The 144,179-nt window shown below is 36.1% G+C and overlaps 1 protein-coding gene across 1 annotated transcript; it reads right to left on the bottom strand.

Moving 5' to 3' along the window:
- Positions 1-47,866: 47,866 nt before the first annotated feature.
- Fsip2 (fibrous sheath interacting protein 2) lies at positions 47,867-132,160 on the bottom strand. Its single transcript, XM_036183289.1, has 24 exons — positions 132,062-132,160; positions 131,692-131,817; positions 129,148-129,309; positions 127,872-127,961; positions 126,557-126,696; positions 125,365-125,506; positions 124,659-124,769; positions 121,362-121,485; positions 118,963-119,049; positions 105,926-106,041; positions 105,049-105,085; positions 104,352-104,455; positions 102,438-102,501; positions 99,553-99,610; positions 91,519-91,552; positions 80,737-89,677; positions 73,225-79,938; positions 70,547-73,125; positions 66,256-66,750; positions 56,365-56,456; positions 54,611-54,657; positions 51,407-51,450; positions 49,243-49,315; positions 47,867-48,003 (listed from the first exon to the last, which is right to left on the bottom strand). Exons 1-24 carry the CDS (start codon positions 132,158-132,160, stop codon positions 47,867-47,869), a joined length of 20,616 nt encoding a protein of 6,871 aa, XP_036039182.1.
- Positions 132,161-144,179: the final 12,019 nt, after the last annotated feature.

The following is a 144,179-nucleotide window of genomic DNA, read 5'->3' as shown; positions in this document are numbered from 1 at the left end:
CTCTACAGTCATGCTCGATGGCAAGTTCTGTTACCCATCAGAGTTCACTCAAAAGGTGGAGCCAAGTAGGCATCAATAACACTTTCTTAGGCTGCTGTAATTTTCCTACTCTCAACTCCAAATGCAACTTATAATCGTTTCCAATCCAAATCAGTTGCAGTAAGAAATTTATGCTAATTTGTCTAGATTAGATCATGGTGGTACCCTTGATCAAGAAGACCCAGGTCCTCGTAATAAATGTCCAGAATCTTGAACTTGTGCATGAGGATGACTGGATACACACCTCCAAAAGACCTCTGGTGTTCTTATGCCTAGAGCATAGGCATTAATATAGCATTAGTTTTGTAGGTCTTGATTCTTAAGTGTCTGTACTGTTTATAAACATTACCAATTTCATGAAACTTGATATAATAGTTTATTTTAGCTACTCTAGAGGCACATGAATCCTTTATATCATTAGTCATTGGATTTAGTAAAAAACCAAATATAGAATCCAGCTTGATGGAAACTGTCTCAATGTGGTGTTCTGAAAAATCATCAGAATCTACTGAAGATTGAACTTGTTAGTAATATATGTCATTTATTATTAACTAATAAAATTAGATAGCTTGTATATACACATATGTATAATGCATACACACTTATAAATGTGTGCAAGGTCTAGACTTCCTCAAGAAAGATAATTCCCACTCTTGTCACATTTTCAAAGCTGCCTTGAGCTCCGACATGATTAAAAGCAATGATTTACAGACACCATCTTTGCTAAGATGTGTTCACTATAGTCATACAATATAAAGTTCTGAGTCCCCTAGGTTATAGCAACACTGATCTGTAAGTAGGTAGTATGACACATTAGAGTATCAAAAGGTAGCTGAGAAACCAATCTGAAATTGTGGGGTCAGATTCATAAAAGACACTTGAGAAACAGGAATAAAAAACCTTTAGTCTGGTGCATTCTCCTCTGGGAGGTAAGCAAGACATTTACAAATCAGATTTGAATTTATTTCCCCCTGGCTCCCTTAAATGTGAGTATTATCTGAATATTAAAAAGATACAAACAGAAAGTTGTAGGATGTAGGGGAATGATTGATGTATGAACAAGTTTTTATCACTAAATAAAATGATAAGATGTAGTGTAGGAGTCTTAGAGGAGTTGGACATTATCTGCCTAATAATTTTTATGTCACTATGAGTGAAAAAAGTTTAAACAGATGATGGATTGACTTGAGCTTCAATTTATCCTTTAGTTATAGTTATGGGCAAATTTCACTCTCCAATGGTAGATGTGTAGATGCAGGCCATTGAGCTGCATGATTAGATCTTGATACATATGGCAGCCGCTTGTCTGTCTCAAGATGAATCTGAACTCATCAAGAAAATACTGTGCACTGATATTTTGCTGTCTTTCCCTTTCTATAAGACAGTAGCAAGTCTATTTGGTTACCAGGGAAATAGGCTGTCCCATCTTCATATTGCTAGCTTGTTCTCCACCTAAAAATTAGAACCATGTAGGCATTCTTTTCCTTGCTCTTCTTAATTTTAAATTTGTTTCAGAAAACACATATTTTTTTTTGTTAAAATGTAAGTTGGTTTATGTGATAGTTGCACATTTAGACTAGCAAAAACAGTTTGTTTTTAATATTTTTATTTGTTTCTTTCTGTACAATAGTTATCTGATGAGATCTAAAGCTTTAGAATACAATTACCAAATAAAACAGCAACAAAGAACAATAATATTCAGAAAGAAAACCATAGAATCCCACAATTCTGTTTTGGTAGCAAACTGTAAGTAACATGGAAAAGATTATAAATTTTGATTGTATGATTTGGCCTTCTTCTAACCATCTTAGAAATTTATGCCTTTCTTTCTTCCTTCCTTCTTTCTTTCTCCCCCTCTCTCTTTATTTAAATTTTATTTTATCTAACTCTTTTTTCATTTATTTTACATTCGGACCACAGTTTCCCCTCCTTCCTCTTCTCCCATGCCCTCCCCCCAACTCCCATCTATCCCCCTCCCTATGCACCCCTGTCCTTTCTCATACAGAAAGCCTCCCACGGGCTTGAACAAAGCATGGCACATCAAGTTGAGGTATAACCAACTCCTTCTCCTGTATCAAGGCTGGGTGAAGTAATTCAGCATGGGAAACAGGTTCCCAAAAGCCAGCTAAGCATCAGGTACAGGTCCTGATCTAACTAGGCTAGGAGCCTTAAAAACAGACTAATTTTCTTCTCTCTTTCTTTAGCAGGACTTTTAGAGCTCAGCCAAATGCTTGGCTGTGGATCTCTGTATCTGCTTCCATCAGTTAGTGCATAAATGCTCTCTGATAACAATTAGGGTAGTCACCAATCTGATTACAGAAGACTAGTTCAGGCACCCTCTCCACTATTGCTAGGAGTCTTAGCTGAGGTCATCTTGGTGGATTCCTGGGGGTTTCCCTGGCACCAGATTTCTCCCTACTCTGAAATGCCCCTCATCAAGACTTCTCTTTCTTTATTCTCTCCCTCCATCCTGCCCCCAACCCATCTCTTGTACCCGAACTGCCCAAGCTGCTCCCTCAAGTTCCCATCCCCACCTCCCCACACCCACACCTCCAATTTCCCCCAGGAGATCTCTTCTTTTTCCCCTTTCAAGGGATATCCATGCATTCTTCTTTGGGCCCTCTTTACTAACTAGGTTCTCTGAGGCTGTGAATTTTAAGTTGTTTCTCCTTTACTTTACTCCTAATATCCACTTATGAGTGAGTACATACCATGTTTGTCTTTCTGAGTCTGAGTTACTTCACTCAGGATGATATTTTCTAGTTCTATCTATTTGCCTACAAATTTCATGATGTCATTGCTTTTTACAGCTGAATATTATTCCATTGTGTAAATGTACCACATTTTCCTTATCCAGTCTATGGTTGAGGGGCATCTGGGTTGTTTCCAGGTTCTGGCTATTAAAAATAATGCTGCTATGAACATAGTTAAGCAAATGTCCTTGTGGTATGCTTGAGCATCCTTTGAGTATATACCAATATTGGTATATATCAATTGGTAGATTGAGTCTCACTTTTTTTTTTTTTCTGAGAAACTGCCATATTGATTTCCAAAGTGGCTGTGTAAGTTTGCACTCCCACCAGCAGTGGAGGAGTGTTCTCTCCACATCCTCTCTAACATAGAAAGCATCTTCAACAAATGGTGCTGGCATAACTGGATGTCAGCATGTAGGAGAATGCAAATAAATCTGTATCAATTGTCTTGAACAAAACTCTAGGTGGATGAAAGACCTCAACATAAATCTAGTTACACCAAACCTGGTATAAGAGAAAGTGAGACATAGCCTTGAATAAATTGGCACAGAAAGCTACTTCCTAAATATAACATCAGTAGCACAGACACTGAGAGCAACAATTAATCAATGGAACCTCCTGAAACTGAAAAGCTTCTGTATGGAAAATGATGAAAAAACCATTTTGACAATAAGACAGAAATGACAGCCTACAGAATGGGAAAAGATCTTCACCAACCCCACATCTGACGGAGGGCTGATCTGCAAAATACATAAAAATTCAAGGAACTAGACAGCAAAAAACAAATAATCCAATTTTAAAAATAGGGTACATATCTAAACAGAGAGTTCCCAACAGAAGAATCTCAAACGGCCAAAATACACTTAAAGAATGGTTTAGCATCCTTAGTCATCAGGGAAATGCAAATCAAAATGTCTCTGAGATACCATCTTACACCTGTCAGAATGGCTAAGATCAAAAACACCGATGAGACCTTTCTCTTCAGATTTAAGCACCTTAGCATGCCTTTGTTTAATGAAGAAATTAATATAATACCTGGTCATTGCATGTGATCTAACTCAACAATATTCAAATTTAGTATCGTCACATGAGTCAGTAGTCATTGTATTTTATATCTGAGAATTACTCCATTATATGAATATACTTAAAATTTGATTAAAATATACTGAACTGAGTTAATAGTTTATATAAATTAAGAAATATTTAAAGAAATAATTAGGTAAGTTTTGATAAATTTAAAATTTATACAGGTTAGGAATGACATTCTCCCTCTCTTTCTCTCTCTCCCTCCCTCCCTCCTTTCTCTCTTTGGCTTTATATAACAGGCTTATCTCCAGCTCAATATCCTCTCATTTCAGCTTCCCAAGTTCTGGGTCTACAGTTGTGTACCACCATGCCACACTGGAAGATCAGCTTCCCAAGTTCTGGGTCTACAGTTGTATACCACCATGCCACACTGGAAGATCAGCTTCCCAAGTTCTGGGTCTACAGTTGTGTACCATCATGCCACACTGGAAGATCAGCTTCCCAAGTTCTGGGTCTACAGTTGTACACCAACATACCATACTGAAAGTTGGTACAACAATCTCAATTAATTTAAAAGTACTTCAGTAATCACCAAAAGTTTTTCTTGATCTGTCTCTAAGTAAGTAGTTCCAACATGTTGAAGTACTGAAAGGTGGTTGAGAAACCAGCCTTAGGCCCAAGCCTCCAGTTAGCCATTGTTTGATTTTTACTACTAAAACTTAGGTTGGAGTGTAATTGCTATTGTAATGTTATTAAAAGGTGAGTTCTTTAAGAAATGGCTGGCCCATAAGGGACTGACTTTGGTGTGAAATCACCAATATTGTACAAGCTTGAAGTCAGTCTCCTTATCTTTTGCCCTTCTTCCATGTGATGATAGAGTGAGGAGATTCTCACCAGGTAATGGTGCTTTGGGGAACTAAATTACTAAGATATATATGTCATAACTTTTTACTGTTTATAGCAGCGTAAGATCATTTTTCTTCACCGGGCATGGTGGTGCATACCCTTTAATCTCAGCACTTGGGAGGCAGAGACAGGTGAATCTCTGATTTTCAAGACAGCCTTATCTACAGAGTGAGTCCTATGACAGCCTGGTATTCATGGAGAAACCTGTCTCAAACAACACAATACAATACAATGCAAGATTTCTTTTCACCAAACTGTCTATTTTCCATACTTGTGTTACCATTCAATGAACAATGTGCTCTGTTTTCAGTGTAGAATATAAATACCATGTTTCTGCTCTAAAGAGTGTTGCTACCACTGTATACCCTCTTGATATGTACTACCCAGCAGCTCATTAGCGAACCTCACCTCTCTATTTTATTCTAAGTATCTCTGCTAAGACAGATCAAGTTACTATCATGAAGGCAGGAAAAATATATTTTACCATGAATATTTTTTTAATGGCCCTGTGACTGTAAATGCTCAAATATTTATGTTGAAAATCTGTATCCATTGGAAATGGATGCTGAAACAGGTTAATTTATTGAAATAGGAAGTATACTATCTTAGACAGGAGGAAAAAAAACTTTCTTAAAAGTATGAGGACTGAACTTCTGTGCTTGCTGGTTTCTGTTTGTGTCTGAATAACCGTTCATCTTTCACACACAGTGGATTTCTGTTTCTTCACATCAATTAAGGGTTTGACAGACAAATTCTCAAAAGGTGATTATGAAATCTACTTTACATGTTTGAATCATTTAGTACTATTTAAACCCTTTAGGAATAGCCCTAAAATGACAGACAAATGCCATTCAAATTCTGTTTTTTCCCCAAACTGTGTGTGAACTTTCCATCTAGGTGAGCACTTGTAGGTACTTGACAACCGACCGACAAAGGGAAACGCTTCACTTGGCTCAGCGTTTTGGCTGCCTTACTCTCTGCCGGCATCTTCCCTTAGCTGGCAGTGCTGGCCACTGGTGTAGCCACATTTCCGGGATCTTCGCTGCTTTGCTTGCACTCTCATAGCCTCATTCATTTATTGCCCTCGCACGAGGATGTGTACAGGGGCTTCGTGCCGGCAGCTCACGGACTAACCAAGGTCTTCCTTTGCAATCTCAGATGAAACTTCCATGAATTCACAACTCTTCATTCTGCGCATACGGAGCACCAGCCTCCAGTGGGCTCTGCTGAGATCAGCCCTTTGTGGAAGCTCTATCTGGGACTGTTCATGCAATAGTTGCAGAACTCCTGAAAGCCTGCCTGGTTGCCTTAAACTTTTCCGAGATATCAAGGAAGTTTGGTGGACTTATATTAGGAAATTCACTTGAGATATCTTTGAAAGAAATTGTTGTTTCCATAACTCTTGAGATTCCTTTCCTGGTATCTCTTTCTGCCCTGGTACAAACACTTGGCTTTGTTTTTTCAGTTTTTTTGTTTGTTTTGTTTTGTTTTTCAAGACAGGGTTTCTCTGTGTAGCTTTGTGCCTTTCCTGGTAGACCAGGCTGACCTCGAACTCACTGAGATCCGTCAGGCTCTGCCTCCTGAGAGCTGGGATTAAAGGCCTGTGCTACCACCACCCAGTTTGGCTTTGGCTTTGTTTTTCTAATGAGCCGGAATTCCCACCTTATCCATATCTCTTTGTTCTAGATTAGTCTCAAAGTTTTAAAACTTTCCCCTGTGCTGCTGTGTATTCTCTGGCTAAATGCAGCCTTTGACACATGCATGCTGTGCTGGTTGCTGGGCCTTCTTGAAATTTTTTCCCCTAAGTAAACTAGTCTGCCACCTTCAAGTTCAGTTTTCCATAAAGGCTCAAGGAAGGAGAAAATATAGCCACAGCTTGACATAGGTAGCCCCTAGATCGGTGTTTGGCAGAACCCTCATCTTTGTCTTAAACTTCATCAGGATGGCATCTATGCCCATGGTCCCACAGCATCCTGGCATCCTGAGTCTCCAACTGGACTTCTTGTTAAGGCCTATTAGAGCATGCTAGGATTATGATGTTACCTCCTCCCAACAATTCCAGATTTCTCTTATAAACTCATATCAAAAGCTCTTCCACAGCCTCACCAAATATATATGTGTGTGTATGTATATAAAAATCCACTTGCATTTTACGTTTATTATATAAACACTGGGGATATTTAAAAGAGAAAAGGGTTATTTTGTCTCACAGTTCTATTGATTTAAGTTCATGATCAATTGGCCTGTGGTTTTGAGGGAGACGCTCATAGAGAGGTGTGATGACGTGAACTTGGCTCAACTGCAGAAGAGAGGTGTGAAAGGAGCCAGACTACCGTAATCTCCTTTGAGGGCATGCCTTCAGTGACACTAAGATTTCCCGCCAGAGTTCATTCCTAAAGGCTTCTTCCTCCAGTGACCACAGGCTGGATCAAGCATTTAACACACAGGCCTTTGGGGAATATGTGGTGATACTGTGTTCCCCAAAATATTGTGCACCCTAATAAACTTATCTGGAGTCAGAGAACAGAACAGCCACTAGATATAGAGGCCAGAAAATGGTGGCACTCACGCCTTTAATCCTAGCATTCCAGAGGCAGAAATCCATCTGGATCTCTGTGAGTTCAAGGTCACACTGGAAACAGCCAGGCATGGTAACAAGAGCCTTTAATCCCAGGAAGTGCTGGACAGAAGCAGAAAGGTATTTAAGGTGGGAGGACCAGGAACTAGAGCCTGGTTAAGCTCTTAGGCTTTTGAGCAGCAGTTTGGCTGAGATTCATTTGGATGAGGACTCAGAGGCTTCCAGTCTGAGGAAACAGGATCAGCTGAGGAACTGGGAAGGTGAGAAAGCTGTGGCTTGTTCTGCTTCTCTGGTCTTTCAGTATTCACCCTAATACTGGTCTGCAGGTTTGATTTTATTAATAAGACCTTTTAAGATTCGTGCTACATCTGGCGCCCAACTTGTCAGGTACGAATTTGAGATAAAGCTACTTGTCTATGGCCTTATGGGGCCCAGCTCAGACCCCAGCTACACGTTGCTGGTTGTGGCGATACATGCTGGTGGGATTTGCTGAAGGAGACAGAGGTAGGAGGATCCCGAGTTTGAGGCTGGCCTAAGAGGCTTGCTGAGGAGAAGCTGCTGCCAGGGCCAGGCCGAACCACAAACGGTGGTGGGACCATGGAGGCAAGGTCTGCTGCTCTGAGTTCAGGCTCCTTCTCTTCATCTTGGTGACTGTGGTGATGCTGCTCCCTGGGAGGAAGTGCTTACTGCTGCTTGTTCAGATAAGAATTCCCGGGACCATCATGTTATAAGAGAGCATCGCCAAAGGTCAGTTTGGAAAAGTTGGGCAAGACAAGTGGTGGGGAGAAATTGCTGTGAAGATTTTCTCTTCTAGGAAAGAACACTTATGGTTCCAAGAGACAGACATTTATCAGACTGTGATTGCTCCAAACCACAGAGGAGGCGCGCGCGCGCACACACACACACACACACACACACACACACACACACACACACAATGTCTGCAGGGAACCATGACCTCGCCTAACAGCAACTTGGAAATATTCGAAAGGATGACGGGACCCCACAAAGATGATTCCACATGGACTATGATAAAGCCATTAAGCTGATTAACACCATGGAAAGATTGACTTTGGACTACAAACTGCTCAGGACAATTTGGAGATGGCTAGCTGAGATGATTCAGATTTATAGACAACTAGAACAAGGACTTGAGACAAGCCCTGCACGTTCCATTATGCAGAGACTGGACAAATGATACAGCCACCTCTCCCAGGACTTGACAATTAACCCAAACATTTTCTTTTCAGGATCCCCTAAAGATGCTTTATCCCCCAGAAAGCAGGAAGTAATTTTAAGAAAACGATGCCCACATTCCCAAGAGGTGGGGTGGATGGTTTTTCAGTTGTTCAATCACTTATGGATAATTGTCATTGTTTACAATGATTGGTTACTAGTTGTTAATTGTTAATGGTCAGGAAAAAAGCTGAACAAGGAGATTAGATTCACAGTTTTTGTTTAAAAAAAAGAAAAAGAAAGAGAATATAGATATGAGGTAGATCATTGAATCTACTCTGAGAAAAAGGATAAAGAAATAATAGGATAAATTGGTAGATCATTGAATCTACTCTAAAAAGAAAAAGGGGAAGATATAAAAATGACAAAAGGTATATTATTGAATCTATTATGAAAAGAAAAAAGAGAATATGGAAATGATAAGATAAAAAGGTCAATTATTTAATCTACTTTAAAGAAGGAACTATTTGTTTTAAATAGAATAAATAATGAATTTTTTGTCTGAGTTTATCAAATGTTACTGGACTAAACATTGTTAATATATATAATGAAGTTTTTTTGTCTAACTCTGCCAAATATTAATGGACTAGACATAATTAATGTAATTCTTGACTGTATATATTGTATATACTTATTGGATATAGTTTTTCTTGTATTAGTTACAAACTTTTTAAATTTTTGACCAAAAAATGGGAAATGGTGATATTGTGTTCCCCAAAATATTGTGCACCCTAATAAACTTATCTGGGGTCAGAGAACAAAACAGCCACTAGATATAGAGGCCAGAAAATGGTGGCACACATGCCTTTAATCCTATCATTCCAGAGGCAGAGTTCCATCTGGATCTCTGTGAGTCAAGGCCACACTGGAAACAGCTATGTCTAGTAATAAGAGCCTTTAATCCCAGAAAGTGATGGCCAGAAGCAGAAAGGTATATAAGGCATGAGGACCAGGAACTAGAGCCTGGTTAAGCTCTTAGGCTTTTGAGCACCAGTTTGGCTGAGATTCATTTGGATGAGGACTCAGAGGCTTCTAGTCTGAGGGAACAGGATCAGCTGAGGAACTGATGAGGTGAGGAAGCTGTGGCTTTGTTCTGCTTCTCTGACCTTTCAGCATTCATCCCAATACCCAGCTCTAGGTTTGATTTTATTAATAAGACCTTTTGAGATTCCTGCTACAGGAATGGCAGTAATGTAAGCATATATCCCCTCTTTTGAAAAAACCCACAAGAATTTTCAACTTTCTAGAGACTGCTTGTTGTTTTCCCTACAAGTGTGAAGTTATATCTATTATTAGTTTAAACTATAATTTCTCTGACTTTAGGGCACTTGTCTATATTGCCTTCTCCACATACTTTGCATAAGTTTATACTAATTTCAATATAACAATAATTCTATTTTTACCTGTATAGTCTTGTGTGTGTGTGTGTGTGTGTGTGTGTGTGTGTGTGTGTGTGTGTGCAAGTGTGTGTGGGAACACATACACAGGGATTTCTGAAGCCATAGAGAACGCAGTACCTCTTAGCATATCTGTGGAATCTTTTCTTGCCTCTAGACAAGAAATATAGCCAATATTATCTCTTGACCCTTTAAATGTAATTACTCAATTATTTTCTTCACTCTCTCCTCTTCTGTAGGGATGGGATCTTGAATTATCAAAGACACAATCCCTAGTTTCTGACTTAAATCTTGTTGGACCCTATTATGTTTTGAAAACATTGCTAGCACCTGTATCTAGCAGGCAAAGGACCAAGAAAAAGTGGATCAACCCCAACAAATGCTGTCCTTAATTTTCCTTCAGTGTTTTTGAATCTTTAGCTATGGCAACTAAATAAATGACATGTATGTGATCTCCTTATTAACTCAAGCTCCTACCCATCTCAAACAATGCAGTCCCCAGAGTATTTGGGATAAAAAGATACAAATTTGTAAGCAAAATGGTAGTTTCCTGAGCATGCTTTCTTCACTAAAATAATACATCTTGTCATCCTGGAGTAGTCATCATGGTAAATTTATTTTCTGCCTATTACCTTTTTTTATAGGACTCTATTTTAGATTGAAATTGAATCTGTGGTTCCTGTGGTCCATTTTTCATCACTGTGACAAATACCTAAGAGAAACTGTTTGAAGGGAGCAAAGATTTATTGGGGCTCCTGATCTCAGAGGCTCTCACCATGGTCCATGGTGAGCTGGCTCCATTGGTTCTCAGCCATGGTGAGGGAGAATGTTTCGACATAGGGAAAGGAGAGAAACAGGAAAGGACCAGGGCACAGAACACATCTTTCCAGCAAAAATGCCTAGTGATATATTTCTTCTAGCAAAGCCTACATCTTGCTTTCTACCTTCTACCAATAAAGCCATCAAATTATCAACCCATAAATCAATTAATCATTTATGAAGTTAGTGCTTTCCTAATCCAACCACTTCCCCCAAACTCCACCTCTGATCATGCTGCCCTTCTGACTAAGCCTTCCACCTCACATCCAAACCGTAATACTAACTCATGCCTGCAGTTGTACAGTAAGTGTCTGTGGAATGCGACAATGCTTTGTGTTTTGTGGTGTTGTGTTTAGAAACTTACTAAGTCAATCAAGGAGCAATAATACTATTATTCGAGATTGAGACAGGAGGATCACAAGTTCAAGGACAGTCTGGTCTACTAAGTGAGGCAAAACCAACCAACCAACCATCAATCAATCAATAAACAAACAAACAAACAAATAAAATATCTAAAATAAGTATGTCAGAAACATAGAAAATCAGCCCAGGATTTTCCTTTAAAGGTTGTAAGAAGGTAAATATCAAGAACAATGTGTCGTTTCCTTCCTTGACTTCAAGTTTTATTTCTTCCTGCATCACTTTACATAATCACTGGGCACATTTAATTTTTTGTTTATTTTTTTGATATTTATTTAATTACATCATTTCTCCTTTCCCTTTCCTCCCACCAAGCTCTCCTTTACACCTTTCTCTTCTCCCCTTAATTCATGCCTCCTTTCTTACCAATTGTGCGGACACACATATCTTTGCACATACGTATGTATTCCTTAATGAAACCTGTTTAGTCAGTGTAGTGTTACTTGTATGTATGTTTTCAAGGCTGGCTGTTTAGCCCTGGACAACCAATTGGTGAGCTCTGGCTCTCAGAGATCTCAGTCCTTATATGTAACTTCCAGCCTGGAGGCACAGACCATAAAAGTCCATGACTCACATCCCATGCCTACCTTGGCTTCATGATACATACTTAGAACCTACTGTAGATTTAGACAATCTTTGTCAACTTGATGAATTCTTGACATTCTCTAGCTATATCCTTGCTACATTCGTGGTATAGTATGTTCCAGGGATTTTATAATTTATGTCTGAAGAGTTTTTCTGTAATTATACAACTCATGCATGTTTACAAGTTGAGCATGATCTCTCTTAAAAATAGGATTGGTCATTTTGCTTGTTAACATATGGCCAACACAGATAGTTCACCTAAGTGCTTCCAGATTGCCTTTGCTGTCTTATTTCCCATACCACCAAGACCACCGGTTTTAATCATTTATATTATTATGCCTGTATATGCTTGTCAGAGATTTCAACTAAAAAATCACTATTAGGTTAACACAGTAATTTAAGTCTGTCACTTACTAGCAGCTTTTAATTTTTACACTAATGCATCCCTGATAAAGCTTCCTAGCATCTGCAGTCTCTGGCACTTTGTCTTAAAACAGAGCTGCCTGAGAGTTCTGTGGAAAGGACCATGCCAGGTACTTAGAGGTTCCAGCTTCTCCTCTGGCATCACAGAGACAAATTTGAAACTACACCAGTTCACTGAGTCATAAATTTCAGAATTCTAGTTAAGAAGCAGATGGGCTTTTGAGGCAGCCAGATTCAAGACAGCCAAACAAGAACTGATTACTAAGCATGTGATGAGCTCATGTGGATGGATGGATGTTATTCTGAGTATGGCCGATGGTTTAATGTTCTCTTCTATTGCAGGTTCAGGAAAACTCTCATTTATCTATAATATAAGAGTTTGATAAACTATGCTTTGTAAGCAAAAAAGAAATACTTGTGTTTGTCTTATTTCTCTACCTTTACTTTAGAGGTTGAAAATTCTTTTCTGTGATTTGGATTCATGTCTTAGAAGACATGAATCAAAGACCACCCCCCATACCCTGCACTCCTGTGCTGAGTGCTACCATGCTCTGGACATGCTCCCACCATAATTATAATGAAGTAAACCTCTGAAACTAGAAGCAAACCATAATTAAATGCTTTCAAGAAGAAGAAGGAGAAGGAGGAAGAGGAGCAGGAGGAGGAGGAGGAGGAGAAGGAGAAGGAGAAGGAGAAGGAGAAGGAGAAGAAGAAGAAGAAGAAGAAGAAGAAGAAGAAGAAGAAGAAGGAGGGAAAGAAGAGCCTGTTTGGGAGTTCCAGCCTTTTTGGTTATGCCCTAAGATATAAGGAAGGCATGTTCAAGAGACCACCTAGCAGAGATTTGTGATAGGGAACAAATGAAAAGAATGAGTAAAAAATATATTCAAGGAGGAAGATGTTATCATTTGTGTACACTTCCTTTAGTTACTTTTATGGGTATTTTAACACTTCTTTAGCTCATCATGAGCTGCTGTGGGATGTTCTGTATGTCAAATGTATTGCTCTGATTGGTTAATAAATAAAACACTGATTGGCCAGTAGCCCAGTAGCCAGGCAGAAAGTACAGGTGGGACAAGCAGAGAAGAGAATTCTGGGAAGTGGAAGGCTGAGGCAGAGAGACACTGCCAGCTGTTGCCATGACAAGTGAGATATAAGTACTGGTAAGCCATGAGCCATGTGGCAACTTATATATTAATAGAAATGGGTTAATTTAAGATAGAAGAACTAGATAGCAAGAAGCCTGCCATGGCCATAAAGTTTGTAAGCATTATAAGTCTCTGTGTGTTTACTTGGTTGGGTCTGAGCAGTTGTGGGACTGGCAGGTAAGATAGATTTGTCCTGACCATGGGATCAGCCAGGAAAACTCTAACTACAAAGAGAAAACTCTAGCTACAATGAGCATATATTTCCTTATGTAAAATTTAGGACCCTTTATATAATTCCATATTTAGGCTTTTATAGATTTAAGTTGATAAATTAATTGACAGAAAATGACATCATGTTTGCAACACTGGTGGTTGTGTCACTGATTACATACAGCTGCATTAAAATAGCTATTCTATTATGCTCTTTAGGGCAGTATATCTTTATTTGTGTATACACCTTTTCCTCATTTTTACAGTAGAGTTTTAAAATGATGTGTGAACTTACATATTTTTCTTAGGTAGATACATATGATTTTGCTATTATGTTATGAGTGATTATTCTTCTATTAAAATACTACTAATTTATAAACATGTTAAATTCAAAACATTTCTTCATTCATTGAAGTTTACCTCAATTTTTTTTTCCATTTGCACAAAGGAAGGTAAACATTTTGATCTAATCTGTGTGCAGCTTTAAGTCAAGTTGTGCCTGCATAGAGAGTGCAGTTTCCTTGGGACTGCTCACTGATGTGTTGTACACATCATTTTTTTGAGAATAAGGCTTCCATTAAAAGCTTGTTGTTAATTTCTTCTATAAAAATGTTGTCATCTTCTAGCATAGAAACCCTTTTATAAATAAAGATGTAGAACTGGCCTAATGGTAAATAGTACTTGGTTCAATATCTTACCACAGTTTAGATACATTCTGTAACAGCAAAAGGAAGCAAACAAACAAAACAGGACATTTTTCTATTGTCAGGCACACCTATCTCCAGCTTGCAGGAGTTCTCTAGAGAATCATCCTACACATTGCAGCATGGGCATGAACCACTCTGAGAATCCAGAGGTATTGGGTACAACCTTCACCCATATCAAATCTACTGTGTTTTCTCTTTCTGTCTCCCACAATGTTTGTCAAGAAAATTGGTCATAAGATCCCAACAATACTAATGAGATGATCTTTGTATAATTTACTTTAAAAGGTCCCATTGGTGCTTGGCAGATACACCTCTGTGAATGTGTTTAACTATGGAAATATGATGTTATATTCCCTTAGCTGTGTGAGTGGTGGAAGAACATGGGTGGACTTAGGAAAGAAGCCCCACACATTAAAAAGAAAAGTTATGATGAAAAATGGAAAATCTGGGTTCAGATCCCATCATTTGGTATACATTATTCTCTTCAGGGTAGTTTAAGATACTTGCTCTTCTTTATCCTCAGTAGTATCCCATAACCTGTTCTGATGCTTGGAATTATGGTCTTCCAAATCTGATATATTTTAATGTACTATAAATCATTAGGAACTTGGAAATTCTGTTTCATAGTAAAGCAGGTGGCTACTTAATGACATTTTGATGTCAATAGTATGAGACATTTGAAGAGCTAAATACAACAATGCTGGATATCCAAGTTGTGTTGGATTATTCTTATGAATTTAAATATGGACTTACAAGAAACTTAAAAAAGATCAGTTAGTCTAATGACACAATTACATATAAAGGGAACAAGTTTATCTTTAAAGTATAGAGTGGACATTTAAAAAGTAGGTACAACTTTATTGAGGATCTCAGATTTTAGAGGGTCTTTGTAAGCTGTTGAAAGAACTTTGGCTTCTGGCAAAAAAGCATACAGTGGTTTTGAGTTGAAAATGGACCACATAAATGCAAGGAGAAGTTGGTTATAAATCTGCTACAATGAATTATCTGAGAAATGATACTGATAAAGGTCAGTTGCAGTGGGTGTCATAAGAAGAGTTTGGAATTTCAGACAGATGGACCAATTCAGACACATCACAACCATGTGAGGTGACTAGGCATTTGGCTAGGCTGGGGTTCTAGAGCAATGATTCTCAACTTTCCTCATGTTATGACCCTTTAATATAGTTCCTTATGTTGTGATGACCCCTAACTGTAAAATTATTTCATTACTACTTCACAACAGTAATTTTGCTACCATTATAAATTGCAATGTAAATATATGTGTTTTCTGATGGTATTAGGTGCATGTGAGGCTAATGAGTGCTAATTGTATTTATAATGAGAAATTATACGTAAATAAAAATGTGTTGATGTCACATTAAAGGATATTAAGAACTTTAAGAAGTGCTTATGCTATACCTCTTATAATAAATTTTGTTAATTTGCACCAAACTTTTAATTTTCACCTATAATCTACTGAAGAAGACATTTTCATGTTATCAGTTTAGATAATTATAGGAAGTGAGTTACAAACTGAAAAAGAATTAGAAAATGATTGTTATATTTAGTAATAATTATTTCTGAATTTATATTTGCATGAAAAATTATTTTTAGTTATTAATTTTGTTTTTAATTATGCATATGTACATATTATGTATATATGTGTGTAAATATGCCTGTTTGTATGTATGACACCTGTGTACATGTGTCCTTGAAGGTCAGAGGAGAGTATCAGGTTCTCTAGAGCTGGAATCACATGCAGTTGTGGGCTTCCTGATGTGGGTGCTGGCAACCAAACTCTGAACCACTGAGCCATCTCTCCAATCCCAAGAAAATTGTAAGTTGGTAAAATAAATAAATAAATAAATAAATAAATAAATAAATAAATAAACACTTGCTAATGTATGTCTCTATATTTGTATATAGCAAATTAGCTTTCCCTGGGGTGAGCAATTTGAAGGAAAATTATTTTTCTTCTATATTTCAATGACATTTTAGAAATAACAATACACAAAAATAGCAAACAATAGCTTATTATCAAGACTTCAGTGTGAATTCTCTCAAGATTTAAAAGTTGATTTGGACATTGGGAATGACATACAATAGGCCTAGAATTGTCAAAACCATTTAAAACCGAAAACATATACTATTTGATGTCAAGATTTATCATCAAGACAATGTCATGTTACTTTAATTCAGACATGCCGATCATGACAGAAAATGAAGAATTCAGATACTGCTGTTGTCCTTACAGAACTGATAATAGCTTTGAGAAAATTCAGGGTAAAATGACAGTATTTTTTATGAAAACATTATGGGAAAATTAAACCTATGAGGTAAACACTGAATATAAAAATCTTCATTTGTACCATTTATTATACTTCATTCATGATTGAAAATTAATGCTAAAAAAATAAAGCTATGAAGTTTGCAGAAGAAAATAATGAAAAAGCCTTGTATCTTTGGGTTAGGTAAAGATGTTCAAGATTGTACCTAAAAGGCATAAGCCATAAAACATGAAAAATGATCAATGGGACTGTCATGATTCAAATAATTGTGCCTTTCAACAGACATTATAAGGAAATATAAAGACAAGTTTCAGGATGGAATAAGAATGTAAAAACCTTTGTTATAAGAAGACTTGTATACCAATATAAAGAGCACACTGACTCCATTAGAAGACCATTAGTCAATAAAAAAGTGAAGAAATGTTTTGATCTTTTCTTTAGCCAAAGTTAAGTGAACTATAAACAAGTGAATGAAAGGATATTCAATGTCAATAGTACTTATCCAGTAAAAACATAATAACTTATAACTTGAAACTTTTGAGAGTGATTAAAATTCATGAAGACTATCTATAGTGGTGAAGATCTGGAGGAAGGGGAATTCATGTATTATTGGTAAGTCTGAATGCATTATTAGAGGGTGGTGAGACTGTGGAAAGTGGGGCTTAGTCAGAGACCAGGGTCAGTGGATGTGTGTCCTTGAGGGATATGCCTTGTCTTGGGCTTTTCTGATTAATGCCCTCTGCTTTATGTCCATCAGGAGATGAGTAGTCTTTTTCTTGCACATGTTTTTCTTACCATGATGTTCTGCCTCTCCAGAGATGGTTCCAAGAACTACAGAATAAAAACTTTCTGGAACCAGAAGCCAAAATGAATCCTCCTCACATGGTTTTGGCCATATATGTTGTTATAACAATCATAGGACTAATTTACATGGTAGAAATTTCAAAGTATTCAGACATTTTGGAAAATATTGTAAATATTTTCTATTAAAGATAAATGTAAACTTATACTATTTAATAATTTTATTCCTAGGTAATTTGAATCAGTTATGAAAATATATATTCCTCAAAGTCATTTATATGAGTTTGCACAGTATTTCTCGCAATAGTTAAATCCATTTGATGAGTAGATAGAATGGAATATTTGTGGAAGAAAAATCATAGATATAAAAGAAGTAATTTTCAAAAATACATGTTACATAAAAGAATGCACACACAAACATATGGTATATTTCATGATTTCACAAACAGAAGAAGAGGAAAGTAGAAATGTTTCTATAACTAATATGTGTTGAGGCCAGCCAATAGAAGAGTGGTCTATAAGCATGACATTTTACATCAAGATTAGATCATGGATATAGATCATATTTCATTATTAACTTACATTAAAGATACTTTAATAAATGCATTTTATTGCCTATAGATGATAACTTCAAAAACTGAGAAGGCAAAATTTTTATTTGTATTTTATCAGAATTACATTAATTTTCTTAGTTTAAATGTAATATAACTGCCATATTATTTCTGTTTGTATGGATAGTATATTGCTTTATTCCTTTGCTAGGTTGATTTATTATACAGTGTTACAATGCATGGTATCTTTTAAAAAAATTATACTTTCTATTGGTGGCATACCATAATGTTATTTCAACTAATGTTTACTAAATTAATTACATAGAGAAAAACTTAATTTCCATGAGCCTTTAACTTTGATAAACCACCTCACTCGTTACTGGTTTATTTAGTGTTATTATTGTGACTGCTTTATTTATTCATCTTGTGACAGCGCCCGCCCCCCCCCCCGTATACAAATAATAATTGCTTCAATTACATGGAGAGTAGGAATCAACATAAATAGGTATTCATTTTGACATACTTTTATTAACTGATGGCCCCATCAGATGAAATTTAGCTACAATAAAAATAAAAATACCATTCTTTATGTGACATGCCAGACTCAGTTCCACGTCCAGCATCTGTATCTTCATGAAGGCATTTTCTGGCTCCAGTGACGCTGTACACGCACTACCTCAGTGTTGCAACACACAACCCAGAGCCTCTTCCTTGGGTCAGCTCCTCTTTATGCCTGCAGCTGTTTCTGGGCTTGAGTACCATGGTTCCAGCATCTCCATATTCTGGGGTCTATATTACAACTTGGACCTCACCTCAATAGCTTTATGAAGTGATCTCTTATGGCCTCTCTGCAGAGATTTTATTAGCCATACATTGTCTTACCTTAGTGGTTCTCTGGGATGGTGGCTCTTTGTGAAGGTGCTGTTTCCATGATTTCTTTCTCAGCCCTTTTATCATTTGTATATAAGAGGGCTCCTGGTTTTTTGAGTTAATCATGTATTCAGTCACTTCAATAAATGTGTTTAATAGCTGTAGAAGTTCCCTGGTGGATTTTTTTTTTTTTGTTTTGGTTGCTTATGTATACTACCATGTCTTCTGGAAACAGTGATACTTTGACTTCCTTGATCCCCTTTTGTTGTCTTATTACTCTAGCTAGAATTTCAAGTACGATATTGAGTAGATACAGAGAGAGTACAAGTCCTAGCAGTAGTGAGTACTTAGCCTGAACTGGTCATCTTCTGTGACCAGGCAAGACTTCCAGTAGAAGGATTGGGACACCAACACACAAACTTTGTAGATGTTAGTGAACTTATCATTTTTAAAATAGTACTAATATTTTTGGTAAGTGTTGACTCTTCAACAAGGCAGTTTCTTAAAACATTGTAATAATTTTATGATTGGCTTTCTTATTTACTTTCCTGTATAGAAATTTCTATAAAATTTATAATATACTTTCATTGTGTCATGTTTTTACATTATATCTTCACAATATTTAAATTCTTACACTAAATGCTCTTTATGTATAAAAAAACTAGACTCAGTTGAAAGAAAACATTTTGTATAGTCAGAGTCTATTACAAATAAAGAGACATTTAATGAAGAACCTGTTTGTATAATGGAAGTGAAAAAGATGAGAGGAACAGTCTTTGAACTAGAGAATCATAGGTCCACAAGGCTTTTACTACCCTTTGGTGTGGAATCCAAGGAAAAAGAGCATGACCTGAACCCAGAGAAGAGCATGTCTGACCATACTGTATAGAATTCTGAAACTATGTTTCATTGTGCTCAGCATTCAGAGGAGAGAACCAGGTGACTCAGTACTTCTGATATTCCAAAACCCAAACATGTCTGGGGTTTTATATCACAGAGAAAACAACATAGTTTCTATTCTGGGTATGTGGAAAGGAACTAGATTTTGGATGAGGCTCTCCTAATCACAGAAAGGTAACAGACAGTGGAAATGGAAGTTGCGATACTCTAGAGTCTATCTTCCATAGTGACTATCATAAGTTAGTTGCCACTGACACTAAATTGGCTAAGAGCTAAAAGGTGGTCAAGTGTTCCCCACAGGAGAATATTTTAATGCTTGTTAGTTACTAAAACTTGACCACACAGAAAGTTTGTGGGGCTCTTAAAATGTCACACATAGTTATTTTAGGTTGAAGTTTAATAGACTTGGTTCAAACAGGTACTGGTACAGCAAAGTTCTTACACATTGGTTATCTCTACGAGGGTGCTGAGGACTGAGGCTGCACTAGCTACTGCACTAACTTCCCATCTATAATGTGCAGGCAGTGGGAGAAGAATGCAGTGGAGTAATTGGTGCTTCTCAGACTTCAGTGTCTATCAGCATCTGGATATGCTGAAGCAGGAACTTCTGAATATCTAATCTAATTATGGCAAGTTTAAGAATTTATGTATTTTAAAAAGTCTTAGTGGATATTAATACTACTGGAATTTGATTTGTGTAGAAGAAGACTCAAAAGTATAATTCTAGCTCAATAAAAGCCTGTAAGGGAGATTTTGGTCCATCACAGCCTGTCAGATGATATTCTGGTGGGGTATAGGTATCTGGTCATTCCATTTTCATAATCCTTAGCTTTCTCAGTTACATTAATTTGAGAAGTACATGAATTTGAGTGAAATCTGATATCTGAAGTTGAGCTAGCCTCTGAAGAATTTAAGATCTACAGACACCATTATCCATTTGTGTTCAGCAAGGCCTTTCTTGATGTTGGGTTTCCACATCTACCAAAAAGGCTGAAATAAAGTTTCTTAACTATGGAGTTTTTTAAGAACTGGGTTTTATTTTTCATTTTTAAAATTCAATTAAATTAATATACTACCCAATATTCAAATAACACTCAAAATATAGAATAACAGTTCCCTACTGGACCATAAAACAAAATGGAAAGAAAAATGTACTTATGAAGTGAATGTGATATCTCTATGTGCTCATATTGTTCTGAAATAATTGTGTAATAAATCTACAAAACAAAGCATTTTATAAAAAGCAACACAGGATGCAATTAAGGATGTTGGAACTCTTATGAGGAATAAAGATGTAAAGTCCAGGTATAATGGGTAAAATTTATGATTCAATTTCATGAAATACTCACTTTTCAATGCTAACATATACTACAACTGTAGTTGGCCTAATTATGAATTGTAATAGAAACAAAATTTAATTTCCCTAATAAATTATGCTACATTTCACTGTATTTAAATGATACTCTAATATTAATTTATGAAATACACTTGAACTTTAAAGCATTAAATTTTATGTTTACATGTTTTAGAACAGTGAAAAATACATTTTATTTAAAAGGTAGTTAGCTGGAAGTTTTATTTCTGAGAGATGATTATTTACTACATAAAATCTCTTTCTGTTTTAAAATTGAATTCTATTAACAGAAAGAGTTAGATTTTTGCTTTATTTTGAAAATCCCATTATTGTTGATTATCAACTCTGGCTGCTTGGCAATAATTTACTCCCAGCTATATTTTTCAAGTCTACAAAAGCAATCCATTTATTCAAAGGTTACTATTTAAGTGCTGACATCCTCATTAAAATATGTAAATTTAAAAATATTATGAGTGTATGAAGCATGTTCCATTCTTCATTGTACAGAGTTTGAGTAGTGCTGTTTAATTTCTTCAATATTTGGTTCCCCAAAGTATTTTAGAAAAAAAGAATAGATATAGCTTTATCATTATCTATTATCATGAAAGTTCTTAATGTGAATATTTTACATTATAGAACAGAATAAAGCAGTTTAGCTGTTACTGTTTTCCATATGGCTTTATGTATAATTATGAGAGATTTTCAATGTGCATTTTTAATCAAAATACCAAGCAATGCTTTGCTTAAATTATTTAAATGGTATGCATATAAGTTTTATAACTGTTGTGCTTTTTTATAACTTTTTTCCTTAATTTAACCAGACTAATAGAAGTAAAGAGTTTTATAAACATTAAGAAGCTGGCTACATTAGGAAGTAAGTATTTCTGGTGTTGAGAAATAGTAAAAAACACAAATTGGTCACAAAAGAGAGATGGCACAGTGACTTGCTTCCTAGAGTCTACTCTCAGGAGAGCTCTGGGGAGAACCGAAACTCATTCATATGAGAAAGACATTATGCTGTTCTATAAGGGCTCTGTCCTCATGACATAGACTCCTCTCATTAGGTGCCATATCTCAACACAATGGGTACCAAGACTCAACATGAATTTGAGTGACAACAAATCATACTTAATTTATAGGGCTATCTGCCTCTCTGTGGGATTTCTCCTCACTTGTTTCAGGTCTTGGCTCTGGGTTATTTATTGAACAGTTCTTCAAAGACCTTCTATTTATAATAAACCTCTGCACTATCACTCTGCAGGCCTTTCTTTGTCTTAATCCTCTTTGTAGCACTTCTATTGCTCTACAATGCTACCTCTATAAAACTGGGAAATGTCCACTTGGTTTAGTGTTCCACTGCAAGTATTATAACTAGAAACTGTAAAATAGTAGGTACAAATGTGCATTTCTTACATTAACAGCACATTTGTGGCAAACTTTGAAGAAACACTAGCAATTCTAAGTACTAGGCTGTATATTAAGTGCTTTAAATGTGTGATACATAATCCTGAGAGGAACTCCATATCAGGCAGGGAAACTAGCAGCACAGAAGAGCTGTGGTATGTCTTTTTGTATGCTGTGAATATGTGTTGCTTTGATTAGTTGATAAAGATGCTTTGGCTTAGGGCAGGGCAGAATGGAGCTAGATTGGAAAATCCAAGAGAGATAGTGATAGAAGAAAGGAGAGTGGGGAAGACACTGCTAGCCACCGCCAGGAAAAGCAAGATATAAAAGTACCTGTGAGCCACAAGCCATGTGGCAAAGTATAGATTTATAGAAATGGGTTAATTTAAGATGTAAGAGCTAGCTAGCAAGAAGCCTGAGCCATTAGACCATATAGTCTGAAAATAATATCAGCCTCTGTGTGTTTATTTGGGTCTGAGCAACTGCAGGACCTGGCAGGACACAGGAAAACTTCCAACTATATAGATATGATAGAGGGAAGATTGATTTTAGAGACCAAATGATTGCACATCATCTCAAACTACAGGATGAGAAATGACTTTAGTATTTAAAATAAAACAATAGTCTGGTGAGATGGCTCAGTGGGGAAAGGCATTTTACATTAAGCCTGACTACCTGAATTTGGTCCCCAGGAGCCACATATTGGAAGGAGAGAACCAACTTCTACAAGCCATCCTTTGATTTATACATGTATGCTCCAATGTTCACATACTCAGCTCCCTACCCCCAAGGCACACTATAAATACATGTGAGCAAATTTTTGAAAAATACTTTATTTTCTTTGAGGTTTCATATTCTTCATTATTTCAGATGAAGAGAGCAAGGGTAATGGACTTGCAGTTTTACTTCATTTTGTTGTTTTCTTCAGGCATTGCTTTTTATCAATACCTTAAGTTAGATATCTTCTCTGGCATGCTATTACTCTCTTACAACTTTTTGGTATTGAAAATATGATGAATTAAAACTTTATAATCTACTGTCTGAACCTCCAATCTACTTAACCTTTTATTGCAGTTATTACATCATCACATAGCCTCTGGACTATTTCAGACATTGAGATTTCTTTTTAAATTTTATACTACATTCATATTTCTTGAACATAATTTTTTGCATTAAAAACACTTCTACTTAGCAACATAATTTTAATTTTAATAACATATGATCCATTTTTAATATTTTTCAATATAATCTATGGAATAATAAAGCAATGTATATTAGTCAGTTTTTAACAGTAATTGATGGCCTAATTTGATCATAAAATTATGAGCTAATACTCACTGTTTTATTTGAGAGTGACTGAAAGTAAAATAAGATGATAGTCAGAACCTCTCTAATGCAGAATTCATTCTCCCTCCAGAAACCCCAACAACTACTGGGCACAGAGAGCTAGAACCTTGCCAATCACTAAAAAGATTTAGGGTTAATCAATCTGATTAAAATATAGTTTCATAGCCATTCTTCCAGAAGATCCTGTTTCATGTTAACACCAGTGAAGATACAGGAAGTCTTCCTATTCTATATAAAATTACCCCACTCATCATTTCCTTCAAAACTCTTTCAAAAGAACAGGTTGTGGCTTTCTCTATAGCTAAATGGAAAATAGAATAAATGCTCATTGCTTTTGTGTTCTTATTTAGGTGAAATATGTTTAATCTCACAAATCCTTTATTAATAGGAGGATATTTTGATTTAGTTGGTGTTACAATACTTAATAAGATACAGTTGGGTTATATTTAAATTTATAAAATCCATTTGTTGTTGTTATCCTCACTAATTCTAAGTAATCAATCCTTTGACAATTCTATACATTCATTTAATATATTCTGGTCACACTTGTCTCTCTACCCTCTCTTATTATCCTACACCATTCCCAAGCTCCCTTCTTCTCTCAAGTGTTCATACCACTTCTTATAATTTTATTTTGCTTTTGACTTAGTATATCTAACCAGAGCCATCCCATGGATAAGAATGTGGAGCTATCCATTAGAGATGAGTAACAGTGGCTACAAATTTTATATATTGATCTCTAACACACAGAGGAAAAATACATAAACAATAAAGGCATAAGTCAATGTATTTTCACAAACTAACATCTTGTCTCTAACAGTCACGTTACAGAAGTGGAATACTGCCACTCCCAAGCCCTGTATGTTCTTTGCTTCCCAGAGGTAACTAGTATTCTCATTTCAACCACTATTGAGGTGTTCCATGTTTCTGAAGTTAAATAAATGGATTCACTAGTCTTAAAAAAAGAAAAAAAAGAATACATTGTCTTCTTCTCTCACAGCAGACAATCAACCACTGTAAAAAAATTCCCCTGGATGGTAGACAGAGAGAAATGTCAAGAAAAGAAAACCACCCATCAATGAATCCTTGGGAAAACCATGTTTACTTGCCCAAGGGGGGTCTCAATTCAGGCTCTTCATTTTGTGTGACAACCTTTAAAATGGCTGTGCTAAAACTTTCTTATTAAGATCTTTGATGAATGTATTTTTTTCACACTGTCATGGTAGGAACCTGGGTCTTATAAAGTACAAGACCATTTTTCAAAATCTTCAGTTAAGAGACCACTATGTCCCCTTGAATTACATGTTGTTTGTCTCCTTCTTGCCCAGTACCAGCCATATTCTCTGTCTTCTGTTCTTGCTGTCTCACTAACTCTTGCTCTGGAGGACAAGCCAACAATTCAGTCAAGAAACGAGAAGAATCTAAATCAAGCAGAAGGAAGGGAATACGAAGAATAGAAATAGGTGAAATTGAATTAAAAACTAATGCAGAAAATCACTGAAGTCAGAGATGGGCACAAGCTTCCTGAATCCTGGACTTAGAGAGTGTCACTCAGCACAAAACCTGAAGATCTTATTCTCGCAGCTATTTTGTACTATCCCTTTTTCACTGTCTAGCAAACGGACAAATTGCAAGCAAGTAGATATATAGATCTCAAATAGAGTAGTAGTTTATCTCCTATCTTGCATGGTCATTAATATGTCCTGTTAAAAAATAATGGGCATGAAAGCATAAACTACAATTATTTCAGAGAAATATGAAAATGATGCTATGTTTAGAGATGAGAATATGTAAGTTACAGGCACATTTATGGATCTATGGATGAGTGACTTTATCTGTAATATCCTAATTTGAGTGCATTAACGACATTTCCAGGTTGGGGTTTGATTCATGCCTATTGGGTAAATTTACGGATTTTCTACTGTAGAAGGAATTCTGTTTAATTGTATACCTTAATGGTATTACTGATTGCTAGAAATAACAGTCTTCCAGACATGTTTGGAAGTTTAAATTTGCATAAAAGTGCAACTTGTGATAGTTGACAACCAGAAGTGTTTGTGTATGAAAGCACTGAATTACAGTCAAGTTTTGTATTGGAATGTACTCCATTTACATAACTCTTAGAGACATCAGCCTCTAGAGATGCAAGATCACCTCAACTTTCTATGCCACTCATGGATTCACTACATTTCCTCCTATCTATTATTAAAGGCCATGCTTGCATCTCTGGCTACAAAGGGGAGTAGAAGTTGTCTACTTACAGCAGAAATGGACATAGTCTGTCACTCAAATGGTATCATTGACCAAAAGGAAGTGATATTTTTTCATTTTTCACTTTTAGTAGTGAATTAAAAGGAAAAGTTTTTTTTAAAATGTTTCCACTGTAATTTAATATTCTTTTCACAGAATATCGCTGATACAGTGGCAGCCTAATTTCTTTGTAAATATTCAGTTTAGCCTTAGCAGCTGCTGGGCTCTATTGGTAGCTAGTTTTATCTTAAAATAGAGATAGTCATTTTGAGGCACAAATACATTGCTTTATTTAATACTAGTGTTGCTTGTCTCATTTGCTGAAGCACATTGCCACAGCTGAAAAAATACAGCTGCTTTCTTGTTCCTTATACTGCAAATAAGATAAATTGTAGGAAAATGAATTATAAATAAAATAGTCTATTCAGTATTTAGATTGGATTTCTGCAAGTTAGAAATGTATGATTCTCAGAAAATGAACATACAGTTTAAACTACGATATACTAATAATGATCAATTGTTCTAATCACGTTAAAACAAAATTTGAAATTTGTTTTTCAGTAAAAGACAAGTAAAATATGTTTTTATTTAAGTTTTAAGAAAAATTGAACTTGTGAACTTTAGAATCCCTTATGTAGTCATTTGTAAGAAATGATCATATGTGAGACTTGTTTAGAATTCTGTCAGATACTTAGGGTTCATATTAGCAATGGGAATCTGGAAAATGTAGAGCATAATTATTTCTGTTGTGTAATAAGCTGCTTAGGAGTACAATAAAATTCCTTGTCTAAACTATTATTTTCATCAGTAAAAACTTAAACTCATATGCTGTGCTTTGCTTTGTGTGTGTGCTTGAATATCCTCTTGGCTGTTTTCAAAGGTCAAGCACAATTATGTTTGTTGTGTTCAAGCTCATGTAGAGTTCATGAGCACATTAAGGACTGTACCTAATTTCTTCCTTCTCCATATATGTCAGAAAAATAGGCCAGGTATGTCTCACCTCCTTATGTGACAACCAGCAGACAGACAAATTTATATGAAATAATTCTTCTTAGACACTGAACAAATATAGTTTAAGTCAATGATACTTCGAGAAAAGAAAATTAAGGGAAGTCCTATGGGCAACCCAATGACCTGCTCAGCCTTCCTTCCTTTCTTCTCTCTCTCTCTGTTTTTTTTTTTGTTTTGTTTTTGTTTTTGTTTTTGTTTTTTGAGACAGGGTTTCTCTGTGTTGTTTTTGTGCTTGTCCTGGATCTTGCTCTGTAGACTAGGCTGGTCTTGAACTCACCAAGATCCACCTGGCTCTGCCTCCTGAGTGCTGGGATTAAAGGTGTGGACCATTATCCCCAGAGGGAAAAACACTTCCTAATTTCAGCACAAGAAATGGACCAAATAAGACGGTCACAACCCACAGCTAAGCTCAGAAAACAGAGGATTGAGTCTGACAAGGAAAACATCAGAACACTGGATGTAGAGAGAGAGAACAGAATGTGAAGATGTGCAGAGAGACCCTTGTACTCTAGAATCTCCAATTAGATTCTGATTTATGCAGGTCTCTGGATGCATGAGAGGAAAGCACTGAAGACCAGGAAAAGAGCTACCAGGAAACAGGAATGTAAGTCATTTATAAACTTCATACAAAAAAGCCATACATAATTAATAATAATAAATAAATAATAAATAATTAGCAGACTCCTCATAATGTCATTGCTTTGTAAAGGACTGTTTTGTCCTGTACTATAATTGCAAGAAGCTTCACTAACAAAATTTAACAAGAAGTCTAAATGGAGAAAACTGGTTATAAAAAACCACTAAACTAGGTACTATACCACTTAAAATAATAAAATACAATCTTGATAACATTGATCTACAGGTCATAATACCTGATGTCTCATAAAACATGCCAAACAAACAAAGAAACAAAAAAATATGGTATGTGGTCAAGAGAAAAAAGTAATGGATTGAACGAAACCAGAAAGTACAGTGGACAAAGACATCTGCTTCCAAGCTTGATGACCTGAATTTGATCTCCAGGACCCAAATAATGGAAAAGAGAGATCTGACTTCTGGAAGTTGTCCTCAGATATCAACACCAGTGTCATGACACACAGGCACTTACACACACACACACACACACACACACACACACACACACACACAAATGTTTTAAAAATATGATTAGTAGGTTTCAGGCACTAGAAATAATCATTAATTTTCATGGTTAGAGAAGGCCAGGAGGTATTCTAAAGGTAAAAATGCATTATTCAGAGGTCTTCTTGGACCTGACTTTCTGTGCATCTGCATTGTTTTCTGGTCATGGAGCCAACTCTTAAACTGCCATATCAGCCACTGTGCAACTTAGCTTAGCACAAGTGCCAGCAGTCAATTTCCATCATGACGATAGTGTTTGAATGTGTGCAGCAGGAGGAGCCTGAGTTGAAGGCTATTGTAGGCTCAAAGGAAGATCAGGGCCTCTACATGGATGAATTCATGTCTCTGACAACAAAAGAAAAAGTAAACCAAAGAAGGCCTGAAGTAAAGTCACATAAAGAAGGATTAAATGAAAGAAAACCTTGTTTTGAAAACAATTAAAAAAAAAAACAACAAAAAAACAAAGTTGATCCTGCCCTGGAAACTCCCACCTGGACCAGAGGTGAGTGGCTGGGGTCACACCCAGAGAGGCCCGCACCTGGGTCACAGCCCAGGGCACCAGCCACTCCGGGGAAGACCTGCCCAACTGGGCCCCAGGTTCTGGCCATAGGGGAGGACCGCCCATCCCCTCCAGGAAGGTTCCCCCTCTCCAAGACCCTCTGGTGAACCCTACAACCTCCACGCCCTGCCCCCACACTCATCTGCCCAAGAACCCAGCCACTTTGAGACATAGAAACCAGCCCCCAGCTTCCATCCTGCCCTGGAACTCCCATCTGGACCAGAGGTGAGTGCCTGGGGTTATAGACAGAGAGACAACTGCCCCTGGGTCCCATGGCTGAACACAGGCCATCCCAGGAGGACCTGACCAACTTGGTCCCAGTTTCCAGCCATTCAGTGGGCCCTGTGGGAAAGCTCCCCTTTTCTAAGACTGCAGGCAGACCCTGCAGTCTCCACACCCTGCCCCCACACTCATTTGCCGAAGACCCCAGCCACTTCCTGAGACTCAGAGACCAGGCCCAGAACTCCTATCTGGACCAGAGTGCCCCCAGCTACCATCTGACCCTGAACTCCCATCTGGACAAGAGGAGCTCCCATCTGGACAAGATAAGGAGACTCCAGGGACTTCCTGAGACCCAGAGTCCAGCCCCCCAGCTCCTATCCGGCCAGCACTCTCATCTGGAACAGAGCTCCCATCCCGCTCAGAGCTTCCATCTGGACCAGAGAGAGGCTCCCTATATCTGTCAGCTCTGTCTGGACCAAGTACACTGATAAGACCAAGAACGAAGCCACAAGGAGATGGGCAGACCTCAAGGCAGAAGCACATACAACAAAATAAAGAGCAATACAGCATCACCAGAACCTAGCCCTTCTTCAACAGCTAGACCTGAACATCACGGAATGGAAGAAGCAGAAGAAAACAACCTTATAAGTAACATCATGAAGAGGCTAGAGCCTTATATAGAAGAAATCAAAAATAAAGTAGAGGAACAGACAAACAAAAAATGGGAAGAACGCTATAAAAAACTAGAGGAAAGGACAATTAAAGCAGAAGAAAACAATAAGTCCCTGAAAGAAAATCATGAAAAAGCAACAAAACAGATGAGGGAAACAGTCCAAGACCTGAAGAGGGAAATAGAAAAAATGAAGAAGGCACTAGCAGAAGGAATGCAGGAAATAGAAAATCTGAGTAAACAAACAGGAACTTCAGATGCAACTATAACCAACAGAATGCAAGAGATGGAAGAGAGGATCTCTGGTGTTGAAGATATGTTAGAAGAAATAGATTCATCAGTCAAAGGAAACACTAAAACCAACAAAGTCATGACCCAAAATGTCCAAGAAATTTGGTACACCATGAAAAGACCAAACCTACGAATAATAGTGATAGAGGAAGGAGAAGAATACCAACTCAAAGGCACAGAAAATATATTTAACAATATCATAGAAGAAAATTTTCCTAACTTAAAGAAGGAAATGCCTATGAAGATACAAGAAGCAAACAGACTAGACACCTCAAAAAAGTCCCCTCACCATATAATAATTAAACAACTAAAGGTACAGAGTGAAGAAAGAATATTAAGGGCAGCAAAGGAAAAAGGCTAAGTGACGTATAAAGGCAAACACATCAGAATAACACCCGATTTCTCAGTGGAGACTTTGAAAGCCAGAAGGACCTGGACAGATATAATGCAGACACTAAAAGAACATGGATGCCAGCCTAGACTAATATACCCAGCAAATCTTTCAATCATCATAGATTGAATGAACAAGACCTTCCAAGACAAAACCAGATTTAAACAATACTTATCCACAAACCCAGGCCTACAGAAAGCACTAGAAGGAAAATCCCAACCTAAGGAAGGTAGATACACCCATGAAAACACAGGCAATAGATAACACCACAGCAGTAAACCCCAAAGAAGAGAAGTACACACACACTACCACCAAAAAAATAAAAATAATAACAGAATGAACAATCACTGGTTATTAATATCCCTTAATATCAATAGACTTAATTCACCTATAAAAAGACACATCTTTCTGCTGCATATAAGAAACACACCTCAAATTCAAAGACAGACACTTCCTAAGAATAAAAGGATGGGAAAAGACTATCCAATCAAATGGTCTTAAGAAGCAAGCTGGTGTAGCCATCCTAATATCCAGCAAAATAGACTTCAAACTAAAATCAATCAAAAGAGATGATGAAGGACATTACATACTCATCGCAGGAAAGATCCACCAAGATGAAGTCTCAATTCTGAACATTTATGCCCCAAACACAAGGGCACCCACATATGTAAAAGAAACATTACTAAAGTTTAAATCACATATAAAACCCCACACATTAATAGTGGGAGACTTCAACACCCCACTTTCACCTCTGGACAGATCGGCCAAATTGAAACTTAACAGAGACATAAAGGACTTAACTGATGTTATGGCTCAAATGGAATTAATCAATATCTACAGAACATTCCACCCAAACAAAAATGAATATACCTTCTTCTCAGCACCCCATGGAACCTTCTCTAAAATCGACCACACACTTGGCCACAAAACAAATCTCAACAGATACAAAACAATTGGAATAACCTCCTGTGTTCTATGAGACCACCATGGTTTAAAGTTAGATTTCAACAACAGAAAAAACTACAGAAATCCTACCATCTCATGGAAACTGAATAAGGCTCAACTGAATCACCAATGGGTTAAGGAAGAAATAAAGAAAGAAATTAAAGACTTCCTAGAGATCAATGAAAATGAATACACCACATACACAAACTTATGGGATACTATGAAAACACCGCTAAGAGGGAAATTCATAGCACTGAATGCACACATAAGGAAGCTGGAGAAATCTCATGCTAGTGACTTGACAGCACACCTGAAAGCCCTTGAACAGGAAGAAGCAAAGTCTCCCAGGAGGAACAGACGCCAGGAAGTAATCAAATTGAGAGCTGAAATAAATAAAATAGAAATAAAGAGAACAATAGAAAGGATTAAAGAATCAAAGAGTTGGCCTTTGAGAAGATCAACAACATAGACAAGCCCTTATCCAAACTAACCAAAAGACAGAGAGAGAGCATCCAAATTAACAAAATCAGAAATGAAAAGGGGGACATAACAACAGACAATGAGGAAATCCAGAGAATCATCAGGTCATATTTCAAAAACCTCTACTCCACAAAACTGGAAAATCTAAAAGAATTGGATAATTTTCTGGATAGGTACCACATACCTAAGTTAAATCAAGACCAGATAAACCATTTAAATAGTCCAATAACCCCTAAGAAAATAGAATCAGACATTAAAAGTCTCCCAACCAAAAAAAGCCCAGGATCAGATAGTTTCACTGCAGAATTCTACCAGATCTCCAAAGAAGACTTAATATCAATACTCTTTAAATTGTTCCACACAATAGAAGCAGTAGGTATATTACCAAACTCCTTCTATGAGGGTACAATTACCCTGATTCCTAAACCAAAGAAAGATGCAAAAAAGAAAGAGAACTACAGACCAATCTCCCTCATGAACATTGATGCAAAAATATTGAATAAAATGCTGGCAAACAGACTCCAAGAACATATCAAAAAAATTATCCATCATGATCAAGTAGGCTTCATCCCAGGGATGCAAGGGTGGTTCAAAATACGAAAGTCCGTCAATGTAATACACCATATAAACAAACTCAAAGAAAAAAACCCCATGATCATCTCACTAGATGCAGAAAAGGCATTTGACAAAATCCAACACCCCTTCATGGTAAAGGTCTTGGAGCCATCAGGAATACAGGGAACATATTTAAACATAAAAAGGCAATCTATAGCAAGCTAACAGCCAACATCAAATTTAATGAGGAGAAACTCAAACCAATACCACTAAAATCAGGAACAAGGCAAGGCTGTCCCCTCTCCCCATACTTATTCAATATAGTACTTGAAGTTCTAGCCAGAGCTATAAGACAACATAAGGAGATTAAGGGGATACAAATTGGACAGGAAGAAGTCAAGCTTTCCCTATTTGCAGATGACATAATATACATGACTGACCAAGGAACTGATACAGCTAATAAACACCTTTAGCAACATTGCAGGATAGAAGATCAACTCAAAAAAATCTGGAGCCCTCCTATACACAATAGACAAACAGGCTGAGAAGGAAATCAGAGATACATCACCCTTTACAATAGCCACAAATTATATAAAATACTGTGGGGTTACTCTAACTAAGCATGTGAAGGACCTATATGACAAGAACTTTAAGTCCCTGAAAAAAGAAATTGAAGATGTCAGAAAATGGAAAGAAAGACCGCATAGGAGGATACTAGATGTAAAACAAAGATGAGTAGACTGCTACACAACTCCAGGGGGGCTACCTAGAAATGGGACCCTAGGAAAGAACCAAGGATCACCCAATGACAGAGAAATGGATGAGATCTATATGAACAACCTGGATGACAGTGGGAGTAATGAAGGGCAAGATTTGAGGGAAAGAAAGCTTAGGGGAGCAGGAGATCCCAGCTGGATCAAGAACAGAAAGGGAGAATGAGGAATAACAGACCATGATAAATGAGGACCACATAAGACCAGGAATAGGCAGAGTACTCAAGAGGTCCCCAGAAATCCACAATGATATATCCTCTGTAGTCTGCTGGCAATGGTTGAGAGAAAGCCCAATCTGACCTATTCTGGTGATCAGATGGCCAAACACCCTAACAGTCATCTTGGAACTCTCATCCAATAACTGATGGAAGTGGACATAGAGATCCTCAGCCAGGCCCCAGGTGGAGCTCCAGGTGTTCAACTATTGAGAAAGAGGAGGGTCTGCAAGAGCGTGAATTGTTGAGTTCTTTATATATTCTTGGTATCAGCCCTCTGTCAGATGTGGGGTTCGTGAAGACCTTTTCCCATTCTGTAGGCTGTTGCTTTGTCTTGTTGACCATGTCTTTGCTCTACCAAAGCTTCTAAGTTTCAACAGTTCCCATTGACTGATTGTTTCTCTCAATGTCTGTGCTACTGGAGTTATATTTAAGAAGTGATCTCCAGTACCAATGCATACAAGACTACTTCCTACTTTCTCTTCTATCAGGTTCAGAGTAAATGGATTTATGTTGAGGTCTTTGATCCACTTGGACTTAAGTTTTGTGCACGGTGACAGATATGGATCTATTTGTAGCTTCTACATGTTGACATCCAGTTATGCCAGCACTATTTGTTGAAGATGCTTTCTTTTTTCCATTGTACATATTTGGCTTCTTTTTCAAAAATTATATGTTCATAGGTGTGCGGGTTAATGTCAGGGTCTTCAATTCAGTTCCATTGGTCCACATGTTGGTTTTTATGCCAGTACCAAGCTGTTTTTTATTACAGTAGCTTTATAGTAGAACTTGAGGTCGGGGATTATGACGCCTCCAGAGGTTGATTTATTGTACAGGATTCTTTTGGCTATCCTGGGTTTTTTGTTTTTCCATATGAAGTTGAGTATTATTCTTTTCAGGTCTGTAAAGATTTGTGTTGGTAATTTGATGGGGATTGCATTGAATCTGTAGATTGCTTTTGGTAAGGTCACTGTTTTTACTATTTTAATCCTGCCTATCCATGAGCATGGGAGATCTTTCCAATTTCTGACATCGTCTTCAATTTCTTTTTTCATGGACTTAAAGTTTTTGTTATATAGGTCCTTCACATGCTTAGTTAGAATAACACCAAGGTGTTTTATATAATTTGTGGCTATTGTAAAGGATGATGTATCTCTGATTTCCTTCTCAGCCTGTTTATCTATTGTGTATAGGAGGGCTACTGATATTTTGAGTTGATCTTGTATCCTGCTCTGTTGCTGAAGGTGTTTATAAGGTGTATCTGTTCCTTGGTTGAGTTTTTTGGGCAAGGTTCTAGGGAAAGAAAGCTTAGCGGAGCAGGAGATCACAGCTGGATCAAGAACAGAACGGGAGAACAAGGAATAACAGACCATGATAAATGATGACCACATGAGAACAGGAATAGGCAGAGTGCTCGAGAGGTCCCCAGACATCCACAATGATACATACTCTGTAGACTGCTGGCAATGGTTGTGAGAAAGCCTGATCTGACCTAATCTGGTGATCAGATGGCCAAACACCCTCACTGTTGTGCTGGAACTCTCATCCAATAACTGATGGAAATGGATGCAGAGATCCATGGCCAGGCCTCAGGTGGAGCTCCAGGAGTCCAATTGACGAGAAAGAGGAGGGACTGTAAGAACGTGAATTGTTGAGGCCAACACTGGAAAAGCACAGGGACAAATAGCCAAACAAATGGAAGCACATGAATTATGAACCAAAGGCTGTGGAGCCCCCAGCTTGAGCAGGCTCTCTGGATAAGTGAGACAATTGAATAACTTGAATTGTTTGGGAGGCATCCAGGCAGTGGGACCCGGACCTGTCCTTAGTGCATGAGCTAGCTGTTTGGAAGCTTGGGCTTACACAGGGACACTTTGCTCAGCCTGGAAGGAGGGAACTGGACCTGCCTGTACTGAATCCACCAGGTTTAAATGAATCCCTAGGGGAGTCTTGGCCCTGGAGGAGATGGGAATGGAGGGGAGGGGCTGGGGGGAAGTTGGCGATCGGTTGAGAGTGTGGGGGGGACGGTGGAACCCATGGCTGATGTGGAACATTAAAACACAAATGTAATAAATAAAAAGAAATAAACAAAAAACAAAAACAAGCAAACAAACTAAAAGACTGGATCTGAATAATATATTTATATTTGAATCCATTCTATAATCTGTGTTATAATTTTCTAGAGTATTATTCATGACTCATTGTTTTTAATATGTTATTTTCTCTTATAATATGTATTTGGCAGGTCTTAATGTCAGTTTATATACTGAGAATATCCAATGTAGAGTGAACAGCACTGAAACCATGCATATAACTTAGCAAGTTGTATTTATTAAGTTAATATATTTAACAGTAATAATAAAAGAAAAAGAGGCTATCAAGTTAAGTGTAGGAGGTCAAGGGAGGGACTCAAGGGAAGAAAGAGAGTAGGAAAAGTGATACAATTCTATTTTAATTAAAAATATTAGAAAATAAAACCTTGCAAAAGGAAATGGGTACAGACAGCCATAAACATAAATAGTTTAAAAATAATGAAGTCTTTAAAGAAAGAGTAAAGTAATATAAGAAGAATAAACCACATAAATATCAGAAATACACAGGGTGTCTGGATCCTGTATGGTGCTTTATTGACTTTGAATTTTTAATTGCTAGTGATCACAAAATGGCAGCTGCTGAGAGATATTGGATTGTGGAAAGTTACTGCTTAATTGTACTAGCTTATACATTTTAAAGATGTCTTAACTTCAGAATGGAAGTCAGGAAATATGTTGCATTTGGAGGAAAGGTTATGCCTTTATTTTCTCTGGAAACAAAAAGTTATGGATCTCTTCAAAAGTAATAAAGATCAGATTTGATCAGGAGAGACCTCCTAAGAATCTTTACCACAGACATTAGGGAAGAAGCCAAGAAAGACTACTGGGCAGGTGATGTATATGGTGATCCTTCAACCTGGGAACAGCTCTGAGACTGGATGAGATATGATAAATCTTGTTTGCTACAGAGCCCTCATGACATGACATGCCACCTTTTATATGGAAGGGCAGAAATTTATATTGTTGACAGATGCCTTTTACCTGTTCAAACATAGAACAAAAAATCCTTAGCTGATCTGTACTGGCCATGCATTCCATACTTGCATTAATGAAGATATGTATGTTACCTTTAAAAATTTGTGTGTTTATAGAAAAAAAAAAAAAGGTCCAGACTCCAATGAAAACAAGCAACCCAGGTGATCCAGTGTCAAAATGCCTTTGTTTCAGTTTCCTCAAAATTCTAAATCCAGAACAATTTAAGTGCTGTTAGCTGAGATGGTCCAGCTTTATGCACTCCAGACATGAGTTCAGATGAGCTCTGCAGTTTCCCATTACACAGGGACTGACAACAAATGACACAGCCAGCTCTCCCAGGACTTGACCATTGTCTCAATTTTCTCAGGGGCCCCCTAGAGGTGGATCATCCTCAAACATCAGGAAGCAGTCTAGAGAATATGATGTCAACATTACCAAGAGGTAGAGCAGGTGATTTTTGCTCATTCAAAGGATTATGGATGTTTATTATCAGTTAAGGGGTTGATTGTAAGTTGTTATTTGTCATGGTCAGGGAGAAAGCTGAGCAAAGGAGATTATATTCAGGGATCTCTTTCTGAAGGAAAAAGGGTGGATATGATATTGAAATGATAGGAAAAAGGGTAGATATTGGTGGAAATATTAAGGCAACTCCACATAGTTAAAAGGGAGGTTTATTTGGGGGTTTTACTTACAAAAAGTAAAGGGGTAGATTACAGGATCCAGGAGAAGAAAAGTGCAGTCCAGTAGTGTTCTCTGAAGAACTCTGCTCAGTCTACATCCAGCATCCTGGATCACCAGGAACCAAGAGAGCCGGCAAATCTGGATCTCAGGTCTTAAGGGCTCCTGTCTCAGCTCCACCTCAGGGGCAGGCCAGAGTTAGACATGACAGTTACTGGAAGCCTCAATGGGGTTAGTACTTCCAGGTCAAAGCAGGAACAGCTACCCACTACAGGTAGATTATTGGATCTACTTTTAAACTAAAACAACTACTAGCCTTAAATATTTTACAGTGGTATGGATTTTTGTATATTGATACAAATTTAAGGTTATTTTTGTTATACTGTATATATCCTTCTACTCTTGTTTAGGATATTTATATATTGATACATATTTAAGGTTATTTTTGTTTTAACATACTGCATATATGTTTTGACTCTTGTTTAAGGTATTGTACCTATACAACTCATCTTAAAATGTAATGTAAAATTCTTATCCTTAAAGTCTATTATTACATAAACTGTTTACTATAACTAAGAATTGTTGATTAGTAGTTATCTATAACAATCAAATTTGTGGCCATGTTAGGTATGATTTCAGGGTCAAACAGAGATATATTTTTAGATAAAGAGATGGTCTTCAAACACTTCAGAGACTGACAAATATGGCAATTAAGATGTTTTAATAACATAAGGCTTTTCATGACAATGAGACACTTCTGCTCCTGGTTGCACTACTTTATGTCAAAAAAGGATGATGGGCATCGAAGAACCTCCATATGAAGTTTGCTTCTATGTGACAAAGCTACTCATATGGGCAAGAAACTGCCTTTGCCTTGATTGCTGACTGTATAGCATCCAAATTTACAAGTAGAACACAAAAAAGGTCACTGTTAAACTTTGCCAAGACAAGGTAGGTCTATTTGTTGTAGTACTGAGGCAACTCCACAAAGTTAAAAGGGATGTTTATTTTGTGGGACAACTTACAAGAAAAAGGGATAGGTTACAGGGTCTGGGAAAGGTGTAGTGCAGTCCTGTGGTGTTCTCTGGAAAACTCTGCTCAATCTACCTCCAGCATCCATGATGCAGGAACCAAGAGCACTGGCACATCTAGACCTTGGGTCTTAAAGAGACCGCCTTATAGATGTGACAGTTACCCAAGCCTTAATGAGGGTAGTACTTCCAGGTCAAAGCTAGAACAGCTACCCACTCCATAGAACAGTTTTTCAAAATTCATGCTTCACAAAATGTCTGCCAGAAACTCTAGACTTATAGGTTGAAGATTAGTGCCTAAACATTGCAGAGGCATGAGGGTGACTGTCCAGGCAACCTGTTGTTTCTATCCTTTATATAGTTTTGGAATTTGCTTGCTCTGTACTTCCTCTTTACTCAGGTAATATTATGTCATTCTTATGTCTCTGATGGGAGTGAAGACAAGATAGTTATAGTTACAGTATTCCTTGTCACCAAATTTTAAAAAAAAAACTTAAAAAAGAGTTGTAAAGTTAATAAAGGTTAAAAAACATAAAAGCTTAAGTTGTTCATCTAAGAAGATGTTTTAAGGTCTAAAGAGATATTTTTAGTATGGTAATACAAGTTTTGATAGAAAATCGTTTAGGTATAAAACTGTGAACTCACTAAGATGGGATAGATAATATAATATTTCTCCAAACTTGCCAAATACATATGGACTATACATTTGTGAATGTATTTTTTAGCTGATAATTGTTCTTGTTGTATATAATTTTAGTGTATTAAAATTAACTCCTTCCTTTTTCTTTAGACAAAATGGGGGAAATGTTGTGGGATATTTGTACATTGTGTGAAAATATATTGCTGTTTAATAAAGGGCTGAATGGCCAATGGCTAGGCAGGAGGTATAGGTGGGATTTTTGGGGAGGGAAAAAAGGGGATGAAGAATCAGGGGGCAGGAGAAGCCAGGAGACACAGAGAAAAAACAGGAGGTATAAGATGGAAGAAAGGTAATAACACATGATAGAACATAGATTAATATAAATGGGTTACTTTAAGTCATAAGAGCTAGTTGGAAACAAGCCTAAGCTATAGACCAAAAAAAACTCTCCATGTAATTATGGAAGCTAGGTGGTGGGAGAGTGAAAGACTTCTTATATACTATTTTAGAAAATATGCTAAAATAATTTATCATTTCTTTCTCTATTCCACAACAATTCTGAAACCATGTGTTGAGAGTGACTTCCTTTAACCATATTCCTGAATGACAACTGAAAAATTAGTTAACTCCTAACATATTTTGTGCATGTGTGACAGATAATTAAACCAAATGAAGCCGTAGAAATTTTTGAATAGTTTTTTTTTTAATAGAACATGCCCTAAAAATTTTGATCAATATCTGGTTTCTTTTCTGAATGTACAATTGTATTATGTACAACTCAGTGTGATTCCACTGTTTAACATTCTGTGTTAAATCATTAACCCTTCATAATCTCCATTCTGTATTTATGTGATAAGGAGCTGACATAAATTTAGTATGATGGATACAGGCCAAAAAGGGATTATAAATTGCCCCAGCCAGCTGGGTTTCAACAGGGGCGACCCACCTGTGGGAGCAAATGAAAGGAACAGAGGACACGAGAGATGGCAGCAAGACAGGATTCTGATCAAGCTGCAAATTTTATTTTCCTCAGCAAGGCTTATATATCACAGGAGGGGAAGGGGCAGGAAGGAGGGAAGGGGAAAGGGGCGTGCAGAACATGGAAGGGTGCAAGTTGTGGGAGACGTGCAGATCATGCAACTGCAAGATGTTGGCTAAGGTCACTGGTCAGGGGCCATTTATTCTATTGCTAGGCTATCTGACTGTGGAATGCTCTTTACGTACGGTTGTCATGGCACCTGACTGTGGGATGTCTTCTTATCTTTGGGGGCCTCTGGTTAGTAAACAGGTGTTACTGCTCTGGGAAAGGGCAGTGGTCATATGACTTGTTCTCTGGCTTAGCTAGTATTTTTCCATGGTTCATGTTTGGTTCCTGACATCTTGGTCCCTGACAATAAATGACTAACTTGTAACACAGAACTAAGAATATTGATGGAGACATGGGCTTGGCTGGAAAGACAAAGTATCCTGCATTTGAAATCTATATGAAGTGGACATTTAAGTGCCCAAGAGCTCATTAATAAAGTTGTCTCTACCTTTACTGTGGGAATCTTAGGAGTCTGTATCTTTTAAGATTTCACTGATATCAAATCCATCTGGGCTGATATAGCAAAATACTGTCTCAAGCCTGCTTCCCACTGTGTCTGTTGACTTTGTAGTTGTGGTAAGAGTGCTGAATGTGTTGTACTCCATAATCTAGATAAAGGATTTTGATGTAGGCTGCTCTTTGATCTCACGTTCACAGCTATTGGCTTATGCTTCTGAGTAAAATAAAATATTTCCAATGGTATCTTCCTACTTATGCAACAACTAATGTACATAATGTAATAATACAGTTGTACATTCAGAAAAGAAACCAGATATTGATCAAAATTGTTTTAAGCACTGTATGGTAAAAAAGTGGATTATATGAGACAGACACATGTTCTTCCAGATTATAATTCAGGACAATTAAATTACCTGTCAGTTGTTGGATACCAAGAATTTGGGACACTGTTGACAGATAGGATTCAGTTAACAATTACATTGTTATGTCAAAGTTTCAGGGTGGTTTTGACGTTATTCTCAACCTACATAATGTAAAGCTGGCACTTAGGCCTTCAGTACCACACTTTCCTTCCTTTAAAGAACAGTGGAAATTATTTATTTTCTGAAGCATAATGAGGAGTCAGAAAGCCAAACTACTTCTACCTAGCTACATATACATGATTTATTCCTGACCTACCAAATGGCAACATTTGATAAGGTCAGAATTTCCAAAGATTATTTATGAAACATTTTTAAAAATGAATGCCTGTGTGAATGCATGTGTGTGTGTGTGTGTGTGTGTGTGTGTGTGTGTGTGTGTGTGTGTCTATGGGGAAGAGAGAGGTAATTTCAACAGTGGTGGAAAGAATTTATTTCCAAATGAGATTTATTCTAAATAGACATTGAACTGCATTCTCTACAGTTCTTACTGGGTGTGTGACATACATATGTTAATGCAAACTTTCCAAATGGAACCCTTGCTCTACTACGTGTAAGTTTTCCACCCAAAGGTACAGCCTGACTGCTGCATAATATTATTTTAGGATGTGTTACATTATTTATGCTGTGGAATATTTGCTTTAATGATGCAAAGATGTGTTGCATTCTTTTACTTTGCATTTGTTTAACTCTGTGAAGTTGTATTACTGTGCCTGTCTAAACAACTGATGGTCTAATAAAGAGCTGAACAGCCAATAGCAAGGCAGAAAAAAGGTTAGGTGGGGCTGGCTGGCAGAGAGAATAAGTAGGAGAAATCTTTGAGGAGAAAAAGAAAGAGCAAGGGAACAAGGGGAGGAGGATGCTAGGGGCCAGCTACTCAGTCACACAGGCAGCCTGGGAAGAAGAGTGAAAGTAAGATACAGAAGTAAGTGTAGGAAAAAGCCCAGAGCAAAAGGTAGATGGGATAATATAAAATTCAGAAAAGCTGGCAAGAAACAAGCCAAGCTAAGGTTAGGCACTCAGAAGTAACAATAAAATTTGATGTGTATTTATTTGGGAGCTGGTTGTCAGTTCTCCCTGAAAAGCAAAGAGCCAAAGAGCAAAGAACAAAACAAATAACAACACCTGACATTTTTCTGTAGTGGACGCTTACATTTTGACATTTTCCTATAGAGTATTGGGAGGAGGAAGAACTATAAAAGATTTACAAATTGACACACAAATTGTATTCACAAGTAAACATTTTAATAACTAGTATATGATAACATTGGCAGATTTTATCTTCCAATCATTTGACATTTACCGTATAGAATTTTTACTGACCAAATGGAATGAGGGTATTTTGCTAGTAACATCTCACATTGAACGAGACTTCTATTTTTCAAAGTTTTTAAAATACTTTACTTATTTACCAAAATGACGTTAGAGGAGGCTTTCAAATCATAGCTTGTACTTGTAAAACTGAAGTTGAGATGGAATAAATTATTGACAACATCCTTTTGTTTTTAATGTAAAAATGTCATTTTGTTTAAATATTAATCATCTTACTTCCAGTGTAATGTAATGAAAGTTTAATTATCTTCATATACAGAAGCTAACCATATTGACTATTGCACTATAATAAGCATCAAGACAATGCACTTATCACTTAATATATTTTATTAAAAATTAAACTTGGACTCCCACGTTATTTGAAACATAACCTAGAAGCATTGTGTTTAGAGGGATACAATCCAATCTGAAATGATTTAATGATGTCTTTATATACTATTTAGTATGTATTAGTGATAGAATTAGAAATGATTTTCTTTTTCTGATCTTTTTGTCTAGGAAATGTGTGTTTAAAATCTTTACTTTGAGTTTGCAGAGTAAGAAACATTCTCATGCCCACATGATTGTATGACACTCTTGAAAATAATGAAGTGCTTCTATGGGGCTAGAAAATTATAAGTGACATTATTTCACATTTACCTAAACAAATGTATTTGATGTACAGAAGCAAATGTAGCGAGTGGGTTTATATCAGTAAGTAGTTTTTTATCATTAAATTTATACTTTTGCCTGTGTATCTGTGGCTAATAATGATGGCAAATTCTGATGCTGTACTATAAGAAAAGTGATAATTTAATGTTGAAAACTTGCATAATAATAAATGGCAAATAAGGAAGGAACAGAGGCTGGAGAGAGAAATTTGCTGTTTTTTTCAGAGGACTCAATTTTATTTCTAGCATCCACATGGCAGCTCCTACCTTCTTTAACAGTAGTTCCAGGGGATTCAGTGCCTTCATTTGGCCTTGGTGGGCACTGCATACACATGGTGCACAGACATCCATGCAATCAAAACACCATAAACATAAAAATCAACAATCATAATAATACTATTTTAAAAAGGAATACATGAATTCTTCCAGAATTTTAGTTTTCTAAATTAAAATAAATATTGCTAATGAATATCCTAAAATGATACAATCATTTTTTTTTCATTTAAAAAAAATTATATTGTGTTTTAATTTTACATTTCAGCCATGTGTTCCCCTGTCCAACCCTCTCCTGCCCCCGCCCCCACCTTCCCACCAGCCCCTCCTTTACATTCCCATCTCCTCCAGGGCCAAGACTCGCCTGGGGATTCATTTAAACCTGGTGAATTCAGTACAGGCAGGTCCAGTCCCCTCCTTCCAGGCTGAGCATGTGTCCCTGCATAAGCCCCAGGCCCCAAACAGCCAGCTCATGCACTAAGGATAGGTCCTGGTCCCACTGCCTGGGTGCCTCCCAAACAGTTCAAGCTATTCAACTGTCTCACTTATCCAGGGGGCCTGATCCAGCTGGGGGCTCCACAGCTTTTGGTTCATAATTCATGTGTTTCCATTAGTTTGGCTATTTGTCTCTGTAATTTTTCTAATCTTGGTCTCAACAATTCACACTCTTACAGTCTCTCCTCTTTCTTGACAGTTGGACTCCTGGAACTCCACCTGGGGCCTGGCTGAGGATCTCTGCATCCACTTCTATCAGTTATTGGATGAGAGTTCCAGCACGACAGAGTGGTTGGCCATCTGATCACCAGACTAGGTCAGTTTAGGCTTTCTCTCGACCATTGCCAGTAGCCAACAGTGGATGTATCATTGTGGATTTCTGGGGACCTCTCTAGCATTCTGCCTATTCCTGTTCTCATGTGGTCATCATTTATCAAGGTCTGTTATTTCTTGTTCTCCCTTTCTGTTTGACTCTCCTCTTGTATTTAGAGTCTTATTTCTTTGGTGTCCTCTTTGCCCAAATCACTTGTCAGCTGTCATTTTCCTGAAATTTTGTAAGAATTTTGAAACAAAATTTCCCTCAAAAATCTCAAATGTCTTCTGAGTGTGGTAGCTGGTGTCTTTAACCCCAGATTTGGGGAGGCTTTAAAAAACAAGAGGGTTGTGAGTTGTGGGTCAGTGTGTGTTGCATAGTGATTTTGAAGTTAGCCTGAGTTAGGACCTGACTAAAAATAAAAATTCAATACAGTTAAGTACAGCTAGGGAGTTTTAATCTCATCAAAGTAAAGATTATACGTTATATACTAACATTAAACAATGCACCTCACAAGAGTATGCCTCACCCTTTGAAAGCTTCAGTTAACTAACATTCTTTTAGGCCCCATCAAATAGCAATGTGCAGTGAAGACAAGAGCTTTCCTTTATGATATTGGGGAAGATATAATTTGTTAATTTATGCTCAAACTTTACATGTTCAATTTAAAGTAAAATACAGTAATATTTCTACCAGTTGTTTGCTAATAAAGGCCTTGAAATTATTATAAGCATAACAATATTTCATAAAGTTAATTCACTATTAGTTTATTTCACGGAAATATTTTTAACCTGAAAACTGATGACTCATGTCTGACTCTAGTTAGCAGGGTGATGCAAATCTCATAAAGTGAGTTTGGAACTGTTTGTTTGTTTGTTTATTTATTTATTTATTTATATTTTGTTCTTCTCTCCTATAATAGATCCTGACTGCAGTTTCCCCTTCCTTCTCTCCACCTAGTCTCAACACCCCTTCCCCAAATCCATTCTTGCATTTCCCTTCAGAAAAGGGCAGACCTCTCAGGGATATCGACCAAACACGGCATATCAAGTTTTAATAATACTATGCACCTCCCCCCCCCCCATATTAAGATTGGACAAGGCAACCCAGGAGGAGGAATAGGGTCCTAAAAGCTGGCAAAGAGTCAGGACAGCCCGTGTTCTCGTTGTTAGGAGTCTCACAGGAAGACCAACCTACACAACCATAACGTCTGTGCAGAGAGCCTAAGTCAGACCCATGAAGGCTCCCTGAAGTAGATTCAGTCTCTGTGAGGCTCTGTGACCCTTGATTAGTTGATTCTGTGGATTTATTTGTGGTGTTCTTGACCCCTCTGGCTATTATGTGCTTCCTCTCCATCTTCCATAGGATTCCACAAATGCCTCCTAATGTCTGGCTGTGGGTCTCTGCATCTGTTTCCTTCAATTGCTGGATGAAGCTTCTCTGATGATGATTATGCTAGGCTTTGTGTACAGCAGAGTGTCATTAGGAATCATTTATCATTTTATTGACCTTTTTTTTCTTTTGCTTAGTCATATTACTTATTTCTGTTTGATATATATGTATTTCATTTCTTATGATAATTTTTAGATTTATTTGTTCTTACTTTTATGAATAATTGACAGGAAAATTGTTTTTTCAGCTTTTCTTCTTTTTTCAATAATGACATTTAGCTGTGTAAAATTCCTCCCTAGTGCTCTTTCTTTGAGTCCTATCAGGTCTGATTTATTAAATTTTGATTTTCATTTTTCTCAAGACATGCTTAAAATGCATTTTTGATTTCTTCTTTGGCTCAGTCATTGTTGAAGAGAGTTCCTGATTTTTGGTCCATATTGGAAGCACAAAGCTGATCCCTAATGTCAAAATACAAATGCATCAGTGGCCAGGATGGGACATATGAACTTGCCAGCCAGAGTAATTAATGGCAAGCAGGTAAAAGCAAAGCTTCCTTCTAGCTTTTATGTGGTCTGCCCAAAGTTCAGAATGGCTTTTCTTCTCCAAATAATCTGACCTTGAAGACCCCTCACAGAAATGCCCAGCAATTTGCCTTTGATTCCAGAACTCATACAATTTTTGCATATAGTTTCCTCATTATATTTCCTTTCTCCAAATCCCTTCTTTTACTTATTATTAATATTACTTATATCAATATTTTTAAAATCCTAATTAACACTTTTAATATCTATGTTATTAAATTTCTGTCAATACAAACCCAGACATATCTGGGAAGAGGAAATGTTAGTTTAAAAAATGTCTCTGTAAGATTGGTCTGTAGGCAAGTCTTGATTATTGATTTATATGGATGGACCCAGATCACTGTGGACAATGCCACTGCTGGGCAAGTGTGGGGTGTTTACCCACCAACCCCACAGTTCCCTGAGTTTTCTTGAGTGAGAGCAGCAGGAAATATTAGATAGAAGGATTTAGAATGTGGAGATAAACAGATAGAAAATATAGGATAGCCTTGAGAGGGCCTGGAACCTATTCCAAAGGGCCCTGACTATCTCTGCCCTAGAGTATTTATAGCAACGCCAAGGGCTGGAGGAAAAAACCTTCCCCCAGCACAGCCAAGTGGAGACCATCTCAGACACCTGCACTCAGGCCCATGGTCCAATCATCCCCTTTATGCAGACCTGCTGGGTAAAGTCACTAGGAACCTGAAAATGGGCTCCCACAGGCAAGGGGGTCCTGGGTTGTATAAGAAAGTACATTAAGTAAACCCTGAGGAGCAAGCCAGTAAGAAGGATTCCTCCATAGATTCTGTTATAATTCCTGTTTCTGTGTCTCTGCTCTTGACGTCTCTTTCTATGTTGGACTGTTAGCCTAAGAGTTACAAGCTATAAAAACCACTTTCCTTTCTAAGTTGTTCTTGGTCATGATGTTTATCAAAACAAAAGAAGCCTAGCCATGGAAGTACCTTAGTTTCTTTTCTAACTTTACAGTGATTAAAAATAAAAGTTCAGAAATAACACTTCATAGGTAATGAGACTAATATGAACTGCTGAGATATGAGCTATCTGAATGGGTCTTAGACAGTGGACAGCCTGGTTCATAATGTTGTTGTATAACTCATATTGGCTTTGTCATCTACTTGATAACCATTGTAATTATATGTCTCCTAAAATCTTAAAAGAAAAAAAATCACATTCAGTTATTTCAGGTACTTTGGGTTGCTTGTTTTATTAATTAAAATTTTAGTCACTTGCTGTCACAGCATATAGCTAATTACTAAGTTTAAAGTCTTATTGTAATTCCCATAGAAAATACTTATTATACCCAGAAGTTGAATCATTGATACTTGTGGTGTATATAGAAAATGGCTATAAAGATAGCTCAGATTACTTTTTAAGTTTACAATAAAGAAATGATAGCTTCTTTAAGAGACAAATAGTTTTACTCTAATTTAAACACAATACACACACACACACACACACACACACAATATATATATATATATATATATATATATATATATATATATATATATATATATATATATATATATATGGAACACTGTTGAAAAGAGGGCAGAAAGGCTGTAGGAGCCAAAGAAACAGGGAATCTGCTGTGAGGCTGTGTCTCCTGGTAACTTCAGAAGTTACACTCATAAAGTTTCATCTACATGACTGCCCAAACATGAGCTGAACAGGAACAACAACAATAAACATCCTAACGTGGAAGGGAGAAAGAATTCAAGGCTTCAGCCCTTCACCAAGAACCATAGGTGATTAAGGAATGCTAATAGCAGGAGACATAGACTTCCTAAGGACAGAGCATACTAATTGCTTATTCAATATCAAGTGGTCAGCCCTGAAATTATTCATACAAGTAACGTTATATAGAGAGGACAGGTTATTGATATGAATATATATTTATGTCTATATGCATGTAACAACAATTGATAAGAAAAGGACATGAATTTGAAAGAGAGCAAGGAGGTGTATATGGGAGGGTTTAGAAGGAGAAAAGGGAAGGGGGCAATGATGTGATTATAATCTAAAATAAAATATTGAAAAATTAATTTTATTAAAATGCAAACCTTTACTATACCTTTAATTAAAGTATATATTTTAAGTTGAATTAGTATAATAATTGGACAGTATGTTCTACTTTAAATATCATTTATTTTATAGGGAATCACAATTTTATCAAGTGGAGACACTCTAGTGCTTATCTTGGTGGGGTGGTGAGGACGACTTTGGAATACTGTCGCTAGATCGGGAGAACACCTTTGACAGAGTTGAAGATACCTTTGCCAGTACTTTAGATCCTTGCTTGGAAATAGTGTTCCTGGATGTTTCTGTGGAAAAAAGATGATATTAATGAACTGAGAGATAATTGAAGTGGTTAAATTACAGCAATGATTTAGAATTCAGAAGTTGGCATTTGTAATTTAATCTATGTTTTCTTTTGACTTTTTCTGCTCCCCTAAGGAATCATGCAGAGCAATGTCTTCATTTATGGACTATGAACTCTGGTGAGGTTAAAGACCTTGCTCGAGATAATGCAGACAAAATGAGTCTAAGCTAGGAACATGCTTCAGCAATTTTATCTCTCCTGGTACAGTAGTGTCCACTTGTTCTTGAGGCATCTCCAAGTGTGAAAAGTCCACTTTTTGTCCCTCCTGAAAACTACTTGGAAATGCCTAATGAGCTGAACATGGAGATACATTTCAGTGCTCTGTCTGTGGCTTCTATTTTATAGTGCTCAAGTGTAAGAAGACATATATTAAAATGCTGTCGTTCCTCTATTTTGTGTAAATTTACTTTTGAAAGTCCATAGGTGTATTTGTCAAGTAAGATATGATGTACAGATAAAGAAAATGTCAGTATTTGGATTCAGTTTTCTGTATCAGCTATTAGTAGCCCAAGTCTTTTAGCCAATATCTCCATTTACAGTAATTTGTAATAGAACTTGAAAATACATAAGATGTTAAAACTCAACATTTTCCTAACTGCAATATATAATTTCAAAAGTCAGGAATCTTTCTTTACATATCTATACTTAGTTTCTCTTTTTCAAAAAAGAAAGAAAGAATGCCCTGAAAAGGCTGCTAGGAATCTAGCATCCAGTGACCAATGGGTCATCCAGTTCCACTAATTCAGTCCTATTCCACTTCTATTACATCATCCATCTTGCTCAGAAAGCCATACTTTCCTGTGAACCATGCTGCTTCTGAATGACCACAGGCCCTAAAAATCCGGGGATCAATGTAGCTCAGCAGCTATGTGACTTTGGATAACTCATGGTTTTTCTCCTCAATTATTCCCATTTCATTCTTTGGTAACCAATGGATATCTGTGGCCTCACAAATGTTAGTTACACCATCTGTTACCCCTTGGTGTACAACATTAGAGACAATTTACATAATAACCTCTAGATTTTATACAAATGGTATCATTATTATTTCAATCCCATATTAATAATGTGCAAGACAAGGGCCACTCATCCTAGAAAGATAAATGATAAAAATGTCTGCATTCTCAATAATAGTAAGAGTTTTACTTCATTTGTGTTTAAAAGTTACTGCATTTTGTACCTGAAATGTGTTCCTTTGAGGGATGTTTACTACTGCTGGCCATACATTTTGATCCTTCAAAGATGGTGACAAACTGCCAAGACAAATTAGAATACTTAATCTTTGGACAGTCAAGATTACATATGCCAAGAAATACCCAAATATATATCTACCATTACACAATTCCATGCAAGTGAAATCTGTACTCTTCCACTTCATATAAGCCCGATCTAAGACTCAGGCAGGTGAACTTTGCCATTTATAGGATTGAGGATTTGTCTTTATGATAGGTGATGACCTTGACTATAACCACAGGACAACTAAAGGCTGAGCCCTGTTGACTCTTAGAAAATGTCAGCTATTTGCCTACCTCTTCCTATAGAACTAAACAGAGAATTCTCAACAGAGGAAATTCAAATGGCTGAAAGACATTTAAGGAATTGCTCAACATCCCTAATTATCTGGGACAAAACGACTCTGAGATACCACCTTACACCTGTCAGAATGGCTATGATCAAAAATACAGAAGACAGCTTATGCTGGAGAGGATGTGGAGCAAGGGGAACTCTCCTCCTCTGCTGGTGGGAATGCAAGCTTGTACAGCCACTTTGGAAATCAATATGGCACTTCCTTAGAAAATTGGGAATCCATCTCCCCCAAGACCCAGCTGTAGCACTCTTGGGCATATACCCAAGGAATGCTCAATCATACCACAAGGTCATTTGCCCAGCTATGTTCATATCAGCATTGTTTGTAATAGCCAGAACCTGGAAACACTCCATAGTTTTCATCAGTTTGCAAGCTTTATGTCCTCTGGTAAGAAAGAATACTTTTCTTTCAGAATTGTAGGTGGTATCTTGTTTCCATGACTGACATTGTCATGGTAGGAGGAAAAAACAACACATTCTCTACCACCATGGGGTAAGTATCAAGGTTTACTAAGCAAATTTCATCTATCTTTTCTTTCTATGAAATTTCAGAATTGTGGCAGAAAATTGTGAAAGAATGTTTAAGAAATAGTATTGACTGCTCTTTGAGATTTGATTTCCCATTCTAAACTTTTACTATTTTCAGATCCTCACTATTGTCCACAGTTTTCAGTTGTAATAAACTAATGTATATGTGTGAGTGAAGGGTGCTCATGTAACTTTATTTAGAAATTCATTGAGTAACAATTTTCACAATAGTTTGGGTATGGAGAAGGTAACAAACAAGGAAAGTACAACAGTGGAAGAGTGTAGACTAGCTAGGAATTCAGCATCAGTCAAAGACTATTAATGACTTTCAAACTAGAACTTCAGGGCCTCTCTTCCATTGACACATGATTTTATTTTCTGCAATGTATGAATTAAATGAGGTTGGAGATTGCTAAATAGATGCTTACATTCATAAATAAAGATTATGTTGACTATAGAAGGGACTGGTTTCTTTGCAAACTTGGCAAAAATTACTTTAAGTGTGATACAGATTTTATGATTTGGATCTGAAAATTGTACTATATTGTAATACTGGAGTGATGCTGAGTTGCTGGTGAGCTTGTACTTATGTATTAGTAAATGTGGGTAAATAATGAAATTGGATTAAAATAAACTAGGAAGACACGGTGAAAAAGAATAAAACAAAGAGAATTACATCAGTATCTATTAAAAGGGTTCAGGAAGAGAAACATTCCTTAGCCTACACCATGTGGTAGTTAGCTGTATGTGAAGAGTCAATCTATAGAAACATGGAAACATGGGTGAAACTAGGTATTCATAGCCTTCTTGACTCATCTTTGAAGTTACCCTAAATGTCCTGTCTCCATCTACCACATCATCACTGGACCGTTAACCCTAGGCAGAATCAAGTAACTCACACCTTTAGGCTTTTCTTCAGAATCAGCACAAGCTATTAATGGAATTGTAGTTAGGTACTGAGAATCAGTGGCTTATTCTACTCACCCCAAAAATGAATTCTTATTAAAATCCAAGGATCAAATACTTTCCTAAGGGATATTTTTTTTTTAGATATTAAGGACAGTTCTCATTCAGATGGGGAGATCTGAATGTGAAGTGATTGTGAATAAGGCAGTGTTGTCTGATGTTCTTCATTAATGCCACTCAGGCTTTGACAGAATTTGAAAATTGAGCTATTTTACAAGCAAACCTCATTGTACAGAAACTAGAGGATATTGAAGAATATTTACCTGAACACTGCTTGTGTTTCCTGCTTGTAGTTTCTGAGAACTTTCTGGAAAAACCAGGAAGAAATATTTTTTTCTTATATATACACACACATACATTCATAAGCACACATACATATGTTGTTGATACAAATCCAGTAATTTTACCTCAATTAATATAACATAGATATACAGTTGTTATTATTTATAATGAATAGACAGTGAGAACAAATTTGAAACAAATAAGAACCCCAGAGTGTTAGAAGATGTACTTGTTTTCCACTTGGAAATTATGAAAGATGAGTGTGATGTGTCAGGAGAAGCAAACTCTGTGCTTTAGTAGCTATACAACTGTGCAACACTACTCAATCCTTGTGCCTGTTTTTTAATCTATAAAAGAGAAATTACTTTAATGATAGTTCCTAGGTGCCTTTTCAACTTTAACATGCTTTGTATTTATCTGACTTCAAAAAGGTAAGTGAGTCAGACATGGTGGCACACATTTTTAATCTCAGCAGAGGCAGTCTGATCTGTGAGTTCAAGGCCAGCCTGGTCTCTATAACCAATTTCAGTCCAGCTAGAACTACATAGAAAAATTCTGTCTCAAAAACAAAACACATAACAGAAATAAATAAGAAAGTGGTGATGTTTTGAAACAGGGCATCTTTGTTGTAATATTCAGAGAAAATCTAGTGGAACCATCTCAGATCACAAAGCTGATGGAGGTTCCCAGGGAGATCAACACATCATCAAAACACAAGGAAACAGAAATAAATTGACAAGCAACATTTTTCAGAGACACGTTTTTAGTGGGGCAACTAATCTGATGGCACAGGATCTCTGCCGTGTCTTAGCTTAGAAGAGGATGACAAACTAAATGTAACTTTTCTGACTCAGTATCCTCATACATAAAATGGGAATGAGACTATCTACTTGGACATCATAAGAAGACATGAGGAAATACAGCACATTCAAGTACTATGTACTCTATACATATGAAGACATCAAAAGCCATCACAAGTGAGTATTCTGAATTATCACTGCCAAGCAATACAGATTCTGGAAAAATAGTAAAGGAAAATCTTCAAGTAAAATAAAAATGATTGAGATATCTGACAGAATTTGTAACTTCACAATTAATTTATTGTATTTCTAAAGGATCTGATTCTACTTTAGATTGCACATGACTGCACTTTTTCTTTGAAATTATTGAGAATATTTGAGTTCAATATGAGGGCCAAAATTATGAATACCATTTTTTAAAATGTTTCTACAGTGCATAAGCTTTTGACTTCCAAGACTGTCTAGAAAGCTGTTTTGATTAAGAGGAATATAACAATTCCATTTATTTAAGTGGCTCAGCTATTCACACTTAATTGAAGTTTTGTTTTATATTGTATAAAACTAGGAATAAGTATGTTCAGCCTGACCTCCATTAAAATCTATACTGAATAATGCAATGGCTCACAGGTTATCTCAGCTTAAATATCAAATGGATGCCTTATTTTCATAACCCAAAGTGTTTTCACACGCTTTCTCCACACTCCTTTAGCTTCTTCTATATCCTGTAGCACTCAATATTTTTAACATCTATATGTCAATATGCTGCTTTAGGCTCCAGTGGATATCAAATCAGCAAGCTTGCATTCGATAAATAGCAGTCAAGATCAAATAATTAAAACACACTATTTTTTATAAAACTGCAGGGAAGAAAAAGAAAGTGAATATGTGGCCTACGTAAGATCACAGAAGACAATTTCCATTTCAGGGTCTGTGATCATAAGAGACCTCTCTTGGAAAGTGAAGTGGAAAACGTCTACAGGTGAGGGAAGAATAGGGCAGAGTAAGGGGAAAGGAAACTCCAGAAATCATGGCAAGTGAAAGTCTTTGTAGCATTGAAGGACAGCAAAGGTGTCAGGAATCAGAGTATGCTGGAGTAGAGGAAGCCACAAGGAAAATAGAGGAGGAGTTAAAAAAGACAAAAGGGGCAGTACGAGCTATTGATGGAGGGTCTTGTCACCATTGCAGTTTCTTGAAATTCTGTCATTAATAACATTGGAATGGACTTAACAACCTCTAGATTTATCTTATAGTCTGATCATTGGATTCTTCAACTCAAGTTACCATGTAAATTCCATAAGAACAAACTTTGTCAGTATTGTTTACACATGGAATATTATAACTACAAAAAAGTACTGTTAGGTGAATCTTCAGATGAATGAATGAATAAATGACTTGGTCAGTGACAATATCAGTAAAAAATATAAGAAATATGCATAATCCAAAAGTCAAAGTTAAACAAAACAAAATAATACACAAAATTCAATCACAGGGAAAGAGGCCTCATGTGGACTCTTAGACAGAGTTCACATGTTGGGGACTAATGTCCTCACCTCCTGCTAGACTGTCTTCAATATTGAAATTGAAGAATTGCATTAAGTAGTTCCTGGCTGGATTTTACAACCCATGATTTATAACTCGGGAATCTTAGTCATGATTACCATTATAATACAGATTATATGTTGATGCTGTTCAGACAGAATTATTGCTAACATTAGAGAAAATTATTTCTATATCCAAGTTGAGAGAAGTTGTTTCATGAGTGGGTTGCAGAGCAATAGTTGGGATAAACTTGTGGCTTGAATTCAAGGCCATGGTATAGTAAAAACAATCTCTATACCTCGTGTATATATTGTTTATTATTTAATCAGATTGATCTCCTGAAGTCTGAACAATATTGGAGTAAAACATCCCAAAAATATGGGAAGCACTTTGTGTAAGCTGATATTTAAAAACAAAAAAAAACAGTTCATGCTAGCCAGATTTTGATGTGAACAATTCGATTTTATGTTTAAAAGGCCTTTTGTATCTAAGAAGGGGTAAGCTCTAATACAAGGAAAGCATAACTTTTCAATGAGCTAATTAATTTTACTTCTAGTCCAGATAGAATTTAGCATAACAATACATGCTTCTTTATTTACAGGCAGATAGTTAATGTAAATTTATAATATCAGACTAAATTCCTATACGCATTTGGCTTATTTTAACAGCTGGATGAAATAGTAATGAATCACTTCATTAAAGTAGACATACTTAATGGAAAAGTAAATTAGTGTCACTTTCAAGTTTAATGATTAACATTTTCCAAGTAGGAAATAATTAAGTTATCAAAATAGTCAAAAAAGTTACTTTTTCATCAGTTTCTAAAAGTTAAGAAAAACATCCAACCTTCTAGTGCATTAGCCTTTGGATCTGGTTTAAACTCTTCTGCTTCACTAAAATAAAATAAAAGAGAATAATTTTTAATGTGTATATTTAACAAATGAAGATGCTACTGGTTAACAACAATCTACCATTCTCTACGTGGAAGCAAACTTGGAATAGTATGTTGCTGAAATTCAAAATTGAATGAGAATGATTTATGAATTACTTATATCCTATTTTATATTTATTATATATATATATATAATTGACAATTTTAGATATTTGCAATATATGATTTTGTGTCATTAAGCACATTTTCATTGCTATGCAAACATCATCATCTCCCACTTTTAGACATGTTTTGTGCTTAAACAATAACACCCATTTTCATCCTGAAAAATTACTTTTTATCATTAGGTTTTTGAATACTCCAAATAATTAGAGTTGCAATTATATTTTTCACTTTGTGACTTACACTAATTAGTTCAATATCATCCATATTCATGAATGTTGTAGTATGTGAGGATTTTCTTTAAATAGTAGATAATATTCAAAAGAATGAGACATTTTTTTTCTCCCGATTTAATCCATGATGAACAATGATAAAGGTTGCCTTTCTCATTGGTTTATTTTGAATCATGCTGGTATTGATACACATTCAGTACTATCTATTGCAGTAGCTGCTTTCAGTTCTTTGAGGAATATATTCAGAATTCCTGGGTCACACACTAATTCTATGTTAAATTCTTTAGGAAAGTGCCACAGTGCTTTTTCCACAATGATTTCACAATTTTATAATTTACCATCAGTGCATAAAGGTTTCAGTTTCTCTCCATACTTCTTTTCTTTTCCTTTCCTTGCTCTCTTTTCTTGCTCCTTTCCTTTCAGTCACTGTCATGGTTACAAATGGCATCTTCTGAGATTTTGATTCACATTTCCTTAGGGGTTAATGATGTGGAACACCTTTCATGTGCTTTTTGTACAATCTTTTAGAGGATTTTTCTATTCAAATAATTTGTATTTTTAAAATTGTTTTTGTTGTTTTATTTTGAAGTATAAGGAGTGGTTTAGGTGGTGACCACGTATATGTCAATATTTATATATATGTGTGTGTGATGTGCTCTTGCATATGTGTGTATGTGTGTGTGTGTGTGTGTGTGTTGCATGTGTGTGTGTGTTTGATGTGTATAATCAGCAAATATTTTCCATTCCTAGTATTGATTTTTTTCATTCTCAATTTGTATTGCTCACATTGTCACAAAATAATATACTACTTATTCTACTTAATAATTTACAGTTTAACTTTTTGTTTTTATATTACTAGAGCTAGTTTGTACTTTTAAAATTAACCTCTGAGTATTCCAACTTAACATTTTTCCATGTCTTCTTCAGATTCCTCTTGTAAGGCAAAGCTATACACCTTTAGCTTACTTAACAAAACTGAGCAGGAGTCTTTCTGTGCTGACAGAACACTTTCTGCTGCTGACTCTACACCTATCCTTTGGGTTATAATAACAACTACAATCAATAACATATTAGCAAATATCTGATGCTATGACATTTACATGAGAGAGCAGGTATCTGAAAATATGTAGAGGCTAGGTAACTAGAAATACAGCATTGTATGGTAAGAGAAAACTTAAGACTTAGAGTCAAGGGATGAGAATTAGAAGTGAAGAAGGATTTGATACTGGACACTTGCTCAGCTACAGATTTGCTAACAGACCCATTCTTTAATCTCAGATTTCTAGATGTGTTCTGCATTAAGTTGTCTGTACCCAGAAAGGAGGTCTTCTTGGTTGTATGATGAAGTACTCATAATTCTGTGTATGAAGTAATGTGTTGGTTCAGTAGCAAGTCTTTCTTCTTTCTGTAAAATTTTAAAGCAGGTATTATACACGCAGAACTTGATATGTGCTTTTTCTCCCACTGCCATTTTTGTATCCCCATCAATAGAAAAATGAAAAGAAAGTTTTATAGATTACATAAAAATATTATTTTAAAAGGTAAAAATGGAGACAGTCCCTTTAATTCTAATTAAAATGTCTCTTCTAGTGTAAGTTTCTTAGAATTGGTTATGAAAAGATATTCTAAATTATGGCACTAGATTTTGAATACATTTTAAATGTAAAGTACAGATACTGAAGAATGTAACATTCTATTTTAAACTTTAAAATATTTTAATTACAGTTTATTGAATTAAATAGAAGAGCAGAGATACAACTCTAAGTATCCCATAAGCTTGTATGATCAGACATTTATCACATACTCTGATCTATTTGTTGAGAAATCCTGTGTTTCTGATTTGACTGATAGTAGATGTGTTTATTTTCTGAGGATTACTATAGATTTGGTGTTAGTCTAAACACAGAAGTATAAAAACTGTGGTAGGATGTTTAATTATGGCAATTGTCTCACTAGGAAATCTCACATCATATGATTTCCAAAAATATTATTAGTATTGACTTTTGGACAGGGCAAAACCACAAGGGTCATTGAGTATCTTATCAACATTGGATGGTTTGGATACAGTAACATGAACTGTACCCCATCACAATTAAGAAGTTTAATGGATGAATATATGTGTGATGTTTAAAATATTAGATATAATTTGTTACATTTAGGCAAGAGTCAAAAACTGTAAGAAAAATATTCACCATATAATTTATGAAGGTAACATCTATTAAGTGCAAGAAAATCTGGATTCAGACCTGTTGCAGGATATTTGATTACACTGTGAACCCAAGATTGCATTATTTATTGGAAAAACCTGTTTCTAGTTGTGGTTTGGCTCAGGCCTAGCCCACACCTTTAATCCAAGAGCTTTATGCTTGAATATTGTGAATAGGATTCAATAAAGTCAACCATAGGTCAAGTGGCAGAACAAGCAACTTGTTGACAGGAAGTGAACATAGGATTATTAAGAAAAAAAAAACCATAGAGGGTAAGGGGGAGTCAGGGGATGGATAGAGATATGCATAGGAAGTAGAAGGGAAGACATTGAATTTGAGGTTTTTGTTTGAGATGGCATAGGAAAAATGTCTTTTTCTGGAGGAAGAGGAAGGTCAGCCAGTGCATTCTCTGCCTCTATGAGCTAATAGGATTTCACCCCAGCATACGGCTCCTGAATATTTATTGATAAAATCAAGTATTTGAGATTTAGTTAGAAAAGCAACATTTGGTGCCCAATGTGAGGCACGACCACAGAGAAATCATGCCAGCTATGCACAAACTGAGAAGACATATTTGGTAGGTCAAATTGGAAGTCCTCAATGAGAGAGGTAAGTAATATTAAAAGGAAAAATATTTCCCATGTTAAGGATGGGAAATATCATAATATGAGGACATTAGGATCCTGTATAATGCTAGTTTATGTGACTTGAAAACAGAAGCAGAAAATTAAAAGATGAATTACTTAACTGAGATTGACATAATATTGATTATAATTACTATCAGCCTAGTAATTCACAATTTAGCCTTAGTCGTCATAGTGATATTTTGTGCCAAATATGAGAAGTGGATTGACAGAATACAAGTCTTAGAAAAACTTATAAATGAAAATAAGAAAAATACTCAGACACAGACAGAGGAATTTATACAAGAACCTACAGCACTACCACATGGTGAAACTGAAGAGCAGCAGCCCAAGAATGTTAGAAAATCAAATTTAGCTTATCCAGTTACTATATAAGAACTACCAGTAGATGATAGTCATCCCCAAAGTTATCAAGAAGTTAAAATGAATCCTATAAAAATATTAAACTTGAGGAGATTTAAGGAAGTGATTGTTTTATATGGTATGTATTCACTCTATGTGAAGCAGATATTAAATTCATGGTCAACTCAAAAAAGCATTATCCCCCAAGACTGGAAAGGTTTTGCAATAGCAATATTTAGAGCTATTCCTCAGCTACAATGGTGAAATGGTGAAAAGAGGAAGCCTGGGCCACAGAACAACAAAATAGAGCTGGGGTATTTAATATTTCCCAAGATAAGTTTTGAGATGAAGGTCAATATGTTGAGTTTCAAAGGCAGCTTGAATCTGATGATAATGCCTTGGCCTTGGTGTTAATGCTGTTTATCAACTTTAAATGCTTGGGACAAGGTTGAAGAATCAGGAAAGAGGCCTGAATCATTTACTAAAATTATACAAGTCCCCAAAGAAGCCTTCATTGATTTTTTTTTTTTTTGTGTGTGTGTGTGTGTGTGTGAAGATTGGCTTCAGCTGTAAATAGGATAGTATCAGATCCAGAAGTCAGACAAATATTAATTGAATCTTTGTTCAAAATGCAAAAGGACAATAAGGCCTTTAAAGGCAAGATCAGCACCAATAGATGAGTGGATTGGAAATATGACTGATATTGGATCTTACATTTATGATGTTACTCTTATAAGAGAAATAATTTCTAGAAGTTTTAAGAAAAGTCGAAGTGTCAGATGTTTTAATTGTGGTAAGCAAGGTCATTTGAAAAGGGATTGTAGCAAGGCATTCCTAGAAATGATGATTATTCTGTAGATAATCCAAACAGGCCCCAGCCTTCTGGTGTGTGCAGAAAGTATGACAAAGGCTGGTATTGCACTAATGAATTCAGATCAACAAGGGACAGGCAGGTAACCCCTTGCCATCAAAATGCCCTAAGGGGCCACAGGCCTTGATATAAATTTGGTTTAATAATTCCCTGTCAGCATTGGAGAAACTCATATATAGAACAATTAAGAGTTAATATATGTTGTTAAAAATAGCACTGATCTGGATGTAATCAAGGACAGAACAGCTTCAGTAAATAAAACAAAAAATTCATGAGAGACAAGAAAAAAGTATTTTGGCTAACTGCTGCAAATGATAAGAGACCAAACCTAAAAATACAAATAAATGGTACTGAAATTGAAGGTTTACTGGACACAGGAGTTAGATATAAATAATTTCACCAAAATGTTGGCATTCAAATTGGCTTCTTCAGGAGGTAAATATTCAACTTTAGGAATTGGAACTTTACCTCAAGTGAAACAAAATGCAAGATGGGGGTAGTGTATAGGGCCAGAAGGACAAATAGGAAAATTAAAGCCATATGTGGCTAACAGCAATGAATTAATTTATGGGGAAGTGATTTGTTGCAGCAATGAAAACACAGGTTAACATTCTTCCCATCTCATAAGCAAACCATAAAATAAAAGGTGCTTCTAAGAAAAATGTTAAAAGGTATTATCATGAAGAGTCACAGACTATTCAGGTTGTACATAAAATAGGACACAACAGCTCTTGGTTTTTAATAATACCAACTACCCTACCTTTAAAATGGTTAAATGACAAATCTGTGTGGGTGGAACAATGGCCTTTGACATCAGAAAAATTACAGGCACTAGAACAGCTGATACAGGAGCGGCTAAGTGTGCAAAACATTGAAGAATCAGCTAGTCCTTGGTATTATCCTATATTTGTCATTAAAAAGAAATCTGGAAATGAAAAATGTTAACAGATTTAAGTGCCATAAATAAGGTGATTTATTCAAAGGGCTCTTTACAACCTGGAATTTCCTTGTCTTTTTTATTACCTAAGGGAAGGTCTAAGGTCTATTATAGTGATTGATTGTAAAAACTGTTTTTCTCTATACATTTACCGGAACAGGATAAAGAAAAATGTGCCTTCACAGTGCCTACTTATAGTAATGTTCAACCTGTTAAAAGTTATCAGCAGAATGTTCTTCCATAAGGAATGTGAAAAGCCCCTCCTATGCCATTTTTTACAATAGCCATTCGAAATAATCATAAACAGTTTCCTTAACATAAATTTTGTCAATATACTGATGATATCTTACTAGCTGATTCAGAGACATATACCTTAGAAAAAAATTTGATGAAGTAAAGAGAATTTTGCCTTCATGGGGAATACAAATTTCCCCAGAAACAATATGAAGAGGAGATTCTATCAATTATCAAGGATATAAGGTAGGTTTATTGAAAATTTGACCACAGAAAGTAGAAATCAGGAGAGATCAATTATAATCTCTTAATGATTTTCAAAAATTGCTGGGAGAACTGGCTAAGGCCCACAATTGGATTAACTACTCAAGAGCTAAATAATTTCTTTCAAACCTTATAAGGTGATAAGGAATTAAATAGTTCAAGAAATTACCAGCTAAGGCTGAGAGGGAATTTAGTCTGGTAGAAAAGAAATTACAGGATATACATTGAGTGCCTGGAGCCAAAGCTTGATTGTTTTCTGGCTATTTTTCCATCTATGCATTCTCCCACAGGAATTCTTATGCAGAGAGACTATAATATCTTAGAATAGATATTTTAGCATACAAAAAGAGTAAAAATTCAAGATCCATATAGAAAATTTTTCTGAATTGATTTTAAAGGAAAAGGAAGATTTTGTCAATTAACAGAAATAGACCCAGCAGAAATTGTGGTAACTTTTACTAATGCAGAAATTGCTACATTATAGGCAGAAATAAACATTGGCACAGAGCTTGCAGTAATTTTTTTGGGAAAGATTAACAACAAATATCGCAAAAGAAAAAGACAGCCGTTTATAAAAAGAACTATTTGGATTCACTCTCATATAGTAAAAGGGACACCAATTTCTAGATCCCCCTACATTCTATATAGATGCAAATAAGTCAGGAAAGGCAGGTTATAAGTCAGTAAAAATAGGTAAAGTGGATCAAAGCCCTTATAATTCAGTTAAAAATTCAGAGCTATGTGTCATTCTTATGGGTTTTTTTTTTCAGGTATTCCTGGATCTCTTAATATAGTTACTGATTCTCAATATGCAGAAAGAGCTGTTTTACAACTCATTACAGATTATTCAGAATTAACTAATTATTCAACTACAACAAATAATCAGAAACAGAAAACATCCATTGTGTATAACACACATCAAATCCCACATGGGTCTACCAGGCCCTCTAGCTCAAGGTAATAATGAAATTGATCATTTATAATAGGAAATGTGCTAGAAGCCTTAGAATTTCATAATAAACACCATGTTAATAGCAAAAGTTTGAAGAAAGATTTTTTCTATCACTTGGCAACAAGCTAAGGAAATTATAAAGGCAATGTCCTAGTTGTTCTTTTTAGAGCCAAACCCCATTATCTATAGGAAGTAACCCAAAAGTTACCCAAAGAAATAAAACTTGGCAAACATATGAATTTCATTTTGCAGAGTTTTGAAAATTAAAATATGTACACCATACCATAGATATATATTCAGGGTTTCAAAGGTTAAATGCTTTAAGTTCAGAAAAGGCTGATTCTGTAATTACACATTTATTAGAAGTTATGGCCATAAGGGGGATATATGTGCAAATTCAGACTGACCTTCCTCCAGCATATGTCTCTAGTAAAATGAAACAGATTTTTTTTTGCATATTACAACATAAAGTATATTACAGGTATACCACACAATCCTACAGGTCAAGCACATATAGAAAGATCTAATTGTACTTTAAAAGATATACTTAATAAACAAAAAGGGGCAATAAAGACACCTTGAGATAGATTATACAGTGCTTTAATAACTTTGAGTTTTCCAAATGCTAATGAGAAAAGAATGACAGCTCTGGAGAGACATTGGATAATAATAATAAAAAAAACCCAAAACTATGAAATAAAATCAGTCTGTATATTTTAAAGATGTGTAGACCTCAGAATGGAAACAGAAATATGTGTTTCATTGGGGAAGAGTTTTTGCCTTTGTTTCCACAGGAGAAGAAAGGCAATGGAGAACATCAAGATTGATAAAGATTAGATTCGAACAGGGAGACCTCCTGAAATAGGAGAGATGCTAGTTCATCAGACAGCTTGGTCATTCAATCTAAACTAACGAGAGATGCTGCCAGCCACCGCCATGACAAGAAAGATGTAAGGTACTGGTAAGCCACGAGCCATGTGGCAAACTATAGATTAATAGAAATGGGCTAAATATAAGAGTAAGAGCTAGACAATGGTAGGCCTGATCTAATGGCCAAGCAGTTTAAATAATATGTGTCTATATGATTATTTTATATGTGGGTTGAGGGACTATGGGGGCTTGGTGGCACCTGGAGAGAAGCTCTTCAACTACAAATGGCGCCCAACATGTTGGCAAGAGTTTCCACCTAAAACCTGACAAAAAAGATTCTAAAACAGAGCTAAAAACAGCTTCCTAGTTGTCTCTCTCAAGTTAGCGGCAGCCTGCCGCTTTGAGCTACTATGGCGAGTTCTGGCGTGTGCGTCTGACCTGCAGTGTGGTGGGAATGAGGAATCTACAAGCAGTCCTTTACTCTGCTTCATGGTGGATATAGCCTTTGCTAGTTAAAAAAAAGGGGGGCTTCTGGGCTATGCACTACTTTGATAGAACTGCTTCTGATAGTTCATGGTACACATGGCTCCAGACCCAGAGCTGGCGGTAAACTAAAGACTAACAAATACCTATCATTTAGTAAGGCATGAAAAATAAAACCAAATAATGTTTTGAATGATAATTTACCAAAAGGCATAGTTGCCTGTGGTGATATTTTATTTGTGCTGTAACAAATAAAGCTTGCCTGGGGATCAGAGGACAAAGCCAGCCACTATATTAAACACAGAGGTCAGGTAGTGGTAGCCCCTGCCTTTAATCCCAGCATAGACCAATGACTCTCTAGAAATTATTTGTTTTCTAAATTCTAGAGTTACAATGAACAAAGGTCATGGTGACACATGCCTTTGATCTCACCACCCAGGGAAAAAACTCATATACAGCTCCTAATTGGTATGTTTGCACACTAGAGAAATCACATACCATATTTCCAGAATATTATAAAAACGCTCTATTAGGTTACTAGAAAGGCATATAATTTCCAATGGGCACAGGGACAAAGAGCAGCTTTTGCAACTGTAAGCTCTTCTTCATACATGCAACCCTGACCAACACTGAACCAGTTGATATTCTAATTATGGGTATCATATTTATTGGTGAACTGGCAACTGGAGACTCTTCATAAAGCAAAAATGAGTCCACCAACTTTTTCCTGTTGGCTTCTAATGCAAATACTTTCCATATAAGGAGAATAAGTATTATCTTGTTTGAGAGACAAATCTGGACATTTTTATGAGGTATGGAAAACCTTATACTCAGTCATTTCCAACCACTCTATGGTCATAATGGTGTCATTACAATGATGGATTGGATCCATTTAAAGCCAGAGACCTTCACAGGCTTAGCTATGTAAGGAAATGTATTACAGTGGAACTGGTATCTACCTGAATTCTTTTACAACCAGGGTATGGTAGCAAAGGGGTCTGTGCCTTTCCACACTGAGGAAGTAGCTCAGTTGCCCATAATGCCCATCCTTAAACCAATCACTCCTCTCCCAAAAGAGGCATCTATTGAATTGTGGGGACCAAGAGAATGATCACATTTGGCTAACACATGGTTTACTGATGGTTTTCGAGCACTGATGGACATAAAACTATTGGAAAGTGGCAGCCTATAGACCAGGTTTGGAATGGCCAATACTGAGGAAGGAACCACAAAATCAGTGCAGCACTATTGGCTATAAGACAAACAATGAGGAAAGCAAAAGGAAAATCTCTATCTTCTCCAATTTATGGAGTATGTGCAATGGTATAGCTATATGGTCATCAAAATGGAAAACCACTAACTCTCAGATACATGACAAAGATATCTGGTCATAGGAGGCACAAATAGAAATGGTATAACATGAAAAAAAATTAGCAAAGACATCAAATTTTACTTTGTTCTTACAGGCAAGATAGCCAAAACATCTAAAAATAATTAAATAGTGGACAATTTGGCATCATGTTTATTAAGACTAGAATACTAAAAGTTGCCAGGGGACAAATTCAGAATAAATCAGCAATGATAGATTATATATTTGAAAAACTTAAAAATTTACCCCTAAATAATAGGGGAAATGGAGAACCAAATTAAAACAAGACAACCCTATGACAATAAGTATAAGGAATCCATAGCCAGGTGTTTGTTCACGCCTTTAATCCCAGCACTTAGGAGGGAGAGGCAGGCATATAAGAATTACAGTGATTTAAATTTAAAAGCCACTTGCAAAAGGCAGACTGAAATTCAAATTGAATGTCCTTTGTGATCTAAAACTAAATACACTTAAATATTGAATTTACATATAAAGAAAAGGTGAAATATATGCATATTTATCCACACATACTGAGGTATATTTAGTTTCAAAATTTCAAAATAATTATTTTAATTGAATGATAATACATTTTTTGTTGCCAAAATCATTTTGGCCTAGGAAAGATAGAACCTGCAAAAAATAAAATAAAATAAAATAAAATAAAAAGGTACTCTCAGCATTTGAGTTGGGGTAGGGTTTTGATTTTATTTTTCCAGGAGAATAAAAGCATTCAACTAATGAATCCGGAGACTACTGAGTAAGTGAAACATTTAAAGTAAAAGGATGTATCATCAAGAGAAAATTTCCCATGAAAAAGAGTAAATTTGGCCAAGTGGTATCACCTACTTCCAGCTGACTGGCCTGAAACCCCAGCTCAGAATCCCAGAGTGTGACCCAAAGATCAGTTTTCGACTACAAACTGCTCAGAACAAATTTCTAAGTTCATATCATACTGACACAAACATTTTACAGAACTTTGAACACAAAAATGTTTAATCTGAAGTCTGTCAAATACAACCTAGCTGGACATTGTGGAAAGTTTGACAGATATAGCTTCATTATTGCAAATAGTTTTAACATGTTAAATTAAATAACCTTTCCTATTTATTTAGACAAAAAAGGGGAAAATTTTCAGGATATTTGATCATACTGTGAACCCTGAGATTGCATTATTTATTGGAAAAAATTGTTTCTAATTGTGTGGCTCAGGCCTAGTACACTCCTTTAATCCAAGAGCTTTCTGACTGAATATTGTAAACATGATAAATAAAGTCAACCATAGGTCAAGAGGCAGAGCAAACAACCAGTTGATAGGATGTGAAGACAGGATTAAACCATAGAGAGTAAAAGGGAGTCAGGAAGATGGATGGAGAGATGCACAGGAAGTAGAAGGGAGGGACATTGAGTTTGAGGTTTTTGTTGGAGATGGTAGAGGAGAAAGGTCTTTTCCTGGGATGTCAGAGGAGGAGGAAGGTCAGTCAGGTGCTTTTGCTGCCTCTCTGAGTTAGTAGGCGTTCATCTGGTCCCTTAGTCTTTATTGGTAAAATTGAATATTTGAGATTTAGTTAAAAATGACACAGACCAAATAGTGATTTTTTAAAATTGTTTGTTTTCAGTGCTGTGGATTGGACCTAGGTCTTAACATAAGTTATGCAACAATCTCACTTTCTACAGATCATTTTTTAACTCCCATATAACTTAGCCAGACATCTGGATCCTATTGACATGAAGTTCTCTATAGATATCCAACAAATATTTATAGCCCAAATACAAAATGGAATCTCTTGTTGAACAAATAAGGTTGAATTTCCTTAAGCAGTGTCTATTTTCCATTTTGCCTTCAGCTAGTAGTTCTAGGGTTTTTTGTATTAAATACTTAATTGAGTTTCATGCTTGGTTAATTATTTAACCTATGCTATATGAAGATAATCATTCAAGTATGCTTTGCTGGATAATCAAGGTACATCCCAGAACAGAATGTCTGAGGTTGGCTACTCTTGTAAGCTTTTGGGAATTATGTTTGTCACCTACCTTATATTGGAACTTGTCCTTAGAAGACAGTCCTTCTGCTAAGCTTTTGGAAGAGGGCATGTCCAGCTCAGCAACAGCTCTTTTAACATGTGTCTTCTTAAATTTCATAGCTTGATTTCCAAATGCTTCAATACTTTCAATATTTTCACCAGAAGTGGGCTGACAGCATTTGCTTAGTGCTAAGAACTTTCTCAAGCTGCTTGTGCTCATTGTTGTCTTTGGAGAAACAACCTTGGTTCCTAGAGGTTTCACAACTTCTTCACCATGACCTCCAGATATTTCTCCTAAGCACTGATGTCCAGCAACTTCTCCTAAAACAATTTCCTCTTCATCAGAAATTGCGTCCTCTCTGAAGCTACTTTCTGAAACTTTTTGACTAATATCATGAGCTACTAATCGAATGATCAGATCTTTTTTGTTATTAATATCTTTCAAAAGCTCTACTCTGGTGATATCAGGTCTTCTTATATTTTGAAATGAATTCCTACCAACAGCCTGAAATTGAAAGTACAATAAGTATTAAAAATACATATGTCAATATCTTTTCCAATATTACTTTGTGTTATAGCTATTTTTTATGATTTCTAACTTCAATCTAGCTAATATCTTCAAATTCCACTTACTGGTATATTTTCACTACTTTAAAAGAAAGAAAATCATATGCAACACTTGTTTGTATCTAGCATTATATTTACATTGAGATAATAATAATCTGTCATAATTTGTTCCAAATATCCAGTCTAACAGAATAGTTTATGCTTTATGTTTTCTTATAAAATAAACTTATTGTCTTCTATTTTTGTAATTTCTCTTAAAAATTGTTATAGAACTACATAATTAACTTTTTTGTCCTTAGTAAGTGATCCTATAGACATCTAGACATTAAATTTTAAAGAAAAGGCAAGACTTTAACAAACTCTACTTATAAAAACAATGTCATATTGGAATTGTGATATTCATCTCATTTTTTATTCCATAATTACATTCTTTGTCTTTTGCAAAAATAAGTAAATCTTCATTTCTTTTTCACATTCCACTCAAATCCCAATTACTATTTTTAATACAGAAGAATCCAATAAAAGGTAATTATAATTTAGTAACCAAATCACTCCATTTCTGTAGCCTTTGCTATATCACAGAAATTATAAATAAATTTAAAATTGTTCTTCAGCTCAACCTTTGCAACTTTCTAAACTATATTTTCAAGTGACAGTGTCTTACAAAGATCAGAAGTTTCTTGAAAAATTCAAAGCAATCTCTTATATGCAAAAAATTAGTAAGTTTATATAATCCAAATATATGCAATAAAGTTTGGGGATTTGTTACTGCAGGTGATTTAAATATGTCTTATTAGGTGAAAAGTACATTATTTCTAAACATAATATTAAGCCATGAGGCAAAGCCAAGTGCCTAAAGTATCTGACCTATCCTGTAGATTTTTTTCTGTCCTTTTGTTGGCAAAAGACAAAGTCATAATCAAATTGGCATGTAATATTTATGTGCTTTGAATTCCACATGGCTGCTGGTTGTTTATTGTTATTTTTGTTGTTATTACTACTATTATTATTATCAAATTAATTTTTCTCCCATTAAAGAGAAAATGGCATTTGTGTTTAAAAATTCACTGTGACCTAAGTAAAGTTGGTAACCAGGAAAATAATTTGTTAAGGATAATTCTATACATAATCCAAATTTATTTTAGTTATATTATTTTATAGGATATTAATAGTCATTTTACACTCAGGGAATTGCTTACATATAAATGAATACTACACAAAGTATATGCTAATATAGTAATGGGTACTCAGAAAAGAAAGAAAATTTTATGATGACAAGGACCATCATATGTTCTTTAAAAAGGATAAAAGAGATTAGAGGAGTATAAATGCACAATAATTTTAGTATTTCAGTTTGAAAATATAAGCATCTGCAATTCCAGCACCAAGAGGTAGAGGCATGACAGTCAGAGAGAGCTAGAGAGAGCCTGGGATAACTTTTTTGGGGGATACATGAACAAATGCCTGTTCATCTCAGACAGAACTCAGGGATATGCCAACAAACAAACAAACAAACAACAACAAATCAATTTCATCCAACTCTATCTTATTAGTCTTACTGAAACCCGTGAGTTTATTGAGGTTACTTACAGGAACATGAGTGAGAGATTACTTTTAGAAGGGTAGATGGCTCAAAGGTAGCTTTATCAGTAAAAATCATAACCAAATATGAATAATGGCTCACTAAAATTGCATCCCTTGAGCTCTATGTATAATTTCCTGTCAGCTTTCCACTTTCTAGTAGTTGTTACTGCTGAAATAACCTCAAGGAGAGTCTTCCTGAAACTTGTAAGTCTTTGTCTAAAAGAGAATGTTATACTTGGGAAGAAACAACTAAACATCACCAGCCTTTGTAGTAAATTCCAGGTTGTTCAGGGCTAAACAGTGACCTAGTCTCTAACTCAATAATCAATCAATAACTAATTATTTTACTTATTTTAACTTATTTTATTATCAGCCTTAAGGCTTAATTCAGTAATTTTCAGAGTCATACTGGGAAAAAATGAAGTATTTATTTTCCAGAGAACATAGTTTTATACTTTGGTCAGTGCTATGGCACAGAGTACATCCATAAAAACAGAAATCCCACAAAAAATGCACACATTCAATATAAGGAATTTGAATGAAACCCCAATGTGCCAGGAATGGGTTATATTTTATTGAAGAGCTAATCAAAGGGGCCCTATAGAACCCTTCAAATACCACAGGCTATTGATAAGTCTATTGGTTACCCTTTGCAACTTGACAATAAATGCTATGGCTCTAGACATAACATACTCATGTCTTCAAACATGGAGAAATAGAGTTGGTACCTAACTAGAAACTTCACCCCTAGTGACTAGCTTTCATGGTATAGGAAAACAATTTGCATGCTACCAGAAGAGGAAAGTAGTTATCAATGTCATCCAGCTATAAACCCTGAAAACTGCAACAGAGAACTGACTGCAGGCCATACAGTTACAGTAGTGGCACAAGGGTTATGGCAGTAATTAACAAATTTTTGATTGGATGTAAACCCAATCAAATGAGATAGGACCTGTATCTGGCATTGCTCACGTGGCTAATGACCTGAGACTAGAGAGATCATTGGCCTATGAAAAATACAGTTAATTCAGAATTCAGAAATTCTGATAAAGGAATACAACAATAAAATGATTTCTCATAACATATTGCTATAGCCATAAATCAGTGCCTCATTCATCCCTCATCAGAGAATAATCTTCTTGGTAATTCACACAGAGATCCACAACCAGAAAATGTGCATAATCTAATAGACTTTGTAACGCTCAGCCTTGAAAGGGATGTCTTTAGTAAATCTTTAACTTAAGGCCCAGGTACCTCTGAAGAAGAGGATATGGAAAGGCTGTTAAGAGCCACAGGCAATGCATCTTCTAGATACAACATAGTAGGTCTGTTATACATTTGAACTCACAGAGAGTGTGACAGCATGCACACGTTCAAATCAAACAAAACTCTAGCAGTGAGAAGAGAGAGTAGATGCATAATACCACCCCTAAACAAGAAGCTATTTGTAATTGATAACATGCTGGGAAAGGGAAAAATCAGCTTTCTCTAAAACAATGTCACTAGGTATATCAATCATCCTCTAGGGCACGCCTCATACCCAGGAGTAATTGGCCTACAAAAACTGAACTTTATGTATTTTTGTATGTCTTTTGTTGTTTTGTTTTGTTATGTTTTGTCTTATGGTTTCCTTTCTGTTTCTTTGTTTTGATTTATATTTTTTGGAAAGAAGATAGAGGAAGAAAGAATATGAAGTAGGGTGTGTAGGGAGGTGGGCAAGACACAAGATGAACCAGGACAGGGATATGATTCAAATATATTATATGGATAAATTTAAATAAAAGTAAGAGAAAATAGTACTGTAGTGCCTTAAATAGATGGTATTGAATACATGTTCTTATAAATTTCTAAATAAAATTATATTCCAGTCATTCTGATGTCAATCAGGATCCATATTTATTTCCCTGCTTCAAGGAAAATTAGTTTTAGTGGATTATCTTATTAAAAACTAGCCTTAGACCTTTAGCGTGAAATATGGAAATGATATGGCAAATCCCTGAAAATCCTGACTGTGGAGATGAACCATTGTAACCAGTTCCCTGTTCAGCTGGCAAAATAACAAGCATATGTTTGCATGTAGCTAGGAAAGGAAGGAAGTCACAGAACTGGCTCACTGCTTTCCCTGTTTTCTCCATTGTCGCGATGCTTACCTCTAAGGGTTTTACATCCAGTCGTCCTGTCCTATCCAATGAGATGCGCCTTTCTTTCTGTCTCTTTCCTAATTCAGACACGTCTGGAGAAGAGTGACCTTTTCCACTTATGGAAGCTCTTCTCAGCTCTGCTATGCTACAACCAGTTCTCTTTATGCAGTCCATCTTAAGTGTCTCCAGAGGCTGAGTCTTCATAGAAATAACTGCTAAGTGTTCTGAGATGATATTTGGATCTATTCTCAGTGGTTTATTCCCAACATGTGGAATTATTCTAATGGGAAGTTCATCTTCTAATGCATCATCCGACTCTTTATCAGAGTCAGAGTTCATTTGTGCAGCATGCTTTTGTGCCTTTTCAATGATTCGATTTGTGTCTAGATCTCCAAAAGCAGCAGTATAAGAACTCGTGCTAACTCTACATAATGGAACATTTGAAATGCCATTGACAATTAAGCTAGCCACTTTCTTAGGGAAGGCCTTCTTTGTACATTTTATATCATAGGGCTCATTATGGGTTCCAGATTGGTTTATTATATTATCGTAAACAGCCTCAATAACCTGAGAAATCATTTCAATGTTTTCTGAAGCTAAAGATTGTTCTTCAGGATTAGAATCCATGAGATTTATATTACTCCTGGAAATTTCAGCTGTTACAGATTTTGTCAACTGAGATGCAATTTTATTTAACTCGGACTTTGTTAAGCCGTCCGTGTCTTTGCTTGAAACACCAGGCTTCTTTACTAGTTTAGCCAAGAATAAGGCCAATGCTTCCTCTAAAACTCTGGAATCTAACATTAAATCTTTTGTGGATGAAGATTTTTCCTGGGACTTTAGCTCATCAATAATTTTCACCACCTTTTCCATAATTTTGACAGCTTCTAGAGCTAATTCTGAACTCGAAAGTTCTTCCTCTGCTTGAGGTTGAAATTCAGATTTTGAAATCTCCTTCACCATTGACAAACCTATTATGTCAGAAAGGACACTACTCTTACCCATTAAATCTTCTAATACAGATGTAGGAGAGCCAGATTGTTTTAAAAGATTGGCATAAACTGAATTAACTACTTTGTCAATAGTTGCATTGTCAGCTACAGGCACGGGTTCTGATTCCTTGGCAGGTTGTACAACTTTGATCTTACTTTTGGAAAAACATTCTTGGATTGATTTTAGTATTTTTGAGGCTATTTTTTGCATTTCAGTTTCTTGAGATTTAGTTCTTTCTGTATGCACTTTTGGAAACACAGATAATAAAAGTTTTGATAAGAATTTTACAGCAATTGCTTCTATTATATTATATGACAGTTTACGAAGACGTGGTGGCTGGGATGGAGTAGTTAAGGCAACATTGGTGAGGATATTTTCAACAACATTGTCAACTTCTGCACACTGATATGGAGTCAACTCACCGCCAAAATAGTTCTGCAACTGATTGCCAGCCACTTCTCGAAGAACTAAATCAACAATGGTATTTGAAAGGAATTTGCATCCGCTAACTACACAATTTTGTATGGTTTCCTGTGATCCAAATTGTGGTAAAAGATTATTATAAATTGTCTGAACCACGAGCTGAATAATTTCATCATCATTTGGATGTAAAGAGTCTACATACTGTATATTCAAATCTTCGTTTTTGGCAATCTCTGCTGCAACTGCACTTACTAACCTCGCTTTAAGGAAGTCAAGTTGTTTCAACAAATTTTGTTGAGATATTTTTGTTTTGACACTGGATAGTTTTGAAAAAACTTTTGCTAAAAGAGCAGAAATCACATCATCTAAAAATTTGAAAGGCAACTTTATGGTGTATGGAGATGAGGTTTGACATTCTTTACTAACTGTGTTACATTCTTTACTGGCTGTTTGCACTGCCTCTTGGACCTTCTCCTCAACATCTTTTGATTCCAGAGGCACACATCCTGAAGCTGGTATCTCATCAGAAAATATCAAGTTAAGCTGATGCTGAAAAATTTCATTTATCACTGTGCTAGTTAGCCTTTTTGCTAGTTTTTCACCATTGTTGTTGATGTTCTTGCAAACAGACTCCTGAGATGTGCATTCCTTTAAAACATCGCAAACACAAGAGTGAACGATTTTATTGACAATTGATTTTTCAATTGATAGCATTCTATTTATGGGGGGCATCTTGTCAGAAGAGGATTGTTCATCTGTTTTATGCTCATGTGTCAATTTATCCACATTTTTAACATTCATGCTGGAAGATGGTTCCTCTGTAGTTGCTTCTTTAAGCCCAGGAGGTACCATATGTGCTGATGAATCTTTGATTGCTTGTGAGGAAATCTCATTTCCCTTATTTGTCCTAAATACCTTAATTTCTGCATCTGAAAACTCCTTCAACATTGAATCGATGAGTTTCATAGCTGTGTCATAAAGTTCACCTTGATTTTGGTCACCACTTGCATCTGGAGTTCTATTACACGTTTCTGCTTCTGGTGAAGATGTAAATATTAGTTTGTTCACCACTTCAATGATCACATCTTCTAGAAACTTAGCAGGAATAATTCTAGGTTCACTTTCTGATGAGGACTGTGGATGGGCTGTCTTACTAGGCTGTCTTTTAATCTCTATCTCTCTTTTTATCTCAGTCTCCTTTTCTGATGAGGACTGTGGATGGTCTGTCTTACTAGGCTGACTTTTAATCTCTTTCTTTCTTTTTACCTCACTCTCTTCTTTTCTTTTAATTTCAGCTTCTTCACTTGCTTTCTCTTTAGCAGTGATGTCTCTGTTAACTGATGGGGATGAATCCTTTATTGTAACAGGCTGTGCAGAATCTTGACGCTTAACCAAAACTTTATCACTTGGGAGGCTTTTGCTGTATATTGGTCTAGAAAAATCCAATGGCTCTTGAGAAGATATTAAAACATTGTCATAAATATTTTCAATGACATTTTCAACACGTTCAGTTTCTGTGTATAGTTCCTCATCTATATCTGTTTTAGCTACAGACTGTGTCCTCTCTTCCTTGACGGGCTGTTGGGCTATTGTTAAAGATTTTTTGGTTATGTTCTCTTTACTCCCACTCTTGGGATTCTCATTTGTTTTCACTAGACCTCGACTAGCACTGTCAATTTTCTTTTCATTGTCTGTTATGAAATCTGACTCAAGTACCTCCTTCTCCGAACTGTTATTAACAGTAGAAACTGCAAAACGGGTGATTATTTCAATCATCTGACCCTGCTCATTGATTAGAACTAAGTTCTCTTTCCCAGTTTCATGACTTTTACATTTGTCACTTAAATGTTGAACCTGAGGATCTTTACTTTTCACACTGGCAGCTGGAGAAGTAGCCCTTGAGGCACTCTCATATTTTAGGGTGGCAGACTTCAGTTTATTATCATCATCTTTCTTTGCATCTGTGACACCTGTAGTTGATCTTGACATCAGGTTGATGATATTGCTTTTCATGAAGGTAGCTATAGAGTTAATTATTGGATGATGGATATCATCTTTTTTCATTGATGTGTCTTCAGACAGAGCAAGCTGGCTCTGCTTTAAGAGTCTACTAATCTGCATGGATGTTTTCTGTGGTAGGAGCTGAACTCTTTGGGTGATATTTTCCGGATCTAGAAATGAAAAGAAAGTTGAGCACCAGTCTCCTGAAAATAGTGGCTGAATCTTGAATGTGGAGATTGCCTTCTGTGCTAAAGAAGAAACCATTTCTACAACAATGTTACCAGTGTCATCTTTCTGAATACCATCAGATCCAAATTTCTCTATGAACTGATCATATACAAAATTAGATATCTCATCAACTGTCTCCTTCCCAATTGGTGGTAAAGAAAATATTTCTTCAGCATGTGGTAAAACTTTGATTTTATTTTTCCTAAATTCCTGTATGAGAGAGTTTGCAAAGTTGATAGCTAAGCTTACAATTTCTGCCTCTGGCATATCCTTTTTCCTAGAATCTTCAGCAAGAGTTGCAAAAGAACAAAATTTTTGAGCTAGGTCAACAATTACATCTTCCAAAAATGCAGCTGAAAATAGAGAAGGCTGTGCCTTTTCTTTCCCAGACTTAGCAACAACAGAATCATGGCCATATTCTGGTAAGTTACTAGAAGGTGAATCTTCACCATATAAAAATGGTTGCAAATGATGATCCATGATTGCTTTAATAATGAAACCAGCTATTTTACTGAGAAATGAACCCCCCTTTTTGTGTTCATCTTTCTGTACTTCTGCTTGGAATTCAGAGTTTTTCAAAATATTATTACATACAGAATCAATGAAATTCTCAGTAGTTCCTAAGTGCATACTATCTTCATTCTCCTCTGCAGTGGCAAATCTGATCTCATGTTCAGAAATTTCTTTTATAATTTCATCAGTTAGTTTTGAAGCTGCAGCCATGAACTCGTCATCATTATCTGGCCCAAACTCTTTTTCTGTTAGTTTATTTGTAGTATCATCTGAAGGGAAGATATTAACTAAAAGCTTGTAAATCATATTTTCTATCAGAGAACAGGGGAGCACTGTAATGCATGATGGCATGGCATTGGTATCCTTCAAGGTGACATTGAGCACATTTTTGATGATATTTTCAGCTCGAGGGAAAGAATAGGAAGAAGGCATTAATTCGCCTGAAACTAATGACTGTACCTGATAATCATAAATTTCTTCCAGTAGAAAATGGTATAATTTTCCTCCAAAACAAGTAGTGTCATTTTGTATAGTCCTGTGTAGTTGAGTCAGTGATTTATATTCATCTAATATATTTTCATAAACTGAGTGGACTGTTTTTTGCACCATTTCTTTATATGTCTCTGAAAACCAAAGACTATCATCCAAATTTTCTGCAAGTAAAATCTCAGATGTAGTGAACTCTAAAACAATTGATTTTACTAATGTTGTAACAATATCCATTATTTGGGTTATTGCTTTCTCTGCAGTTTCAGTAGCCAAGGAATCCTGTATGAATGTCTGAAGAATTTTGCATAAAAGCTCAGAAATTACTTCTTCCAAAAAGATAGCTGAGTTCATAATGAAAGACAATTCTCTTTGCTTAGGTTTTGTTGCCTTCTGCTTGCAAGGTTGAGCAACTGAAGCAGAAAGAAAACTTGTATCTCCTGATAAGAATGACTCTAGATGATGATTGAAGATCTCCTTTATTATAAAACTCGCAATTTTTGAAACAGGTATTCTACTTATACCTTTTTTATCTTTTGTAAGATGCTGGTATAGATTTGAATGAGAAAGATCAGCATAAATGGAATCAACCATTGACTGTATGTCTTTTTCTGAAATCATACTTTGTTTTTCATTTCCATGTTTTACAATACATATTGCATGTTTTGAAATTATTGACATGATTTCATTTATCAGCTTCATGACTGTGTTACTTAAGTCTGATTGTGGAGTACCAGAATGTTCTACACTGGAATGTGATGGACTTATCTGAGACATAAGCTGAGTGACTATTTTTTCTAAATGAATATGTGAGAGCATAGTAGTATATATTGTTGATGCTTGTCTTCGGAATCTTGACTTGCTAATTTCATAATGGACTCCATTTACCAAAACATTTTGACTAAGTTTGGAATGTAAGTGTAAAGGCAGATTTGCTACAAGAGCTGGTGGAATTTGGAAATCAAAAATTTCAGTCAGAATGATTTTGGTTATCCGGCCAGCCAATGCCTTTGTGTCACTTAGAAAATCTTTATCAGGCATGATTCCCATTTCATATTCTTCTAATACTTTGCTGTACACAGTGTCAATAATATTTTTGAGTACATCTCTCTCTACTGGGGAAAAACACAAGTGTTTCTCAGCATTCTCTATAGTTATAACCTGGGCTTTTGAAAATTCCTCTGTTATCCAATATATGAGATTTTCAGCTTTATCAAACAAAACATCTTCTGAATTTCTTGTTGACTCCACTTGTACAATGCCAATCACCCTGTGAAATATTTTGCTCACTACCCCAGAGACCACATCTTCCAAGAAAGTTGAAGAATAAGCACTAGCATAAATTAATGGCTGTCTGTCTTCAAAACATTTGCATGGTGATTTAGATATTTGCCTTTTTTCTACAAATGGCTGAAGATGCTGCTCACAGATATATTTAATAATAAAACCTGCCATTTTATCAATGAAAACATCATTAGTTTTTGTGATATTTTGTTCCACTGATTCTTGAGAAGTGGAGTTTTCTAAAATATTTGTGAAAACAGAATCAACAAGATGGCAAACATCATCTTCTGAGTAAAAAGACTTTGTTTTATCTTCATCTTTTGAAAATCTAATTTCATGTTGGGAAATTTTTCTCCTAATATCACTGATCAGATTGGAAGCAATTTCATTGAAATTTACTCCTTTATCTTTTGGAGATGTCATATTTAAAACCATTTTAGGAGAAGGAAAAAATTTAGATAATAGTTCTCTGATCATATCTTCTAAAAATGTATATGGTAGCAATGTATTATATGGAGGTAAACTCTGCTTTGACTTAGTAGAATTATCAATGTTACCAAGAACATCATAAACCATATCATCAGCCATTGAATTAGAACAGGGAGCAGCTGACAAATCACCAGAAAACAGTGGGTGAAGAAGGTAGTCTGAAATAGCTGCTATGATTAATTTGGCAATATTTTCCACAAAAGCTTCACCATTTTCAGACTCGTCAATGTCAGGATCTAGCCCATGCTGCTTCAAAACATTTCTGTATACTGAGGTGACAAGTTCATCTACAATATCTGCATCACTAAATGGAAAGGATGATTGCTTATCACATAGAATAGGAATCTTGGTTTTGTCTAAATGGTTATTCACTGAGTTTATTATTTTTTGGGTCATATTTTCCAGCTCAACATTAGTATGAGGCTTAGGGCTAAAAATCTTTGATAAAACTCTGGTAACAATTTCTCCTACAAATTTATCAGGGTAAATGTGTAAAGGTGATGGCTTCTGGAGTTTTTGAGACTCTACAACTTCATTGAGAACTTGTTTGACCATGTATGTCACCTCATCCAGTGGAGTTTTGGAGCGAGGTAAAGTCTCTCCACACAAAAATGGTCGAAGGTGGTTTTCAATAATCTCTTGGATAATGAAACTGGCTATTTGATCAATCATAATTGGACTTCGGTTGATTATATTCCTCTGTATTAAATCAAGAGAACCAGACATTTGTATAATATTACTGTAAACAGAATCTACCATCTTTTGGAGGTTTTTATCTGTGTGGAGACATTGATTATCATAGATGGTGAACCAGATTTTATGTTTTGAAATGGCTGACATAACCTTATTTGTTATACAGTTGGACATTTCATCAAAATCTGAAGTCATTAAACATTGTTTTTCTAAAGATGAAGGCTTAATAGGCAGGGGCATAAGCTGAGCTAAAAGTCTTCTGACGGCATATTCTAAAAATGAGTGTGGTAACATGGTGCTATAACCTTTTGAAGATATGGGTTCAGAAATAAATTTTCTTAGACTGTTTTGAAGTTTATACAGTATGATTTCAGCATTGAGAGTATGATATGAATTTGATCTGAGCTTTCCCTTGAAGCAAGATGGAAGCTGATAGTCTACAATCTCTAACAATATGCTATTAGACATTTGTGCAGCTACTGAAGTATTATCATATGGCAAATTACCACCACAGGTTACTTTAAATTCATACTTCTGTAAAACATCATAATAAATGCAATCAACAATCTTAGTAACACATCCTTTATGTGCTGATGGAAAATACAGCCTTTCTTCAGGATACCTTAGAACAGTAATTTGAGCATTATTTAAGTCATTCACTACATTGTTGATAAGTGATGTATTTATATCATTGAGGCAGGTTTCAGTGATGTTTATATTTTTCTTCCACAATGATGTAGACAGCTTAAAAAATAATTCTGAGATTATGTCCTCCAAAAATGTAGCTGAATAAACACCACCATTTGCACCTCTTTGACATGGCTTATGAAAGACATAGCTTATGTTCATTCCCCTGGTTTCTTGTCTTTCAGGAAGTAGCAAAGAGAAAGGTTTTACTATATGTTGTTTGCCAAATGGTGTTTGCATTTTAAAGCTAGTTGCTTTGGAATTATTCAAGGACTTGGTAAAATAATTATTGTCATAGCTCATGAATCCTACATGGGCATTAGTTTGTCCCAATTCTATTAATTCTCGCCTTTTTGCTTCTGGGGAAAAAGGTTGTATTTCTCTTGTTCTGTAGTTCAGGCATTTGTTTTCAAAAGGAGCTTGTTGAAAACCATGAGATAGCTTATCCATCAAAGATTTAACCAAGCTGTGGGACATAACATCAAGTATACAGTCTGATGATAATAAATCTTGATCTATGTCTCCCAAATTTTCTGAAAGGTCTGACATGTAATCTCCTTGAAATTGTTCACAGTTCATTGGTGCTTTACAATAATCAAAATCTCCACCTTGAACACTTCGAAGTAATTTTACATGTTGACATTCTTCTGCTACTTCACGAAAAAGAGAACTATCCTCAAGAAATGCAGTGCCCGTGCACTTTTCCAGAAGTGTTCTAATAAGTTTCTCACACACAATATTGAGAAGAAAAACTGATTTGGGGGAAAGCCCTAGATTATTTGCAAGTATTCTATTACTTTGTTGATTATTTGAGGTAAAAAATGTCCTTGCTGATTTACCAGAACACATATCCCCTTCTGGGAAGTCATCTGGTAAAAATAAATCTAAAACAATATTAAAGACTTCATTGATGACTTCTTTGGATTCATGAGATTTTAAGTTACCAACCAGACCATTTAGCCTATGTGCTAGGTAATTTAATTTATTTCTTTGAGCAAGGGCATCAATTAGGTGAGGAGATGATTCCCAGTCCCTGGGGCCTATCTGACTTTCTGTGGTATTGACTTTGTTGAAAATGGGCACACTATTTCTAAATGTAGAATATGATTTGTTTCTTACATTATTTTCAAAATGATTTATTCCTAGTACTTCGGACAATACCAAAATCACTCCATTTAAGAGATCTTGAAAGATATCATCAAAGTCAGAAGAAGTCACGCTTGGACAGAACCTGTACTTAGTTTTTATGGGAGTCTGATGTGCCTTGTCAGCAATTATAATGTTGCCATTAGAAATAATTTCAATAATAACTTCAACAATACTTAAAGCGAGTTCTCCAATGGAAATAGACCTGCTCTTATACACTTGAGAATGTATTGATATATTTTTGTTAGAGATTGCTTTTTGGATTTCCCATGCTTTGTCTTTGCTACCCTCTTTGGTGCCATCAGAAATGTTTAAAATTAAGTAGTAGATGACTGATTCAGAGAGATGTTCACAAAACTGATACATTGAAGAATTACTATATATGCTTTTGAGAGGCTGTTTTGAGTCATAACTTTTCTTTTGGAGTGAAGAAACATGAGACAACTCCTCAGTTGAAACTAAAAGAAAATGTAAGACAGAAACAAGCATTTTTAGATTGGATTAGAGGAAACTTGGGAAATTCAACATATTGGCAATGTATTTTGTCTGTGAGGCTCCTTACTAAAGTAAAAGGTAAAACTTAATGAAAAAAGAAATAGGATTTTCCTTCAATACTTCACAATTGTGAAATCTTAGTCTTATCCAATATGTTGAGAAAACAGGTCTTCCGTATTCAAATCTACAAGTCATAGGTTGATGTCTGCCTTGACTGTATAGTTATGAACACTAAGATGAGACATTTTAGGTTTAGTGAAACATCCTGCCATAGCTCCAGTGAAAAGATTATTTAAAACTATATTAAATCAATATATTTGATGCTATGCTGCATTTTACTTGTAAGTTTAAATATTTTTGTTACTCTATCATCTTGAATAAAATACAAATGCATCAATTCCAGAAAGTTAATGATAGACTGCAGCAGTAGAGGCATGCACAAGTATTTGCAACTTTTTGATTCACAGTACATGTTCAACCAAAGTTCCTTCTTTAACATTTTTTTTTCATTTTCCCCTTATCTATATATAGTAGATCTAAAGGGAAGAAAACATCTTTCTACTTAATACATAAACAGTTCACTTAGTAACATTTTTATGTATCATGGAAGTTTAAAAATAATCAAATAGTTATTCACATTTCTAAAGCTATTTTCAGAAAAAAACAAAATGCAGACTCTTGGACAAGAGATCTTTTAAATATACCTTATACTATTTTCCCCAAATTATTTCAACTTAAAGACTAACTCATCTCTTGCTTACCTGCAGCTACGGCATTCTTCAAATGTGTGATCACAGATGTAGTAACATGTCTTGCCAACAAATGCATTTCATTTGGACCCAGTTCATGATCAGCAAAGGCAATTGTGTCAGTTTCCTCCAAAGTCTCCGCTGTCATTTTGGAGTTTTTATTTTTCCATTTGTGTAATAAAGAAAAATCCTCTTGGCAGGCTTCAAAGCCTTCACTTTTTTCTTCATTTATAGAGGTCATTCGTTTACGCCACATTCTGAGCAAATTTTTCTCATTCTTTTCTTCTTCATTTACCACAGACGAAGGATTTTGCCCTGGCATAAAAAATGGTTTCATGGTCTCCAGGCTTTCGTCTGGGTGTGGCTGATGGGGAAAGCCATAGCAGGACAGTACTGTGTTAACAATATTATCTGCAGCTAAACATATTTTGAGTGGGGAAGCATTTGTATTAATTTCAGTTGGCTCAATTGGTTTGGTGGTCTCATAGTGAAAAACCCTTGGATTTTCACCTTTTCCCATTCCTATGAATGACATGACTTGTTTTAGTGATTCTTCTGTGGAATCATTTGATTTCTTAAACAATTTTTGTAACATACTGCCTTCAGGAAGAGAACTGTTACCTTTTGTGGCTTCCTCATAAAGTCCAAAGTTTGATTTCCTTTGACTCTGGTCTTGTGCTTTGTTTCTAGAACATGATGGCATAGCTTTTGAATTGGGCCTTCCCAATGGCTCTGAGCTTTTAATATTGTTTTCAACACAGGAACTGATGTGTGAGGGTGAATTGGATGTGATCCCATATTTATCTTTTGTATCATCCTCTGAATTAAACGTCAAGCCAGACACACTCCTTTGTGGAGTATTACTTCTCACACTAGTGTTTCTCATCCTTGATGGAGGCATTTTCACATGAGATGCAAACTCAACCTGGTTAACAATGTAAACATTCTCAGTTCTTTTGAAATAATTTTTGTTTGGAAGCTTTGCGATCAAAGACTCACTAAAATGAGTACATTGGTCTATCAGTGTACCAATGATCTCACTTGCAGCAATATTCTCTTTCAGTATGCTAACTGGATATGGTTCCATTTGGCTTATTTCTTTGTCTAGCTTATTCTTGATTATACTAAGCATATCACTGACAGTAGTGACAGAATATGTAAGTAATTCTGAATGGAATGAATGAACCTGTAGGAGCGTGTTCTGTATATTTTCCTTGGATATACTAGTACTTGACTTGGGTTCATCACCAAACTTTCTAAATGGTTGTAACTTTGGCAACATTTTTTTGCTTAATTGCCTCTGTTGCACTTGAAAGAGATTGTCTATAGGCATTTTCACTATTTCAGAAAATTCATATTTAGAGATATGCTTAAACTTCAAGTCCACAAATGACTCTAACATGTTTAAGACTCTTTGTACAATCTCCTGCACAATTTGGTTGCTAGGGCTCATAGACACCTGGTCTTTTTTCTTCATGTTACAGGTCTGCACACCACTGAGGATGTGCTTGCTTGGAACACTGTGCTTACTTTTAGCAGCACCATATTCTTTCTTATTTGTTAGCATTCCCTTACTGTCTTGAATAGGCATCTGAGACAAGAAGCACAGCTGCAATTTTTCAAATAGCATTTCAACAATTTCCCGTCCAAACATATTGATTTGTGCCTTTGTATCTTCAGCTCTGGTAGATCCATCTTTAAAGCGATCATATAATCTGTTTCCACAATCTTCAAGTGATGGTAAATTTAAAAGTGAAAGTGAATACTCCAAATCCTTCACTTTAATTGAAATTTCAGTCAAAATGGTTTCAGCTATAGTTAAAAGTTTAGACTTTTCATTTTCTGTGTCACTTGTTTCTGCTTGCCATTTGTCAAACATTTTTTTAAATATACCTTCTTTAGGAAAAATCTGTTCTAGCTGTGAGGAAACATTCTCAAGGTAAAAACATGCCTGCTGCTCAGTAGGGGAACCTGCACCCAGATTCTGCTTTGATATGCGAAGATCACCCAGATTTGAGACATTAATTGGAGAAGCCAAATTGTGGTTGTTTGTAGCATACAATTCTTGCAACACCGCACTAACAATTTTACTTGCTTCCAGTATTTGATCAGATGGTAAAGTTTTCATACTTAACATGGCTCTATTTTGTGCCACTCTTTCAAGTTCTTTCACAATTATTTCTAAAATATCAGTTATTATGTTCTTGGCATAAATTCTTAATTCTGAAGCTGGCAGTTTTGTTTTCAGTAGGGTTTTGGCATCCTCTTTTGGTAGAGTTTGTGGCAGCCCAATGGCAGTTTTGGATCGGTTTTCCCTTGGGATCTTCTCTCCAGCACCGAACTTGGTCTTGCTTTTGGACTTAGTACCACTAATGCCTAGATGTGGTTTTGTTTTAAATTTAGAGAGAGAGGTAATTTTTGATCTTGCTTTTAAACTTGTTTTACATCCTGGCCTAGGGCTGTTCTTAGGGCTCAGTTTAGAATTATGTAGTCTAAGAAGGTACATGTCATCATAACTACCTTCAGGGGGAAATCTCTCTTCAAGATGAAGGGAAACAAAATTTGACAATTTATCAAGAACTATTTGAACTAAATATCTTCCAATCTGCAATGGTAAATAAGGCAAAAAAGTGTTTTCTAACACAAGAGCATTTAAATTGTCAGCATTATGATGCATTTGTGGTACCCCAAGTCTAGGGGGATTACTTCTTTTTCTTGCTGGCTTATTTTCCCTAAAGCATGGTGGTTTTACTGATGAGGTATCATTGTTATCATACATTTCCACCTCTCTCCTGCATTTAGTTTTTTTGTACAATGATGTCACAACCACAGAGTGCATTTCTCCCAAAATATTTTCAAGTATATCATTTGATGTGTTGTTAATATAAGACTGAAAGAATTTCTTCTGTGCTATAGCTGATGTTTTACTCTTAGATTTAGACACAATGTAGGGGATTTCATTAAATGGGAGCAAGTGGCCTGTGATTTCCATTATGTTTTGACTCACCTTCTTCAAAACCTCTTCTACTGCACTGAATATTTCATTTTTTTCTCTTGGTTTTGATCCTCCTTTCTTCAAAAATATTTCTTCCAAAACAACTCTCTGGCTTTCCTTTTCCAGTGTTGTTTGGTTTTCTTCTAAAGGGTCATAATGTGATAATGAGGTAGTTTTTTCCCTCTCTTGGTATCCCAGCAAAACTTCATTTGATATGGTTAACTGTGAGCAGCTAGAATTCTCTGGGGAGGATAAAAAAAATTCCTTTTCAGATCCTTTATTGCACAGAATATTTAAGATACTATTAACAATTTCACTCACAATATTTTTTTGAAATAAAATGTTGTTTGAATATGTGTGCTTACTTTGTATTTCTAAGTCTAAATCATTTTTAATAAGCTTCAAAATAGCACTGGCAATGAAATCAGCATAGTGCTTAAGGCTAGTTTGTGATAAATGGACTGTGGTTCCGAGATTTTCCCTGCAACTGGCAAAAACGGGTTTTGCAAGCTCTTGGCTAGGATCTGTTTTGGTTGTTGATAATTTTAGGATGTTCACATCAGATTCAACTTGACCCGATTCATGAAAATTGCTGTCATCTTGTTTACTATTTTCAAATTCTGGGCTAATAAATACATTTTCATTATTAGACTGAAAGGTGGAAGTCATTAATGAATTTATTCTTTCTGTGGCAAAAGACTGTAACCGATTGAAAATAGTTTTAGTAATGAAGTTGGCGTTTTCCTCGCATGGGTCAGATGCAGGTTCCCTGGTGTCTTCATTTCTCTTCACAGGCATCTGATAAACATCAGCATAAGCTAAATTCATGTTTGAATGTGAAAAATGCCCTGGTTGTTCCTCAGTTCTTTGTGTTATAAAAAGAGGCTGTTGGCACTGAGATTTTGGAAACATATCATAGAAGGCCAAACTTGAGGAAGTAGAATCTTTAGCCTTTATGGCAAGCATGACCAAAGAAGTAAGGTTATGAAGCACAATATCCACTATATCTTTGGACACCAAAATCACATCTGTTTTAGGAACTGACACTTTCGGGATAATATTTGTACCCACAACAACTTGTTGTAAATTTGCTTCTGAGTGTTTGCTAGGTATACTATATTGCAGAGTGGGTGTGGTAAATGAGAGATTATTCGGATACATGATATTTTTATAAATATCACATAAGATACCTTCAATGGTATCTTGAATTTTAAACTCAAGTGTTTTCCGGTATTCTGTCTTATTGACTAGCCTTTCAATAATACCATCTTGCTGTTCTGAATAATTATCTTTGTCACAACTGTTTTCGTCACACTTGCTTTTGCTTGACACAATATCGAGCACTGTGCTAACAACCTGACTTGCAATATTCTCGGGAACCACAATGTTATTTGTCAGGGGCAGACTCTCTTGTTTTTTATCTAACTCATGCTTGATGCCTTGTAAAATTTTCCTAGCCACTTCTTTTGCATAAATATTTAATTTGGACAAGGACAGTTGGCACCATAAATCCATCTTTCCTGGGTTGCTATAATCCACTGAACAACAGGGAAATTGCTTATCAGAATATGAGTCTTTGCCTGACAATGCTTTGCTTAATGTTGCCCCTTCCTGCTGTACTGGCAAAGTCAATGGAACTCTGAAACCGACTTGGGGATGAAAGAGAGATTCTACTTTGGAAGCAGCAAAAGTTTCTAAATTTTCTAATATTGCCTGCATGATATCTTCAACTACATTTATTTTTGTCTGTTTGTCAACATTCCAGCTCGACTGAATGCCACATGGATTTCCATTTAAGACACTTACAGGTCCGTTTCCTGCATAGGTATGCTCACAAAAAGAAACATTGGTTGATAAGATGATTGTTTCACATCTGTTTCCACTTTCATGTTTTTCTGTTGTAGCAGCTGAATACAGTTTGTGAAATACGGTCCTAACAACATCATTCACCACCTTAGTTACATCTGTGTCAGACACTAAAGGGCCCATCAAAGGATCCATAAATTGAGCAGACGTTTGAGTAGTTGACACAGGGACATTACAAGGCATACTACTAAAATGAGAGTGTGAGAGAGAAACAACATTTAATTGATTGATTAAAGCACTTTGAAAAATTTCATTCAAAATATTTCTTATAATAGGAACAATTGGAGATTTGTGTGGTTCTTTGAGTTTTACTTCAATTTTGTTCAAGGTTCTTTCTAGAACCCACTGGTCAGTAGAAAAGGTTCTAGTTTCTTCTGTGGGTGATGTTCTATCTCCAATGAATTCTTTATTTTGTGTGTCATCATCTAGAAATGACCCCGATTCAGCTCCTCCAGGAAGAAAATTTCCATAAATTGGTCGATAGCGATAATTTTCAATGTCTCTGTGCTCAGATTCAGGTTCAACAAACATATCTGAAGATACTATATCTAAAATTAAATCAATTATATTTGTAAACATTTGTGTCTCTTGTGATGAGTTTTTTGTATTTTTATTATAATCTGATGGGTTAATATTTAATTCTGTTTGAATAGCTTTCAAAATACCACTTGATACCTTCTTTGCGTGAGTGTATAAAGTAGACAGCAATGATTTATCATGTGAATCTGTGGGAGAATTTTCGTTTTCACATTCCCAATCCATTTTATTCTCTGTTTTACTTTCATCATTAAGAGAACCAATATTTTCTACATTTCCACTGGCAAATAGTTCCAGTTTAGCAAAAACCATGTTAAGAATATCTGAAGCAATAGTTTTTAGTTTATTTGGGCTCATTTCTTTTGAGTTCCCTGTTTTGGGAGACACTGAGAGATCACTTTTTGCTTTATTTTTGGTAGTCTCTTTATTATCCATCATAATTTTGGAAATTATATTAGAGATGATGTCGGTGCATTTGGCCATTTCCTCCATAGTTGAAGCAAATGATAGGTTGTCAATGTCAAGTGACTCTGAGAGAGTTTTCAATCCAGAATTTACAATGCTGGTATCTATATCAATATCACATAGTTTTGCAAGGACATATTCCAGAATTGCTTTGGAAATGAGCTGAACATTAGATAGTGTTGGAGGATCCTTATGTAACTTCTCTATATTTTGCTGACTACTAGTTGGCTGAGAATCAGGGTGGGAACCTGTGAGTTTGCTTAACATTTCATACAGCATTTCTCCAATTCGATCTAACACCTGCAACTTGGAGCTATCTTTCAAATTCTTTCCTTTAATGACACTGTGGTGAATACAAGGTGTAGCCAAATATTGTCGAAAAGAATTTTTATCCTGTTTGCTTGGCAAAATGTTTTGTTTATTAGCATTTTCAGACCCACATAACACTGTAGAAACTGCCTTATCTGTAGAGGATGAAGTATTTGTTTGATCTTCATTTGTACTTGATATCATTTCACAAATACATGTCAGTAATGGACTTTCCATAATGTCATTGACACTGATGACATTCGAGTCTACTGCTTCATTGGAATCAGCAAACAACCCTTTGCTTGTATGACACTTGGTATGATCTGTCTCCTTAGGATTTGGGTTTATCTTGGTGAATTCTAGTTCATTCTGTATAGCATCTAAAACAATGTTGACTATTTTCATTGTGTAAGTACTAAGTTGAGAATGCAATGATTTCCCAATGAGTGAAATTTTTTTGCCTGGCTTTAATTTTGGACAAACAAATAACTTCAGACTTTTAAAAATTGTATTAATGATGTTATCAGTAATATCATTTACACACTTAGGTTCACATTCTTGAGATCTTAACATGGAAGTTTTTTCAAGCTCTATGTTAAGTGAAGATAAATATTTCATTTTCTTTTCACTGTCAAACCACACTTTGAATGGCATTTTACTTGGTATTTCTTTGGTTGTTTGGGGAGTATCAGAATGATCTAGACGAGTTTGATGACCTGATGAAATGGCATTTTTAATGGTACTAGGAATGCACTTTGAGGCCTTGTGAAGTATATTTATCACAGAATCAGTTATTTCGTGTGCAAATGCACAAATTTCTTTCACAGAAAACATCTCTTCCATCCATTCTTGATCTGATAATCCTTGAGATTTTTCTGAGACGAAACCAGAGGTTTCTTCACCAATTTTGTTTCCTGGGTGATGAGATGAAACAGAAGACATATCCTTGAGCATTTCTGTTAAAATGTGTTGAACTATGTTTTCTGAAGCCTTTTGTATTTGATGCTTTTGATCTTGGCTGAAAATTGAAGCATCATTAGTCAAGCAATGTGTTGTCTTCATAATGTCTTCACTACTAAGAGATAACTTCAACTTTCTGCAGTCATGAGATCCAACTTTGGTTTGAGTAGTAGGTTTTGTTGGTAGGTTATTGCTCCTTTTGGGTTCAAAACAAGTGTCTCTCCTTGTAGGCCAATGAATAAATTGCTCTTGTGGTTTTATTTTCTCATCACTGAAGGATGAATCAAGCACACTTCTCACAAGGTTATCTATTTCTTCATCATCATCTTCAGAATAAATAACCATGCCTGGGACATTAACAGGAGGAAATGGTCTTTTAGTTCTAAGACCACTAAATGAACCAGTGCTAGTGAGCCTATACTTTTCTTCAGCATCAGGAAGATTTCTTACTCGAGGTTGTCTATGTTTTTTAACACCTGCTTTTGCTGGCCCCTGGTGAAGTTGAGTTAAAATGTCATCCAGTAGCTGAAGAAGTACTACTGTTTCTTCAGATGCAATTAGTCTCTCATTATTAAGTTCAGTTTGTACATAGCCTAATATAGTGCTTATTGCTTCTTCTACATAACCAACTAGAGAAGACTGTGAAAAAATATTTGATATTAAGTTTTGCATTTCTTCTTTCACAATTAGATTAGCAGCATCAGATTCAGGGCTAGATTTCTTTTGGTCATGTTTTTGACGAAATTTATCAAAAATTGGCTCTGTCTTAATTTGTTGGTGGAAATGTTTAGTTGTGTCTTCCAGAGGAAGTTCACTTTTCTTATAAGATGCAACAGTCATCAATTTCTCTAAAATGGCATGTACCATATCATCAGCAATATCACACATTGGCTCCAAGGTAGAAGTCAGTGTATCTTCTGAAGGTTTTGTATCTAAGGATGAGAAATATTCAGTACTACCTGAGAAACTTGTTTTAATATCAACTGTCAAATCTTCCTGTGAAAACATCTGCATACATTTTTTCTCAACAGAGGACTCCAGTTTCTCCAGCATATTTTCCACAATCTCTGAAGCTACTGAGCATATGTCAATATTTGAGAGCAAGTCTTCTCTCTCTGTATCACATTGGTCAACAAAAACTTCAGCAGTCACAGAAGAAAGAGAAGGAATGGCCTGGGTTAAGTCAGACATTATTTCTTGAAAAATACTTTCTAAAATAATTTGTGTTTCTCCTTTCAAGTGACATTTAAAGTTTACAAAAACATTCTTTAAATTTTTCATCTGATCAATGGCCTTTGCCTTTTTGTCATATAGCAATGGAATCTCTAAACTATCTGTTTCTGTGGTAACATCTTTAGATTTTTTGATGTTTGTTTCTAATGTTGTTAAAAGGTGACTATCAGATTTACTACTTCCAATCTTAGGAAATGGATATTCCAAGCTGGTTTTATTGTAATTGACTTGTGAAGATATAGATTGTTCTCTCACTTGATATTTTGTGTCAATAACTCTTCTTTCCACATGTGCAGAAGGAGGTTTCAAAGGTGTGGGTGGTTTCTTCACTGGCCTGTCCCCAGCAAATACACATGGATTTGTTTGAAATGCTTTAGGTATGTAGCTTCTGTATGTGAAGCCCTCACTGCATGTACTACAGAAACTTGAACTATCCGAAGAAAGGTCTGAGTCATCAGACACTGGATAATTATTACTCTGCACTCTTTCTTCATATTTTGTGATGGCTGGATATAATATACTGGTTACTGTAGCTACAACCCATGTCATTATATTTTGAATTATGCTATTTAATTCTTCAGAAGTTACCTAGAAAGAAGAAAAGCAGACAAAAATTAAGTCATATAAATTTATTTATTCCATATTTGGGAAATATAGGAGTAGTATTAAATTTTTTATACTACACAATTATATAATAATTATACATTATAAGTAGAATACCAGCATATTTATAAAAAATGAAAAAAGGAATATATTCAGAATTTCAGACTGCTTTTAGCTGGTTTATTTCATACTAGAGAAAAATATTTTGAGTATAATATTTCATTTTGTTTATATGCCTTAAGACACTACATAAATTATTTCCCAACATTCATAACTTGGGTCAGTAAGTTTAAAATTAAAGTTATCAAATTGTTATTTAGTCATATCTCATGAAAAGATTGAAAAAAACCCAGTGTGGTATTCATAACTCTGCTATATATTTTGAAAACTGATTAAATTATTTCAAATTATTTCTCCAAACAGATATAGTAAATGTATTTTGGAGTCCTCAAAAGCATTTGTCTAGCTTCTATATTGGGATGAAGAATAAATCATTTTCTTGTCTACTCCATGCTATAACAGTAAGCACACAGTCTGTTTTTATGGAATACAAAAATTAATGTATTTTAGACTGGCTTTGTATCTAACATGACTAATCAGAACAAACTATCTATGAAAGCATAAAATAGATGAATGAAAATACAAGACATGACAGAAAGGCTGACAGGTTGTTCCCACTCAAAATATACCTATAGTAAACAGAAATTAGTAATGTTTTAAGTCAACATTACAAGAAAATCTAAAATCTGTGTAACACCCTCTCTGCTGATCTGTTTTGAAGCTCTCAGGGAGCACCTAATGAAAATCCACTAGGCTGTGATTACCCAATTTTTAAAATAGTTTTTCACTGCTATGATAGATGATGGCTAGTACTTTGATAAGATTGAGATCACTGTATCTATAAAAGTCTTATTTACATAAATATTCCTTTAATTGAAAATTCTAATAATAAATCAAATTTTAAAGTAGGAGACAATTATTCTAAATGAACAATACTGAATATACTATTGAAATATCCAAACTATTTCTTATACAAGATATAATGAACAATGGAACCATACTGCTGTTCTTAAACTAGGTGAAGGATAAAGCATTTCCAATTGTAATATAAAAAAGAGGGTAACTTCTAAAATTTTGAATGTAAAAAAAAATGAGGTTAAAGGAATCTTAGTTTTTCAATTTCTTTCAATTATGATATTAAACAGAGAAACATTCCTTAAATTGAAACTTTATGTGTGCTTCATGCCTTATTACCTGAGCAAGATTCAACAACAACAACAAAAAAAGGCCCACTGCTATTATATTTCTCAAGATCCCAGATTAGTCTGACTAGACACAGTTAAATGTTTTTAAACTATGCCATCTTTTCCTGCTTCATGTCTCAGCTCACAGGTGAGCAAGTACTTGTGTCTGTGATCTTTGGTAGCACGTTTTTACCACAAGAGTTGCTGGATACAGATTCAGGCATCTCAACTCATTTTCTACAGAGTTAGCCATCAATATCTGCAAAGCTATACTGACTAATAATACCTCACAAGGGATGAGATTCCATAACCTCATGCTGCTCATCAAAGCTAGGTCCCTGAATGTTTACTCCATGGTACACCCAAGAAGCCTTCCTAAAGTATCAAGAGTAGTTTTTTGATAACAACTTTAGACTATAAGGAAACTATTAAAATTATCTAAAAGTAAACTTGCATTACAATAAAAGGCATAGGGTGTGAACAACAAATATCAGTAGATGATTGTTGATGTCAGATTTACATTTTTTTCTAGAATGGCATATGGTAATATACTGTCTTATCAGTTAACTTTATGATACATACTTTATTTTGCAAGCAATTTTGGAGATTTTGCTGCCTGTAAAGTTAAGAAATAGTTACGATTTAGTTAAGTTAGGACAAATAAATTATGGACATAACTTCAAAAAATTCATATTATTTATTGTTTCTTTTTTATGAGAGTTCTTCTACATAAATACAAAACACTCTAAACTTTATTTTGTTTTCTTGAATGTTCTATTTAATGTTCTACTACAATATGTGCCTGTAGACTCAAAATTGTGCTTTTTTTACTCAGGAAAGTAGAATCATAGTACGCAATACATCACATAAACAATGCATGATTCTGGTGGATGGAACTCTGACATACCTTTGACATGGCTTGTGATTCTCTGGGGAGTGACACAGGATAAGAAAGGAAGGAACAGATGATGACTCTATTCTATCTGCTAATAGAGCTGATGGAATAGCAAGGTTTCTGATCATAGCTCTCTGGTAATCTTCTATCTCCATTTTAAGATCCTAACCTCATTGTGCTACATCTCAAATCACAAAGAGAGCATGCGGATTTCTATTCAGTAGCTACTGGTTTCTGACTACTTTCAATGCTAACTTCAATGATCTTTGTGTAATGATGTGATGGACACATCTTTTCATGTGTTGTAATTAGATTTACTATTACATACTAGTGAAACAAAGGGTAGTTTTATGAATTGTAAAACAGTGTAAGTACTCAGTAATTAAAAACTATGATAAATAAGTCTGAAAATTGAGTTCTGATTGTCCCAAACATGGACTATTTAAATGCCTAAGCTCTTCCTACTTCCTTAGTCAAGTTGGTACTCTTTTTAATTTTCTTAAGCCTATACTTTCCAAAATTATTTTTTCACAAAGTCTAAAATAAAATTTTGAAAAAAAGTTTAAATATTGCAACTTAACTGTGCATAAGCAAAACAGAACACTTCAATTGTAGCTCAGAACTCAGTTTAGGAAGCTGACATTGTGGCTGGGCTTTCAGCTTGGTAGGAGACTGAGGTAGGAAGATGGAGTACAAGAGCTACCATGAGCTAGGTTGGGACTATCACAGGAGAGGAGAAAGGAGGAAAAAGAGAGAAAAGTAAGAGGTGAGGGGAAGAGGCTTGAAAAGAGAGTAAAGAAATGGGAGAGAGGAAGGGAGAGGTAGGAAAAAATAGTTTACAGACTAGGACTTTTCTCAGATTTAGTTTGTTAAATAAACTCCAAGTTCCACACTTTATTTCTTTTATTTATTTATTACTTTGGATTGTCTAAATTTAACTTTAATTTTTTTTCTGTCTTAAGGCATAGAATAGAGTCCTGCAGCTCTCTGCACTGACAGTCTTCAAATATGTCCAAACAGGCATCAAAGACACATGAGAAAAGAGGATCTCTGGTGTTGAAGATACGTTAAAAGAAATAGATTCATCAGTCAAAGAAAACACTAAAACCAACAAAGTCATGACACAAAATGTCCAAGAAATTTGGGAGACCAAGAAAAGACCAAACCTATGAATAATAGGGGTAGAGGAAGGAGAAGAATACCAACTCAAAGGCACAGAAAATATATTTAACAAGATCATAGAAGAAAACTTTCTCAACTAAAAGAAGGAAATGCCAATGAAGATACAAGAAGCCTATAGAACACCAGACAGACTAGACTCCCCAAAAAAGTGCCCCCACCACATATTAATTAAATAACTAAATGTACAGAATAAAGAAAGAATATTAAGGGCAGCAAAGAAAAAAGGCCAAGTGACTTATAAAGGCAAACCCATCAGAATAACACCCGATTTCTCAATGGAGACTTTGAAAGACAGAAGGACCTTGACAGACATAATGCAGACACTGAGACCATGGATGCCCACCTAGACTAATATACCCAGCAAAATTCTCAATCATCATGGATGAAGTGAACAAGACCTTCCAAGACAAAACCAGATTTAAACAATACTTATCCACAAATCCAGCCCTACAGAAAGCACTAGAAGGAAAATTCCAACCTAAGGAAGGCAGATACACCCATAAAAACACAGGCAATAGATAACACCACAGCAGTAAACCCCAAAGAAGAGAAGTACACACACACTTCCACCAAATAATAAAAATATAACAGGAACAAACAATCATTGGTCATTAATATCCCTTAATATCAATGGACTTAACTCACCTATAAAAAGACACAGACTAACAGAATGGACACGAAATCAGGATCCATCTTTCTGCTGCATTCAAGAAACACACCTCAAATTCAAACACAGATACCTCCTAAGAATAAAAGGCAGGGAAAAGACTTTCCAATCAAATGGTCTTAAGAAACAAGCTGGTGTAGCCATCTTAATATCCAGCAAAATAGACTTCAAACTAACATCAATCAAAAGAGATGATGAAGGACATTACATACTCATCGCAGGAAAGATCCACCAAGATGAAGTCTCAATTCTGAATATTTATGCCCCAGACACAAGGGCACCCACATATGTAAAAGAAACATTACTAAAGCTTAAATCACATATAAAACCCCACACATTAATAGTGGGACCCCACTTTCACCTCTGGACAGATCGGCCAAATTGAAACTTAACAGAGACTCAAATGGACTTAATCGATATCTATAGAACATTCCACCCGAACAAAAAAGAATATACCTTCTTCTCAGCATCCCATGGAACCTTCTCTAAAATAGAGCACATACTTGGCCACAAAGCAAATCTCAACAGATACAAAGCAATTGGAATAACCTCCTGTGTTCTGTCGGACCACCATGGTTTAAAGTTAGATTTCAACAACAGGAAAAACTACAGAAATCCTACAATCTCATGGAAACTGAATAATGCGAAAGTCCATCAATGTAATACACCATATAAACAAACTCAAAGGAAAAAAAAAAACACATGATCATCCCACTAGATGCAGAAAAGGCATTTGACAAAATCCAACACCCCTTCATGATAAAGGTCTTGGAGCGATCAGGAATATAAGGAACATACCTAAACATAATAAAGGCAATCTAAAGCAAGCCAACAGCCAACATCAAATTAAATGGAGAGAAACTCAAAGCAATACCACTAAAATCTGGAACAATGCAAGGCTGTCCCCTCTCCCCATACTTATTGAATATAGTAATTGAAGTTCTAGCCAGAGCAACAAGACAACATAAGGAGAGTAAGGGGATACATATTGGAAAGGAAGAAGTCAAGCTCTCCCTGTTTGCAGATGACATGATAGTATACATGAGTGATACAGCTTATAAACAACTTCAGCAACATAGCAGGATACAAGATCAACTCAAAAAAATCAGTAGCCCTCCTATATACAAGAGACAAATAGGCTGAGAAGGAAATCAGAGATACATCACCCTTTACAATAGCCACAAATGATATAAAATACCTTGAGGTTACTCTAACTAAGCATGTGAAGGACCTATATGACAAGAACTGAAAGTCCCTGAAAAAAGAAATGAAGATGTCAGAAAATGGAAAGATCTCCCATGCTCATGGATAGGCAGGATTAACGTAGTAAAAATGGCGATCTTACAAAATGCAGTCTACAGATTCAACACAATCTCCATCAAATTATCAACACAATTCTTCACAGACCTGGAAAGAATAATACTCAACTTCATATGGAAAAACAAAAAACCCAGGATAGCCAAAAGATTCCTGTATAATAAAATACCCTCTGGAGGCATCATGGTCCTCGACCTCAAGGTCTACTATAGAGCTACAATAAAAAATGGCTTGGTACTGACATAAAAACCGACATGTGGACCAATGGAATCAAATTGAAGACCCTGACATTAACCCACAAACCTATGCACATCTAATTTTTAACAAAAGCCAAAACTGTACAATGGAAAAAAGAAAGCATCTTCAACAAATGGTGCTGGCATAACTGGATGTCAACGTGTAGAAGGCTGCAAATAGATCCATATCTGTCACCGTACACAAAACTTAATTCCAAGTGGATCAAAGACCTCAACATAAATCCATTTACTCTGAACCTGATAGAAGAGAAAAAAGGAAGTAGTCTTGAATGCATTGGCACCAGAGATCACTTTCTAAACATAACACCAGTATCACAGACACTGAGAGAGACAATCAATCAATGGGACCTATTGAAACTGAGAAGCTATTGTAGAGCAAAGGACACACTCAACAAGACAAAGCGACAGCCTACAGAATGGGAAAAGGTCTTCACGAACCCCACATCTGACAGAGGGCTGATATCCAGAATATATAAAGAACTCAAGAAATTAGACATCAAAATGTCCAACAGTCCATTTAAGAAATGGGCTTACACAGGGACACTTTGCTCAGCCTGGAAGGAAGGGACTGGACCTGCCTGTACTGAATCCACCAGGTTTAAATGAATCCCCAGGGCAGTGTTGGCCCTGGAGGAGATGGGAATGGAAGGGAGGAAATGGGGGGAAGGTAGGGGGGGGGGCAGAAGTGGGGAGGACAGAGGAACCCATGGGAAAAAAAAAAAGAAATGGGCTATAGAACTAAACCAAGAATTCTCAACAGAGGAAGTTCAAATGGCTAAAAGACATTTAAGGAATTGCTCAACATTCCTAATTATCCAGGAAATGCAAATTAAAATGACTCTGAGATACCACCTTACAACTGTCAGAATGGCTAAGATCAAAAACACAATAGACAGCTTATGCTGGATAGGATGTGGAACAAGGGGAACTCTCCTCCACTGATGGTGGGAATGCAAGCTTGTACAGCCACCTTGGAAATCAATATGGTACTCTCTTAGAATATTGGGAATCAATCTCCCCCAAGACCCAGCTGTAGCACTCTTGGGCATATACCCAAGAAATGCTCAATCATACCACAAGGGCATTTGCTCAGCTATGTTCATATCAGCATTGTTTATCATAGCCAGAACCTGGAAACAACCTAGATGCTCTTCTACTGAAGAATGGATAAAGAAAATATGGTACATATACACAATGGAGTACTACTCAGCAGAGAAAAACAATGGCATCATGAGGTTTGCAGGCAAATGGATGGAACTAGAAAAAATCATCCTGAGTGAGGTAACCCAGACTCAGAAGGACAAACATGGTATGTACTCACTCATAGTAGGATACTAGAGGTAAAACAAAGATGACTAGACTGCTCCAGGGAGGCTACCTAGAAAATGGGACCCTAGGAAAGACGGATCGCCCAATGACAGAGAAATGGATGAGATCTACATGAACATCCTGGACGACAGTGGGAGTAATGAAGGGCAAGTTTCAAGGGAAAGAAAGCTTAGGGGAGCAGGAGATCCCAGCTGGATCAAGAACAGAAAGGGAGAACAAGGAATAACAGACCATGATAAATGATGTCCACATGAGAACAGGGAGAGACCAAGTACTGGAGAGGTCCCCAGAAATCCACAATGATACATCCTCTGTAGACTGCTGGCAATGGTCGAGAGAAAACCTGATCTGACCTAGACTGCTGATCATATGGCCAAACACCCTAATGATGGTGCTGGAACTCTCATACAATAACTGATGGAAGTGGATGCAGAGATCCTCAGCCAGGCCAAGTGGCGCTCCAGGAGTCCAGTTGTCGAGAAAGAGGAGGGACTGTTAGAGTGTGAATTGTTGAGACCAAGATTGGAAAAGCACAGGGACAAATAGCCAAATGAATGGAAGCACATGATTATGAACCAAAGGCTGTGGAGCCCCCAGCTGGATCAGGCCCTCTGGATAAGCGAGACAATTGAATAGCTTGAACTATTTGGGAGGCACCCAGGCAGTGGAACCCGGACCTGTCCTCAGTGAATTAGCTGGCTGTTTGGAACTTTGGGCTTACACAGGGACAGTTTGCTCAGCCTGGAAAGAGGGAACTGTACCTGCCTGCACTGAATCCACCAGGTTTTAAATGAATTCCCAGGGGAGTCTTGGCCCTGGAGGAGACTGGAATTGAAGGGAGGGACTTGTGGGACGGTGGGGATGGGGGTGGAAGGGGGAGGACAGGGGAATCCATGACTGATGTGTAAAATTAAAACACAAATATATTAAATAAAAAAGGAGAAAAAAAGACATATGAAAGACCTAAAGAAATAGCTGAAAAATTGGTCTTAAATATTGACTCTATTAGCTGCCAGCATAGCTCAGTGAGTGTTGCAGTTCTTGCCTAGCATGAAGGAGGTACTTCACTAAATCCCCATAACCCTCCAAAGGAGCAATTGGTTTTTAATGCTAGCCATAAGAAGAAAAAATAATGGAAGCATAAAGACCTCCAAAAATTCATTCTTTTCATTAAAGAAATGGATAGTAACTAAAAACAGTCAGGAACATAATTCCACAATTCTTAAAAAAATGAAGGCTTGCTCTATTTCATACATATTTATTTCAGAAAGATATAAATATGATGTAGGGAGTTTTAAATTGGCCTATAGTGCTTCCTTAAACTAATTCATCATAATCACAAGAAATTAATTCTGTAAATCTTGATATTTACCTAACATCTGGCATTGTTCCTTAAACACAGTGTGTTCTCAATAGATGCTTGATAAGTAGGTTTTAAAGATGTGCTTACCTATATCAAATCTCAAATGAAGACCATTATTGAATGGTACTTTTCCTTCAGTTTTACTGATGTATTGCCAACAAAGCAATTAATTATATGCTAATTTGATCATAGCATTATTGTCCCAAACTATTGGACTTTGACTTAATAAACAATTAGTAACGGTTCTAACTATAGTCTATATGACAGAGTATTTCAAATTGAATTGTCTAATGCTTAGTTTTTACAACTCTACTCCCACTGCTAACACAATTTACCTCAATTCTCTGTAATGGATTTTTATTTTTACATTAGCAATCTTTTGCATTTACACTTTTAAAAAGGACAAGTAAGTATTTGAGGGAGGTGAAAGGTGGTTGATATTAGAACATATATAGGGTCCCTAGGTAAAGTCTTTCATGATACATAGTTAAATTGGTATGTTTGATGAGCAGGGTCTGACTAGACAGTAAAGGGGGTTATAATGTTCTTCCTTTAATACTTATTTATCCCATAAAAACAAGTAATCATTATCTGCACGTGGTAGGCATCTTTCATCCACATTTTGCTTGTTTGGATAAGACTCATTCTTTCTCGCTTTAACACAATGCTATGTATTCTGTGAACATTCACTGAGTTCTACTTATTAACACCCATCAACCTCACGTTGAAACTCCTCATGAACAATACTTAGTCTGAACATGAAAATTATTTGTCATCAGAGATCTTTTCTTTTATATAGCTATTTACACAGGAATCTAGGTTTTTAATTAATTTGCTTTGATGATTTCCTTTTAAGGTTTTAGCATTGGGTCACTGGGAAGATAGTCTTTTGTAAATAGCTTGCGGTGCATGAGAACTGGATTCCAATCCTGATCACACAGATAAAGGGTGCATTAGGTTCAGAGAGAGACTCTGCCTCATAAAAATAAAATAAAGAGAAGCTAAAGACAACCACTGATGTTGACTTCTGTCTTCTGTCTATGCATACATGCACCCACACATACTAGCCCCATATAAACATATTTTAAAAGATCACAATGGTTCTAAAACAGTAGATGGTTCTTTTCGAGTTGAAAAATGCTGAAATATCTGTTTGCCAATATTTGTTTGAGAAATTAAAAATTGCTACTAAACATCTCTAAAGGTTTCAATTTCCAACATAAGTATTATTCTGGACAACATTGCATATATTTTTAAGAAGGAGAAAGATGATCAAGTCATTGAAATGTTATGATGAACTATTTTATCATCCATTAGAAGCCAATAATCTCAAAAGTAATAGGTAAATATTTCAAAGAGAAATACAAAGAAACCCTGTAGAAAAGGGCAAAGATCATGGGTACAGGGAGCAAAGGACTGGACAGAAGGAAGGAGGATGGCCTTCACTATGTCTACAATTCTAACTCAGTTTTGAAAGTTTTAAGCAATGACGTTTCAGTAAATCTAAGTAGAACTACAAAAAATGGGAAGATTTCATGTAGTCATGTACTTAAGCAATTATCAAAATATGAATACATGATATCATGTTAATAATTTGGATACTTACATATTCGAGTAAACAGGAGAAGAAAAAATACCCGGGGGTGGAGCACCACCCTGAGATCCTAAGCATCAGGAAAAGAAAACTATAGTTTATCCTCAGTAATTTTAAAAATGGTAATATTGTTGTCAAATAACCTGTTCTCACTTGTAACTGACTTGTTCCCAAGCTTTTCAGGACTTTCATAGCACCTTCCAAAGTTCTTAGTGCATAGTTCAATATGCTGTAATATCTGAACTCTCTATCTACCTCTCCAATACTTCTTGATGCCTAGGTCTTCTGCATGTATTATAGGCCCTACAGACATAGAGTAAAAATTTAATGTCCTACTGTAACATACTTTCTATGCCTCTGGACTATTACTTTGGCCATTTCCTTTGGAGAACTTTGTATTTATACTTCTTATTTTTAAAGGTTTTGCTGAGTCTGTGTTAAGTCTTTTGAAATCTTTCCTTGAAACTCACCTAAACAAATGGATATACTTCCTCAGCATTTCTAAAACACTCTTACAATGCTCATATTAAAGACTTAAAAGGGGCTAGAAAGGAGGATCATCAGGTAAGAAAATATACTGCTTTTATAGAAAACCCAAGTTCATTTGCTGGCATATGCTTATAAACCCCTTGCTAGGGAGATGGACTAAGTGAGATAGATGCCTTGAACTTTATGGTGAATCTGTTTAGCCTGTTTTTTAAATACCAGGCCAGTGAATCCCTGATAAAAAAGAAAAGACATCTCTCTCTCTCTCTCTCTCTCTCTCTCTCTCTCTCTCTCTCTCTCCCTCTCCCCCTCCCCCTCCCCCTCCCCCTCCCCCTCCCCCTCTCCCTCTCTCTCTCTCTCTCTCTCTCTCTCTCTCTCACACACACACACACACACACACGAATAAGCAATATGAAAAGTTTTCATGAACAATAATCATTATAGCAAATCACCTTTTTGAATGGGCAGCAAGTAGTGATTGACTGAGTCAATTTCTCAAGCCCAAGAGCTGAAATTAAGACACTGGGTCCTGTTTCAGGCTGGGTAGTTTGTTATAGGAGCAACAATGTACTAATACAAAGAAATATATGTTGATGGATGAGTGAATAAACAACATTGGTGTATAGAGTTATCCCTTGGTATCTTTAGGATGAGGATCAAGTCCATGGATCTGAAGGTGCTTCATACAAAATAGCATAGGATTTTCACATACTATAGCCATGTCTCCTGCATATTGTATTCTCCAGATAATTTACAGTAGTTAATATAAAATCAACAGTACACTGTGTATTGTATAAGTAGTTGTTATTCTGCCTTGTTTACAGAATAACAACAGGATAAATATACAAAGTATATTTCACAAGTAAGGGAGAACATGCGATAGCTGCTTTTCGGCACTTTCGACTTATTTCACATAACATAATTCTCTCCAGGTTTGTGCATGTTCCTTTGTCTTTTTCCTTCCAAGAATGCCCTTAATCTTTCTATCTCCTGCCTTCACCTGAAGATCCATCTTTCAATGTACAGCTAAATGTCCATAACAACATATTTTGTATTAACAAATCCACAAAGCTGAGTTGTACACTATTTATGTCAATGTGGTTGCATATATATGTCGAAAAGCAGCTATCACATGTTCTCCCTTACTTGTGAAATATGGATTGTCAAATTCATAACAACAGAATATAATGGACTTGAAGGAAAAGGACATGGAATGATATTTGTCATAGTTTTGTCTTTTGTAAAATTAATAAATATTACAGATCCAATATGTAGTGTAACTATTGTAAACAGTATTTTGTTGTATACTTAAAAATTGTTAGGAGAGATGACCTCCAGTGTTCTAACCATGCACACACTCAAACTTACATGCACAAGTGTAACTGACTTATTATATAGTATTTGTATATATGCATGTATATCAATAGTTTGATACATCTCAAATTACTAAGTAGTTTGTAAATTCATACTATTTTACTTGTAAACTATGCCTCAAAGTCTGGAAGAGAGGAAAAGACAAGCTGATAGACAAGTAAAAAGGACATAAAATATAAGCATCCATAGGAAGTTATTTCAGTTTTGATTGTGATCACTAGAAATATCTCATTAAAATAGCCTGAGATTAAAACATAAAACTTTCGAAGGCTCAGGGGACATTGAGAAAGAGAGGCCAGAAAAATTGTAGGAGCTTCAGGAAGAGGCAGTGTGCTGTGCCACTGTGTCTCCTAGGAATGTCAGACGCTACACCCATAAACTCTCACTGACATGACTGCCTAGACATAAACAGAAGAAGGACAGTATAATAGATATTCTAAAGTGGGGTGTGGGGGAAGTCCAGGAGGCCTGAACCCTACACAAAACTATGGGCACCTGGTGAATGTTGACAGCATGAGAAACAGTCTTCCTTAGGGATGAGCATATCAATTGCTCAACCCTGAAAACATATATACAAATAACATTATACAGAATAAGCATATTGTACTTATGTACTTAGAAATATACCCGTATGTTTTAATGAGAGGAAGCAGGTATATGGCAGATTTTGGAGGAAGGAGAGGAAAAGGGAAATGATGTAATTATAGTCTAATCTAAAAAATAAAAGAAATAATAAGAATCATAAAACTTTCTTTCCTCATGGCTCAAATAACATAGTTCTAGGTGTTCTCTTTATACAATATATGGCTTTTATACACACACACTTTATTGCATTTATAAACCTTGTGTGTTTGTCAAGACTATTTCTTCTGTTATACAGTCAAAGCTCTGGGTAACATCCTGGCTACATTTTTCTTCAGGTTCAGAACTCGCACAGGATCTAGCATTAACACATTAACTGGCAGAGCATTGGTAATGGGGTAAGTGACAAGTGAACGACTGTTTTAAAAGCTGCATGATTTCCTGCTGCTGTTTACCTGGTTCACCAACGTAACTTGATTTCTTGTTTGGCTTTCCACTCCAATCACCTTTCATATGTTGCTACATAAACAAAAAGAAGAGAGGTTTCTTCAAATTTTTATCACCAACTTATATTTATGTTTATTTAAAAATTAATAATGTTAAATTTCTCACAAATCTCCATTTTTAAGAAATATTCATGTTTTGTGCTTACATTATACTATTATTTATGCAATTAAAATTGATATGTTTATCAAAAATGTCTACAATATCACACATCTGATGATTTTCCAACTTTAATACTCAGCATGTAGTTGTATTCATGAAAAATACAGTATCATACAATTTAATAAAATTCAATGAAATTATATATCGTTGGAACTGGCATTAGGAGTGAAAACTGAAGATTTAGATGGCTAAGAGGAAGGTTCTGTGTTCCTGCTATGATACTTCTTTCCTACAATTATAGCATTTTCGGGTAACCCTAAATTAACTACATAAAGGCAAAGAAGTAAATCAATTTAATTAGAAGTGCATGATATTTTTGAAAGCAGCAGCTCAGTGGTACTGAAAAAGAGTGTGTACCCTCTATGAGTGATTTTGAGTTTCTACAGTTTTCTGGGCACTCAACATGCTTGCAGAAAAAAGAATCATAACAATACATATCTTAATCTTTTAATATTTGAAATGTGAAAGCAAGCAATGAAAAGAATGTCTAACAATTTTAGGCTTTGCACAGTGTTCCAGAGAACAATTAAACTTCTTATCATAAATTTGGTATCTTTGAACATCTGCTACCCATTTGGGAGTAATATGGAAAGTGAGTAGAGCATGTAACACTCTGAAAGGCCAATAATGTAGTTTTCACATACTATTTTTATATACTGAGGTAAACTGTTTTCTTGTTCTTTACTGAACATTATCTGGATGTAGCACAGTGATGTTCTCATTTTACAGTCTGGAGTATTGTAATAATCAACCTACAGAGTATATTATCATGCCATTTTTTTTGCAATCCCATGAATAAACTTGACACATGTTTTTTGGCCTCTTGTTCCTTGTAATGTTTTGAAAATGTACAAAACAAAGATGTATGCTACAGTGTGTTTTAAGATATTGTTTTAATGGGCCTTCTTGATTTCTTAAATGTTAGAGGGTTTTAAATATGGTAAACGATGTTACTATTCCAACAGTTAAAAAATTCCTGATAGTTAGCATATTTAACAGGGCTAGTGACACAGCAGATTAGTGAACTAACTGCAAAACTAAAGTTAACAAATATTTATTTATGATAAAATGTGTCATGGAGACATACCATCATGGTAAGCATAATATATTTTAGATATTCTGCATTATTTTTTATTTCACATTATTTGATGTCAAATGTTATGTATTATAAGTCACATAAAATGATAACATTTTCTACTTTTATATGAAGAATTCTTTTGGAGATAATCTATTAAATATCTATTAAAATGGTTGAAAACCATGTAAACTCCTTAGCATAGTGAATCAATTATTAACATGCTAATATTGGAACTGAGGGTATTGATTTTATTCCTAAGATAACAGGGTGACAATTTATAGATAATATTTATTTCATATGAAATGGCTATACACTTGGATAACCACTGATAACTTTCCATGAGAAGATAACATCATTACTGATAAAAAATGCTAAATCATTGTTATAAGAAGCCCACCAAAGAAGCTCAGCTGATTTCTCTGAGGGTTCCATGTATACAGTAAATATTACACCTTGTGGCTTATATTTAGATACCCTGATCATGAATTATTATATTTTTACAATTGTATGATAACTTTCATGGAATGAAGTTATACTGTAAGGTTAAAGAATAGCATTTTCATATATTAAAATGACCATAAAATATCTCATTTATTGAATTTAGAGTAAATTAAATATTACATACCTCTTCTTTTTGAAGACACAAAGATGCATGTGAAAGTCTATTAGTCTTTGTGGGTGAATTTTGAGCTGAAATAACTGAATTTCTATCTGATGTGTTTACAGGAACTAGAAAGATAAGAGATAGCTTTAAGTATGAATGTACCATAGTGCCAAAGGTGAATTGTAACTTGCAGGCTTGCTCTAGCATTTTTCCCACTGCTACACTGACTAGAATAATCAAAATCAGCGATCTATTTAAGCTAAGCAAACTTATTAAAAGACAGAATCCTTTTGGATGATTACTGCCTAAAAAACTCACTTCTTCCCAGTTGCATCCAGTGAAAAATCTGAAACCCTTATCCTTTGATGACCACAACAGCTTAGTCTCATGAAAGTAACAGGGCCCACTGACAAACTGGACAGTTTTAATTGTATTCAGTCGGCAACAACAACATATTGCTTGTACAAAGAAATAAAGCTGTATTTTAAATTGATTTTAGGCAAAGAGCATAGAAGTGATAAAAGGTTGTTTTGAGAAGTTTTTTCACAGCACTGGTGAACTAAAAAGAGGAAGAAGTGGTTAGAGGAAGGGTACTTCAGTAATGAAAACGTCACACTAATCATTCCTTTCAAAACTAGGTAAAACAGCTCTCAAAGCCATGTAAGGGAGTCCAACACGTACTTAATAACAGAATCGTTAGTGCTGTTCATAACCTTACCTCTGTCATCGCTTATTGTTTTTGTTACTCCATTTGTCTATATGGCAAAATATTAAAGAGAAAAATATTCATTAGTAACAGTACTTCAGGAAGAGATTATGCCTTCTGTCAGGAAACCGAATGAATCTAGATGCTTTTTCACCCTTCATGCCCAAAATTTGTCATAAAAAATGCATCAAGCACAGTGAATATACTTAACTTCCCAGGATACCTTTCACCATCTCAAATTTAGTTCAATATTGAGCTCAGTTTATAGCAATATAGGTCTTACTCCTCTTCTGTCTGCCCTTTATTTAAAGGCACAGTGAGCCACTCAATGGAAGGTTCTCAAACTTAGTCATTCAACTGTATACAGAGAAATACAATTCTACCAATTAAACCCCAGGCAACACTATAACGCTTATTTAAAGTACTCCTTCCAACCAGAGCCAGAATAAAAATTAGTCACCTCAGATTAGTGTAACATTTTCTGTGTTTATGCCTAATTATTCAATGTGTCCTCAAGATGGGTGTTGCTTCACTAGCCTTTGCATTCAATTGACTCAATTTGCATTCAGTTGACTCAATTTTCTAACTTTCTCATGTTTAGCTTATCCCAGTGCTTGGTCAAACACATGAGCATAGATTTCTTATATTACTAGTAAATAGCAACATTATCATCACTATTGATAATGGGCTTTGGGTTTGTTTCTGTTAAATTTCACAGTACATGGATAAAAGCGCTGAAGTGAATCTTTTTTGCCCCCTGAATGGGATCACTTTTTCTTGCAAGAACTCATTTCCCCTAATAATACCAGGTTAGTAAAACAGATAATACATATGAATAAAACTTAAGCAAATGAAGTAATATTAAGCACAAAATTTGAAATATTTTTACCTTTTGTTCTGAGCTACTGTTCTGTATCCCTGTCTGATACGCAACTGAAGATCCTGATATTTTTGTAACGTTCTTTGAACTACTCTGAGACTGATTAACAACAGTTGATACTTGTCCTAGGAGTAAACGAGAAAGAAAACCTTTGGCTTTGGACATATTGTTAACTGTAACAAATTTTATTTTCTTAAACTGTTAAAATTTGAAATATTCATGAGTAACAATACTTCCAAAAGAAATATAACAGAAAGACTCATACAATTAACAATATATTGGGATTACTCATATATGTGCTCCCCTGGATGGTTATAATGAATCCATCTTCTAGTCCCAAGAGTACTAATGTATAACTCCTAAGTTTAGTTTGTATTTTCTGAAATTTTACATGAATGCATTATATAGTGTGTACACTTTTCCTTTATTTTTATTTTGGAGGAGGTAAAATGATTTTTTATTTTTATGCAGCATAATGCTGTTTGGGTACACCACATTTTGTAGGCTACAGTGAGTCCATAGACATCTGAGTTGTTTTTAATTCCAGGCATTTCTTACATGAACTTCTGTGAATTTTCATGCATATATATATATATATATATATATATATATATATATATATATATATTTTGATCTGTCTCTAATCTACTTTAGTTAAATTGAATAAAGCTTTATCATAAAACCTGCCTTACCATATGGTAAATATAACTTTAAGTAGTAACTTCAAAAACTTTATCAAAGTAATCTTATTTTAATATAAATCACCTGTGGATCATAATTTCTTTTCTTTCACATATTCCTGTCAATACTTAATTAGCAGAGAAAATCATTCATTTACATACGTATTAAGAAAATTAAAAAAAGTAATAATACCATCAGCAACACTAAATTCAGTAAAAATGAAAAACAAGATTGACCTGGGAAAGAAAAGGACATAAATGAACACAGCAGAGTCTACAGGTAATTACCAAATGATTAATAAAGGAGTACAATACAAAATGCGTGATATAAAAACATGCATTAAAGACAATGATCTTGAAAACTCACATATCCATTCCTACTTATGATTAAGTAAATATAGGAGAAAATTGTTGTCTAACAAATAAATATAATACTAGTCTGAAAACATTTTCTACATAATGATCCCAGACACAATTTACTTCTTGGGTTTAAGTGACTTCATAGAATTGAAGGCAATTTCCAAGGGAAATTAAATTTACACAAATTTTCAAGACACTGAAGTGCAAACATTTCTCAACTCCCCTTGTTTTAATTGGCATGTACAGTTTATACTGTGCTGGGCTTCATAGAGACATTTCTATACAGGCATATAATAGATTTCCCCTCTCTTTTCCCTTGCTTTCCCTTACCATTACCATTAGTCACCTTTAATCTTACACTGTTTCATTGTAAATTCATGTCTTATAGGAATATATAATTTTATGTATCTGCATAAAATCTAGGATCCACAAATGGGCAAAAGCATGCAATATTTCTCATTGAGTCTAATTTAATTTGCTTAATATAATTTTCTACAATTGTATATATATTTTTGCAAATGACACAATTTTGTTATCTTTTTGACTAAATATAATTCTGTTATACATACATACCATATTTTATTTATTCTTTTGTTGAAGGACACCTATCTTGTTTTCATAATTTATTATGAACTGTACTGAAATAAACATTGATGTGCAATTTCTGTATATGTTTTGAGTTTTTAAGGTAAATATCCAGAAGCGATTTAGCTGATTTACAAGGTAGAATTGTATTTAATTCTTTTGAGAAACATCCATACAGATTTAATTTTTTTGAGAAACATCCATACAGATTTTTACAGTAACTGGGTTAATTTATATTCCTACCATTATGAAAGACAGACGTTCTTTCATTTTTAATCCACATCTTCATCACCATTTGTTATTATTATTATTTTTATTTTTATTTTTATTTTTATTATTTTGGTTTTTCAAGACAGGGTTTCTCTGTGTAGCTTTGTGCCTTTCCTGGAACTCACTTGGTAGCTCAGGCTGGCCTCGAACTCACAGAGATCTGCCTGCCTCTGACTCCCGAGTGCTGGGATTGAAGGCGTGTGCCACCAACACCTGGCCTAGTTTTTTTGTTTTTTAATGATTGCAATTCCACCTGGAGTGGGAAAGAATGTCAATGTTTTGATTTGTACTTCTCAAGGTGTTTTGGCTTACATTTTTCTAATGATGTTGACAATTTATTTCATCAGTTTGTTGGCCATTTTTGCTTCATCTTTTGATAAGTGCCTATACATTAGTTTATTTACATGTTGTATTGTCAACTTGCTGTTTAATGTATATATATATATATATATATATATATATATATATATATATATCAAATGCTAATCCAGATTAGATGTGTAGTTAGAAAATATTTTACTCCATTCAGTATATCATTTCAAAATTCTATTGTCTAGAACCATTTTTTTGAGAGTGAAGTCATTTAATTCTATGCAAACACACTTGGTAACTTGTTAAATCCTTGTCTATGCATATGTCTTTAGGCACATTCCCATTCCCTAATTTTCACCTAACAGTTTCAGATATTTTACATTATTTGATACATCTGGAATTGAATTCTGTATATGGTAAGAAATAGACATCTAGTTTATTCTTCTACTTATAGATATCCAGCTTTCCCAGAACTGTTTGCTGAAGACAATATCGGTTTCTCCAACTCATATTTTTAGCCTCTTTGAAAAAAATTAGTTGACTATCTGGTAGTGTGGGCTTATAGGGTCTTCTTTTTATTCCATTATTCTACATGTCCTTTTTTGTAGCAGTGTCAGGTTGTTTTTGGTATTAGGGTTATCTTAGGTTTCTTCTATTGTAATAAAAACCATGACCAGATCCCATCTGGCCCAGAACTCCCATCTGTATCAGTGGTAAGTACCTGGAGTCATGCCCAGAGAGACCTGCCCCTAGGTCCCATCCCTAGGCACCAGCCTTTTCAGGGAAGACCTGCCCAACTTGGCCCCAATTTCTGGCCATAGGCCAGTACCACCCCACCCCCACCGGGAAGGTTACCTTTCTCCAAGACCCCTAGCAGACCCTGCAAGCTTCACACCCTGCCCCCACACCCATCATCCTGAGACCCCAGCCACTTCCTGAGACTCAGAGACCAGCGCCCAGCTCTCATCCAGCCTGGAACTCCGATCTGGACCAGACCCCAATGCCTGGGGTCATACCCAGAGAGGCCTGTACCTAGGTTCCATCCCTGGGCACCAGCCATCCCAGGGAAGACCTGCCCAACTTGGCCCCAATTTCTGGCTATCAGGCGGGCCCTGAAGGAAGGTTCCCCTTTTCCAAGACCCCAGGCAGACCCTGCAATCTCCACACCCTGCTCACACACACATAAGCCCAAGACCCCAGCCACTACCTGAGACTTAGAGAGCAGCCCCCAGCTCCCATGCATCCCTGGAGCTCCAGCCTGAACAAGAGCCACTTCCTGAGACTCAGAGACCAGCTGCTAGCTCCCATACAGCCAGCACTTCCATCTGGACCAGAGAGCTTCCATCTGGACCAAAGAGAGGCTTCCTGAATCTGTCAGCTCTGTATGGACCAAAAGCACTGATAAGACCAAGAACGAATCCATAAGGAGATGGGCAGACGTCAGGGCAGAAGTAAATACAACAAGATAAAGAGCAATACAGCACCACCAGAATATAGCCCTTCTCCAACAGCTAGACCTGAACATCACAAATGGAAGAAGAAGAAGAAAACAACCTTATGAATAACATCTTGAAGAGGGTAGAGGCTTATTTAAAAGAAATCAAAAATGAAGTGGAGGAACAGAAAAATAAAAAATGGGAAGGATGCTATAAAAAAATTAGAGGAAAGGACAAATAAAGCAGAAGAAACCAATAAGTCCTTTAAAGAAAATCATGAAAAAGCAACGAAACAGGTGAGGGAAACCATCTAAGACCTGAAGAGGGAGATAGAAAAAATGAAGAAGACACAAGCAGATGGAATGATGAAAATAGAAAATCTGAGTAAACAAACAGGAACTTCAGATGCAACTATAACCAACAGAATGCAAGAGATGGAAGAGAGGATCTCTGGTGTTGAATGTGGTAGAAGAAAGAGATTCATCAGTCAAAGAAAACACTAAAGCCAACAAAGTCATGACCCAAATGACCAAGAAATTTGGGACACCATGAAAAGACCAAACCTACGAATAATAGAGATAGAGGAAGGAGAATACCAACTCAAAGGCATAGAAAATATATTTAACAAGATCATAGAGGAAAACTTTCCCACTTTAAAAAGGGAAATGCCTATGAATATACAAGAAGCCCATAGAACGCCAAACTGACTAGACCCCCCAAAAAGGTCCCCTCGCCACATAATAATTAAACAACTAAATGTACAGAATAAAGAAAGAATATTGAGAGCAGGAAAGGAAAAAGGCCAAGTGACTAATAAAGGCAAACCCATCAGGACAACACACGATTTCTCGATGGAGACTTTGAAAGCCAGAAGGACCTGGACGGATGTAATGCAGACACTAAGAGACCATGGATGCCATCCTAGACTAATATAGTCAGTAAAACTTTCAGTTATCATAGACACAGTAAACAGGACAATCCAAGACAAAGCCAGATTTAAACAATACTTATCCACAAACACAGTCCTACAGAAAGCACTAGAAGGAAAATTCCAACCTAAGGAAGGCAGATATGACCCTTAAAAACACAGGCAATAGATAACACCACAGCAGCAAACACCAAAAAAGAGAAGTAGAGAACACTACCACCAAAAACAATAATAATAATAATAACAGGAATGAACCATAACTGGTCATTTATATCCCTTAATATCAATGGATTTAATTCACCTATAAAAAGACACAGGCTAACACAATAGATACATGAGCAGAACCCATATTTCTGCTGCATACAAGAAACACATCTCAAATTCAAGATAGACATTACCTAAGATTAAAAGGCTGGGGAAAGACTTTCCAATGAAATGGTCTTAAGAAGCAAGCTGGTGTAGCCATCCTAATATCCAGCAAAATAGACTTCTAACTAAAATGAATAATAAGAGATCATGAAGGAAATTACATACTCATCTCTGGAAAGATCCACCAAGATGAAGTCTCAATTCTGAACATTTATGCCCCAAACACAAGGGCACCCACATATGTAAAAGAAACATTACTAAAGCTTAAATCACATATAAAACCCCACACATTAATAGTGGGCGACTTTAACACTCACATTCACCTCTGGACAGATCGGCCAAATTGAAACTTAACAGAGACATAATGGACTTAACTGATGTTATGGCTCAAATGGACTTATTTGATATCTATAGAACATTCCACCCAAACAAAAAAGAATATACCTTCTTCTCAGCACCCCATGGAACCTTCTCTAAAATCGACCACATACTTGGCCACAAAGCAAATCTCAACAGATACAAAACAACTGGAATAACCTCCTGCATTCTATCAGACCAACGTGGTTTAAAGTTAGATTTCAAAAACAACAAAAACTACAGAAATCCTACAATCTCACGGAAACTGAATAATGCTCAACTGAATCACCAATGAGTTAAGGAAGAAAGAAAGAAAGAAATTAAAGACTTTCTAGAGATCAATGAAAATGAATACACCACATACCCAAACTTATGGGACACTAAGAAAGCAGTGCTAAGAGGGAAATTCATAGCACTAAATGCCCACATAAAGAAGTTGGAGAAATCTCACACAAGTGACTTGACAGCACACCTGAAAGCCCTTGAACAGGAAGAAGCAAAGTCTCCCAGGAGGAACAGATGCCAGGAAATTATCAAATTGAGAGCTGAAATCAAGAAAATAGAAACAGAGAACAAAACAAAGGATCAATGAAACAAAGAGTTGGATCTTTGACGAGATCAACAAGATAGACAATCCCTTATCCAACCTAATCAAAAGACAGAGACAGAGACAATTACCCTGATTCCTAAACCAAACAAAGATGCAACAAAGAAAGAGAACTACAGAACAATCTCCCGCATGAACATTGATGCAAATATACTCAATAAAATACTGGCAAACAGACTCCAAGAACACATCAAAACAATTACCCACCATGATCAAGTAGGCTTCATCCCAGGGTTGCAAGGGTGGTTCAACATACAAAAGTACATCAATGTAATACACCATATAAACAAACTCAAAGAAAAAAATCACATGACATCTCACTAGATGCAGAAAAGGCATTTGACAAAATCCAACATCCCTTCAAGGTAAAGGTCTTGGAGCCATCAGGAATACAGGGAACATACCTAAACATAATAAAGGCAATCTACAGCAAGCCAACAGCCAACATCAAATTAAATGGAGAGAAACTCAAAGCAATACCACTAAAATCAGGAACAAGGAAAGGCTGTCCCCTCTCCCCATACTTATTCAATATAGTACTAGAAGTTCTAGCCAGAGCTATAAGACAACATAAAGAGATTAAGGGGATACAAATTGGAAAGGAAGAAGTCAAGCTTTCCCTATTTGCAGATGACATGTTAGTATACATGAGTGACTCCAAAAATTCAACCAAGGAAATGATACAGCTTATAAACACCTTCAGCAACATAGCAGGATACAAGATCAACTCAAAAAAATCACTATCCCTCCTAAATACAATAGACAAACAGGCTGAGAAGGAAATCAGAGATACATCACCCTTTACATAGCCACAAATGTTAAAAAAATACCTTGGAGTAACTCTAACTAACCAAGTGAAGGACCTATATGACAAGAACTTAAAGTCCCTGAAAAAAGAAATTGAAGATTTCAGAAAAATTCTCCCATGCTAATGGATAGGCAGGAATAGGAAATGTGGCAATCTTACCAAAAGCAATCTACAGATGCAATGCAATCCCTATCAAAATAACCACACAATACTTCACAGACCTGGAAAGAATAATACTCAACTTCATATGGAAAAATAAAAAACCCAGCATAGCCAAAAGAATCCCATACAATAAAACAACCTCTTGGGTCATCACAATCACCGACCTCAAGCTCTACTATAGAGCTACAGTAATAAAAACAGCTTGGTACTGGCATAAAAACCGACATGTGGACCAACCGCACACCTATGAACATATAAGTTTTGGCAAAGAAGCCAAAACTGTACAATGGAAAGAAGAAAGCATCTTCAACAAATGGTGCTGGCATAACTGGATGTCAATGTGTAGAAGGCTGCAAATAGATCCAAATCTGTCACTGTGCACAAAACTTAAGTCCAAGTGGATCAAAGACCTCAACATAAATCCAGTTACTTTGAACATGATAGAAGAGAAAGTAGGAAGTAGTCTTGAACACATTGTCATAGGAGATCACTTCCTTAATATAACACCAGTAGCACAGACACTGAGAGAAACAATCAATCAATGGGACCCATTGAAACTGAGAAGCTTTTGTACAGCAAAGGTCAACAAGACAAAGCGACAGCCTACAGAATGGGAAAAGGTCTTCACCAACCCCACATCTGACAGAGGGCTGATATCCAGAATATATAAAGAACTCCAGAAAATAGACACCAAAATGCCTGAGAATTCTCAACAGAGGAAGCTCAAATGGCTGAAAGACATTTAAGGAATTGCTCAATATCCCTATTTATCAGGGAAATGCAAATCAAAACAACTCTGAGATACCACCTTACACCTAAGATAAAAAACACAGAAGACAGCTTATGCTAGAGAGGATGTGGAGCAAGGGGAACTCTCCTCCACTGATGGTGGGAATGCAAGCTTGTACAGCCACTTTGGAAATCAATATGGCGCTTCCTTAGAAAACTGGAAATCAATCTCCCCCAAGACCCAGCTGTAGCACTCTTGGGCATATACCCACGGAATATTCAATCATACCACAAGGGCATTTGCTCAGATATGTTCATATCAGCATTGTTTGTAATAGCCAGAACCTGGAAACAACCTAGATGACCTTCAATGAAGAATGGATAAAGAAAATGTGGTACATATTCACAATGGAGTACTACTCAGCAGCGAAAAACAATGACATCATGAGGTTTGCAGGCAAATGGATGGATCTAGAAAAAATCATCCTGAGTGAGGTAACCCAGACTCAGAAAGACAAACATGGTATATACTCACTCATAGGATGATACTAGATGTAAAAGATGACTAGACTGCTACTCACAACTCCAGGTAGGCTACTAGAAACCAGGATCTTAAGACACAGGGATTGCCCAATGACAGAGAAATGGATGAGATCTACATGAACAACCTGGACGTGATTGGGGGTAATGAAGGGCAAAGTTCAAGGAAAAGAGTGCTTACAGGAGCAAGATATCCCAGGTGGATCAACAACAGAGAGGGATAACAAGGAATAACAGATGGCTGTGGTGGCACATGCCAGTAGGAAATAACAAGGTGAGATAGCTGTGTCTTGTTCTGTGTCTCTGATCTTCCAGCAATCACCCCAATAACTGGCCTCGGGTTTGAGTTTCATTAATAAGAACTCTTTAAGATTCCTACTACATTTGGTGCCCAACGTTCGTGGTACGAATTCATGAAAAAGCCTCTTGCCTGTGGCTTTGTGAACCCTAGCTCAGGCCCGAGCTACACTCAGCCAGTTGTGGTGGCACATGCTGCTAGGATTTACTGAAGAAGGCAGAGGCAGGAGGATCCGGAGTTGAGGCCGACCTAGGAGAAGCTTCGGCCGGGGCCTAGACACAAACAGTGTCGGTGGGACCATGAAGGCAGTGGCTGCTGCTTTGAGTTGCCGGCTGCTACTCATCCTGTTGGTGACTGCGGTGATGCTGCTACATGGGACAAAGAATTTACTGCTGCTTGTTCAGAGAAGAATTGCCGGGACCAGCGTGTTACAAGAAAGCATTGGCAAAGGTCAGTTTGAAAACGTTTGGCAAGACAAATGGTGGGGAGAAATTATTGTGAAGATTTTCTCTTCTAGGGAACAATACTCATGGTCCCGAGAGACAGACATTTATCAGACTGTGATTACTCCAAACCACAGAGGAGGAAAAAAAAAAAAAAAAAAAAAAAAAAGGGAACCATGATCATGTCTAACAGTGACTTTGAAATCTTCAAAAGGATGATGGGACTCCACAATGATGATGCCACATGGACTATGGTAAAGCCATTAGTGCCATGGAAAGATCGACTCTGGACTACAAACTGCTCAGGACAATTTCTAGATGACTGGCTGAGATGATCCAGCCTGACAGAATACCTGAACAAGGACTTGAAACAAGCCCTACACTTTATCATTATGCAGTGGCTGGACAAATGCTACAGGACTTGACAATTAACCCCCAAATTTTCTTTTCAGGATCCTCTAAAGATGGAAGTAATTTTAAGAAGATGACGCCCACATCCCCAAAAAATGGGATGGGAGGTTTTCGGTCGTTTAATGAGTTTTGGATATTGTCATTGTTTATGATAATTGGTTACAAGTTGTTAATTGTTAATGGTCAGGGAAAAAGCTGAACATGAAGATTAGATTCAGAGGTTTTGTTAAAAAAAGAAAAGGAAAAAGAGAAAATAGATATGAGGTAGATCATTGAATCTACCCTGAGAAAAAAGATAAAGAAATAATAGGATAAATGGGTAGATCACTGAATCTACTCTAAAAAGAAAAAGGAGAAGATATAAAAATGACAAAAGGTAGATTACTGAATCTATTATGAAAAGAAAAGATAGGATAAGTAATGAAAATTTTGTCTGAGTTTATCAAATGTTACTGGACTGGACATTATTATAGATAATGGAGTTTTTCACCTGAATCTGTCAAATGTTAATGGACTAGACATCATTAATGTAATCTTGACTGTGTATATTATATATACTTATTGGATATGATTTTTCTTGTATTAGTTATAACCTTTTTTTAATTTTAGACAAAAACAGGGGAAATGTGGTGGGTATTGTGTTCCCTGAAATATTGTGTGTTCCCTGAAATAAACATATCTGGGGTCAGAGAACAGACAGCCACTAGAACAAAGCCAGAAATGGTGGCTAGAAAATGGGAAGAGTAAGCCATAACAGAAGTTGGGCGGTGGTGGTACACACCTTTAATCCTAGCACTTGGGAGGCAGAGCTAGCCAGATCTCTGAGTTCAAGGCCACTTTAGAAACAGCTAAGCATGGTGACCCACGCCTTTAATCCCAAGGAGTGGGGGCAGAAAGAAAAAGGTATATAAGGCGTGAGGACCAGGAACTAAAGAGAAAAAAGCATGTAGTGAGTAAAGCATTCGGCTGGTTAAGCATTCAGGCTTTGGAGCAACACAGTTCAGCTGAGAGCCATTGGGATGAGGATTCAGAAACTTCCAGCCTGAGGAAACAAGACCAGCTGAGGAACTGGTGAGGTGAGAAAACTGTGGCTTGTTCTGTGTCTCTGATCTTCCAGCAATCACCCCAATAACTGGCCTCGGGTTTGAGTTTTATTAACAAAACTCTTTAAGATTCCTACTACAGAAGACCACATGAGAATAGGAAGAAGCAAAGTGCTAAAGAGGTCCTCAGAAATCTACAAAGATATCTCCACTGTAGACTACTGGCAATGGTCAAGAGAAAGCCCAAACTGACCTAGTCTGGTGATTGGATGGACAAACACCCTGACTGTCATGCTAGAACTCTCATCCAATGACTGATGGAAATGGATGCAGAGATCCATGGCCAGGCCCCAGATGGAGCTCTAGTAGTCCAAATGGCTAGAAAGAGGTGGGATTGTATGAATGAGAATTGTTGAGACCAAGATTGGAAAAAGCCCAGGGACAAATATCCAAACTAATGGAAACACATGAACTATGAACCAAAAGCTGAGGAGCCCCCAACTGGATCAGGCCCTCTGGATAAGTGAGACAGTTGAATAGCTTGAACTGTTTGGGAGGCCCCTAGGCAGTGGAACCCTGACCTGTCCTTAGTGCATGAACTGGCCCTTTTGGAACCTTGGGCTTATGCAGGGACACTTTGCTCAGCCTGGAAGGAGGGGACTGGACCTGCCTGTACTGAATCCACCAGGTTGAACTGAATCCCCAGGGGAGTCTTTGCCCTGGAGGAGATAGGAATGGGGGTGGGCTGGAGGGAAGGCAGTGGCGGGGACGGAAGGGGGAAGGACAGGGGAACCCATGGCTGATATGTAAAATTAAATTAAATTATAAAACAATTTTTAAAATGCAAGAAAATGGAAACCATGACCAAGAGCAACTTGGGGAAAAGGGGTGGATTTCATCTTATCATTGTAGTCCATCACTAAAGCTTATTAAATATCTGGGAGTCAACAAAATCAAGAAAAACCAAAGAACTCTACAATGACAACTTTAAAATACTGGAGAAATTGAAGACTCAAGAAAATGGAAAGACCTCTCAAGTTAGGGATAAGCATAATTAATATTGTGGAAATGGCTGTACTATCACAATCAATCTACAAGTTTAATGTAATCCTTATCAAAATTATTATGAAATTCTTGAAAGAAATAGATTAAAAAAAAATCCTCCAAATTCAAATGTAAACACAAAAGACCCCGAATATCCAAAACAATCCTGAGCAAAAACAGTGCTGAAAGTATCATCATACTGAATTTGAAGTCATACTACAGAGCCATTGTTCTAGTTGGTTTTTTTGTCCAGTGAACACAAGCTAGAGTAATTTGTAAAGAAGAAACTTCAATTGAGAAAATATCCTCATTAGTTTAGCCTGTATGCAAACCTATGAGGCATTTTCTTGATTTATGATTTTGTGAAAGAGCCCAGCCAAGTGTGGGAAGTGAATCCCTGTGCAGGTGATCCTAGGGTGCCTGGGGTATATATAAAAGCAAACTGAGCAAGCCAGGAGGAACAACCCAATAAGCAGCACTCCTCCATGGCTTCTGCTTCAGTTCCTACCTTCAGGTTCCTGCCTCGAGTTCCCACCTTTACTTTCCTTCCTGATGGACTACAATGGTAATATGAAATACACCCCTTTTCCCAAAGTTGCTCTTTGTCATGATTTTACTATAACAGTAGAAACCTAAGATAACCATAATACCAAAAACAACCTGACACTGCTACAAAAAAGGACATGTAGAATAATGGAATAAAAAGAAGACCCTATAAGCCCACACTACCAGATAGTCAATTAATTTTTTACAAAGAGGATAAAATAAATCAAATGTGTTTTTACAGAATCAATGACTGAAGTAGCCATAATTTGCTGTGATATCTGTTGGTAGAGGGAGAGTAAAATTTCCTTAGGGGCCATGGTAGGTTGCCCAAACTCAAATAGGAGGTTGAGAAAAGATAACTGGGGGTGGAGTGGTGGGCTTTTGCAACCTAGATGCTGCCCCACCCCCAGTGACACCCCTTTTACAACAAGGCCACACTTACTAACCCTTTGAAAACAGTTATACTAACTAGGGACCAAGCATTCGAATACATTTGCCTATGGAGGTCATTCTCAGTAAAGACATCACAGAGATGGACAAGCTCAAATTCAGAGGGTCCTGTGACAGATCAGACAGGTGAAGTTTAGCAGCATTGTCCTTCTGCTGGGTTTCTGGATTTTGTAAAAAGCAAACAGATTACACACAGAGAACAAAAAGCTGGGACTTTGTTTTCTTTAGGTTTTAATCAGTAATGTATGTTTCAAGGTTATTAACTACAACTTGAGAGTTATTAGTGAAAGAAGTGTCATAGTATTCAGTTTTAATGTTTTTCACTTTCATGTTTATCATCAGAGTACTTCTTGTTTGGGGGCTCATGTTATAATCTGCTTAACTTAAATGAAGAACAAAAAGTGACACAGCCTAACAATCTATAATAATAATAATAAATCCTGCATCTAACTGTTCTTAAGTGAAAGTTCAATGACAAGTCAAAAACACTAAATGAGTTATCTAGAGATTAAATTCTGAAAGCAGTACATGGCAGGCAGCCTCAGAAATCAGTAATTCATCAGAATAAACTAAAGCTTCATGTGCATTCAAGTGAAGGTCACCACCAACTCAGTTTTCCCCAAAATCACTACTCTAAATATTTGATATTTACTAAAATATTCAGTTACCTGATGTTCCTTTTAATGATTCCTGGTCACCATCAGGATAAACTATTTTTATATCATCAAACTGCTTCTTTTTCTTCTTCATAGTAGCTTAAGAATGTAATAAGACATATTATTAGCAGTGATAATCGAATTAACCAAGATCAAATATTCGTTTGTGTGCAAGAGGAAATAAATCCTTGTTAATCTATATTTGGTATTTAGAAGACATAGAGGAGAAGATGGAAAAATGTCAAATGGGAGGAGATAATTATTTCTGAACTATTATGCCTTTAACTTAAAGGACATTCTTTGAGAGAATTTTTTTTTTTTTTTTTTTTTTTGAAAGAAGGAAATCTGCACCATAATCTCCTGGAGCAAAGTTTCCTTTCTGGAGGAATGCATACCAGGATAAAGACATTGATGAAGATTTACCAGCCCACAGTTACTATGAGATTCATGAATTTGACTTAGAGATGAGTAAAAGCAAAAAAGACAGGTGTGTGTATATATGTATACATATGTTTTCTGCTTGGTAGAAGAAGACATTTCTACAGTGCTGACAATTATGAAATTGATGTCTTTATTCCTTGGCACTTCAATATTAGGGAAATAATATTAGTATACTATTTTCTAAGGAATATACGATTGTAGCAATGTTTAATGTGCTACTTCAGGGACTGAGCAGATGGTTCTGAAGTTAAGATGACTTGTTACTCTTTTGGAAGACCTGGGTTTGGTTCCCAAGGCTCACATGATGGCTTACATCCAACCAGTTCCAGGGGTCTGTTTCCCTCTTCTAACCTCCAGAGATACCAGGTATGCACATGGTTTGCGTACATGCATACAGGATAAAATACACATAAAATAAAAAATTTAAATGTTTGGAAAAGTTGACAATTCACATCATTTACCTGTTACATGAGAAAGAGATATTGGGTTGTACAAAGTTATTAAAGTGATTTGTAATCTGAAGTACGGGCTGCACCAATCCTTTAAAGAGTGTAGATACTGAATTAATTGATCTACAAAACTTATGTAGTAGATTTATATTTCTCAAATTTTTATGACATGCAAAAATAGAAGTTTAGTATTATAGAGACTGAAATTATTAGAAATCTGTAACTATATAGAGTATTGCAAGCTTCCAGTGAGTCAAAGAAGAGTGATCATGTAGCTTATGGTTATCAAGAAATACCTGACTGAATGTAAATTGAGTGTGAAGTATTAGAAAGAAAAAGTGAATAGGTGACAGAAGGCTGAGAAAAAGGACACAGAGAGGCAACAAAAGGAAAACAATCTGTTTAATAATGTCTTATATGACAGAGCTATCAATGAAGCCTTACTATGTGTCGGAATTTTGAAGGTCTTCATAGATGTCATCTAGTGTATTATGTCCAGTTTTAGAGGGGAAAATTGTCTGTGAAATGTTAAATAACTTTCCTGAACTATCAACAGGTATTAAAAGTTACAAAGGAGAAGTTTGAGGAAGAGTTGGACAGTAATAGTCTGGCTCCAGAGCCTGTACACTGTACCAGGAGAGGACAGTTGTCATCCTCAAGTAGATAGTGCAACATGAAATCTAGAACTCTAAATGAGGACTGGACTCCATGTGTGATAGATACTTGCATACACCATTTAAAGTGAATTTCATGGGAAACAGGTTGGGTCAGCAGAAGACATTACCAGGATTTAATAGATGCACAATATGGGTGGAGGGAGGTAAAAGCAGAATCGAATTAAGAGCAGTTAATAAGGTAATAGAGTCACATAAGGAGGATCTGAACTGAAGTGGGATTGAGAAGAAATAAGCCTGATGGCTGTATTCTTTCCCAATAGTATGCATTCCTAAAACTTTTTTAGAATTCGGTGTTAACCAGTAACTAATACAGATAGTTTCACTGTAATATCTTAATGTTACACATAAAATGCAGCTGATATGAATTAGACTTGGTCAAGTCATGCTGTTACTTTTAAACCTTCTTCCACTCTTTTCCATTTTATTTCTCCCTTCTTTTCTCTACACATTTTTCACTTTATTTATTTAATTTCCCAGGTTCTTTCAATTATTACTACTTGAAAACATAACAAAACACAATGTTGATGTATATAAACAATTATTTTACATATTAGTTTTAATGTTTTAGGAATAAACTATGTGTTATCTTAAGTACAGGGAAATTGGTGCAAAAACTGTAGAACAATCAAATTTGTCTCTTGAACAAGTTGATAAGATTATTTTAGTTGTGTGTATGTGTGTGTGTGTGTGTGTGTGTGTTTGCACATGTGATTTTTTTTCAACTTGAACAATAATGTGGAAATGGTTAGTCTGGAACCGCCCATAAAGTGGGTAGCAATACAAGTATGTAAGATATTACATTACAGCGATCAATGCTTCCTTCTTAGTGCCATAATATTCTCACATTCATTAGCAGTTCCATTTTGTCCTTTATATTCAAACGCATTTCTTCCCATGTCATCTTTAATGCCAGTATCCTGCATTTTTTGTAAATGATAAGCCATTTTTTTCTCTAACATTGCTTGTTTCTAAAATATTAAAGAAATATACTGATTAGTATTAATTTGTCATTTATAAACCCCAAACAAATATTTAAATAATCTAGTATAGAAGAAATAAACACTTATTCTTGTCTTGTGACTTTTAAATTTAGAGAGCCCTAAGGAGTTGATTTCTATTTCTGATCAAATACTTAGGTACAATTTACCTCACTGAATACTTGGTAGAATTATTAAAGTTTTTGAAATGTAACTTCTCTTTGTGGATTCCTGGATACTACTGACCAGGGACATGGCAGAAGAGAGATAAATGTACAGAAAGAGCCCTAGACATTTTATTTAGCATTCTGTAAGAAAAAGGATTAGTATACATAGAGACTCACACAAGATAGCATGAAGGAACATCCTGAGGGGTAAGAGAGAACAGAGCTTTTCATTTCCATAAAGATGAAAATTGTATGTATTTTCAGAAGCCCCAGTATAAAGGCTTCATGAGTCATACTGGCTAGAATACTTCAATGACCCTTGCTTCAATAATAGGGAATAACTAGTTCAGATAACTGGTAACACTGGCCTCTACTAATAAATCATAAAAAATCTGATTAATCAAATTGTTTCCAAAGTTATAAAAAGACTGAATACATGAAGTCAATATATGGCATGAAGTTCAAGATTCTAGGCCTATAAAGATACAGGGCCATGTGACCTATAAAAATATATCATTCAATTATAATTATCCTAGGAAAGGCAGAGAAGTTAGACTTCAAGCCATGAATATCAGTGCACCCAGCATAGTTGGATTCTGTATGAATTCAATGATAGAATGTATCTTAAAGGAAGCACTGAAAGGGAAAAGACTCAGATATAGAGACCATTTAATGTAGTTAAGGTCCTGGGAAGAGGAAAGCATGGATGTGCATGTGCAGTTGATCTACATTGCAAACTTGTTGGGATTAAGAATAACCATGGTTTTATACCACATGGTGGGTCTGTGAGGTTGTTTACTGAAAAGAAAAGACACACTCAAAATGTGGACAGTACTAATCCAGGGGCTCGAACCTCAGAATAAATTAATAAAATGAAGGAAGGTGAGCTGAGCACAAACAGTTCCAGACTGTGGATGTAATGGGAGCAGCTGTCATGATCCTGCATTCTCATTTTCCTAAGATGACAAGTAGACTAGATCCTCTCAAACTGAAAGCCACAATCAACTCTCCCTTTTTTGAATCACTTCTTCTCAGATATTTGACCACATAGAGGAAAGTAATGAATATGAGATAGAACAGAAATATTTTAAAAATATTACTTAAAAAAATTTTCAAAGTTGTTACAAATAGTGAAGTCAGAGGTTCAATAGAAACCCAAGCAGGATTACAAACAACTGGATGAGATCATGCTACACTGATACCAGATCTAGACAGTGACACCACAAGATCAAACAAACAAACAAACAAGCAAAACCCCCCAAAACACAAACAACAACAATAAAAAAAAACTCATGCTAACATTTCTTCTGCAAAATTCTACACAAACTTTTGGCTATTTGTATCAAACTTCATGTCATATAAATTATAGTACAATCTGATCAAATGAATTGATTTAATGACCATGAATTCCAGATTTATTGAACATTTAATATTTGATTTTAAATATTATACACTTCCTGAGAACCATAAATATCAATTCAATAAAATCATAAAAGAAAATATTTAATAACCTACCAACATTTCTTCCTGAGAAAACTTTTGGCAATCTAGTAATCATATAAACCTGATGAAACTTATTTGTGAAAGACACAGAACCTCATAGCTAATTCTAGAAAAGATAAAGTTTTACTTTTGAGATTATATCAATGGAAGCTGCTAGGCCCACTACTGTTCTATTTTTAAAGCCTACTTAAATTAACTATTTTTATATATGTATGTATGTATGTGTGTGTGCTATCTGTAGGTGTTTACAGAACTGTTGAAACATTGAACATCAGGTGATATCCAGATTATTCTAAATAAGACCAGCCTACTTATTCATAGGAACAGTGAATCTCAAACAAGACTAAGATGCATGTGTGAGAAGCAGAATGAAAAATGAAACACAAACTTCAATTTATGATATTCTAGGAAAATAAAATATACACTTCAATTTCCAGTATTTTATGAAGATTAAGTATAATGATATATTGTAATACAACTCAAACTTTGTAAATTTTATACGAAAGTTTGTCAAGAATAATTTACCCAAAATTTAGAATTTTAAAGCTACTTTATTAACATGAAAAATCATTTAGTGTTTTATTAAATGAAGAAGCAACCTACAAAACAATCAATAAGATGTAAAAGCAAAACCAGGAAAGGGGGACTGGGTGTTAAGAGCACTTGCAGTGAACTTGGATTCGGTTCCCAGCACCTACATGGTGGTACACAACCATATGTAACTCAAGTTACAGGGGATCTGACTGCCTCTTCTCTGGCTTCTGTACACACATGCATGTAGTGCACGTACATATATGCTGTTAAAGACTCATACACATAAACCAAAAATAAATATGTCTTTTTAAAAAGATATAAAAGAATGTGCTTACTTTAGGAGCAAATAAATTTTTATAAGAAGATTATATAATGTGTGTGTCTGTGTTTACTTAGTGGTTGGTAAACTCATAAAAGGATTCTATAAGCTGCTGTTTCTCTTTATACGACTTTACATTTAAATTACAAAGCACAATATATTATTAAACTTAAAGGGGGTAGAACTTTTAAAAAATGAAGGAAAAAAAGAATTTTACCAAAAACTTAAGAGTTCTCTAAAAGAACGTTTTTATAAGAATAAAATTTTTATGAGAACTGAAGCTACTGTTGTATTGTGAAGATAAATCCAAAAGGGGTTACATCAAATAATGGAGCAGTACTTTTTACAATATAAAAATACATTAGATAGGACATGTAAAAGTGTGCGTATCTGAGTATAGTGGCTATGGCAGTGGGTTCAAGTCCCGTCTGCTCTCAGAAAACTTGGAGCCTGTCAGGAGTTCATGAACAGGCCATACAACTTAGCAATAGCCAGGTTTTTGAAATTTTTGGTTCTTGAATTTTTGACATTTAGTTTTGTAGAATATATGTGTTTTTGAATAACTGGTCACACAAATGTTTACTCTGAAAAGCCAAGCTTCTCTTCCACCATCCCCAGAAAGAATTTAAGGCTCCCACTACCTTTCTGTCACTCTCTTCTCGGCTTCTGCGCCTCTGTTCCTCCACCCTCTGCTCTCTCTTGACATCTTCTCCGATCTTCGAGAGCAGCAGCATCTCCTTTGTCTTCCATTCCTAGAAGCACCATGCAGGTGAAAGCACATTTTGTTTTTACAGAAGATGAGTTTTGTTTTTACGAAAGATGTGTTTTGTTTCCACCACCAAGAAAAAACCAGCAAGTCGTGGGCCCAACAGTTAGAGGCCAGATATGTGCAAGTCATCAGTGCTTTTTGAATGGGCTTTTCTTAGGGCACATGTATTAAGAAAGCAGACATGAAGCCAGGAGGTGCTTCAAGGATGAGATGCTTGCTGCCAAGCCAGTTAACTTGAGTTCAATTGCCAGATCCCTCTTGGCGGGAGGAACGAACTAACTCCCATAAGCTGTCCAGACTTCTCCCATTGCACTGTGCGATGCACACATAAATTAATACTTTTTAATTAAAAATAAAAATTAGCAATGGTTAATTTTTACTAAAGATAACTTAAAAATTATTTCCCATGCACACTCAAGTTTAATGAAACATGAAGCCATGCTTTGTAACTTTTTTACAATGATCTTTAAAAACAAAAATTGTTTCATTATGCAGTTATATCTGCTTCAACATTACAGTTATTTACAAATGGAAAAACTACACGTTTTTTTCCTCAAAACATTTAATTCGCCTCTTACCTCTTCAATTTTTCTACGAAGATTAAGTTTTTTTCTTGTGTATTCCCGCTGCCGTCGCTCTTCTCTGTCCATGCGGAGCAGGCGCTGCTCTTCTGCGGTGCGGTCAAGCTGTTCTAACTCTCTACTGATCATATCCAGATACCTGAGTGAGAACGAACATATGATTGCAGGTGAACTGGGAGCTTTATCATCATACCCCAAGTCAAGCCCTGCCTGGCTTGTCATGAGAATTTTCATAGGGGTTTTGTATTTTGAGGTTGTTTTATCAGTTCCATTCATGATTCAGATCAGACATACTCATAATGTCTGGCTCATTTTTAACTCTTCATTTTTCATGCATATTTGTTATCAAGGTCAAAGAAAGAGTCGGATGGGGAACAAATGGATTCAGGGTTTCACACAGTGAACAGTAAGTTAGTGGGTTTAGAATCTGGATTTGCATATACAACAGAAAAAAAGCAAGGCTTCAAATGCACTCACTGAAAGAATGTTTTCAGAACCAAGTGAGCACTAAGCTCTTGGTAGCAATACAAACTCCCACAGCAGTGTGTCTTATGGCACTGTTAGGAAACAAAACTGCACAATATCAAAGTCTCATAACATAAAAGATGCACTCTTAGTAAAGGGAAGAGTGGAACATCGTTTTGCTTTCAGGAAGATAAAATTGTAATGCAATGCTAATTAATAATTATGAATGAGAAATATCTGAATAAATTTGCAGTTATTTTAGAATGTTTATGTTTTCTTCAGATATACTAAAACTTCTGTTTTTTATTTGGACAGATTTCTTCAAATTTAATGCTGTCCATCCTTAAAGGGTGATTATAAAAAGTTGCTTTTTTTTTTAGCTGCTGCTAAAATAATTTCTCTTACAGAATGGCTCTGAGATCTGGTGCTTCCTCCAGCTCTCACTTCATTAGCTCTTGGATTCCCAGAAAATTCAGCTCCTCTAGAAGGGGTTTCCACTCACAGATATAGGACCAAGATTCCTTATCTCTTTCCCTCTTTGATTTCCCTTCCTTTTTCTCTCCACTCAGGAATGAAGGGGAGGGAGTTAAACATTATTTACTACTTAATAAAATGAAAGTCCTGCTTACAATGCTTTTTAATATAATTCATTTCACACACACACACACACACACACACACACACACACACACACACACACATTATGCTCTCACTTCAGGCTCACCTGTGTCTTAACAAACGCTCTTGGTCCTTGATAGACTGTGTGTTGTCCTGTAACAACCAGTTCTGGAACCGTGTGACATCAGAACAGTGAGGATACTGGCTGGTTTCTTGCAGTTTATGTAGCTGTTTTGTAATCAATTGCTATATTTTTTTATAAAAGAATGCCAGAAATATATAATGTTTTTACTTTTCCAAGAAATACAATCATTACAATTCCTATATTTTATAAATGGTAAATTGTTTAACTGCATTTAATTCTATTTTGAATCCATTTCAAATGTGGAAAAAGAACTAAAATAAGACTTTCTCTCTCTAAAAATGAGAGACAAATGTTTTAATTGCTCATCAATACTGCATTTTCTGTCTGCCTATTTTTCTATTTATTTTTGGTTTTTATGACACAAGGTCTCCCAACATATAACCCAGGCTAGCCTTGAACTCACAGTTCTCCTGTTTCAGCTTGCAGAGTGCTGGGATTTCAAGTGTGTACAGATGTTAGTCATTCTATTTTTTCTCTAACATTCTCACTTGGTAATAAAAATAGTGAGCACACACTTGCCTCATTTTGAGCTTTCTTGACTCTTAAGAAAAATACGAATACAGTTATACATCTCTCTCTCTCTCTCTCTCTCTCTCTCTCTCTCTCTCTCACACACACACACACACACACACACACACACAGAGAGAGAGACAGAGAGAGAGAGAGAGAGAGAGAGAGAGAGAGAGAAGAGATGCATGTCATACACAACTTTGATTCAACGCTAAAAGAAACAAGCATAATCTAAGAATTCTATTTCATTTTTATGAATTTTTGCAAATAAACACAGAGTATGTATATAGATAAAAACACATAGTCTACTTGGTTCTTCAATGCTATGTAGGATATTACAGGTGTAACAAAGGAAATCAGCTGTTCTTAAGACTGTTTGAGTTTTAGCTTTGGAATTTTTCTAGTACTACAGACAGCTTCTAGTGCCAGCTAAGGTCTAAGTAGCTTATTTAACTTACTAAATTTTTGGTTTACTGAATTGCTTACTAAATTAATAGCTAAATATAAATAATAATATTAGTGTACTGATGATATGATCTAATGATCTAATCCCTTTTCTCTTATTGGGATAATATTGCAACTTCCAAATATTATTCATTGCTGCTCCAAATTTCTCATAGAGTATCAGCAATTAGACTTCAAAATATAAGACAATGTCACACACACACACACACACACACACACACACACACACACAGAGAGAGAGAGAGAGAGAAATCTTCTTTTATATTGTATTTAAACCAATGATTTTAAATGCACAGCTTACCTGTTCTCTTACATAGTTTCTTTCAAAGTCTATTTTTAAGCTCGTAAGATATTGCCTGTATTTATTCAGTTCCCTCAAGCTACATACAATCTAAAAATAAAATAAAAATGTATAAATATTTTAAATGTGTAAAGACTGAAAGTCATAACAGTTGCTTATTAGAGGAAAAAAGAACAATGACAATTTTAATGACACATTGGTGTGAAGAGTGAGAAATTATTAACAATTTGATAGGTGATACCTCTACATTTTTAAGCAAGGAACTTCTATCTAGAAATAAAAATTTCTTCTTATATTATAATAAGGAAGTAATTATTCACACATAGCTATAGTTATTAAAATAATAATTCTAATTAATTATAATTAGAGTATGATTGTAAATATAATGTTCAAATGCAATAAAAATATCATCTCAGGATGCTAACAAACTACATTTCCTACATTTCTATTTCAAGTTTTTAAAAATATAAATCACATACAAGAAAAAAGGAACTTTACAGACTGAAAATCATAAAGAACTATGATTCAGCTGGGAACATTAATATACCTTTGCCTATTCGAAATAGTTGACAATAATTTTTTTTTATGTTAAACATAAAGGGTAATGGAAATAATCACGTGTGGAAGCATTCATTTCTGATCTCTGAGTATCCTATAAAACTGATCAAGATATATCCTATTGTAATAATATTAATAGTTCCCCTTCAGAAAGACAGTTCCTGGAAAGACACTGTAGCTGCCAAGGCTGACCTACTAGAACTTTGGTGATGTGGAGAGGATGGAGTGTTGCAGATCCACAGCCCAAGTATAATTGATCCTAAGGTAGAGAGACATTCCTTGCCCACCTGTATTGTAACTAACAGATTAAAAACCCCTTTTAATCTATTAACAAAACCCTATTGTCTACTCATCAAAGGGCTAAGAATGCTGTTAACATAGCATCCAACGCATACAGCTGGGACTTCTTTGCTTGGCTATAACCACTTCTCTGATGTTTCCACTAACATATTTTAAAGGTCTCTTATGATTTTCTTTGTTTAGTTTCATAAAATTTCATGATGTTACTTCCACATTAGATCATAGAATTTGAGGTAACCTAAGTCTGTGTTCCAGAGCAATGGACACTGATTTTTGACTCTAGAAGAAATTATTTCTTATTCTTTTAGGAGAGCAATGTTTTTGCATCAAGGGACTGGCTTCCCCTTAGGGTAGGGGAGCAAACACAAAATAGTATAAGTTTTCATTGGTTAAGAAAAAAAAGCAACCGTCAACTCACTTTGTTATTGCTGGTGATGTAGCCACCTTTCTTTAGCCTTCTCAGAATATCTTTGCGCTTATAGTATGTTCTTAAATGTGGATCATGGAGACTTTTATATTGGGTTTCCAAAAGTCGACAATAAGGATCACTCAGGTTAAAATCATAGGAAGGTCGAAAAAGCTGCATACACAGATATTAAAATATTACAAATATAAATTAATGTATTTTCACTTTTAATTAACCTACTGACATGACTAAAAAATCAAACATGCAGTTTAAATTTGAACTGGGAATAAGCAAGCAAAAGGAGGATTTACTCAGGTAAGTGTCTCTTCTTCTCCTCACCCATGTCAAGTAATTTAAAGAGTCAGCCCCACTCAATCAGTTCTTTCCTTGATGTGTCACCTTATGAACATGAGAGAAGGGAAAGAGAAACAGAGAGAAGGGAAAGAATGGGAATAGTGAATGATTTGCTTTAAGAAATAAAACCAATGCTTGGATGCTGTCTTTTCTTTCTCTCCTTATATCAAGACACTATACACAAAAGGAAAAAGGATAATATTATTCAGTTTCAATCATTTGAAAGTGAAGAAAAATAATGGAAAAAATCTTTTACCAAGATTAAATGGAAATAATGCATGAAAACAGTGTAGAACTTAGATGCTAAATACTAAGGATAAAGAATCATAGTGTCTTGGGACTTTTAATAAACCCAAAGCACTTTGAGTATTATAGTCATAAAGAAAATCAATGTCTATGTTATATAATTCCACATACTGAAATATTAATTTTAAGGCATATTTACAGAGAATGTTTTTTCCTGTCCTATGTTAACAGCAAACCCAACTTCATACAATAAATGTTAACATATAAACATAATTTTACCATATAAATATAAATATTAACATATAAATAGCATAATGAACTTACCCATGTAAAAGAATGAATGGAAAGATAGCCAACTAATGTTTGTGATTCTCTATTATTTTTTACCAAGAAGGAGACACCTAAGTTATTTAACCTCATTTGTTAACATTATTATATTTTAAAATTTTAAAATTATAAAACATTATTTGAGTAAGGTTTTGGTGTGAGTTCTCAGTTACTTTTTCAAAGGGAGAATAATAATAATAACTTGAACAAGTACTTCTGAAGATGAATAGGTAACTGAAAGTAGAATGTGTAAAAATGCACTAATGTTTTCTTTGCATTCTTTCAGCTTTACTGCTTACTAATACAGTGCCAAGTCAGAGACCTGATGATGATGTTGGAGTATGTGGGGTGGGCTGGAAAGGCAGAGGTCATGTGCCCTTGTTTGTAGGCTTCTAATTCAATTCACAGTACCACACAACATTATGCACCAATCCAGAGGGTCTTGAAGGCACCAGATTGTGATCTTTGTTCATTTTACAAGTTCAGTTCACTTCTTGAATCCTGGAGAATCAGGTGGAGTAGGGGTCTAAAAAGAACTAGAAGGCAGAAGGCAAAAAGGAAAGCCTAAGGGAGCATGATAGCAGAGTAGGTCTTCCTTTGTGTAAAACACTTAACATTTTGTTAAGTCACTGAGGTCTTAATGCCACCAGTTCAATACCTTTCAAAAGGTCTAATCATAAAAGTGGATTGAAAGACTACCAAAGCTTCCCAGAGAACACCAGTTCCCCTGTAGTTTAATTCAGTGAGAATTGGACCAGATAAGAGGTACACATCATTATGGGAAATATACATCAAGGAAGGAATTGGTTGTCTCTCTTAGAACACATTTGACTGTCAACTCTTTTTAGATGTTGACTTTTAACAATGACAAACAAATTTTTCAATAGATTTTTCATAGATTTTAATACAAATGATGAGAGTAATCACTCAACCTAAAGAAATGTGAATTCTAAGCAAAAATATATTGGTGATCCTCTAGAATGACTCAGAGTAACAAATTAGGAAGAAAGAAGAGTAAGTTTGGAGACAAATTGGACAAAAATAATGAGTGATGGTTGTTCGTTTGGATGGGTTTAAAACATATCGACTGGAAGAATTCATTCTGAAGCTGTGAAGGAAGAGGGCTAAGCTGATCATGGAGTCTTTTTCTTTCTACAAGAATTATAATACTAAACATGAAAAAATAATTTCAAATCTATTTTTAACTTACTGCATGAGATAGCATTTGATTCAAAAGAAAATAAAAAGTCTTTCATTGAGAGTTTAGCCCCAGTTATTACTGATTAAAATCCTAGTACTAATTAAGAGCAAATATCAGTAGCCTTTAAATCAAATGTTTCTAAGAAAAAACTTAATGCATAGGCATATAAAGGGCTTATAATTAAATGTTAGTATGTTGTTATGTAATATAAATTAAAATAGGGCTGACGATCTAAATCCTTTTTATCAAGATTCTATAAAGCCATGTTGGATGAAATTGCTTTATTCACAATCTAAACAATGCCTGTGGTAGATATCTGACTATTAGCACACGTTCTCCTAATATATTCTTTATTGTCTAACAGCAAGGAGAGTACAGCATTATAGTGTAAGGCAATTAATGTAATTATAAAAAAAAAATCGCCTTACCTTTTCACCGATATTCGTAGTAAAATATATAGTATCAGTTCCTGGGATCACAGGCAGCTTGACTCCAAGAGGAAGATCTAGTAGCTGAGCGGCTCCCAGCCCTGGAATTCGGGCTTTGTGTGCCCCCTGTGAAACAGAATCAGATAACTTGTCTTTTCTTTCAGTAATAGTCTTTTGCTTTGGCCCATCTCCTCCCACGAGGATAGAAATCCAAGAGTCAAAGGGTAAGGTCTAGCCAGCCTAGGACACCCTGCTGTAGCCAGACAGGAGCTGGTGAGATGATTCCGGTTCCCAGGGCCGAGGCCCACAATGGCTACCCCCAGGCCCGAGACGGAGGACATCCACACTGGCCTGAGGCCACTCCACTTACATCTCCGCATTGCTGACTGCTCTCAGCCAGGCTGCCCGAGGCTGCTTTGTTGGCAGCCAGTTTGGCGGTCTTGGAGCAGGCACTGAGGTACTGCTCCATGACGGCCTGAGCCTCCGTCCTCCCTTGACGCTTCCTGGCTTCCTTTACCGCAGTCCCTCAGTTCCGAATGACCGGTGCCAGCCCCTGCGGCCCCAAGAACTTAAGTTCCACGTGGAACTGTGGAGGCCACGCAGGAAATCGAGTGCCTCAGATTGGGAAATTCGTTCCCAGGGAAGCAAATTGTGACGACCTCGATCGAAAGTCTGGTTCTCTTGGAAACCGTCACCTCACAGGCAATCCAAACAAACCAAGAAAAAAGGTAAAATTGTGCTGGGTAGGAGGCTGAGAGAACAGATCCAGGAGTTCTTCACCAAAAAAAAAACAAAAAACTATAAGCTCTTCCACACACACCGAGTGTCAGAGGCCTGGCTATGTATCCATCTTCTGCAATGGAAACACTGTAACCCAGCTCTCGTAATTTTCCACATCAGACCCACATCCAATAAAAGATCCTGTTCCATTCTCCTCTAGTCTTGTCTTGTCTTGTCTTGTCTTTCTTTCTTTCTTTCTCTTTCTTTCTTTCTTTTTTTCTTTCTTTCTTTCTTTCTTTCTTTCTTTCTTTCTTTCTTTCTTTCTTTTTCCTTCCTTCTTTCCTTCTTTCCTTCTTTCTTTCTTTTTCTTTCTTTCCTTCTTTCTTTCTTTTTCTTCTTTCTTTCCTTTCTTTTTCTTTCTTAATTACGAATTCTTTAATTCAAAATTACAAATTACAATAGCTAATGGGGAAGACAATGCCCTAGCTAGACATTTTCCATCAACAAGTAAAAGTTCTACTGCCAGGAATGGGTTACATTTTGTGGAATTGTACAAAATGGTCCCATGAGATCCCATAACATCACAGTCTGTTGTCAAGGTGATTGGTTGCTTTCTACAAACTGGTTGTAACACCCTACTGCTCATGACAACATCTAGTCATTGAACATGAAGAAATAGATCTGGTGTCTAACTATAAGCTTCATTCTACTGACTGGATTCTATGGTGCTGGAAGGCACTCTGCACACCATTAGAGGGGAAACATAAACACAAATGTTACTTAGTTACAAACTCTGCTCCTATAACAGCAACCTGTCTGCAAGATCACTGCAAATACACTGGTGGAACAGCGGCACAAAAGTTACAGGAGTAATCAGCCACTTTTTTATTGGTTGTAGGGCCTACTCTAGGTGATGGAACCCATACCTGACACTGCTAAAGTGGCCAAAAATCTAAGGCTAGATAGGTCATGGGCCTTAGTGGACAGCCTACTACCATTATTGTGCTAGAAGAGCATAGCAGTAAAATGATTCCTAATGATACATTGCTAAGCCACAGATCAGTGTCTTACTCAACACTCATCAGTGAAGCTTCTTCATGCAGTAAATGATAATACAGAAACTCACAAGTAGACACTGTACAGATAGTGAAAGACTTTGGATCACTCAGTGCTAAATGGAATGTGTGCATCAGACATCTCCCCTGAAGGCGTAGGGATCTGTCTGAAGAGGAGTTGAAAAGATTGAAAGAACCTGAGGGGTTGAATAACTCTAAGAAACAGTGTCTTCCAGACTCAACTACTGACAAACATATGAACTCAAAAAGACTGCAAGCACAAGGCCTGTACAAGTTTAAGTCAGATGGAGTCTCAGCTCTGAGAGGTGCTGTGGATATCTGTATGCTGTAAATGTATTGCTCTGATTGGTTAATAAATAAAGTGCTGATTGGCCACTAGCCAGGCAGGAAGTATAGGCAGAACAAAGAGAGAGGAGAATTCTGGGAGGTGGAAGGCTAAGTCAGGAGATGGTGCCAGCCGCCACTGCTGCCATGAGATGTAAGATGTAAAGTACCAGTAAGTCACAAGTCACTTGGCAACTTACAGATTAAAAGAAATGGGTTAATTTTAAAGGTAAGATCTAGCTAGCAAAAAGCCTGCCATGGCCATACAGTTTATAAGTATTAGAAGTTTCTTGTGCGTTTACTTGGGTCTGAGCAGGACTGGAGAAAACTCCAGCTACAGAGAGGGGTATATCAACCACACTCCAGGGAGGCCTCATGCCTAGGAGTAGTTAACCAACTCAAAATGAACTCCATACTTTCTTTCTTTTTAAGATTTTTGTTTGTTTTATTTTGGCTTTTTTTTGTCTTACTGGTTTGTTGATTTGATTTTTGTTTTTGTGTATTTTGTATTAATTAGACTTAGAGATAGAGAGAACATAAAGTTGGGTGGATAGGAAGATGGGAAGGACCTGAGAGGAGCTTGGAGAGTGAAATACATGATCAAGTTAAATTATATGAAAAAAATAAAAACAAAAATTATAATAGTGTTTAAAGTTATAACCCAAATCAAATTTTCACAGAGCACACTATCGTACAAACTGTCTAATAATTCACATTTATTCTTATTAGACTGAAATGAGTATTGAGTTCACAGGGATTTTGTTGTTCTTGTCTTTTCAAAACCACATCATATTACATGCAACTATCACAGAAATAAGGTGGCACTTTTCAATATTTTCAGAGAATAAACATTCATTTTAATGCATTTAAATAAAGTGGCTCTAATTGTAGTTCTGTAATTTCCTTACTTTTTAATCTTCATAATACTGAGTTAAAGGAAATTTGTTTTTTGTTAACATGGAATAATTGTCACTGATTCATGTAGTTGGTATTGTAACCATTCTAATGTGTGTGTGCAGAACAAGTGCCAATTAAAATATTACTACATCCTTATCATCTCCTGCCAGCTGGCTGTTTATATTAACATTGCAGGGGATCACAGCACTATTTAAGGTAGCTGCTTATCACTTAGGGCTTGATTTTATGTTGCTGCTAATATTTTCACCTAATTAGTGAACAGTCAAAGAAAAGCTTTATCTTTAGTGTGTTTTCACAAATAATGAAGTTGAGAATAAAGTGCATCTTTGGAGACATTCTGTAAGAAATAAAATAACAAACTCCTCTCTATCATTTTTTCCTTGCTGCGTCTTCTCTATGTGAAAGTGCCTTGTCAGCTATCAACTGCTCAAGCTATCCTGTTCCTACTTGGGTACATTTGTCATACTCTTTCCAATCTCTTTCTTGAAACTTCTTCTCAATTGTGCTGTTTTAGATATAGTTCCTCAGTTTGGGCTAGATTTATGTCCACTTGACATAGGCTAGAATTATTTGGGAAGAGGGAACCTTCAAATGAGAAAATGGCCCACTATTTTGGTCTATGGGCAAGCCTGTGGCACATTTTTTCAAATTTGCAATTAATGTGGGAGGATACATGTCACTGTGGATGGTGCCACTCTTTCACAAGTGGACCTGGGTGTATAAACAATTAGGCTGAACAAGCCCTGGAGAGCAAGGCAGTAAGCAGCACTCCCCATGGCCTTTTCATCAGCTTCTGCCTCTAGGTTCCTGTCCTGTTGGCCTTCCTGTCTTGGCTTTCCTCAGTGAACTGTGGCTCAGGATGTGTAAAACAAATAACCACTTTCCTTCTTAAACTGCTTTAGGCCATGGTGTTTCATCACAGTTATGGAAACTCTAAGACATCCTATGGGCAGAAAATTGCTGAGTTTTGCTTCATGATGCACTTTGAAAGAATCTTTGTAAATGTTATAAATTCACTCATTTTCTATTGGTGAAATTATTAAGGCCACTCTATGTAGTTAAAAGGGAGGTTTATTTTGTGGGGTAACTTACAAGTGAAGGGATAGGTAGGTTGCAGGGTCTGGGAAAGGTGTGGCACAGTCTGGCGGTGTTCTCTGGAGAATTTCCAGATCAAAGGTAGAATGGCTACCCATTACATCTCCCCCTTTTGTCTAAATAAGAAGGTTCTAACCTAATACAAGACTATATACAAAGGAATGGTTATCAAATATTGTCCAGGAATAATGAGGGATAATGACCTAGATAAGCTGGAACTACAACCAATGTGAACAATATCAAGCAAGAAACACATCCAGAGAAGTCTAGAGTATAAGTAAATGGCACGTTACAAAGATCATTCCAAAAGGTGTCCTATCATAAAGAACCTGAATCTAATACTTAATATGTTCTATCTAAGATTATAGATATATACTAAGTCGTAACTATAACTGCTAGTCTTCAATCCCATCAAAGACCTGAGAAGGAATATAATGGTACCTGAGAAATGGAAGATGGATGCAAGCAACTTACAGGAATCTTGCAAGAGTAGACAGAGACAGCCGGCAGCTTGGACAGTCACCTAATGTTTCTCAGCATTGTTGGTGCATTCATATTGGCTACAGGCCTAGAGTATCTGACAGACCATTTTCAGAAGCAGGAATTCTGAAAGACTATCTTACCCTGTCTTGGAAGATTTCAGAAGTCAATTTTCCTTGTGTCCCACTTGTCCAGAAGGACAGCACTCATATTGTCAGCAGTTGAGGCAAGGGCAGATCTTTGTCCAATAGGCCATTATGTGCCAAGAAGACAAATTTTCAAATGGAAATATCTTAGAAGCCCAACATTCTCTTAGGATCAAATTGGTGCTGCCATGAGACTCTTAATCTCAGGGTCATGAGTTCATGTCCCACATTGGGCACCAGATATTGGGAAATTATTAAGGCCACTTCACGAAGTTTAAAGGGAGGTTTATTTTGTGAGGTAACTTACAAGTGAAGAGATAGGTAGGTTGCAGGGTCTGGGAAAGGTGTGGTGCAGTCCAGTGGTATTCTCTGGAGAACTCTGCTCAGTCTATGTCCAGTGTCCAGGGTCCAGGAATCAAGAGAGCCAGCACAACCAGTTCTTGGCTCTTCAGGGTTCTCTCTTGGCCCCTCCTTGTAGGCGTGACAGTTACCGAAGCCTCATTGGGGGTTGGAACTTCCAGATTAAAGCTGAAGTGGCTACCCACTACAATTTTCACTTAATAGGATAAATACTGCATACATTCTTAAGTTGCTTCACTCTGTATTTACTATATCTTTGGTTCTTTATCTCTTTTGTTCTCACTCTCCTCATAAAATGTTTTAGTTAATGCTGCTTCCATTTTTGAAAGTTTTATACAAAAATATCATAATAAAGTTTTAAGGTATTGATTCTTAAAGATATGTGTTGTGGAATAATATTTTTGTACACTGTGTAGATGTGTCTTTTCCAAGCCACCTTATGATTGGTTTAATAAAGAGCTGAATGGCCAATAGCTGGGCAGGATGAGGTTAGGCAGGACTTCCAGGCAGAGAGAAAAGGCGAGATGAAGCTAGATGAGGGCGAGTTGCTAGGCAGATGCAGAGGAAGCAGGACATGTAGGAGCTGAGATAAAAGCCACAAACCACTTGGCTGGTTAGAAACAAGCCTAAGCCAGGTAGTGGTGGCACATGCCTTTAATTGAAGCATTCAGGAGGCAAAATACAGGCAGATCTTTGTGAGTTTGAGGCCAGTGTGGTCTACAGAGCAAGATCCAGGACAGGCACCAAAGCTACACAGAGAAACCTTGTTTCAAAAAACAAAAACAGAAACAAACAAAAGAAACAAGCCTAAGCTAAAGCTGAGCTTTCATAATTAATAATGTTTCTGTGTCATGATTTGAGGGCTGGTGATCCATGAAAAATCCATCTACAGGTATAGTGCTTTGTGTGTGTGTGTGTGTGTGTGTGTGTGTGTGTGTGTGTGTGTGTGCATTTAGGAAAGGATCTAACTGTGTAACCCAGGCTGGTCTTGAATTCACAATCCTTCTGCAGCAGCCTCTGGACTGTTGGGATTATAGGAATGTGTCCCACTGCCACACATGGTATTATCTTCTTAGTGGTCTTAATGATTCTTTTCTGTCCTGGCCCAGGGAGTAAATATTATTAAAGATAGAAATCATTCAGAGATTTCCATTAAAGGACCATTCAAACTAAGTTTTCCTTTTCTGTGATTTTATAGATACAAAAGTAAAATGCTTCCTTCAAGCAAAAAAGAAAACAAAGCTCAGAGAAAATATGTTGTTTAAAGGCTAAATACCTATAAGTTCACAACACATTGGTGCTTCATTTCAGATATGTTCTACATCTGTTTTAGATTTGCAGTTATTTAAAATCAAATTTGTTATGGGTTCGATAACCTTCAAATCCACAAAACCATTGTTTAAGACAATATATTTATGAAGAAGTTCTTATGGCAATTTATAATACTGGATTTAATGTATTTTCCTTTCTTTTATAACAGAAATAATAAGGCAACTGATTTTTCTAACTTTGATTCTTAAGGCTCAGATACTTATAATAAATTTTCTTTAAAAATTTAAAAGCAATTCTATGATTGTGCTCTGCTACAAAAGATAGAAAACATTGCTTCATGCTGTGGTGGTCTGTAGTAGGAATCTTAAAAGTACTTGTTAATGAAATCAAACACGAGGCCAGTTATTGGGGTGATTGCTGGAAGATCAGAGAAGCAGAACAAGCCACAGTTTTCTCACCTCACCAGTTCCTCAGCTGGTCTTGTTTCCTCAGACTGCAAGCTTCTGAATCCTCATCCCAGTGGACTTCAGCTGAACTGTGCTCGAAAGCCTGAATGCTTAACCAGCCGAATGCTTTACTCACTACATGCTTTTTTTCTCCCCTAATTCCTGGTCCTCATGCCTTATATACCTTTCTCTTTCTGCTCCCACTCCCTGGGATTAAAGGTTGTGTTTCTGGGATTAAAGGCGTGGGTCACCATGTTTAGCTGTTTCTAAAGTGGCCTTGAACTCAGAGATCCAGCTAGCTCTATCTCCCAAGTGCTGGGATTAAAGGTGTGTACCACCACCGCCCAACTTCTGCTATAGCTTACTCTTCCCATTTTCTAGCCACCATTTTTGGCTTTGTTCTAGTGGCTGTCTGTTCTCTGACCCCAGATATGTTTATTTCAGGGAACACACAATATTTTGGGGAACACAATACCACCACAGTGGTCTTTATCAGAAAGCTAATAATAATCATTTCCTAAAGTTAGTAATATTAAGTAATATACATTTACACTACTTTATTCCAACCTTTTAACTTTTTTGTGAACTAGGGACAATAACTTACAGTTAGTATCTTTTTAAAAGAAAACTGTGCTTGCTAAGAAGGTATTTTCTGCTTAGTGATTAAACCAAAAGTGTCAGAAAGATGAGAGCAACAATTTTATATTTTTCCCACATTAAACATGACCGAGTTTTATGTACATTATGGCTAGTCATTTGTAAACTATGAATAAAAATAGGAAGGTTATAATGGTTATAATTATTGCTATCTGCAGTTTTGTTGTTGAGCTGGTGTCTCACTAATTAACATACTTTCCCAGAGCTCCCTAGCTCCTGCCTAAGCAAACAATATAGTGTTAGTTCTTATACCACAACTTTCCAAGTGTATGGGATTTCAGGCATGCGTCGCACTAGCACAGACAGAATTTGTAATTGTATTTTTAAATTTGGTAATTTTTGGGTAAAATTCTTTGCATGAATTATCTCATTGGGCCTTTATAAAGCAGCTGGTTTTATATCCATTTCTCTTCCAATTAAAAGGAGAGGTGGTAAGTGTTTCTGAGGGAAGATTAGGTAAGTGTTTTGTAAAATCTTACCAGATAAAATGAATGTAAATAATTGCCCTCCCCTCAAGTAAACTGATGGCATTTTCCTGGAATGGTTCTTATGTTTGAACAGGGTATGTCTGGTTTAGGATTTGGGCTTTAACAACATAGTGTTGGGGAAAGATGGCTCAGTGATTAAGAATACTGGATGTTATTCCTTGTTCTCCCTTTCTGTTCTTGATCCAGCTGGGATCTCCTGCTCTTCTAAGCTAGCTTTCCCTCAAATCTTGCCCTTCATTATTCCCACTGTCATTCAAGTTTTTCATGTAGATCTCATCCATTTCTCTGTCATTGGGCAATCCCTGTGTCTTTCCTATGGTCCCATTTTCTAGGTAGCCTCCCTGGAGTTGTGTAGCAGTCTAGTCATCTTTGCTTTACATCTAGTATCCTACTATGAGTGAGTACATACCATGTTTGTCTTTCTGAGTCTGGGTTACCTCACTCAGGATGATTTTTTCTAGATCCATCCATTTGCCTGCAAACCTCATGATGTCATTGTTTTTTAGTACTCCATTGTGTATATGTACCATATTTTCTTTATCCATTCTTCAGTTGAGGGGCATCTAGGTTGTTTCCAGGTTCTTTCTATTATGAATAATGCTGATATGAACCTAGTTGAGCATGTGTCTTTGTGATAAGATTGAGCATTTCTTGGGTATATGCCCAAGAGTACTACAGCTGAGTCTTGGGGGAGATTGATTCCAAATTTTGTAAGGAATAGCTGACAAATAGCTGTCTTCTGTGTTTTTGATCTTAGCCATTCTGACAGGTGTAAGGTGGTATCTCAGAGTCAGTTTGATTTACATTTCCCACATAATTAGGGATGTTGAGCAATTCCTTAAATGTCTTTCAGCCATTTGAACTTCCTCTATTGAGAATTCTCTGTTTATTTCTATAGCCCATTTCTTAATTGGACTGTTGGGCATTTCGATGTCTAATTTCTTGAGTTCTTTATATATTCTGGATATCAGCCCTCTGTCAGATATGGGGTTGGTGAAGACCTTTTCCCATTCTGTAGGCTGTCACTTTGTCTTGTTGACTGTGTCCTTTGCTCTACAAAAGCTTCTCAGTTTCAAGAGGTCCCATTGATTGATTGTCTCTCTTAGTGTCTGTGCTTCTGGTGTTATATTTAAGAAGTGATCTCCTATGCCATTGCATTCAAGACTACTTCCTCCTTGAGAACAGGGAGAATCAAAGTGCTAGAGAGGTCCCCAGAAATGCACAATGATACATCTACTGTAGACTACTGGCAATGGTCGAGAGAAAGCCTGATCTGACCTAGTCTGATGATCAGATGGCCAAACACCCTAACTGTCGTGCTGGAACTCTCATCCAATAACTGATGGAAGTAGATGCAGAGATCCTTGGCCAGGCCCCAGGTGGAGTTCCAGGAGTCCAATTGTCGAGAAAGAGGAGGGACCGTAAGAGTGTGAATTGTTGAGATGAAGATTGGAAAAGCACAGGGACAAATAGCCAAATGAACAGAAACACATGAATTATGAACCAAAAGCTGTGGAGCCCCCAACTGGATCAGACCTTCCAGATAGGATAAGTGAGACAACTGAATAGCTTGATCTGTCTGGGAGGCATCCAGGCTGTGGGACCAGGACCTGTCCTTAGTGCATGAGCTGGGTGTTTGGAACCTTGGTCTTACACAGGGACACTTTGCTCAGCCTGGAGGGTGGGGACTGGACCTGCCTGTACTGAATCCACCAAGTTGAATTGAATCCCCAGGGGAACCTTGGCCCTGGAGGAGATGGGAATAGAAGGGAGGGGATGGGGGAGGAGGTGGGGACAGGGGCAGGAGTGGGAGGACAGGGGAACCCATGGCTGGTGTGTAAAATTAAACCACAAATACAATAAATAAAAAAGGAGAAAAATAGAAAAAAAACTACACAAAAGAGAAATAAAATGACAAGTACCACATCTGCCATGTTTCTGGGGTGCTTTGAGAAAAAAAAAAAAGAATACTGGATGATCTTCTAGAGGGCTTGGGTTCAATTTATAGCACCTACATGGCAGCTCACAACCAGCTGCAAGTCCAGTTCTAGGGCAACCATGGGTACTACACCCACATGGTACACAGACACTCATACAGGCAAAATACCTCTATACATAAAAATGAAAATAAAACTTAAAAATTAACAGAACAAAATAAAAGTGCAATTTAATATTTCTTTGAAGTACTTTGTGCATTCTTTGACAATATCATTCAATATACACAGTTTGCTGGGCAAAAAATTTTTATACTGTAAATATTCTCTAATTTCTGTGGTACCTTGAACATTTTTAGTGAGTATCTCAGCTTAAAGGACTGAAGTAGACACAGATAAATCCTAAATCTTATTACTTTTGTATATATTTGAAATTACTAGTAAATTTTTATAGTAAATGAGTTTCATGAATCATGTATGTCTTATTTGAAAATGTAATCCTTTGAGTTATCTCAAGAATTAATAGGTTGGTAAATGTTACAGATTCAAAAAGTAATTGTCATGCTTGAGAGCTCTTGTGTGTTATTTCAGTAAGTACAAGTTTTCCTTGATACACTAAAAACAAGCAATTAAACAAAGCAAAACCTAGTGTGCATTTGTGCAAAATAGTTGTAAATTTACATTGCATATTGGTTATTTTTCTATTACTGTGATAAAGCACCATGTCCAAGGAACCTCATATATATAAGGAAGGGTTGACTTATCTAATCTTATAGTTCTAGAGGGATAAGAGTCCATCACCATCACAGGGAAGCTTCAAGTGAGCTTAGAGGTCATATCTTTAACTGCAAGCTGAAAGAGCAAACTAGAATAGGCTAGAGTCTATAAACTCAAAATACTCTCCCTGTCCTTGATTTCTCTCACAAGGACACTTACAAGATAGGGTCAACAACCAAGAACCAAGTATTCAAACCTCAGGGCCTATGACTCTGTTAATTTTTAACAGAATGGACAGTAAACAACAGAATCTCCATTTATGAAAGGTAATAATTATAACATCTATTTTAAAATCATTGTGGTATTTAAAAATGAAATAATACATGAGAAGATTCTGTGCAACTGTTAACAGAGGTGCCTTAGTACATGTTATTTCTCACTTTCATTAGTGTTTTATCTTCTATTTATGGAAGCAAACTTTAGGTTGTGAAATTGAAAAAATTACATTTTTTCCTGACCAAAAGATTCAAATAAATATTCAGTTTCTGAATGCTCTTAACTTTCTTTACTGAGTCTCTACTCATATAAACCAGACATCCTGTGAGTTTTCTCCAATTTTAGCAAAATAACTTGAAAGAGGATGTTTTCATTTCTATTGGGAATGCTGTGTTACTGTTCTGGAGAAAACTTTGAAAGTTAATATCATAGATTGTGATAAGACATTCAGACACCAGACAACTATTTGAATTCCTACTTTTTATATGAAATCAATGATTAATAAGAACAAATTTGCTAATTGATAACATTCTGTCATTGAAAAATACTAGTATTACAAAATATGTAAGCATGTCACGTATGATTTTAGCAACTTTGTCAAGAATTAATTGGCTGTGAATGCATGGATTTATTTCTATGATCTCTTTTGTGTTCTACTTGTCTGTCATATTCTTAAGCCTGCACCATCCTGTTTTGTGTGCTATAGCTTTAGCGTTGTGTATGTTTTGAAGTCATGTATTGCAGTGTCTCCACTGTGTTCTCTTTTCCTCAAGATTGCCTTGGATAATCCAAATTTTTAAAAAACTAAAGCTTATAATAAAAATGTAACAAAAGTAAAAAAGATACATGGAAGGACTATCATCACAGAAATAATAATAATGTATACACATTATTACTTAAAAGCATTTAAATTATTGCTATGTTTTTTTTTTTTTTATTTTCATTATTAACAAATTTTCTACTCACTTCACATACCACACACAGATTCCTCTCTCCTCCATCCTCCCACCCTCCAACCCTCCCTCAAGCCACCTCACATCCTCACATCCCTCAAATCAGGATGTCCCATGGGGAGTCAGTAGAGCCTGGCACACTGAGCCAAGGTAGGTCGAAGCCCCTCCCCACTGCCTCAAGGCTGTGCAAGGTGTCACACCATAGGCACCGGGCCACAAAAGCCTGCCCATGCACCAGGGACAGATCCCGATCCCCCTGCCTAGGTGCCCCTCAAGCGGTTTGAGCCAAACAACTAACTTCCATATCCAGAAGGCATAGTCCAGTCCCATGGGGGCTCCACAGCCACTAGACTATAGTTCATGAGCTTCCACTAGTGTGGCCTGTTATCTCTGCATGTCTTCCTATCATGATCTCGACGTCCCTTGCCTGAAGATTCCCTCCTTTCTCTCATCTATTGGGTTCCCAGAGCTCAGCCTGGTGCCTGGCCATGGATCTCTGTATCTGCCTCCATCAGTCACTGGACAAAGGTTCTGTGATAACAGTTAGGGTATTCATTAGACTGGTCACCAGAGTAAACCAGTCTAGGCACCCTCTAGACCACTGCCATCACTCCAAGGTGGGGTCA

This window comes from Onychomys torridus, chromosome 4 (genome assembly GCF_903995425.1).
Source record: "Onychomys torridus chromosome 4, mOncTor1.1, whole genome shotgun sequence".
Lineage (NCBI taxonomy): Eukaryota > Metazoa > Chordata > Mammalia > Rodentia > Cricetidae > Onychomys > Onychomys torridus.
The sequence above is the reverse complement of the archived record's forward strand: the minus strand, read 5'-3'. Positions and strand labels throughout refer to the sequence as shown.

Excerpts from the sequence above, each read along its gene's own strand:
- Fsip2 (XM_036183289.1), bottom strand. The coding sequence starts at position 132,160 with ATGGAGCAGTACCTCAGTGCCTGCTCCAAGACCGCCAAACTGGCTGCC. Across the intron at positions 105,086-105,925 it reads ACAGTAGCTCAGAACAAAAG|ACAAATGGAGTAACAAAAAC; the intron begins GTAAAAATATTT and ends TTTGCCATATAG. Across the intron at positions 91,553-99,552 it reads TCTCCTGTTTACTCGAATAT|GCAGCAAAATCTCCAAAATT; the intron begins GTAAGTATCCAA and ends TTAACTTTACAG.